The sequence below is a fragment of the Delphinus delphis genome, chromosome 16 (genome assembly GCF_949987515.2).
Source record: "Delphinus delphis chromosome 16, mDelDel1.2, whole genome shotgun sequence".
Taxonomy (NCBI): domain Eukaryota; kingdom Metazoa; phylum Chordata; class Mammalia; order Artiodactyla; family Delphinidae; genus Delphinus; species Delphinus delphis.
The window spans coordinates 61287985-61430882 of record NC_082698.1 but is presented as its reverse complement, the minus strand read 5'-3'; positions in this window follow the sequence as shown (position 1 = coordinate 61430882).

The following is a 142898-nucleotide window of genomic DNA, read 5'->3' as shown; positions in this document are numbered from 1 at the left end:
AAATTCCCATAATCCCTGTGGCTTGGTTCTTGGATTGTTTGTTCTGTTCCTTTGATCCATCACTCCACCCTGGTTTTTTTTTTGTTGTTTTTTTTTTGCCGTACGCGGGCCTCTCACCGTTGTGGCCTCTCCCGTTGCGGAGCACAGGCTCCGGACGCGCAGGCCCAGCGGCCATGGCTCACGGGCCCAGCCACTCCGCGGCATGTGGGATCTTCCCGGACCGGGGCACGAACCCGTGTCCCCTGCATCGGCAGGCGGACTCTCAACCACTGCACCACCAGGGAAGCCCTCCACCCTGTTTTAATTACTCTAGCTTTATAGCATGTTTTGATATCTCGTAGGTCAAGTCTCATCTCATTTTTCTTCTTTTTCAAAATGTTCTTGGCTATTCTTGCATGTTTACTCTTTCAGATGAGCTTTAAAATCAGCTGGTCAGGTTCTATAAAAATCCCTTTAGGATTCTGATTGGGAATGCACTGAACTTATAGATTTAATTTGGGAAGAATTGACATCTTTGTATTACTGAGTCTTCCCATCCTGGAGCATGATATATCACTCCATTTATTCAGGTCTTCTTTATGTCCTTCAGTAAAGTTTTATTGTGTTTCTCATATAGGACCTAGACATTTCTCATTAAGTTTATTCTTAGGAATTTTATAGTCTGGGTTAGCCATTGTGCACGGGATAGTTTTCCCATTACATTTCTTCTTCTTCTTTTTTTTTTAATAGATCTTTATTGGAGTATACTTGCTTCACAATACTGTTAGTTTCTGTTGTACAAGGTGAATCAGCCATATGCATACATATATCCCCATATCCCCTTCCTCTTGAGCTTCCCTCCCAACCTCCCTATCCCACCGCTCTAGGTCATTGCAAAGCACCGAGCCGATCTCCCTGTGCTATGTTGCTGATTCCCACTGGCTAACTATTTACATTCGGTAGTGTATATATGTCGATGCTACTCTCACTTCGCCCCAGCTTCCCCCTCCCACCCCAAGTCCTCAAGTCCACTCTCTACGTCTACCTCTATTCCTGCCTGGCCACTAGGTTCATCAGTACCATTAAAAAAATTTTTTTTTTAGATTCCATGTATATGTGTTAGCATATGGCATTTGTTTTTCTCTTTCTGATTTACTTCACTCTGTATGACAGACTCTAGGTCCATCCACCTCACTACAAATAACTCAATTTCGTTTCTTTTGATGGCTGAGTAATATTCCATTGTGTATATGTGCCACATCTTCTTTATCCATTCATCTGTCAATGGACACTTAGGGTGCTTCCATGTCCTGGCTATTGTAAACAGAGCTGCAATGAACATTGTGGTAAATGTCTCTTTTTGAATTATGGTTTTCTCAGGGTATATGTCCAGTAGTGGTATTGCTGGGTCATATGGTAGTTCTATTTTTGGGTTTTTAAGGAACCTTCATACTGTTCTCCATAGTGGCTGAACCAATCTACATTCCTACCAACAGCACAGGAGGATTCCTTTTTTTCACCACACCCTTTCCAGCATTTATTGTTTCTTGATTTTTTGATAATGGCCATTCTGACTAGTGTGAGGTGATACCTCATTGTAGTTTTGATTTGCTTTTCTCTAATAATTAATGATGTTGAGCATCTTTTCATGTGCCTCTTGGCCATCTGTATGTCTTCTTTGGTGAAATGTCTATTTAGGTCTTCCGCCCATTTTTTAATTCAATTGTTTGTTGTTTTGATAGTGAGCTCCATGAGCTGTTTGTATATTTTGGAGATTAATCCTTTGCCCGTTGTTTCATTTGCAAATATTATCTCCTATTCTGAGGGTTGTCTTTTCATCTTGTTTATGGTTTCCTTTGCTGTGCAAAAGCTTTTAAGTTTCATTAGGTCCCATTTGTTTATTTTTGTTTTTAGTTCCATTACTCTAGGAGGTGGGTCAAAAAAGATCTTGCTGTGGTTTATGTCAAAGGGTGTTTTTCCTATGTTTTCCTCTAAAAGCTTTATAGTGTCTGGTCTTCCATTTAGGTCTTTAATCCATTTGGAGTTTATTTTTGTGTACAGTGTTAGGTAGTGTTCTAATTTCATTCTTTTACATGTAGCTGTCCAGTTTTCCCAGCACCACTTATTGAAGAGGCTGTCTATTCTCCATTGTATGTTCTTGCTTCCTTTGTTGTAAATTAGGTGACCATATGTGTGTGGGTTTGCCTCTGGGCTTTCTATACTGTACCATTGCTCTATATTTCTGTTTTTGTGCCAGTATCATACTGTCTTGATTACCGTAGCTTTCTAGTATAGTTCTAAGTCAGGGAGCCTGATTCCTCTAGCTCCGTTTTTCTTTCTCAAGATTGCTTTGACTATTCAGGGTCTTTTGTGTTTCCATATGAATTGTAAAAATTTTTGTTCTAATTCTGTGAAGAATGCCATTGGTAGTTTGATAGGGATTGAATTGAATCTGTAGATAGCTTTGGGTAGTATAGTCATTTTCACAATGTTGATTCTTCCAATCCAAGAACATGGTATATTACTCCATCTGTTTATGTCATCTTTGATTTCTTTCATCAGTGTTTTATAGTTTTCTGAGTACAAGTCTTTCGCCTCCTTAAGTAGGTTTATTCCTAGGTATTTTATTCTTTTTATTGCAATGGTAAGTGGGATTGTTTCCTTAATTTCTCTTTCTGATTTTTTGCTGTTAGTGTATAGGAATGTCAGAGACTTCTGTGTATTACTTTTGTATCCGACAATGTTACCAAATTCACTGATTTGTTCTAGTAGTTTTCTGATGGCATCTTTAGGATTTTCTATGTATAGTATCATGTCAGCTGCAAACAGTGATAGTTTTACTTCTCTTTTCCTATTTGTATTCCTTTTATTTCTTTTTCTTCTCTGATTGCTGTGGCTAGGACTTCCAAAACTATGTTGAATAAGAATGGCAAGAGTGGAAATCCTTGTCTTGTTCCTGATCTTAGTGGAAATGCTTTCAGTTTTTCACCATTGAGTATGATGTTTGCTGTGGGTTTGTCATATATGGCCTTTATTATGTTGAGGTAGGTTCCCTCTTTGCCAATTTTCTGGGGAGTTTGTATCATAAATGGGTGTTGAATTTTGTCAAAAGCTTTTCCTGCATCTATTGAGATGATCATATGATTTTTATTCCTTAATTTGTTAATATGGTGTATCACATTGATTGGAGTATATTGAAGAATCCTTGCATCTCTGGGATAAATCCCACTTGAGCATGGTGTATGATCCTTTTAATATGTTGTTGGATTCTGTTTGCTAGTATTTTGTTCTGGATTTTTGCATCTATGTTCATCAGTGATACTGGTCTATAATTTTCTTTTTTGTAATATCTTTTTCTGCTTTTGGTATCAGGTTGATGGTTGCTTCGTAGCATGAATTTGGGAGTGTTCCTCTCTCTGAGATTTTTTGGAAGTTTGAGAAGGATCGGTGTTAGCTCTTCTCTAAATGTTTGATAGAATTCACCTGTGAAGCCATCTGGTCCTGGACTTTTGTTTGTTGGAAGATTTTTAATTGCAGTTTCAATTTCATTAGTTGTGATAGGTCTGTTTATATTTTCTAATCCTTCCTGGTTCAGTCTTGGAAAATTGTACCTTTCCAAGAATTTGTCCATTTCTTCGTGGTTGTCCATTTTATTGGCATATAGTTGTTTTGTAGTAGTGTCTTAAAATCCTTTGTATTTCTGTGGTGTCAGTTGTGATTTCTCCTTTTTCATTTCTAATTTTATTGGTTTGTGTCCTCTCCCATTTTTTCCTGATGAGTCTGGCCAAGGGTTTATCAATTTTGTTTATCTTCTCAAAGAACCAGCTTTTAGTTTTATTGATCTTTGCTATTGTTTCCTTTGTTTCTATCTCATTTATTTCTGCTCTGACCTTTATGATTTCTTTCCTTCTACTGACTTCGGGTTTTCTTTGTTCTTCTTTCTCTAGTTGCTTTAAGTGTAGGGTTAGATTGTTTATTTGAGATTTTTCTTGTTTTTTGAGGTGAGATTGAAATGCTATAAACTTCCCTCTTGGAACTGTTTTTGCTGTGTCCTATAGATTTTGGGTCATTGTGTTTTCATTGTCATTTGTTTCTATGTATTTTTAAAATTTGTTCTTTGATTTCTTCAGTGATCTCTTGGTTATTTAGTAGCGCACTGTTTAGCCTCCATGTATTTGTGGTTTTTACAATTTTTTTCCTGTAATTGATTTCCAATCTCATAGCATTGTGGACAGAAAAGATGTTTGATATGACTTCAATTTTCTTAAATTTTCTGAGGCTTGATTTGTGACCCAAGATGTGGTCTATCCTGGAGAATGTTCTGTGTGCTTTTGAGAAGAAAGTGCATTCTGCCACTTTTGGGTGGAATGTTCTATAAATAATTAAATCTATCTGGTCTATTGTGTCATTTAAAGCTTGTGTTTCCTTATTTATTTTCTGTTTGGATGATCTGTCCATTGGTGTAAGTGGGGTGTCAAAGTCCCCTACTATTATTGCATTACTGTCAATTTCCCCTTTCATGGTTATTAGCATTTGCCTTATGTATTGAGGTGCTCCTATGTCAGGTGCATAAACATTTATAATTGTTATATCATCTTCTTGGATTGATCCCTTGATCATTATGTAGTGTCCTTCCTTATCTCTTGCAACAGTCTTTATTTTAAAGTCTATTTTATCTGATACGAGTATTGCTACTCCAGCTTTCTTTTGATTTCCATTTGCATGGAATATCTTTTTCCATCCCCTCACTTTCAGTCTGTATGTGTCCCTAGGTCTGAAGTGGGTCTCTTGTAGACAGCATATATTTGGGTCTTGTTTTTGTATCCAGCCAGTCTGTGTCTTTTGGTTGGGACATTTAATCCGTTTACATTCAAGGTTATTATCAATATGTATATTCCTATTTCCATTTTCTTAAGTGTTTTGAGTTTGTTTTTGTGGGTCTTTTTCTTCTCTTGTGTTTCCCACCTAGAGAAGTTTCTTTAGCATTTGTTGTAAAGCTGGTTTGGTGGTGCTGAATACTCTTAGCTTTTGCTTGTCTGAAAATGTTTTGATTTCTCTGTGGAATCTGAATGAGATCCTTGCTGGGTAATCTTGGTTGTAGGTTTTTCTCTTTCATCACTTTAAGTATATCTTGTCACTCCCTTCTGGCCTGCAGAGTTTCTATTGAAAAATCAGCTGATAACCTTATGGGGATTCCTTTGTATGTTATTTTTTGTTCTTCCCTTGCTGCTTTTAATATTTTTTCTTTGAATTTAATTTTTGTTAGTCTGATTAATATGTGTCTTGGTGGGTTTCTCCTAGGGTTTATCCTGTATGGGACTCTCTGTGTTTTTTGGACTTGGGTGACTTGGGAAGTTTTCCACTATAATCTCTTCAAATATTTTCTCGGACCCTTTCTTTTTCTCTTCTTCCTCTGGAACCCCTGTAATTCGAATGTTGGTGCCTTTAGTGTTGTCCCAGAGGTCTCTGAGATTGCCTTCAATTCCTTTCACTCTTTTGATCTTTATTTTCCTCCTTGGCAGTTATTTCCATCATTCTGTCTTCCAGCTCACTTATTCGTTCTTCTGCCTCAGTTATTCTGTTATTGATTCCTTCTAGAGTATTTTTCATTTCAGTTATTGTGTTGTTCATCTGTTTCTTTGGTCTTTAGTTCTTCTAGATCTTTGTTAAACATTTCTTGTATTTTCTCAATCTGTGCCTCCATTCTATTTCTGAGATTCTGGATCATCTTTACTATCATTACTCTGAAATCTTTTTCAGGTAGACTGCCTATTTCCTCTTCATTTATTTGGTCTTGTAGGTTTTTACATTTCTCTTTCATCTGTGATGTATTTTTTTGCCGTCTCTTTTTTTTTCCTTTTTTTTATGAGTGGGATTTTGTTCCTGTCTTGCTGGTTGTTTGGCCTGAGGCCTCCAACACTGGAGTTTGTAGGCTGTTGCATAGAGCTAGGTCTTGGTGCTGAGATGAGGACCTCTGGGAGACCTCACTCTAATGAATATTCTCTGGGGTCTGAGGTTCTCTGTTAGTGCAGTGGTTTGGACTTGGAGGTCCCACCAAAGGAACTTCGGCTGGACCCCCAGCTTGTGAACCACGATGCCGCAAGCCGTGTGGGGTGGCAAAAAATAAAAAAGGAGAACAATAACAAAGTAAAAAATAAAAATAGACTAGGAAACTAACAAATATGTTAGAAAAAACATAAAAATAAAAATATAGATGAAATAACAACTGGAAGGTAAAACAGAACCACAATAGTAAAAAAGAGGAGGAGAAAAAAAAAGGTGGAAAAGGCCTTGGCTGTGGAGGGCGGGACCTAAGCAGGGACAAAGTTTGGGTGGTGGGCGGGGCCTATGCTGAGGACCCACAGGGCTGGAAAAGGCCCTGGGGGGTGGAGGGAGTGGGGCTTAGGCTCAACAGAACAGAAGGGGCCCAGGTGTGCCTCCCACCTCTGGTCTCAGAGGGTGGAGGACCCCACCTGGGAGCCCAGCAGGCTTCCTGAGTTCGAGTGGGCGGGGCAAAGCCCTCTGCTCCTCCCTGGCTCCTCCGGTTCCGGAGAGCCCCTCCCACCTGCCTCTCTGTTTTCTCCTGGCCTCCCTCCTACATCCCCAGGACCAACCCGGCCCAGAGGGGACCTCTGAGGGCTAGGACCAGGCCGACTTCCCCTGCCGACTGGGCAGGGGAAACGCTGGGCCTGCTCCCCCTTGATCCGAGCCCCTGAGGGTCCCTCCAGGCATGGGAACACTTCCCCCATCTCAGCCACCCCTCAGCGGCGCAGGTCCTCTCTGGCCTCCACTTCTCCTCCCCCCCTCAGTCCCTCCACGTCCTACCGGTTCGCTTGGGGGTTCTTTCCATTTCCTTGGACGTCGGAGTCCCCCATCTGCGTCCCCAGGCGCCCTAGTTGCGGGGAGACACGAACTCTGCGTCTTCCCACACCGCTGTCTTGACTCCTCCCACCCCCATTACATTTCTAATTGGCTATTGCTGGGTGTATAGGAGAGGTGTGAATTTCGATGCTATCTTGCCTCCAGCCATGCTAGTGAACTCTCTATTTAGTTCTAATATTTTTCTGTGGCTTAGAAGAACTTTGAAGCAGTCACGCCTGTCCCATATGGGACAGGATGGGCCTTCCTTAAGAGCCGAAGGCTCTGTGTACCTGGATGGCAGTAGTTGAATGCACTGACCCTGTAGGGCTGCTGTGGGGACTGCTGCGAGAACAGAGCTTTTGAGCAGATGGCCCTTAGATCCCTTCCAAATCTAAGCTTTTACGAATCCATAATTCTGGTCCCTGTGTCTGTTTTCATGCACTGTCTCTCCAGTTGCATGCTAATTGAGGGCAAATTCCCCTCCCTCCCTCCCTCCTTTCCTTCCTCCCTGTATTTGTTTGATTTCCACATACCAAGCACTGTGCCAAGTGCCAGGAAGGCAGGGAAGGAGATGTTGAGGGGATGGTTGCAGGTATCAAATGCTTCACATCCTTGGGAAGCAAGCAGTGTCACTTAAAATATTCTCAAATGAATTTAGAATGTGGTAGAGGCTCTTCACGCCCAAATGACTGGAAGGGCAGTATATACACTGGGAGCTCCTCCCCCAGTCTGTCCCCTTAGGGGTTCTCAGTTGGGATGGTGGTGACAACAGCAGTTTTGTCCCCCAGGGGATAGTTGGTCTTTTGCCATCACATCCCAGGCTCAGCTGAGCACCTGGCTCAGACGGGCACTTAGTAAATGTTATCAAATAAAATGAGGCATGAAAGACAGGTTAGGAGCAACCCAGGGGTCCTGGGCACTCTCGGAAGTGGCCGCTGGTTTTCAGGATGAGGTGTCCCCCAGGGTGTGCTGGCCAGTGAGCCACAGGGCGCTCACTCCCTTAAGTCCACTCCATTCTGGGATGGCTCCAGCCATCTGAGAAGTTCTCAATGATGGGCAAGGGCTTAGACACGTTCAATTGTCTAAGGGCCACTTGTGACCAATGGCTACCATATTGGATAGCACAGGTTTAGACATTAGATATAGAAAGTCCTAGTTTCTTCTTTATGGGGACAAAACCTGTTATCTAGATAGGATGAGTCCTTCCCAAGGACAGAAGGGAGTTTTTGGCTACAGCAGTAGAAACCAAACAGTTCAGTTCTTAACGAGTCTCTGCCATACTGAGACCCAGTGTCTTCTTTCAAAGACCCCTTGGTCTAGAGAAGGATATGGTCACACCACCAATGCAGGTGACAAGTGCTACCTTAGAGGGATGTGGCCAGGCTGCAATAGAGTGACTCAGAGTAACTCCACATGTGGGTGATGGTGAAGTGGATGCCTTGAAGATTCATTAGGAATTGGCCAGGCAGAGACAGGGTGTGTGTGTGTGTGTGTGTGGGTGGGTGGCGGGGGTTGGGGGGTATGGGCCCTTCAGGCAGAGAAGGCAGCCTGAGCAAAGGTCAGGTGGCCTGAGTCCAGGTGTGGCCTGTTCCTAAGAGTCCTCAAAGAGGCTGCCATGGGAGCCCTGTAAGAGCTGGGCTTGGAGGGGTTGGGAGAGGCTGATGGCGACAGGCTCTGCATGTTTCTGTGGTGGGCTTCCCTCTTACAGCCTAGTTCAGAGCTCTGCTCAATAATGCGGGGGAGGGCAAGTGGGATGCTGAACTTGGACTGGGGTGGTGGGGAGGGGATCAGTTTTGCTTCCAGCCATCCCTGCAATGTTTCTTTCTAACAACAGGGGGCAGGACGACCTCAGGAAACGATACCCATTCTTGGGGTTTTAGGCATCCAGGTGAAGTCCTATATTAGGTGAGACCTTTCAAATGTCAGTGGACATTTACTGAGCCTCAGGCTTCGTGCTGGGCTCTGAGGGCACTAAGACAAACCCCACCCGTTGCAGTGTCCCAGGCCACATGGACTGTGGGGACTGCAAGACAGCCGTGGTCAGTTCCGCCAGGGGGGAGGCCGGAGAAGTAGCCCAGCTTCCTGAAGGAGGCGTCTCTTGAGCTGAACCAAGATGAGAAGTTGCCCTCTTGGCTGCCAGGGTTGGGAGACATGCCATCCCAAGGGGACAGAGCACGACACATGAGGTGTGGCAGAGATGGCAGTGTCTGGTTGCTGACGGCAGTCCCAGGTCCTGGAGCGTCCGGTACAAGGGGCAGGGGTGCTGGGACCAGCAAGGCATGGTGCAGCTGTGGGAAGCACTCTTGCAGGGCCCTGGAGCTGTACTAAGAAGCTCCATCCTGGTGCAACAGGGAGGATGAGACAGAATTTTCTTAAAAAAAAAAAAGTTTTCATTATGAAAATTTTCAAATATATACCAAAGTAACGTCATATAATGAACCCCCATGTGCCTTCCAACAATGATCACATTCTTCCATTTTTTCATCTTTTCTCCCTCCAGATTAAATAAAAACCTTTTTATGAGAGAAAATTTCAAACACACACAAAAGCAGGGAGCTAGCATAATGACCCTCACAGACTCACCACCCAGCTCAACAGTGAACAATTTGCCGAGCTCATGTCCGCTCTGGCCCGACCCCCCCCCCCCCCACTCAGATTACTTTGAAGCAAATCACATATCATTTCATATATAACTATTTTGGGATACATGTCTAAAAGTTAGGGACGCTTTAAGAATATGTAATTGCACTACCACGTTCACATCTGAACAAAGTTAATAGTCATTCTTTGATTTCATCCCATACCCAGGTCACTGATGCTGCCACAGTCACTTCTGGTTGACCTTGTAACACATCCTTAGGTAAAGGTCACTCTTCCCCCATACTTCCCTCCCCACCCGCCACCCCACAGAGCCCCTGTCTGTTATCAGGGTGGGTGACAGAGGGCACTGGGGCGTCCGTGGAGCATCCCTCTTTCTGGGCGGCAGCCATCAGGAGGGCTTGCCGTTGGGAGCAACGGGCACACAGAGCTCTTGCCTACCTCAGATTGCAGATCGGAAAGCCAGGTGTGTGGGGAGCCTCCGGGGCTGGAGGTTAGTGAGCCCATGGTCAGGCCCACTCTGGCTGACACGGTGTGAGTCTCGGGCCCTTTCTGGGCCCCGGTTTCTCCAGCTATGAAATGAGGCGTGGTGCCTGCCTCATGGAGTGGCTGTGAGGCTCCAGGGAGGTCACCTCTGGAAACTCACAGGCAAACTCTGAAGTAATCTGCCTGGTGATGAAGAGGGCGTGGCTAGCTTTATTCCTCCGTTGCCTCTGGATTCTGGGGCCGAGATCTGCTGTTCCTTCCCACCCCGAGGTCAGGTGGGTAGAGGGGGCTGGGTGCGTCCACCCAGAGACCCTGCACGGCCGCCCTCTGGGGCTGCAGCCCCACCTACTCCATGGACAGGTTTCTCAGGGGGAGGCCTGAGGATCGTCTGCCCCACGTTAGTTCCCTTTCCTCATGATAATCACCCTTCCGTGCAGCTCCTGCCCATTTAACAGTTCCACTAGTCCCAGCCCTCCTACCTCCTACCTGCCCTGCATCCCAGGGAAGCCCACCTGTCTTCATTAACCAGAGATTTTGGCTGCCAGTGTGGTCCAGAGCTGGGGCCTGCGAGGAGCGAGCCCTCCTGACCTATAAGCCGCCCAAGGCCCGTGCACCCTGGGCTGGAGCTCTGGGGCCAGTGGCTTGAAGGAAGATGAACACAGCCTAACTGGTGTCTCTCTGTAGCCCGGTGGCCCAGGGAGACCAGGCAATCCATGTTTATCGATGTCCGAATCAGACTCCTGTACACCCAAACCAGCCTGAATCGTCAGGGCTGCTCCCCCAGAAGCCTCAGTCATGGCTGCCCCAGGGCCACAGGGACATTAGGGTGCTGCCTTATTTGTTCAGTAGATGAAGAGATAGATGACATAGATGACCACAGGTGAGGGACTTGCCCAAGGTCACTGCCTGCTGGTGGTACAGTGGGCCAGGGCCCAGGTCTTCTGCTTTACTGCTTGGGTTCTTCCCTTTACAGTGGGCCACCCAGACATGGGAGGAGCTGGGCAGGCTTGCCCCCCACCCAAAGATCCTGGTGGGGCTCTGCGGGGCTGGACCCTGCTGGCAGACCTGGGGCTCTTAGAAGCCCCTGCAACTTCAGAACCTGGGGATCCTTAGGGCTCACCTAGCCCAGCCCCATCCTCATATAGCAATTGTGGAATAGGGCACAGAGAGGGGAGCCATCTGCCTGGTCACCAGGCCACTGAGGATCTCCCCCTCTCTGTCCTCCTTCAGAAGCACCTGTAGGTCGAGGGAGGGAGACGGCCGCCCCCGCTGCCTCTGGCTCAGCCCCCTCCCCCTCCTCCTGCAGGAAGGACTAACAGGATAGCATCTTTCTCCCCCTCTAGGTATCGGACCCACTTCAGTGCTCCCCCTGGACCCTCCCAGCTCAGCTTTGGGGTGGATGTGGGCAGCTGCTGCCCTGGTTAGAGCACTGGATGGGGAGTCCAGAGACCTGGATTCAAGTTCTCTCTCTGCCCATTGCTGTGTGATCCTGAGTAAGTCACTTCACTTCTCTAAGCCTTCGTGTTTTCACCTGAACGATGGTAATAATTCTACCAGCCCTGCCTTGATCAAGGGGGTCAAATCTGAAAGAAAACACTAGACAAATGTAAGGGGTGGGCCTGTTCTGAGCTGGCCAGAGAGAGGCTGAGAGTATCAGTGAGTGTCCAGAACATGGTTCCTTCCTGGGCCTCTGAAGACTGTGAATACTGACTCCAGCTCTGTTGCTGATTTGCTGTGTGGCCCTGGGAAAGGGGCCTAACCTCTCTGTGCCTCATAAAAACATGGAGATCAATGTTTCTCCATGCTGTGGTATTGACTTCCTGGCAGCAAGGGGAAGCTAAATACAGAAGAGCTTTAAGATCCTTGGAAGAAAGGCCATCTATAAACGTAAGAGATTATTAACAGCATCCAATAATCACGCTGTCTGCTAACAAAAGTAATGCCGCCCTAAAGTCAGGCAGGGAAACCAGCCCAGTCAGCATGGAGGCAGCTCCTAGCTGGTCTTCCTCTCGGGCTCTGAGGGCTAATAACCCTCTGTGTTTATGTGGTGCTTTGCCTCCTCAAACCAACGACTAATTAGTCCCTCCATGGGCGTGCCCAGGAGGCAGGCAGGAGGGGCATGGGGTGATGAGAGCTGAAGCTCTGGGAAGGGGGGTATAGCCTGGCCACCCAGCTGGTTAGGGAAGGGCTGGGTTGGGAACAGAAGGATCTTCCGGTTCTCAGCACCTACTTCTGCCGCTGGTGAAGTGAGCAGCTGGGCAGAGAGCTTGCCCTCTCTGGGCCTCAGTTTCCTCACCAGAGCTGCCAGGGCAGGAAGGGGTGAGGTATCATGGGGTACGTGGCCAGATCGCCTGCTGGCTTGCCCACCGCCCTTTCCTCTCTGCCCACCTTGATGCCAGGTGCCAGCACCGGGAGGGCACCCAGGGCCCCTGCAGCTGTAATTCTGAACCCGGGGTCCCACCGAACATCCTCTCTATGGCCAAGTTCTCTTGGTGGAGCCCAGGAGCCAGTAGGCCTGCCGGGAGACTCTCTGAGCCTCAGTTGCCTCATCTGCCACGTGGGGTTGTAATTCCCATCCTGCCAGCTGTGGATGTCCAGACCCTGGGCTCAGTGAGCAGGGCGGGCATTATGACCGGGCAGCCCTCCCGCAGGGCTCAGCCCCTCCAACCTGGACCGAATGTGTGAACGTGAGGCTCGGGTCTCTGCCTGTGGGGAGATGTAGCCGCCTCCGTCTTCCCTGCCGCTGTCTTCCTCTCATCCTCGCTGAGGCCTGCGGGGACTTTCCTGGGGTCCCCAGCTCCTTTACCTCCTCTCTCTTTAGACGACTGCTCTCATTCTGTCTGCCTTTCACCACACAGCCTATTTTTAACTTTCAGCATTGTGGGAGGGGAGGAAGGGCGCAGGCAGGGTGTTTTTTTCCTCTCCTTTTTCTTTGTCTCATTTCTTCTCCGGCCCTCCTCCCGGGGTCCCCGCCTGTTCTGCCCTCCCCGCAGCCCTCCTGTCCTATCCTCTCGGCCTCTGACTCCCAGCGCTCTGTCCTTCTCCCCCCAAGCAACTGCTCCCCCCTCCTAGGGCCCCCCTCCCCCCAAGGCTTCTCCTGGGTGGGAGCAGTTCTCGGGTAGTGCCCCGTCTTGTCACCGTCACACTTGACTGCTGGTGGCTAATCTAGAGGCCCCTTTGTGGCAGCAGCTGACACAGTGATCGCTCCCTCCTTCTGGAAACCTGGTCTTTTCTTGGTGTTTAAGACTTTGAATGCTTCTAGGTCTCCTCCCCCTCTTCTAGACAAGCTTTGTGGGTGCCACTCCATCCCTGCCGTTAGCTGCTGGTGGTGGCGGTGAAGCAGGCAGCTGTGGAGGTCTCTGCCCAGTGCCCACCCACCTTCTTTGGCCACCAACACGCGGATTTTCCTTGGACCCCTCCCACCCCTTACCTCGTCTCAGTCCCTGTCGTTTGAGTAGGTCTGATCCAGCTCTGGGCTTCAGAGACACATGTGTGACCAGGCCTGGCCAGTGGGAGCCCATCCTGGGTTTTACCTGGACCGGGAAGGAGGGTCTTTCCTCGTGGCAGGAATGTGGGATGTCGAGTGGGAGCTGCCAGGGTGCCTTGGCCGCCACAGGAAGAGGCTGCCTGAGGAAGACGTCAAGGGGGAGGAAGACATCAAGGGGGAGGAAAACAGAAGCACATGATGGAAGGAGAAGAGAGTCCCAAGCCCTCAACTGAGCACCTGGACCCAACCGTTTCTGATGTTTCCATCACATGAGCCAATGTATATTTTTTTCCTAAAGCCATTCGGAGTTTTGTTTTTTTGTTTTTTTGTTTTTTTTGAGGTACGCGGGCCTCTCACCACCATGGCCTCTCCTGTGCGGAGCACAGGCTCTGGACGCGCAGGCTCAGCGGCCATGGCTCACGGGCCCAGCCGCTCCGTGTCATGTGGGATCCTCCCGGACCGGGGCACGAACCCGCGTCCCCTGCGTCGGCAGGCGGACTCTCAACCACTGCGCCACCAGGGAAGCCCCGGAGTTTGTTTTTTGGCACTTGTAACTGCAAGGGTCCTGACTGGCCCGCTACCCTGGCTTCTTGTCCCAGTTCACCCCGTCCCACTCCCTGACCCTTTCCTAGGCTCCCTCCCGCCCTATGGCTGAGAATCCCCACACCCTCGGCCCACACCACACTGCTGGGCTTCAGCATGTATCTTCAGCTGCCCTGACGCTTTGGATGCGAAGCCTTGCAGAGGCACTTGAAATGCAGCCTGTCCCAAACTGGACTCATGCTCTGTCCATCTTCTAGGACTTTCTGACTTGGGGATTCATGCTGCCTTCATTCCATCCATCCACCCATCCATCCTTCCTTCCTTCTTCCCTCTCTCCCTCCCTTCATTCTTTCATCCATCCATCCATCCATCCACCTCCTCCTCATAGCTACAACAATGATGATGACAACAGCCCATGTTTAGGGAGGGCTTACTTGGTGCCAGGTACTGTTCTCATCAAGGTACAGGTACTCATTTAATCCTTAAAACAAGCTTATGACACGTTAGTATTCTTATCACCGTCTAGAGATGAGGAAACTGAGGCAGAGGGGTTAAGTGATTGACAGTGAGGAAGTGGAGAGCCAGGTTTCCCTGTTGCTCAGGACCGTCCTGGGAGCTGTCTTGCATGTCCTGGGCACTCTGGGAGTGGCCGCTGGTTTTCAGGATGGGGTGTCCCCGGGGGTGCTGAATGCCTCTGCCCACAAGGCGCTCACTCCCTTAAGTCCACTCCATTCTGGGACGGCTCCTGCCATTCTGGATGATGGGTGGGGGGCGTGTCACACACATTCGGCCGCGTGAGAGCCTTTGTTTAGCTCAACACCTCTGCCCACTTACCCTCGACAGTCTGAAGGCCCCCACACTGCTCCCTCCCCGACGATTCAGGGCAAAGACCCTGGCTCTGGGGGAGCTGGGGGGCTCCCGGTGCCTGCTGCCACCCCTCACGCCAGGTGGTTGCCCCCACGTAGAGACCCATCTGCGCATGCACCACGGGAAACCATGGCTGGGGATAACTTGAGGGGGACCAGGGACCCGGAGCCCACCTTGTGGTCCACAGTGATGAGTCTCTGGGCATCTGGTGACTCCGGGCTCCTGTGGGACCTGGGCGAGCACGGGCCTGAGGCACAGGGCAGGCCTGGGAGCCGGGGTCCTGCTCTGAGTCAGGCCATCCCGCCCCGGCCGGCAACACTGCCTTTGGGCCAACACCACTGTCCCATTTTGGGGAGGAGATAAGGATGCTGAGTACGTACTGGGGCTGCCCAGGAGGGGCTGAGGCAGAGGAGGAGACCCCTTCCTCTGTGTGTGGGGGATCTGCCAACACCCGGAAGGGCTCTGCCCCAAGAGGCCAGCGTAGTGGCCACAGAGGTGCACCGGTCACATGTCCCTGTGAGGGACACGGTTGGCGCACCACTCCCGGCACTGCATCTTCAGGACCTGCTGCGGCATCTCACCCAGCCTTCCTCTCCCAGGCTGCCTACCTGGCTAATGGCTGAGCACGTCGAGGGTACTAGACCTGGACCTCGTTTTCCCAGTGCAGGACCCCTCCATTGGGTGGTCTTTGCTTGGAGATCCCCTCATCCCGGCCAAGATGGTCCCTGGGCTATGCTGAGTCTGGGGCTCAGTTTCCTTGTACATAAAATGAGAAAATTAAAACCCACCTTGGATATTTGAGGATTACCCAGGAAGACATATGGAAAGTGCCTGGGACAGCGTCCGGCTCAGCGTGGCTTTCCCCGGCCATCTGAGCTGCCTCTCCCCTCCCCTCCCCGACTGAGGGTCTGGCTCAGGGCTGAGCACCCAGGAGATGTTTAAAATCCAGGTGTTGAAATGTGGGGAAGTAGCAGGAGGGGGCTGCCCAGGTGGGCTCTGCCTCGGAGCCAGTGATAGTTATGTCAGCTCTCAACGGCACTCAGCACACACTTCTGAGTGCAAAGCTCTGCGGGGCTGGGCGGCTGGGGTGCAGCCAGGGAGAGGGGAGCAGGGAGGCGGTGGGGGAAAGAGGGAAAGAAGACACACAGACGCAGAGGGATAGAGGATGAGAGAGAGAGGAGATGAGAGATACAGAAAGAGACCCGGAGGGAGAGACTGGCAGAGAATGAAACAAAGACAGAGCGATGGAGAGAAATTCAGAGTTTAGAGAAGCAGAGAGCCAGGAGAGAGGGCTGCACGCTCAGGAAATGGAGAGAGAGAGAGAGACAGAGACAGAGACAGAGAGAGAGAGAGGGAAAGAGAGAAAGAGAGAGAGAGAGACAGAGACAGAGAGAGACAGAGACAGAGAGAGACAGAGACAGAGAGAGACAGAGAGAGACACAGAGAGAGAGAGACAGAGAGAGAGAGAGACAGAGAGAGAGAGAGAGAGGTGCCGGCCCGGTCCCCTGTCCCCTGACAGAGCAAACCTCCAGAGGGCCAGTGGGAGACTTCCTTTTGAGTGAAGGCCTTTTGAGGCTGTCGTTTTCCCGGTCAAAGGCCATACCCATTCATGATCCTAACAAGGGCTGGCGAGGGAGCCTGCAACCCAGGGCTAGCAGCCGAGCAGTGGGCTGTGATCTGATGGATGGGGGCTCTGTGGGCCCTGGAGCTTCGTGGCAAGCGGGGCTACCAGCCCCTGAGAGGGGCCACCCCTGCCACATCCCGTGTCCTCTGGCCATTCAGAGAGCACCGCTGAGTGCTGGAGCCCTGGTGGGAGGGCTGAGGTGGCGCACAGAAGGGACATTTGTGAACGTACACAGCCAGCCAGCCCCGCGGTGAAGGGAGAAGGAGGGGGTGAGTGACCAAATATCTGAGTCTCTCTGGGATGGGAAAGTCCCCTCTCATCATTCTACCGCCTCGGCTTGGGTGCCTCCAGGGTCAGGCAGCCCCCCCCCCACCCCCAAACAAGAAAGCCTGCTCTGATGCTGAGAAGGGCTTTGCTAGGCTGACGCTTTCCCTCTGGTCTTGGCCGTGGTGTGTGTGTGTGTGTGTGTGCACACGTGTGCTGGGGTAAGCTGTAAGCTAGCACATGAGGTCACAGGGTTGCCTGTGGGGAGAGAATTCTAGGAACTTTTCTCCACGCCCCAAAGGGAAGCAGGAGTGTGTCTCTTTGGATCCCTTATTTGATCTCAGCCCTCTATCGCCCCAGAGAGACTTCTGACAGATTTGTTTATACTGAGATGCTAGGAAATTACGTTGTAACTTCCTCTAAAGAGGGCAGTTTTTAACCCAAAGGGACACTTCACTTATGGTGGAATGACAGGCAGTGGGAAGCTGGTGGGGAGAGATTTAGATGGGAGGTGCTCTCTCTGGCTCCCATTTCCCACTGGAATCTCTTCCCCTTTATCTTAACTGGAGGTTCTTGGCAGGTGGGGGCCATTTCTTCTGTTTCTTCGTTGTCCCCCATCAGGGTCAGTGAGCCCCTCCGCCCTCACCCAGGGGCCTCCCTGTGAGGGGCAGCGATGGAACAGTAAGCACAGCCTTTGTACCCATGAACCACATCACCAAGCAAGACCCCAACCAAGGTATGAGTCCTGGCTGTGGGTGGCTTGCTGTGTGATCTTGGGCAAGTCATTGCCCTCTCTGGGCCTCTACTGCCCACCTGGGTAAGGCAGTGTTTGGACCAACGGTCTTTGAAAGCCCCTCCAGCTGTGGTGATCAAAGGTTCTGGGTCTTTGACCCTCCTTGGGTTGCCAGTCAGCACCTGGGCTAGGCTCTGAGTGCGGCAGGACAAGGTGGATGGACTCCAGATGACCCAGTGGCCCTAGGCCAGCCAGGCAACCAGACTCCTCCATTCAGAAATAATGGGCCAGATCTTAGAGCTGGAGGCCTATAGATTCTCTTGTCTGCCTCCCTTGGTGACAGACAGAGAAACCGAGGCCTGGGTACAGGGGTGGCTTGCCCAAGTCCCTCCCCATATTAGCCTTGGGTAGGAACTAAAAATAGGCCTCCTGCAGCTCTGTGCAGTCGGTTGGGTCTTAGGGGTAAATCCTAGTGGGCTCCCTGATAGAGGTGAAAGCTAAGGTAGGCTCCAAAGGAAAGTGTGAGTGGAGAGTTATCTTCTAGGGAGAGGCTCCAGGGAAGGGAAAGGGGTTGGATTGTTTACCTGTCCTTGGCCTGTGCGCCTCCTGCATCCTGGGGTTCTAGAAGCCCGGGAAATGGCTGGTGTCTGAGTTGGCCATTCTGCACCTGGTCCCTGGTGTGCAGTGACGGAAGACACCTCTCCCTGTGCTGTGGGCTGCCCCTGGGCCCGCGGCTGGACTGGGCTGGACGCGGCTGTAAATCACCCATGGAGCCGGGCTGGTGGAGATGGTTTATGCATCTCAGGCATCTACCCTGCAACTCAGAACGGGCAGTAACACGTCATTTTAACGAGGTTGCAAATTTCCTTGTCACCCGCGAGGTTGACAGACGTGGCCATCACCACCTGGCTTATCCCAGGCCCCTCCAGGGAGTGGGTGCAAAAGGCAACGGGGCCACGGGCCCAACTAACCAGACCTGGGAGAGAGGTGGAACTGGCTTGACTTTGGGCACGCCACCCACTTCCCACTGTGCCTCACTCTGCTCTCCAGGCAGCTCTCCCCTTTGGCAGCTGACCTCACTGTCCTTGAATATGCTGTGTGGATTTTCCTCTCCAGATCTCCACTCACACTGCTCCTGCCACCCGGAGCACCTCTCCTTTCCTTTCAACTATCCAGATTCCTCTTTCAAGGCCTAGGTGAAGACCTCTGCCTTCAGGAAACCTCCTGTGGCCAGCCAAGCCATAAGCCTTAGACCTCTGGGGAGGTGATCCCCATTTGCTCGCTAACGCCAGTGGCCAGGCTGGGGGCCGTCTGGAGCATGAGGACACAAGGACTGGGGAGGCTACATCCAGGCGCAGCTGGAAAGAGGTGTGTGATTGATTAGTGATGTCTGCCAGGGTCAGGGAATAGAAGACTAGTCCCTCACATTTGCTTCCCTGCAGATGCACCTGGGCCATGTGGCCATTTATCTTAACAATTGCGCACGTGTTGACGCTGAACTTCTCTCATTTCTTTACCCTCTGTCTACCCAGGGGAGACACGAGTTCTTGACGGCAGGCACCCTGCCCACGCTTTCTCTGTGTCCCTCATAGTGCTAGGCACACGTGAAGACTCAACAAACCCTAGACAGATGGAGGGGCAGTGAGTAAAATGCTGTCACTTTCCCTAGAGCTGGGAAATAAGTCATAGGGCATCAGAGCCATTTACAGAGGAGAGACCTGGGGGGCCCAAAGTGGGAAAGCATTTTCTCAAGATCCCAGAGGGAGTGAGTTCTGGAAAGGTCTTTGCTGGGCTCTAGAGGTTGCTGTATTGCTGAGGGGTGTTTCTTAGACCGGTGGGGCAGGGCCCAGCATCCAGCCAGGCTTCGGGACCCCTAGGCTGCCTCCCTGGCCCCTGTAGATGCTCCTCTTTTTCTCATCTGAGACTCTGAGAACATTCATTAGTGCAACATCCTCCCACATGTGGGAGCCACACCTGTCATTATCACCATTTTACTGATGGGAAAATGGAAGGAGCGTGGGGTTCATGGCTGGACCCCAGGGCCCAGCCCACCCGGCAGGTTGGTGGTGGCTGGAGTGGCTCTGGTTCCAAACATAGGTGGTCTCAGCTCAGGCCTGTCCCCAGGCTGGTCAAAGAGGCAGGTCTCCTCTTATGGACGCTGATGCAGAGGGTGAGTTAGAAAGCCACTTACAGGCCATTAGTTCTGAGCCCCTTGTGATCCAGATGGAGAAAATGAGGCCCAGAGAAGGTCAGGGGTTGACCCCAGGCCACACAGCCTGTCCATTCCTGACAACCAGGTCTCACAAGGAATGCAGAATAGAGGGTGAGCCGAGCTGTGTGTCTGGGCCCTTGCTGGGGTCTCACTCTGCCCAGACCCTAAGACACTGAAGAGAGGGACCCGCAGAACTCCTGCTCTGGCAGCCTGCCCTGGCCTGCTTGGCACTAGTACACGCCTTGCTTTTCTAGCAAGTCAGATACTTTGACATCCTTCCCATCCTGTGAGGGTAAGGAGAGCAAGCCCTAGGCCTGGGGAGGCCAAGCAGCACGCAGACCAGGCTACAGGCCTGGGGCTCAGAAGGGATGCCTGGGGCACCCGGCCTCTGAGCCTTGCTACCTCATCCCCAAAATGAAGCGGGATCAGGGCACCTCCGCAGGCTAGTCCAGCTTCAAGTTCTCACTATGGTACAAATGACTGAGAGTAAAGCCTTTCCTGAAGCCATGCTGGCAGGAAGGGGGAGGGAAAGGCTGAAGGCGGGAACAGGGTGCTGGGGTTCTGAGATATGGGTCATGATGTGGTCCAGAGAACAGGTCTGGGGGCCAGACACTTCCCTGCTTCTGAGCTTCCCAGGCTGGCCTTCCTCTTCTCCCTCCTCTCCCTCCGTCTCTCCTCGCCTCCTCTGTTCTCCTGCCGCAGCTGTTAATTCAGTCCTCCCCTCAGCGTGGAGCACCATGAAGAGCTGGCCTTCAGCCAGATTTGCATTGGTAGTTTATTGATTTAATTAAACAGGGGCTGTAAGCAGCGCCCCCCTCCGTGGTGTGAGCCGGGCAGGGGCTGGGCCGGGCACCTGCGGGGCGGCTGACGGGCACTGGAGACCCAGGGAGGCTGCTGATATGAGGGCAGCCTGATTCAGGGACCTGTGCTTCTTGTGACCTTTGTCCCTTTTGGACTCTATCAGAAGTGACAACGCAAGTGGCAGTGACAGCTTAATCAAGCCCAGAGCCTCTGCCAGAGAGACGGGGCCTCACTGGACAGCGGGCAGAGTGAGCCCCGGCCCCAGCTCAGCAGCACCTCCTCCTGCAGATGCCCCGCCCAGCGCCCCGGGAAGGCTGTTCTTTTGTCCTCTAAATGGAGCCGTGGTTCCGGAGGCCTGTGGCGTGCTCCCCGTGCCCAGTCTTGCCTGGCGTCTCCAGATGCCATCGTGGAGCAGGCATTTGCTGTGTCTGCAGAAGAGGCAGGAGTGACTTTAAATGACCTCCACGCTCCCCACTCCTCCCTGACTAGGGAGCTCTGGCCAGGGGGACCGTGTGGCCTTCCTCCCAGCTGCCTTCTCCTGGTCTCCATCTTTCGGGATGTAAGTACAGTTTGGAGTCAGCATTATCTGAGGTCACTTCTAACTCCTTGGTCGTCCTTCCTCTTGTGCCCAGGGAGCTGTTCTTATGCCACGAGTGCTAGGCACTGGGCTGGGGGATTCTCACACTTCCAGGGTCAGCCAGTCCTCATTCCAGCTTTGGAAAGTGGGCAGCCTCATCCCTACCTGAGAGATGAGCAACTCAGGAAAGGTTGAGTTACTGCCTCAGGCCACACAGCTCCTAAGCGGCAGACCTTCTTGGTTTGAGCCCAGCCAGTTTTAGGAGGGGTGACAATGATGTTGATGATGAACAACAATGATGTTGTTCCCGTGGCATCCTCCCCCCCCCCATTGCCACATCAGCCCCTCCAGTCAGTCACAAGACACCTCCCTCCTCCCCACAGCTGGAAGAAAAGGTCTGCGTCAGGGCAACAGGAGGGACCCTGGGGGACAGAGATGCTGCAGGCAGGCAGCCTTTGGTCCTGTCCTTTGGAGAGGAAGATGGAGACCCTTGTGGCCCAAGTTGGCCACATTTCCCACAGGGAGCCAGGAGGCTGGGCAAGGGGTGGGGCTCTGCAGAGTGGCATCTTTGCAGGAGTGGGACTGTGTGCAGGGGACAAGCCTTGGTAGCTCAGAGCCTGATGGACCTGGCAGGGTCCTTGAGGCCCATTGCCCAGATAAGAACACTGAGGCCCGAGGTCACACAGTCTGGGTGGCAGGCTCCCAGGAAGAGTCCAGCCTGGACTCTGCTGACCCTCCCCCCATGTATAGCCCTAGCCACCAAGAACAAGGTGGGCACCGAGCGGGTGCAGGAGGGCAGGCGGGCACAGGCACCTGCCCCACAAGCCTGTGTCAGCAGCGTCTGTCTCATGAGTTCACAGCCGCTGGCGAACATCTGTTCCGTCTCCCACCCTGACACCTTCTGCCGCCCCACCTGCTCTGCCTCTCTCTATAGCTTTCTCAGTTTCTCTGATTCTTTCTCTCTCCTCCCTTGCTCATTCTCTGAGTCCCTCAGAATTGGTCATCTCTGCCCCATCCACTGGGCAATGCCAAACTCTCCAGTGCCCAGGACCCCGGGGGAGGTGTAGAGTCGAGTGTGACAGGCCAGGCTTGGGGACTGCAGGGCTGGCGGCTTTGCCATTCCCTGGCTGACCACCCTGAGCTTCCATCTCCTCATCTGTAAAATGGGAATAATAGTTCTTACCTCAGAGGGCCATTGTGGGGCTGAGGACAGTGCCCGGCACCTTCCAAGGCTCCCTCTTCTTCCCAGCTGGGTTCAGGGTTACTGCCACAGTCATCCAACCTGCCCATTCCCCAACTTGGACGTGCCCAGGACTCCTGGGCAGCCCTGAGAAGGTACAAATTCCCAAGCCCCATTCTCCCAGCTCACTTGTGCCCAATTGGTTCCACCATGCTGTAACCCTGCCAAGTTGTCCCTGAAAAGCTGTCATCTACCTCTGGTGTGTCATGATGGTTAACGGGGTTAGGCTAACAGACTGGGGCCCTGGGGCCACCACTCAATTCTCCCAGCCTCCGTGCACGTCTGTAAAATAGGAAGAACAAAGCACCCTTCACAGGCTTGATGAGAGAGCTCCTGTAAAGTCCTCGGCATAGGGCCTTCTGCGGACATCAGAAGGCTCAACAAATGGGGCTGCTTATTCTTGCTGAACTCGGCCAGGGGCAGGGAGTTCAAATCACCCCACCCCGCCCGAGACTGCTCAGAGAGCTGGGATGGGATAGGAGGGGGTGCCCATTCTAGATGACGCCTTGGCGTGTTGAAATGCTTCAGGGCCCCAAGGAATCCTTGCCTCTGCCTACTTGTCCTTTTTCTCCTTCCAGAAGCCTCCCCCACCTGCCCACGCCGCTGACTTCTTCCTCTGGCCTCTTGCAGCGTGACTGCCTAAGCCCACACCTGGCATCTGTTTCCTGCTGGTTTGCTCATATGCTCTCTCACCTGGGATGTCGCAAAAGCCTCCCAAGTGGCTGTCCTGGCTCTCCCCTGCCCTCTCCACTCCATTCTCCATCTTCATCTGGAAAGATTAAAAAAGAGCATTTTATTGGAGCATTTATTTTTTATTTTTTTTATTCATTTATTTATGGCTGTGTTGGGTCTTACGTTTCTGTGTGAGGGCTTTCCCTAGTTGTGGCAAGCGGGGGCCACTCTTCATCGCGGTGCACGGGCCTCTCACTATAGCTGCCTCTCTTGTTCTCTGCGGAGCACAGGCTCCAGATGCGCAGGCTCAGCAACTGTGGCTCATGGGCCCAGTTGCTCCGCGGCATGTGGGATCTTCCCAGACCAGGGCTCGAACCCGTGTGCCCTGCATTAGCAGGCAGATTCTCAACCACTGCGCCACCAGGGAAGCCCTGGAGCGTTTCTTAGTATAAATTGCTCAAATCTTATATGTGTAGTTCGGTGGCTTTCTGCATGTGTATACACCATGTAAATGTCCCATCGACTGACATACAGAACAATTCCAACAGCCCAGCAGGTTCCCTGTGTCCCTTTTCCAGTCAATAATCTCCCTGGAGGTAACCAGTATTCAGACTTTAATTCCCAAAGTTAATTTCATCTATCCTCGAGCTTCGTTTAAATGGGAGCACATAGCATACAGTCCTTCTGTCTGCCTTTCATTCAGCGTCATCCGTGAGGTCCAGGCACACAGTTGCCCGTATCAGGAATTAGTTCTTTGTCATTGCTGTGTAGTATTTCACTGAATGGGCATGTCATCAATTATTTCTCCGCTCTCCAGTAGATGGACATTAGAGTTGTTTTCAGTTTTGGGCTGTGATGTCCATTTTTGTACACATCCATGGCGGTCATTGGCTTTCATTTCTCTTGGGTAAATAAATACCTGTGAGTGGAAGTTAGATCATCACACAGGCATGTGTTTAGTTTCAGTAAATACTGCCAAACAGTTTCCCAAGGGGTTGAACCAATTAACACTCCCACCAGCAATGTATAAGCCTTCTGGTAGTTCCACGTTCTTGTCAACCCTGGGAGTTATCATTCCTTTTTCATTTTAGCCATTTTGGTGGGAGAATGATGGCATCTAAATGCAGCTTTAATTTGCATTTCTCTAATGATTGATGAGGTTGAAAACTTTTCACATGCTTATTGGGTAGCCAGAGATTGTCTTTTGTACACTGAGTCTTTTGCCAGTGTTTTTTTTAATCGGGCTGTCTGTGTTTTTCTTGATGTGGAGATTTTTTTCTTTCTTCCTTTTAAAATTCTGGATTTGATTAATCTATTGGTTATATGCACAGGAAATGTGCTTTTCTATCTTCATCACCCACTTCCCGTCCTCTCAGAACCCCTCGCCTTGCCACCACTGAGCCTTTGAATGTGGGGTACCCTCTGACAGGTGGAATCTCCCCCTCTTCTCCGCCTCACTGGGGCTTGCTTTTCAAGACCTAAGTCAAACTCCACCTCCTCTAGGACGTTGGCCCTTCTTGCTCCCTGCTCCATAGTTAATATCCCCTGTGTTTTGTATACATCAGAGCCCGTAGCCCATTGGAGGCAATAAATGTATGCTGAGGGGCACCTGGCTTCTGTGTGCATCTCTGGGGAAGGATGGTGTCTTCTTTGTCACAGCTGCCCTATACCTCACACGATGCTGGTTCTCAATCAACTCTTGTAGTAGGTTTTCAAAGGTAGGATGGAGGCATAGCCCAGTTTGCCTGCAACGGTCCAGTTTATACCTATTGACACAGCATGGTTATGATAGCCCCTCCTGGAAGCCCTGAGGGGAGGGGAACAGGAGGGGGTGCCAAGGGAATGATGGGGAAGAGAACATTTGTTTCAGGGACAGACCTAGGTCTAGTGCTGACCTGCTGCCACTATGTTATGTGCTCTCAGGTAAATCTCTTAACCTCTATGCCTCAGCTTCCTCTTCTGTGAAATGGGGAGAATGAGTCTTTCATCCCCTGTGTCTCACCGGGTGGTTATAAGGATAGATGAGATGCCAGATCAGCGTGTGACAGGGGCACAATGCAGATGCGCCGAGAAGCCACTCCTGCCCTCGGGGAGCCTCTACCTGGGAGGGGAGATGTCAGGCACCCCAGCCCCGCTGCAGTCATGTGAGAAGGGAGGGGCCCTGGGAGAGGGGCACTGAGCACGCTCAGAGGCAGCAGAGGCATGTCGCAGTGGGGGCAACCTGGCGGGATATTAACATCAGTTAGATCCAGGTGGTGGCTAAATGTCCTTTTTTGATTGTTCAAAACATTTCATAATCATAAAACATTTTAATTAAAATATAAAGGCATAGGTCGGGCCCCTCCAGTCCTGCGGGTGCTTGTGAGGAGCCCCCTTCTGTCGCTCCTTGGAGCAACGCCTATCGATGGGGCCGCGCACTGTGAGGGGCTGCCACCTGCACCACGTGTAGGACTCGGCTCTGACAAAGGAGGACTTGCGCCCCGTGGGATTAGTCCGCACGCTCCCTCTGATGCCGCCTGGCTGACGACAGGTGTGCTTGGGGTTGAGGGACAGCGACTCAATGCCCGGGCGCTGCTGCCAAGGCCTGGGGAGGGGGCGGAGGTGGGAAGTGGCAGAGGCAAGCTCGGCTGACTTCCAGGGTCAGAGTCAGGGTGGGGTCCCTTAGAGGTCCCAGCCTCATTGCACAGATGGGGAGACCGAGACCCAGAGGGCAGACAGGACTTGATCCACGTCACATGTGTCTCTGGGCTAACCCTGGCTAGTGTGTGTGCTCTGGGTTAATAGGTGAGCCTGGGCTAAGCTGTGAGCGAGCTCCAGGCTAGCCTGGGCTGACACATGTACTCTGGCATAACCTGTGGGTTCTGGGCTACCCCGGGGACTTGTTCCAGACTCACCTGCAGGGCCTGAAGGGGTCCTCATTCCTCTCCTGGAGACCAGCACAAGGATAAGAGCTCTGGTCCCAGTTTTCAGTGGTGGGAAAGAGGCCCTCAGTTTTCCTTCTGATAAATGAGAACAACCAGAGGTCAACAATGAACTTAGAGCTCGGTGGGGAGCAGTCACCTCAAAGGGCCTCAGGAGGACAAGAGCCAGCCTCCTCCTGGGCTCGTGGGTGAGGGGGAGGCCCGGCCACCTCCTGTGGGGGGCAGGCAGGACTGGGCTGGGCGGCTGAGGGACAGCGGGGCCATGGTGGGCTCTGCGGAGGAGGACAGGCAAGAGGAGGGCTCCCTGCCCTTCCCGACTCTTCCTGCAGAAGGAAGGCGGGGACCTCATTTAAGACTTGACTCCATCCCCAGCCTCACCAGGAACCATACCCTCAAGGAGGCCTGGCATTCATGCACAGCTCTGTGCCAGCCAACAGCACCCCGGGCCACCCATGGTTTTGGGGCATGGAGGATCATCTCTCCAGTTGACAGATGAGGCAACTGAGGCTCTGAGAGGAGAAGAGTCAGGACAGAGTCCCAGGTGCCCCTAGCTTTGATGCCAGTTCTTCCTAGACTCTGTGGCACCTCTCAGAATGCCTGTCCACGTGACCTCCCTCTGCCCTTGGTCCAACTTCCTCTGCCTCCCCCGGGGCACCAAGGCCAGAGCTACTGTGTCCCCTCTCTTGGTAACTTCCCTTCTGCCCCAGACTGAGGGCCTGCTTTCTTGGGGCTCTGCTGGGCCTGCTGGGAGAGAATTCCCTCCAGCAGGTGTGCCCTGTGGGTGCCGCCACATCGTGCTGGCCAGATACAGTGACAGCAGCATCATTGCCCCCGATACCACTGAGAAGGCCAGTGCTGACCTCAAAGTGCTACACATACCTTGAGTTAGGGACACCCCTCAGCCATCTTCCCCATTGGGCACATCTGTCCTTCCCACCTTCCTCCAATCTAATCCACTCATTCCATCCGTCCTTTAGTGCCTAGTTCCTGAGCCCCTCCTGAGGGTGGGGGCTGTGTACGCCAGGCAGATGCCGCCCCTGCCCACCTGCAACTTGCAATTCCTGGACCCACTCCAGCCTTGCTTCTGCCACTCCCTCTACATGCAAGACTCTCTCCTCATCCCCTCTTCCAGGAAGCCTTGCCTCACATGGCCCCCTTGAAAACAGCTCCCTCACTCACTGGGTGCCCTCCTGGCAACCCCAGATCACTTCCTAGGATGGATGGGTCTGGAAACACTCTGGTCCATGTGAGAGTTGGGTCCACTCCAGGCTGAGATCCTTCAATCCATCCCCTGCCTCTGGGAAGGCCAGCACTGCTATCGAGGCCACAACAAAGGCCCTTCTCCCATGTTGTCTGGGCCGGCCAGGGCTGGCACAGGGGTCTCTACACCCACCAGTTGTGCAGGACAGAGCAGCACCTGGGGACCGTGGAGAGACAGGCCATCTGAGCCTTGTCTTTATGGGTGGGACTTTTTGCACCCAAATCACCAGCCTGACCTAGTGTTTCTGTTTCTGGTGTCTCATTCACCCCTCATTCCCCCTATTTGGCCAGAGTTAGGGATGGGTGGGCAATCCTCTATGGAGGAGTCCAGGGTCCTGGAGGGTGGGCCTGCCCACCCTCACCCCCAGCTCCCACAGAAGAGGGGCTCCTGGTAGCCCTCAGGATAAAATCCTGACCGCCTCCAGAGGCCTGTGAGGTCAACAGGGTCTTACCCCTGCCTGACCCTTCAGTCTCGGCTCATAGCACGCACCCCACCTCTGGGCCCGCTCCCCCGTCCTCAGGCTGCCTCCCCAAGCTCCCCCCACCAAGTCTTTCCCTTCACCTCTCCCTATCTTCTCTTCCTCCAGAAAACACAGCCTCAGCGTTGAAGGGGAGGCGGCACAATGACTTCTGAGCTCGAGGTCGTAGGCCCCCCGGGGGGAAGGAGGGAGAGGAGGGCTGCGGGGAGGCAGAGCAGGGGAGGGTTTGGAAAGGCAGAGAGAAGGTCCGGGAAATGAAGTTTGGGCTGTGTGGTAGAGGGCTCTGGATGTCAGCACGGACAGGGGTTGCTTCATTCCACTGGGAGCCATTTAAGGTTGATGAGCAGGAGACGGACATGACAGGGCAGGCCTTGGGGGTCACTTAGTGGCTACGAGTAGGAGAGGGGCGGACCCGGAGGTGCAGACTAGGTTATGTCCACGCTGGGGTCTGAACATGGATTTGGGTTTGGGGGTGACCTTGGGCTTCAGTTTCCTTTTCTGTCAGGTGAGTAATCATCCTAACCTTGTGGAAAGAGACCGTTTTATGTGGGCCTTGACCGGCCTTATCTTCTCTGGACACCATGGCCTGCAATTCTGACACTGGCCGCTAGGTGGCAGCCAGCTTCCAGGAGCCCCACCTGCAGCCCCAAGCCTGGGCTGGGGGGCTTTCCCCCTGAGGGGACTGGGCTCAGAGCTGCCTCATCCCAGCCCACTGTTTTTTGGTGGAATCGTCTCTCCTTACCCACCCACCATCTCCAGTCCAGACGGAGGCCTCGGGGGCCTTGGGGCCCAGAGGGGAGGCCATGAATGAGAAACTTGCTGTCCACACTGCCCATGTGGGAGCCTCTCTCTGGGACGGCTCTGTGCCAGGCACAGAGAGCAGGGGACAACTTGTGTAGGGTTGCCAGATGTAGCAAATAAATACACTATTTGGGACATAATTATGCTAAAAAATATTCATCATTAATCTGAAATTCAAATTTGTCTGGCAACCCTGGCCCTGTGGCACCGGCCATCCTGGGGGACAAGCCCAGTCATTTCACACATCCGCACTGAGCACAGGGCTGAGGGCTGTCAGAGAGGGAGCTGACACAAGGTGGGCCAAACCCAGCTTAGGTCACAGTCACCTTCCCCCGGATGCTTCTCCATCTATCTGTCCACCCATCCATCCACCCATCCATCTATCCGCCCACATCTCTGAGTCACTCCTTGAGGACTGGCTAGGCTCTGAGGACATAGAGGCTACCAGCCACCGTCCTCACATTCTCATGGGCTCTAATTCCGTCTTTCTAGTTCCAGCCCACCTAGCTTCTTTCTGGAGCCTTTGCAGAGCCTGGTGGTGGAGCCAGATGGCATCCACCATTCCTGCCTGCGCTGAGGGCTGTGCCCACCATTCTGGCTGGACACATACACTCCACTTGCCCCCTCACTGGACTGGGGTGTTCAGAGGGCTGGGGTGGCTCGGAGTGTTGGCAACTGCACCTTTACCGGGTAGTCGTGCGCACGAGTGGCGCCAGAACGATCAGGGAAGGGGAGGGGGAAACAAGGGCTGAGGGAGGCCTGTTCTGTGGGCAGGTCCAGGGGAGGGGCCGTCCATGTAGAGACACCATCTGTCTCTCCTCACCTCCCTGGGGAACAGGGGGCTCAGGACTCAGAAGGCCAGCTCAGGGATGCCTCCTGGAGACCAGCCTCATCTCCTGCTCCCACGATGGAAGACGTGGAAACTGAGTCCCAGAGAGGGGCAGTGAGTGACCCAAGGCCACACAGTGTCCTGCTCCCGACTGAGCGTGTCCTCCAGTCTCTGATCTGCTCTAGCTCTCGGGCCCCATGAGGCACCTTGTGTCCCCAGGAGTCCCCAGCAGGCCCTAGACTAGGCCATCTGCAGTGATGCAGCCTGGTGCCTGAAGAGCTGTCCTCATCAGCCCTCCTCACCGGGAAGAGGATTCATGAGGCAGGTGAGTTGGTTTAAAGGAACCTGCAGTCTTTTTATCACCTTGATGGCTACAATGGATTTTGTTGCAGGGAGTATCTGTAAGACTTTAATTAAATCAGGAACTCAGGCCCCGCCAGCTTCCTTGCTGCTTATCAGCTTCTTAAGGCCGTGATTCATTACCCAGGATTATTTTTTTTCATCCCTGAAATAATCTTTAAAGGCCTTCTATCAGGGAGATTAAAGCCCTAAGTCATACACGCACACGTGGATGCTTTCTTTTCGTCGGCACACGGTGGCGTAGAGCCCCCCAGAGGACTGGGCCACGTGCTGCCCTGGCTTCCTCGGTGCCTGGGGACCCTCTGCTGCCCAGGCCAGGGAGAGGAGCAAGTGGGTGTGGCCCCCTGGCTGGGTGGAGTTTGGGCTGGGGGTGTGAGTGCTGGGGTAGCCTGGGTGGGTGGGAAGTAGGAGAGAAAGGAACTCAGCATCGGGCTTCCCCTTTCACCAGGGACGCCTGACGTCCTGGGTTAGAAAGGCCAGGCCTGTCACACATCACCCGCTACCCTCACCAACAAAATACAAAGGAAAGCAAGGGACAGAGAGACTGATTGAGCTGCTCTCTCGACCTGTGGCTTACCTTTTCCTCTTACTCTTCATCCTTTGCTTGGTGATTTTCTCCTTCCTTCATTTAACAAACATTCACTGGCCCTGCAGTGGGTCGCTGTTTCTTCTGGGTGCCGTGCAGGGCAAGATGGATGAGAGACCTTTTAGGGATACAGACAAGTAGTGAGTGATGACACTACATTTATTTCTCTCTTCGTCTCTTTGCCTCCAGGTCCCCCCTTCCCTGTCTTTCTCTGTCTCTGTCTCTCAAGCCAGAGAAGCAAGGCTTTCTTTTCTAGTGAGAGGCAGGATTGTTACCGGAGGTAGTGGCCCTGGACTCATCTCGAATTGCTCACCGTGACTCTCCCTGGGCCAGCTTCCCTGGGGCAGAGTGGTCTAAGCCCAGGTTCCCAGGCCCTTGAGGATGAATGAGGTCCTTGGTTCAGCCTCTAATGGGGATAAGGGCAACCAGGGGCATGGAGAGAAGAGGGCGGCCTGCCTGGAGGATGGGGCGATGGGGCCTCGGGTCAGGCTGCAAAGGGCTTGGGCCTGGAGCATAACCTGCCTTGCCCTGGCCCCCAGGCTCTAACTCCTAGGCCTCAAGTGCCTGTCTCATCTCTTTTGGGGGTGAACTATGAGGTGCTGAGACTCAGCTCTCGACAGACTCTTCCCATCATAGCCCTTGTCCACTGCCAAGTTCAGTGAGTTGCTGGTCACACCACAAGTGTCATGGCTTTGGAGATGCCACAGTTTGTGCAAAGTTGCTTGGAGTCACAGGTGCTGGCACGGATGGCAGGCTTCCTTGGCCTGTGGCTTTTGTGTGCGTGGGGGCAGGTGGAAGCCCAGGAAGTCTCACGTGGAGCTTCCGGGTAGGTCTAAACCGGGACTCGAAATCACACCACACCTGCTGCATGCTGGCCTGGGAGCAGCCCCAGGCACCGGTGGCAGGAGTTGATCTGCAAGGGGGTGCACGTGTGAAGAAGAAATTCCATGTGTGGATGTGGTGGACAGGGATATGGGGTGAGGGGACCCGGGGAGCTGGGAACCTGGGGTGGGTTGCCGCCCCTGCCCCTAGCACATGACTTTCCTTCCGTACTCTTCCACCTCCAGGCCTTGGCACAGGCTGTTTCTGCACATCTCCACACCCATGTCTACTGGGGTCATCCACCCACCTCATGCCACAGATCACCCAGATGAGGCCGCGTTTACCCCCCCGTGCACTGTGCGCACCCCCAGAGGCCTGAGCGGCACTGGACTTGATTTAGGCAGGGACCTGGTGGGGCTGTTGGCCTCACAGGGCAGGACCGAAGCGATCGGTTCGCTCCTGGGCCCCTCTGCCTGGCACAGCGCAGACCCGTGATGAAAGTTTGCCAAAGGAGAAGACGCGTCGAGGGAAGGGCGCGGGCTCCCTGAAGGGATCTGGAGACACAGAGTTCCCAAGAGGGGCTGCTTTGGGTCCCTGGTGATGCAGCATGGCCCAGACCTGGGGCCAGAAGCACCCCTAGTCCACGTCTGCCCAGAACACAGAGGTCTCTGTGATGCTGAGAACCAGCCAGGCTGGCCCCAAGAAGGGATCAGATCTGACACCCCAGCTCCTGTCTCGTGGGGCCACAGGTGTGGCTGGGGCATGAGCACACGGGAGAGCCCCCTTCCCTCCCCAGCCTCCCCAGCTCTTCCTGGGGTGGGGTGGGGCTGCAGCTGGCACGCTCCGGGGGCTGCCTCCACTGTGACCTGCTTCACGGTGCGCTGCCGGGCTGGTGGACATTTATACTTATGTTGATTAGTGTCCCACATGAGGCCTTCATTGTGTGTGTGTGTGTGTGTGTGTGTGTGTGTGTGTGTGTGTGTGTGTGTGTGTGTGTGTTGTGTATGTGCACAGAGCCCCTGGATTTTATTAGACAGTGATTGAGTTTCAGGGGCTCTGGGCTGACCTGTGGTTCATTCAGAAGTTGGGGGTGAAGGCTGACCATGGAGAGGCAATTAGCTCGTAACCTCTGGGAGGGCAAAGGTCTCTCCTTGTAACGATAGCTTCTGCTTATCGGGCACTCAGAGAGCCCTCTGTGGGGAGTGCTATATGTGTATCGTTTCTGGACTGTATAACAACCTTGTGGCATAGGTGTTGCTGCCCCATTTTATACATGAAGGAACAGAGAGGCCAGGGTGCTTCATTCGCTCATTCACCCATTCATGCACGCATGCATTCATCAGAATCCTTATGGCAGGCGCACTGTGTGCTGGGTCCTTGCCGGGAAGTGAGGGAACTGGCCTGGAACCCAGCCCAGCTGGGACTAGACCTGGTCGTTTGCTCTATTGCAGGCCTTTCCCTGCGTCACTCCTGCTCAGAAGGAGGTGCTGCAAAGGTGCTTGATAGAAGCCTGAGGATTGGCTGGGTTCACAAACCAAGGAGATGACAGTGCAGGGAGATGGGGTCCTGAGGGTGCTGGTCTGGTCACAGCTCAGAGACAGGGCCACTTGGGACTGCCCGGAGATGCTTGGAATCCAGCCCTGGTCTGGTCCCAGCCCCAAGCCACCCTCGCATGCTTCACTCCCACAAAATCCTGCCTAAAAATGGAAAAACTCAACAGTCCTTTATCTTTCTGCCTCTCCTGAGCCCTGATTCTCCCTAGTCCTCTCGGTAGCAGCCCAGCCCCCTTGGTTCCTGCCTTGGATACAGCACGGTTGAGGTTCTCAAGACCTTTTTGTCGTCTTGTGTTATATCAACACAGCAGAAGCAGCGGCAGCAAGGCCGATACAATAACAAAGCTGCTTATTTGTGTCAGGTTCGGTTTCATATCCCTGATCCCATTTTGTTCAATGACCCAAGGAGGGAGGTCCTTTTATCATCACGCCCATTGTCAGCTGAGGAAACTGAGCAAGGACTTTCTTTTCCCCGTGGGTGTTTCTGTGCCAAAATTTGGCCAGAATTCACTTGATACGGGGTGGAGGGCAGGAAAGCTGAAGGCGGCAGAGGCTTGTAGCTGGAAGAGCAAACTTTTGCAGTCACAGTCTTGGCATTGAAGCCTCAAGTGCTCTGGGGCTAATGAGAGCGTACCCCCCCCCCCCCGCCACGTGGCTCTTGGGGGATGAAGTGAGCTGCGGTGTGTGTAACGCCGCCGCTGGTACAGTGCCCGCACAGAGTAGGTCAGGATAAAAGAGGATGAGGAGAGAGGAAAGGGGGCGAGACAGTGACTCCCTTGCTGCAGAAGCTAAGCTAAGAAGCGTGGGAAAATGTCCCCGGAAATTCCTGGTCCCAGCTTTCCCAGCCAGAGGGAGGAGGCCAATGGCACCATGTGCTAGGCCTGGAGCTAGGGATGTGGGGTCAGATTCCCTCCCTGAGGTGCCTTTCTGCCTTTATGAAATGGGACAGGCTGAGCCACCATCGTCCGCCTTTCCAGGGCCTGCCAGCAGCTTGAACTATGTCACAGATGTGAAAGCTCTCAGAAAAGTTCCCAGCATTGCTCAAATCAGAGGACGATTGGTGTTTCCAGTACTACCAATAATTTACTCTGTTTCACCTCTCAAATGATAGAGACTCCTGCCAGAGGAAGCTTCCACCCCGAGATGATTCATCCCCACACTGTGAGCTCCCGCAGCCTGCTGCGGCACCATTCCACCTGCACCCCGCACCTCCAGCCCTCTCTGCTCCGAGGATCCGATCCTGGTTGTATCTTTGGAACCCTGGGATCTGGTACGATGGCTCCTGGAAGCCATGACACCACCAGCTTGCTGGGCGACTGCTGTAACCTCAGGGCTTTTGTCAAACGGCTGGGATTGCTGGGAGGGTCCAGTGTGGTGGTGTATGGACATAGAGGCTGGCATGTAGCACACAGCAGGTGCTTAAAAAATAGTATGCCCCCCTTTCTCAACTCCCCAGTCCTAAGTCTTCCCCTTCTGGAATATCAGCTTCTTCATCTACAGGATAAGGTGGCTGGAACTTGAAAGGATGGCAAGGCATGAGGCCATTCTCGGGGCTACCCCACACTCTCCAAGGGGCAAGGCAGACATCACGAATCAACTGGAAGAGCCACAGAAGCCTTCTTAACCTAGGATCCAGGAAACCTCAACCAATCAGTTCATGCAGGGTTTGAACTTCTGAGGGCTAGAACAGTCTTGATACGGGAAGGCTCAACGATTCTACAGGGGAGAGGACCTAGAGCTTGCAGTGTGACAAGAGGAGAAAGAAGAGGTGGAGGGGAAGCGGGGGAGGAAGATGATAATCCCTCTGTAAGCATAAGACCTGTTGCTTCCAGAGGGTGCCCTGAGATATAAGAGGGCCTGCCTGGCGGGCAGGTACAGGTTGGGGGCAGGGAACCCCAGGCCTTGGGCTCTGCACCCATTGCCCTTGCCCAACCCTGGGCTCCAAACAGGCTCCAATGCAGGTCATCACCACCATTCTTTACTGAGGGCTTACTCTTGCCACGCCTTGAGCTGGGCATGTGGGTCGTGATCTCACTAATCCTCACAGCCCTCTGCATCCCCATTTTACAGAGAGGCAGAGGCTAAAACACGGTGACTCGGTCGCCAAGAGTTGCACAGCCAGACAGGAGCAGTACTGGGAGGGCCCCCGTCTGCTCCTGCTGGCTTTGCTCAGGCCATTAGCCAGGTCCCTGACATCAAATGAATTCTATAATTTGTAAATGCAGCTGAGTGGCTTTTACAGACGAATGTCGGGAAGTGATAAAAAAAATATCTTCGATAGATTTACGGAGCCGCTGAGTGCCAGCATCTTGCCCCCTCCCGCTTTCTCCAGGACCCACATGTGACCGGAGAGGAGGCCCAAGAAGTCTTTTGTGGCCGGGCCTTCCATCGATTTCTACAAGACAGGTTTACGGCAGCCTGGAGACCAGGAATGCAATGCAGGAGGGAGAGGGCTGTCTCGGTCTAGGGCTCAGGCAGGAGTGTGACAGGCTGGCAGGTGAAGTCTGGTGGGGTGCTAGAAAGTTCTCTGGATAGGAGGCCAACAGGTGCCTTTCTGTGGCTGTTTCTCCCCCTCCCCTTCCCCTGCCTCAACCCCATCCCCAAAGCACTGAGCTTGCCTTTGCACAGGCTGCCCCTGTGCCTGCCCCTGCAGTGCCTGCCCCTTTTGCCTAGGTCACCACCCTTCAGACCCTTGAGGCTGAGCTCACCCCCACCCCGGGGGGCATCTGGGTCATGTTTTCTCCAGCCAATGCCTTCTAGGCCCCTCTGTTTTATCCAGCACATCAGGGGTGCTCCATAACAAACAAGCTGCCTGATGTGGTGAGCTCCCCAGAGCTGGGGGCATTCAAGCAGAGGCTGCAAGAATGAGCTGAGGGGCAAGGCGATTAAGCTGGATGGCCTCTAAGACTCTTCCTCATCCTCTTTGGTTCCAGCCTGGTGCCGGCATACACGGAAGCCACTGAAAGAGTCTGCCAGGAAGCTAGATGGGGGGTTATCAACTTAGTTTGCCCAAGACTAAGGGATTTCCAAGGATGTGGGACTCTCAGGGCTAAAATCAGGAAAGACTCTCTCTGTTCCTCTTTCTCCGGCAGGTGGGCAGAGAGACAAGGGACCTGCCCTCCACCAGTTTCCTGAGTGTTGTCTGCCCCAGCTGTCTGTCAGGCTGTCCCCAGCCAGGCCCCTGGCCGCTGTCTGTCACCCTGCCGGCTTCCTCCTGCCCCGGCTTGCCTGCTCCCTGCAAGGCGGAGGTGGAGAGGGTGCAGACTGGGGTGGGCTGAGGTGGGAGACTCCCCCTGTTCAAGTCTGCTCTTTACAGCTGGAGGGCAGACCTAGAGTGTGGAGGCCCCCAGGCCCCTTTGGAGAAACGGAGCTGCCATTCAGGTGTCAGTCCTCAGTGGGGCTGGGCTGGGGCCCCGAAGCCCACCATAGCTGGGCTTCAGCCCTCCGTGTGGCCTGGCGCTCAGCAGAGGCGGGGTGGCAGCAGATGGCCCCGGGAAGGAGCCAGGAAGCTCAGACCCTGTGGACCTCACCACTGAACTTGCATAAACCACTGCCTCTCCCTGAGCCTTGGTGTCCTCATGGGGGTGGGAGCAAGTCCTCCCTTCCTGCCATTTGCTGTGTGGCCCGGCTGGCAGGATCTGTAGCTCTGACACCTCAGGGGATGCAGGGGCTGATTCTTAACACGAACACCCTATCACAGGCCTGGTTCTTGCGCAGCTTAGCGGGGGGTGGACCCACAGTCTTGTTCATCACACACACACTGAGCGATATGCAAATTCCCTCATGGCTTCCACATCCGGCTCTGCACCCACCCACACCCACCTCCAGGCGCCCACAACCCCTTCAGCCACACATCCACCCCTTCAGACACTCCCGTGCACCTTTATAGCCCTCCATGCCTTCACACCCTCATGCACACACACATCCACCCCACCCCCGTCCCCAGAGCTACCTTCCCAGGGAAGGTGGGGAAGCAACAGAGAGAGATGACAGGTCAGGACGAAGAACTGCTGGAGACGCTTTGCTCGGCAGCACGGGTGGGACTCAGAGATTTTGGGGAGCAGCAGGGTGGGGAGGTGGGTCAGCAGGGCACCCACGCCCTGTCCCCTCCGACCGAGCCCTGCAGTGGTGCCAGGGGGCCCTGCTCGCCACCTCACAGCCTGGTTCCCGGCAGCGGCTGGGCGCTCTCAGCTCCACATCCCTGTCCCCAAACTTTAAGCCTCTTTAAAATGCAGGAGGAAACAAGGTGGGAGAGTGGAGGTGACTGGTCCAAGGTTGCGCAGAAACCAGGAAGGAAACCAGATCTCCCCTCAGAGGCTACGAGATGCACTAGAAATGTGACACGCAAAGGTTGTGTAGGAGCCTGCAGGAGGGCGGGCTTTCACCTGCTGGGGGCACCAGAACATTTTACTCACAAAGGCCAGAGGCTCCTCCAAGGGGCCATAGATCCAGGGGCCCACTGGGAGGAAGGTCAGGCAGAGCTGGGGGCCCGCAGCTCCGGCTGCTTCTCCCTCGGTGGTCTCTCCATCTTCCTCCCCTCTCCCATCTCCCGGTCCCGCTTACCTGTTCATCTGTCTTGCTCTAGACTCTTGCTCTAGCTCTGGCCACAGCCTCAATCCAAATCCCAAAGAGCCTTGTCTGGGGCTACCGCCCCACTGGGCCGCCCTTGATGATAGACCACGTGATCTGCCCCAGGCTGCCACGTGTTCACTCCCCGTCCAATCAGTGCCATCTGGTGGGTGTGGGCAGGACCATTACAGCTTGACGGGGACATTGGGTAAGGCTTCCTGGAACAGGGAGTCAGGGCCCTATCTCAAAGGAGAAGCAGGATTTCAGAGAGTGGTGGAAGTTCTGTTCGTAGTTCAGGGGATGCTAGAAATGTCGGCTGGGGAATGGCCCGCCTAGAGGGCCTCCGCAGCCATGGAATGAGTCAGAGCGAGTGCAGGGTGAGAAAGGCGGGTTGAGGGTGCAGATCATGGAGGATCTGCACTGAAGGAGGGGAGAGGGAGCCAGAGTGGCTGACAGGGACAAGGGTTGCTTGGGAGGTGGTGGAGGATTAGAAGAGGGCTGTGCCTCCCCAAAGCAATGAGGAGGGGTAGCAACGGCAGTTGCTGTAAAGGGACCCAGGGTGACAATTGGGAAGCTGCTGGTGACCCTGGTCAGAGCAGCTCCGTGTGTGTGTGGGCACGGCCTGACTGCAGGGGTGAGGAGTGAGGGGAAGGTGAGGGGTGGAGACAGCAGGCATAGATGCCTTTGGAGGTTCATGGGTGAGAGAGGGCCCTGAGTCCTGCCTGCTATGCACCCCTGAGATGAACAGTGGGCTTGCTGCTCAGTGCCTGGCTCTTCTGGGGGAGGAAGGGGGGGCACAGGAGACAACAGTGCCAACAGCAGCCGCCAAAGCTCTAGGGCTCATGCTGCATTAACAGGTGACATCTGTCCGCTCTGCTCAGACCACGGCCCGGGGCCTTCTTCCTTGGACGGGCATGAACAAACTGCTATATGTCCCCTGGAGGGCAGTGGTGGTGCCCGGGCCACAAACACCGAGCTGGGGGCAGGATGACTGAAGGAATTCTGGAGTTGGAGGGGAACATGATGATTGCTCTCAAATGTCTGAAAGTCTGTCCCTTCAAGCAAGAGGAATTCTACCTGCCCAGGGCAACTCCTGAAGGCAGAGCTAGCTCCAGAGCTGGGGAGAGTCGAGAGGTAATTTTCAGCTCAAATGTGGAAGTCTCTAGGTCAGCAGTGTCCCCCATTGGCTGCTGGGGGCACAGGGACAGCTGTGAGAGTCCTGTCACTGGCAGTAATGCAAGCAAAGGATGCTGCTTTGTCATACTTCTTGCACATCCGAGGTACCCAAAGAATATGTGGTCCAAGGGACACCCAAGAAATTCATGACATGATCTCTGCTCTTGGAGGCTGATGGTATCATCTGGGAAACTTGACTGGGACAAAACACCCGAAAGGAATTAGGGGAACGTCAAGGAGTGTCAGGTCCATTCCATGTTTCAGGAAGAACTTGGGCCCAGTTAGAGCTGTCCTGCACTGGCACAGGCTGTCTCGTAGACAGTAAGCAGCCTGTCCCTGGAGGAATGCAACTGGGATGGGGTAACCTTGGGCAGGAGGTGCAGGAAAGGGATTCCAGTTTGGGGCATGAGGAGGGAGTTGGATGACCTCTGTGGCTCCTTGAGTCCAGAGCTCCTTGGCAGAAAAAAACACCCACAGAACTCTGAGAGGCGCGCAAGGTTACCGAGGACAGAGCAGAGATCCCAATATAGCTGGCGGGAGGAAGGCGGCGGCGGGCGAGGGGAAAGTAGGTCCCCTGAACAAATGAGGTGGGGCATGAAATTAACGAGGCTGGAAAGGGCTGAGCTCAGGGACTCATTTTTAAAAACTGCCTTTTAGCAAGAAAAATGAGGGAGAGAAATTTGGGCAATGGAGATGTAATGGAGGTTGTGAATGCATCTATCGGCTGCCAGCCAATTGGCCAGAGAGAGGGTTCTCCTGGAGAGCAAGGAAGAGGTGCAGACCAGTGGGTCTGGGGTGACTCCTACATGCCATGCAGGGCAGAGAGGAGCTGGTGATGGAATGCGGGTGACAGCAACGTGGGCGACCACCTCCTACCCGCACTTGCAAGGCTCTATAGCCGGGCCATTGTGTCCCCTGCCTGCCCTCAGGCACCATGCACTGACATACTTCTCCTATCCCCGACCTCCGCTCTAGCTATCTCTTCACTTGGCCGCTTTCCTTCTGTCCAGTGGGGGGGCTTGTCCTGAATGACCTCCAAGGATCCTTCTGCTTGGCCTCCTGAATGGTGGGTAGAGGGGCTGCCCGAGTCACTCCCTGGGTGACTAAGTTGTCTTCACCCTTGTCTCTTTGGGAAGAGTAGATGCTGGTGCTTTGGGGCCTTGCCTACCCTGCTCTGTCCCAGGGCAGTTGGCCTGTGGCTCCCTGGAGACAGAGGCTCTGTTGGATTCTTTCTGGTATGCCTGGACCCTGGTCTGGCCCCAAGGGCAGAGGGTGTGCTGAATGGATAGATGGATGGATGGGTGTGGAGGATTGGGGGGAGGGTGGCTGGCTGGCTGGATAGATGGATGGAGCAATTCAATCGGACCACCTGTATGCCATCTGGCAGAGGGCACAGTTAGCTGTGTTAGAAGGATTCTATCCTTCACTGGGTGGGGCGCGTGGAGGGAGAGGAGGAGGGGGAAGCAGGGAGGAGGTAAGGAAGGAGGAATTGGATAATCGAGCTCAAATCTGAACTACGGGCCCCGAAGAAGAGGAAGGCTCCCTTCCTGTCTCTCCCCAGGTCAAGGCGCCACGGCTGCTGCCACTGGCCTCTGCCAGAAGGGGGCTAAACTCTAGGAGCAGGGGCCAGGAGGGGAAACTAATTAAGAATTGGCAGGCTGGGAGGCCCAGGGAGGGGAGGAGAATCACACAGCACAGGAGAGGGGCAGAGGGGAAACAAAGCCCCCATTGTCCTGAGCTTTCTTAAGGCACTGCCATGGCTCTCCTGGGACAGCGCCACTTCTCTGAAATCCCATACCTTCTTCTTTTAGGCAATTCCCATGAACCACTCTCTTCTCCAGGTGTGGGAGGGCTGGAGCGGAGGTTGGTTAGGGGTATGCTGAGCTAAATCACCCCGACTGCCAGAGTCCCTCAGGCTTGGTCAGCAGAGCGGGCGGAGTATGTAGGACAGCTCTCTGTTCCCACTGTACTGGCCCTCAGGAAATTCAGGGTCCCTGGACGCCCCTGCTACATCCTCCTCCCTACCTAGATGTGGAGATAGAGGTGGTGGGGTTGGAAAGGGCCCCTAGAGGCTGCCCTTTATCTGGCCAGGGTGATGCCCAGGAGCCCAGGCTGCCCCCACGCTGTGCTGTGGGCCTGGGGAGGGTCCTTCTGCTCCCTGGCCCAGCCCTGCTGGCCGGGCTCCCTCCTGTGGCCCTGCAGAGGTGACAAGGCCCTGAAAGAGGTACAGCCAGCTGGACCCCTCAGAAGCTGTCGCCAGGACCCCACGAGGCAGGGGGCGGAGGTAGCACAGAGGCAGCAGAGGCCCTCCTCCAGGAAAGGAGACGATCCTGGGAGGTATGGGGGAGCCTGGAATCCAGCAGCCACTTCACACCTTGCCTGTTAACTGCCAGATTGATTTCAGATCCCAGTCTCCAGGAGGACCCCCAAATCCATCCCTCCACTCCTCCCTTCTCTGGGCTCAGGAGTTATCCTTAAAACCACAGCTGTCCCAGCTGCTTTGGTTAAGCCCCCTGTTGAAGAGCAGGCTTCGGGTTCCAAAGCAGGTCCAGGGTTCTGTGTAGGAAAAGTTTTACCCTGAAGGGAAGCATGGTAGCCCATAGGGTGTGATTGGAAGGGCGTTAAGAAGGCCCTTTTGAAAGAAACTGGGTCATTTGTTGAGACGTGGATGGACCTAGAGACTGTCATACAGAGTGAAGTAAGTCAGAAAGAGGAAAACAAATATCGTATATTAACACATATGTGTGGAATCTAGAAAAATGGTACAGATGAACTGGTCTTCAGGGAAGAAATAGAGACACAGATGTAGAGAACAAAAGTATGGACACCAAGGGGGGAAAGTGGGGGTGGTGGTGGTATGAATTGGGAGATTGGGATTGACATGTATACACTAATATGTATAAAATAGATAACTAATAAGAACATGCTGTATTAAAAAAAAAAAAGAGAGAAGTCCCTTTTACCCAAATCCCCATCTTACAGAGATGCCCTGATGTCCATAATTCCACCATTAGGAAGTCATTCCTTTGGATGAATTAGGCCAACAGTCCAGGAGTCCAAAATGTGAGGCACAGGAGAAGGAACAGAGAAGGCTGAACTCAGGCCCAGACCCTGGTGATGGTTGCAGGCGAAGGGGCCACCAGGAGCCGGGTAGGGTCAGTCTATGCAGGGCATGTTATTGTTCCCCAAGGAGGTACATACCAACTTAGTAGGTACATCGAATGGCTGGGCAGCCACTGTGTCCCAGTCCTGAGCCAAGCACAGTGACATTCTCTAATGTCAGCACAGCCTTGTGAGAGGGCACCATTAGCCCCATCTCCTAGTTTGGGACACTGTCATGCCCAAGGTCAGGTGACTCATCCAAGGTCACGTGGCTCTCACACACAACTGGGACTCAAGCTTGGGTCTGCTGCATTCCAGGAACTACTTCAAGTCTGAGGAGGCTTCTAGGAAGTCAGGAGAGCTGGACTGAGGTGAACGTGCTGAAAGGCGGACCTGAGCTCAAGCACTCCGTAATGCCAAGAAGCCAAGGCAGTGAGGTTCTTCAATCGGTTGATGTTACAAGCCAGGCACACCCAGCCTTGGGCTTCTGGCCTCAGCCTCTGTGACATCCTGCGGGGCCTCAGAGCCCCACGGGTGGGAGGGGCTGGAGGCAGTTCTGCAGCCTCAGCCCAGCTTTGGCTCACAGCTATTCTTTCATGGCCTTAGAGATGCGGGCTCTGGGCAGGGCCACTCTAGGTCAGCTCTCGTACTTGGGGAAATGACATCATTGCTCATCCCCTCTTTGCGTGGACCTGATTCCTAATACAGCACGCTGTGTTCCCACAGCCATCAACAAGGGCCTCTTCCTGGTAGCATCACAGATGGACAGAGACATCCTCCCCCAGCCCCTGTGCCCAGTAAGTCGCTGGAGGAGCTCCCTGAGGTCAGCATGTTCCTTTCAAGGTGTGTCCTTACTTTGCCAGCCTGCTGTGTGTGTGTGTGTGTACGTGTGTGTACGTGTAAGTGAAGCAGCAACTGTGAAAAGTTTGGTGCAGTTCCCAAAGGTCTTTGCTCAGCCTGTTAGCCTCATGAGAGCAGGGCCATGTCTGTTTGGACCCCTCTCTCCCACAGTGTGCCTGACATGTGGTAGGTACTCAGTAAATATTTGCTGAGTGAATAAAGGGCTGAGTGAATGAATTAGAACTCTGATCCCCCAGCTCAGGAAGGCGAGGACAGAGAACTCTTCCTCCCTCTCAGAGGGAAATCTCTGGGTGACGACCTCAGTGCTTGCTCGGTCACGGCTGTGCTGTATGGCCCTAGGTGAACAGCTTGATATCTCTGTGCTCAGATCCCTGGGAATGGTGCTCACTGGGGAGAATGGCTAATGACATACAAGTGTTGGGGGGATAGAGTGGACAAGAGGGTGCTGCCTTTTGTAGAAGGTGCCTGCAGTGGGAACCACAGGGGAATTGGGGGCCTCTCCCCCTCCCCCAGGGCAAGGCTGACACAGGTTAGAACATAGCAAGATCCTGAGGGGTTGGGGAGGAGGAAATCCTGGGCCTGGCACAGTGCCAGCACATGGGCAGGCACTGGGACTAGGGGGTCCAGAGCAGGCTGGATTGGGGGCTTGGCCAGGGCTTGGAGTCAGGCGCTGGCTCTAGCAATGGCTGGGGGCTCACACTGGATCCTCAGTGAAGAACTTGGTCAGGGCCTGGGCAGAGCTGGGCTGAGTTCTCAGACAGAGTCAGAGTAGAGGTCGGGCCTGGGGCTGATTTTAGGACTTCAGCCCAAGGCTGGATCAGAGGCTTCCTCAAGTAGGGACAGGGTCAGCCTGGGGCCACAGCATATTTTCTCTTTGATGGGAGTTGCTAGGAGCAGCTCTGCTGCCCTGGCCTCATTTGCTCTAAGCAGCAGTCAGCTGAGTGGGTGGGTACAGGAGGTTTTCTGAGGGCATTGGCCTTTGAGGTGTCTTCCCTGTCCCAAAGGTGTTCTCAGGGAACCTCAAGGCTGCCCAGGGACCCAGGACCATTTCTTCCTGTGTATGCATTGTGACGGGAAGTGCAGGAGAACTGCCCCGCTAGCACTGACTCTCCAGCAGCTGAAGGGGATGGCATCATGATTTCCACATGTGCACAGCACCTTACAGTTTATAAAACTCCTTCCTTTCCAGCACCCTTTAATCATCTTCACAGAGACGTGAAGAAACAGGCATGCCAAGAGATGATGCTCATTTTACAGATAAGGAAAATAGAGGCCCAGAGAAGCTAAGAAGCTTGCTCAAGGCCACTCAGGAGGTAGAGGCAAAGAGGCAAAACAGCAAAAGTCTCTGACTTCCCATCTGGCGCGCTACCGCACGATTGCCTGACTGCTGCCTGGTCCTGCGTTCCCTGCACAGGATACCATCCCCAGGCACTCACATCCATGGCCCTGCTGCTCACTGATGCCCTGCAGAGTTTAACAAGGCGTGCCTGCCCTGCAGCCCTTGCCACGTCTGTCCAAGTTGCCTCAGTCATCAGCAAGTCATATCGCTGACATCATGACCGCATAAAATTAATTTATTTAGTTAAGGAAGGTGTTAATTAAGAGTTCTCCTTTATTGTGTCTTTGCAGACAGCTCTCGGGGGCTTCTGAGTTGTCAGTGCTGGTGACAGCAAAAGCTAATGGTATCACAAGTTATTAATAGAACAGTTAAAGAGGGGGAGGGGGCAGGAGCTGGGGCGGTGGAGGATGGGAGGGAGGGAGAAGGTTGGGGGAGGGGAGAGCATGGTCCCCTACTTCCTTCTCCATAAGTGGGCTTCCCTCTGCAAGTCCATCCCATTGCAGACATTCCCTGGAAGATCTGGGGTTCCCTGCTGGGCCCTGTGGTGTTCAGATGTGTTGGTGGAGATAAGACTATTCTGGGATGGTAAGTGGACTGCGGTCCTAAAGGGAGGCACGCCTGCAAGAGCTCAGCCCCGGCCCATTGCTGCCCACGCTACCTCATTCCTGGTGTTTGCCTTGAGGAGTGTTTGCTCTCACACAAAGAGGTCTTTCTTTGCTTGCTTGCCCCCCTTATCCCGTCCCTAAGCATCTTGGGGTGCAGATAGTGACTGGGTTGGCTCTGGATCCCCAAAGCTTAGCACTGAGCTCAGGGCATCATGGGAGGTCGGCAGACGTTTACTTCTTGCTGAGAGACCCTGAGGTCTGGGGAGGGAACTGTGGCAGAGAGACTCCCCCAGCCCTCCATCCCCTCTCAGAGCCCTCAGCCTTGCAGCCCCGGAGTTCAACATCTGGGGAGTGGACAGATCTTTGCTGATGAAGGTGGGATGCATTGCAGATGTGGGCAGCCAGGTGTGGGGAAGGCTTGCCAGGGTTAGGGTAGTTAGGTGGTTGGGGAAACGTCAGTAAACTCTGTGCAAGGACCTCCTTCCCCACCCATGGGAACAGGTGGGAAAAGAAGAGATTTTTAATTTTTAAAATTGTTTTTAATTGTTTGGCCATGCCGTGCAGCATGTGTGATCTCAGTTCCCTGACCAGGGAGCGAACCCATGCCCCCTGCAGTGGAAGCGTGGAGTTTTAACCACTGGACTGCCAGGGAAGTCCCAAAAAGAGGTTTAAAAAAATTTTTTTTTGGCCACGCCATGCAGTTTGTGGGATCTTAGTTCCCTGATCAGGGATCGAACCTGGGCCCTCGGCCATGAAAGCACTGAGTTCTAACCACTGGACCACCAGGGAATTCCCGATTTTAAACTATTTTAGGTAAACAGCGATGGCTGTAAGGAAGCCATTTGGTGCAATGGGAAGAACACAGCCCAGGAGCTCAGACCCCCAGGTCTGTCCCTGACAGGCTCTGTGACCGCTCTCTGGGCCTGAGTTTGCTTGTCTGTGAAACAGAGTGACTGGGCTAAAATTGGCAGAAGTCCCTTCTGATGCCCGATGCATCCCACAGCTCCCGTATCCCACACAGTCACTTCTGGAGGGCACCAGCCGCCTTCTAAGAGGTGTGCCAGGCCCTTCTGTGGTTATCATCTCGAATGCTTACAGCGCCCTGGGAGGGAGCTACTTGTATTGTCCCCCATCACAGTTGGGAAAATTGAGTTTAAGATGAGAAAACAGAGGCTAAGTGACTTGCTCAAGCTCCCAAGTGGTCTTCAGTTTAGGTCAGTGCTCTTTCCAGAATATCAGACCATCTCCATTGATCACCTGGGGTGGGATGGGTACAGAGGAGACCACAGTTTAGATGTTGGCTGACTGGCCAGGGCAGGTAGGGTTGAGGGAAAGGAAGACAGAGCACTCTATGTGACTCACTAGGCCCAGTTGTCAGGCTACTGGAGCCTGGCAGAGACAGGTCTGAGACCATTGTGGAACCAGACACAGCCTGCACTGTAAGGTCCAGCAGCCAACCACCTGAGCTGCCTTCTCTCTGTCCTTCCTCCTCTCATCTCACAGACAGACTGTCATTCATTCAATATACATTTATTTGGGGGCTGGCCTGACAACTAAAGATGAGTTCGGACTGGTTGCTGCCCTCAAGGAGCTCAACACTTAGTGGGGAGAAGGCCCCATAGACAGATAATTCCACGATGGATCACGGGGGTTGGGATAGAGGCAGGCTCAGGTCTGTTGGAGGCTCCCTGACAGGATGGGTCACTTTCCTGAGGGAGGTGGTCAGGGATGACTTCCTTAGAGGAAGTTACCCTTGAGTGAAGTCTTGAAAAATGAATTGATGTTCACCAGGTAGAGGGGTAGGACTGTGAGATGGGCCAGACATGTGGAGGGAGCTGTGTGGGTAGAATTCTGCAAGTGTGAAACTACGAGGCTGAAGCCTAGTAGGAAGAAGGGGGCCCAACAGTTAGGTGACTGGGCTCAGAGCACACAGGGCATCGTGTGCCAGCTTATGGACTCTGGACCTCATCTGGAGGGCACTGGGGAGCCACTGGGGGATTTGAGTAGGAAAATGGCATCTGCACCCTGATCAGATCACCCTGCCACTTTCCTGTTCTGGGTACCAAGGACGCTGCTGAGAGTGGGGATGAGGGGGGTTAGTTTGGGTTCCTCCAGAAGCCGAGCCTGAAGCAAGTATTTAAATGCAGGAACGCTAGTAGGAAAAGAAAGGCAGTGAGACCACTTTTGAGCCAGTTACCATGTAGGTGAGTGGAGCTGGGGAGCTCTGAGAGCTGGAACAGATCACGCTCCAGTGTTGGACCACCCAAGGAAGGAGGGAGCTGGGGTGTTTATCCACCAGCTCCCATCAGTCATTGGCTGAGGGCTGCTCCCAGGAGACATCAATTCCCTGGCATATCTGGTCTTCCCTACACAGTCAACAAAGAGGACCCCAGCTGTGAGAGAAATCCTCAGGCAAAGAAATGAAGATGCTGGCAGTTGGCAGTTGGGCCCATGTGCTCTGAAATGGTTAGGATGACAGCATATGGATGGGGCACCAACAGCATCTGCTGCCGGGGCTGAGCAGGAAGAACTTCCTAGAAAGGAGGGCAGAGGTTAGTTTCCACTAAACCTCAGTCATCAACTGCCTGGTTGAACAGATCCCAGGGTCAGCCGCTGATGGAAGAACTGCCTCCATGTTCACCTTCACCAAGACATCAGCCTGGGGGCTTGCTCTCAGGACAGGAGGGAGGGGAAAATTTGGTCCTAAGCTCCAGCTTTGGAGAAATTGATCTGAGTTCAAGAGCTGATTGCCATTTATAAGTTGTGTCCTTGGGCAAATTACTTAACCCCCTTGAACTTCAGTCTTCTCTGAAAAAGGGGAGATAATAGTACCTATACATGGGATTGTTGTTATCAGTAAACAATGAATGGGATATATTTAGCCCAGTGCCTTGAGTACATTACGTGCCAGATAAATGTTTATTATCATTATTATATTATTATTATTCCAGTGATACATAAATAAGGGAGGGACAAGATAAAGCCTTGCAGAAAACACTGCCATCTTACCAGGCCAGAGCAAGTTTTAGTGGCCCATGTTCTTCTTGGGAGTGAAAGAGCAGATTCCCATAGCACTTCTGGACTCTGTGAGCTCAAATTGAGCCATTGGCAAGTGACCTTATATATCTGTTAATGTGGATACTGGCTGTGACAATCACTTCTTTGTCCATGACACCTGTTGTCTCCTCAAAAACTCAAAGATCAGCTTCAGATATTATCTTGTCATCATTTTATTATCTTTAGACTGTCCCTGAAGCTGACTTGGAAGATGTGGAGCAGAGGAAGGAACACTGGGCAAGGAGCCTGGATTCTAATACAGGCTCCAGAATGAATGTCAGATTCCTCACCTGGAATGCGGGACTAAAACCAAATTGTCTCTGTCTCCAACTAGGGTTTTTTAAGAATTAAATAAGATTATGAGGGGAAAAAAGGTCATGAATTTGGAACTGCTTTGAAAACTACAAATCACCATCCAAAGTCTTTACCAGTGGCAGAGAACTGGGACTACAGCCAGGTGACTTGACTCCTGACCCTAGGCTTTTTCTAAGGGTCTTAGTAATCACAGCCACTGGAGAAGCCACAGATGTCGTCAATGCCACACCGAGGAGGGTTCAGCCGGACCTCTGGGGCAGGCAGCTAGGGAAGAAGAAGGGTACCTAGGAAACCCTGGGCCTTGGAAGAGAGGCTTGAATTTCTTGCTCAGGGACATCAGTGGGGGATCCTCTCAGCTGGCTCTCAGAGGATGGGAAGGAGGAAGATGGGATTGGCAGTTATTAAACCAAGAGGTGGTGTGGTTATCTGGGAAGAGTTATAGCCAACCGGGGGTAAGTTTCCTCATTTCCCTATGGATGCAGGGACCTCTCAGGATGTGGCTAAAGGGCCTTCTGTCCACACCCCGTCAGTGAGGCCCAGGGAAGCTGGCTCTGGCCAGGTAGGCAACACTAGTGGTCTGCTGGAAGCCATGTGGCTCCCCCATCTCCCTGACCATAGATTGACCCACCCTGGGATTGGCTGGGATCTAGCCTTTGATCCCAGCCAGAGTGAACCCAGTTCTAGCCCCAGGTCAGTCTTGGTGTTCTGCAATGGGAGATCACAGTGGGCTGGAGAGGATATAGGGCTGGGGATGGCGGCCTAGAAAGAGGGTTCTCTGCTTACACAAGTAGCTCCAGACCCATTTCCAGAGAACCATTCAGGGAACCATTTTCACTTTTGCTCAGAGAAGGAAGGTTACAGCCCTAGTGGGGGCAGAGACAGGAAAGAGCTCATGCCCCAGCTTGGGATGTCTGGGTGGGACGTATTCTCTAGAAGAGGCCAACAGTTTTCCACAATGCCAGGGGGTGGAGAATACCAGGCTGATGCATCATCACTCTCTCTGAGCTCCCTTGGTCCCATAAAAAGTACCAAAGTGGACAAATTTGCCATCCTTCCTGGACCCCACTTAGAATACCATAGCCCTTGCAGGGCTGGTTTGCACCCTGGGGGTATTTCTCTGTGACTTCTTAATTGAAGAGATCCAAGATATACAAGGAGGATTCTTAGTGCTATTTAGAGCCCCTCAGCCTCCTGAGAAAGTGCTGTATCATGGAATCCCAGGTCTCAGACATGACTGGTTCAGGGCCAGGGAATACAGTATTGAGAAGATTTTGCTTAGGTGTGGGTGCTAGTTTTCAGTTTTAATCTGTATTCAGGGACTCAGTCAAACTGATTCCCTGATATTTTATTTTATTATTTTTCAATGCATAAACCTCTATAAGGTTGGCTCACTTTGTAGTTTAGGTAAAAACCTTCAGATCTGTGGCTTTTCCCCTTTTTCTCCTATGGCTTACATCCACTTAACACTCTGAATCCAGAATATGCTTTGTGAACTGAGATTACGAAGGAGGCCAGTTTGGAAGGACGAAGGCCGTAGCAGCCAGAGGCTCAGGGGAGGGGGACCTGGGAGAGGAGATTCAGGAATGTAGTGGAGGAGGCAAAGAGAAGGTATCGGTAAGCAAAAGAGTAACAGTGAAAGGTGAATCATCCAGTGGGCTGGGAGAGGGAGGGGTGAGAATTGAGAGGAGAAGGGAAAAAGAGAGAGGAGAGAAGAAAAGAGGAAAAGGGAGAAAAAAGGTGCAGTAAAATGTGGGGAAAAAACATGGGGGAAAGAGAGAGGCAGAAGAGAGGGGGATGAAGAAGGTGAGGCAGGGGAGGGGAGGTGGAAGGGAAGTGAAAGCAGGGTAGGGGCAGGGACATGGAGGCCCCAGATCTGGAGTCCTTTTCTCTACCAAGCATCTGCACAGCAGATAAATACCATACAGCTGGGCTTTTTTCTCTTCTTAATTGACTTATTTGAATCTGTCCTCACTTGACAAATCAGGCCATTTATTATTAGCGATGACAGGGATAAATATCACAGGCATTCACTTTACATCTGGGCCCCCTGATAATAGAAGTCAACACAACAGCCTCTCTCCCCGCTGCTTCCTCACCTCTTCTCTAGGGCTTCTTGGCAGGGAAACGGAATGGCCAGGAGCTGTCTGAAGCTGAAAGCACCTACAAACAACCTGGTGGGAAGCTCGCGGGTGGGAACTGTCCACGATCAGAGTGGTGCTGAAAGCCCACTGCACCCTGTGGCTCCAGGGGGAGGCTGGGTGGCTGGGAGCTGTACCTGACCTGTATACTGCTGAAAGCATCCACTAGTGCCAGAGGGGTCAGAGATCTCAGGGCTGGAGTGGCAGGAGTGCTCCTTCTTGGCATAGAACACAATTACTTCCAGCACAGAGTGAACAGTGGCTTAAATTTACCATGCCTGGCCCTGGTTCTAAACACCTTGGATGATTTGAAGCACGTCCTTCCCTTCTCTGGGTCTCAGGCTTCCCAACTGTAACATGAAGAGCTGGATTAAGTGTCCCCTTAGGGCCCTCCAAGCTCTAGCCCTTTCTGCTACTAAAAGCCTTTAACAGATTCCCTCTGCTTATAGGATCAAGTTGTAAATTCCTTGACCAGGCCCTGAAGGCCCTCTCTGATCCCTTTCTACTTCCTCACACTATCCTCATTCCAGCCAGAAGAGGCTTCTTTCTATGCCCAGACACAAGCTTCTTTTTCTCCCCTGAGACTTGGCCACCTCCACAGCTCGACCCTCTCCTCTGGCTCTCTCCTTTCTTAATCTCTGAAAGAGCTGACTCTCTGGGCCCCTCATTAAGCAACCATAGCCTTACACTTAGTGTGATTCCAGCTTTTTGTGTCAGAGACTTGAGAGCGGGCCTATGTCTCATATGGCTCTACAGGGCCATATGCTGACTCAGACTTACGCTCTGAGTCAGCGATCAGCGGCTCACTGGAGTTTCTCATGACTGTGTGAATGGGTCATGGGTGACTACTTGTGGTACTTTGACCCACCAAGCACTTTTAATAAAACCACTATTGGTCTTTCAAGATCATCAATGAAGGAAGAATTAGCTGAGGCTTGTGTCCCCTTCTCTGAGAGAGAATCCTTCTGGGGCTCTCACTCCATGTCGGCCTCAGTGGGCAAGGTTGCGTTCATGTAGACACAGGACCCTGCCTCCTTTCCCCCTGAGGTGGCGGAGACATGCCAGATCATGTACACAAGTCTTCATCTCCCTGTTTGCTCAGAGCCTTTGGGAGTTGACCCAACATCCTCACAGTTATCATGGCTGCATCAGTTTTAATCTTAGGAACCTTTCAGGGAGCTTCCTATTCACCCACCCCACTGGGACAGCCCAGACTGTTCCATGGAGAGAGGCTCTTTCTTTGGAACTCAACCTTGGAGGGTCCACCGTGATTTTGTTTGTGGAGATAGGAATGTGCTTGTACACTGTTGCAATACAGATGAGTTGCCTCTCCCCCTGCCCTCTGAAAACCAAAGGGCTTCCATCTGTTGAGGTGAACAAGCAGGTGGAAAGGTGGGAAGAAAAGAGAGGTGACTCTCTTTGCTCCATGAAACCCATGAGGAACTCAAGATGGCCCAAAAGTGGGCATTTTGCATCCCTTCTCCATTTCAGTAGGGAAGGCAGAATCATTTCCCGTGGGTCTAGGAGACCCTTTGGAAGAAATCACTCTCCTTCCTGCATCTATTATCAGCCCAGACACCAAGGCACTGGTGTGTGACACTCTGCCCACTGCTTGGTAGAGTCCCTGAGGCCATGATTGGTAACTGGAAGTGCTATTTGGGGACCACCTGGCAAGAAGTGGCTTAGAGGGGAGAGCCATGCTCGTTAACTGATATGATTTTGTCTCACTGACCTGAGCCATATGTTTTGTGGCCTCAGTTCCTACAGAGGGAGTGGGCTAGAGCACTGCCTTTCCCCCAGAAATACTGGCATCTTTTCAGGACCCCAGGGTTCCCCCATGTCACCTCATAATATCGGATGTGAAGAGGCTTGGAGATGATCTAGATTCTAGATCAACTCCTTCACTTAAAGATGGGAAAACTGATGCCCAGGAGATGGAAACCAGTTGCCCAGGCCACCTAGCAGAGAAAGGAGCCCCTTCAATGCTTGGCTCCGGTCCTGCACTCTTCCTCCTCGTGCGGGAGGTGTTTGCATCGTAATAGACTTGTGGAGGCGGAAGTGCCTCTGTGACCCCTCTAAATGGTGGGGCTCCAGGCATGGTGACCGGTGGTGAGACAGCTGCTGGGGATACATCCTGAGGGGCTGGTGCCTCCTGCCTTGTGGAAAATGCCCATGACCTCAGGCAGGAGAACTATACAGGGAGCAGGGACAGCAGGATGGCCCTTTAGAAACTGCTCTTAGGGCTCCGAGCCCTCCCAGCCTGATGTGGGTGGGAGGGCTTCACTGTCTCTGCACCAGGGGATGGGCGGCTCTGGAGAAGCTAATGAAGCTGTCTTCCCACCGACGCGCAGAGACAGCGACGGATGGCTCATGGGGAGAAGGCAGGTGTTGGCACATGGCCCATTGGGCAGGGTAGAGAGCAGCATGTCCCTCAGTGTCATTGTGGGTCACAGTGACTGCTGGGTCCCCAGGGAGGAGATGTGTGGGCTCTGGGGTGCAGTGACAGGGATCCCCGGGAGAGCCAGTGCCTCCCATAGCCCCCTTTGTGTGACAGGTAGATGAATGTCAAAGTTAGAAGGGACAGAGCAACAATATAGTCCAGACTGCTTATTGTCTAAGTGGAGATGTACAGACCCAGGGAAGAGTAGTGAATTGACCAAATTCACACAGCAAGCCAGGTGTCCCAGGTGGTCCGGGAGAGGGAGAAGAGAAAAAGATGATTCTGTCCTCACCTGCTGAGGGTGGGTGGGAGGGTATGGTCCCAACTTCTTGCCCAGAACTGGAGGCCCTGATGATCTGTCTGCCCCTTCTCTTCCTCCTCACGCTGCAGCCCCAGCCATCGGCCTACACCCCACGAGGGCAGGTTGTCTTCCAAGCCCGCTCCTGTCTGTCTAATAACCTATGGGAAGCATTAGCCCAAATGCCTTTTATAGTAGCGCTTTCTACTTGGCATGTGGAACGAAACCCTGCACAAGCCCCCACTGGAACGGCATCACCCCCTCCATTATTATTCAGGGAGAACCTCCTCAGAGAACTGTCTCTTCCATGGCAGCCATTCCTGAAATTATTGGAAGCGTGACTACTCGAGATGCCAGAGGCCCGCTTTCCTGATGTGTGGGGGACAAGACAGGCCCAAGAAGGAGAGAGAGATTGAAGGAGAAAAGGGCAAGTGAGTCCTTGGCCTCTCTGAGCTCAGAGCAGTTTTACCACAGTCTTAGTCACTGGGAACTTCACTTTCCACTGGTCCAGGTGGTCAGTCTGGCCTGAGATGGGCCTGTGGGATTTGGCTGAAGAGACGGGAGAGAGAGCAGTCCCCAGCTGTGGTGGCTTCCTTCACCTCTGTTAGGGGCTCCCTCTCATTCAAAGTGCTCTGGTGGTCATTAGCTCACCTGGCCGGTGCCACTGGAGCCCCAGGAGGTGATCTGGGAATCATTAGCTCTATTTCCTTGATGAGGACACTGGGGTCCAGCCAGGGAAATGACTAGCCCAAGGAGACAAGTGGGTGAGTGGCATTCGTTCACTTATTCATGATGACATATATTTCTTAAGCACTTACTATGGCCAGGCCCTGTGCTAGGTGCTGGGAATATGAAGGTGATCAAAGCAGACATGGTCCCTGCTTTCAAGGACCTTTCAGAGACCCCAGGTTCCTGCCTCGCTGGGTCTCTGGCCTCTGGAAGGACACACATTGACAGGAGCTCTGTCCTGAGAGTGTGCCCTTGAAGCTCAGGGTCCAGATTTGTATTTTAGAGCTTGTCTTCCTGCCCCTGGGGCTTTCTTTCAAACTCATCTACAGCATCCTTGAGGGTACCACTTCCACTCTCTCTGAAGCGTCCATTGACCCCCTGCCAGTACTCTGTCTTCAGCTCTCCTCCTGCCAGTGACCCTTACAGCTCTTGAATGTGAAGGATAGGAAGTAAAGACGCCTCCCATCCCCCCAAATTCCTGCTGCCTCAGGCAGATGAATGGAGACATCCAGCCAATCTAGGGTCAACATTTCCTAGGGTTTGGGGAATGAAGGGGCCCTCGTTTCGATGTCACTGCAGCCTCTTCCCTCCCACCCTCACCCCGTCCTCCTCATCTTCAGCCCGCTAAGACCAGATTTGTCTTGCAAAGTGGCATCATTATAAACACATCAGCCTCCTCTGGATGTCTGCACCCGTTCCTGCCAGCCCATCCAGGCTCGATTACTTCTGAGGCTGTCTGGGGTAATTAAGTGACATTAGGACTCATCCCCCGCTGTAATGCAGTGCTCAAAGCCCTGGGCTCCTGTGACCTGGGAGTCACAACTGCACCAAGGCCTTGTCTGCCTAATGCACTGCGCTGTGATTGTGGCTAATTACTCCAAAGACAGGCCTCATTAGTGGCGGGTTTGTGCTGGAAGGTGGGGAGCAGGCTGCCACTCTCACCTCCCGCAGCCCACCAGGTCACAGCCTGGTCTCCCCTCTTCCCCTGCAGGTCCGGCTTGCTTTGCTCTGCTGTTGGGTGAGATTAGAATAAGGCAAGGGCATTCCCAAAACAGGGTGTACAAGGTCATAGACTGAGCTCCAGGGCCTTCAAGAACTTTCTGACTGCCTTATTCAGCTGCGGCCCAGAGGGGGTTACTGACTTACCCAAGGTCACACAACACAAGTGAAATGTGCCACCTTTCTTAACCTGCCTGGCTTAGAGGTGAGGATGGACTAAATGAAAGTGTGCATAGCCAGGACCTATCTGGATCCATAGTAGTGGGAAGAAGGGCTCAAGAATGCCCAGGAGAAGGGCTTCCCTGGTGGCGCAGTGGTTAAGAATCTGCCTGCCAATGCAGGAGACATGGGTTTGAGCCCTGGTAAGGGAAGATCCCACATGCCACAGAGCAACTAAGCCTGTGCACCACAACTACTGAGCCAGTGTGCCACAACTACTGAAGCCTGCGTGCCTAGAGCCCATGCTCCACAACAAGGGAAGCCACCACAATGAGAAGCCCATGCACCGCAACGAAGAGTAGCCCTTGCTCGCTGCAACTAGAGAAAGTCTAAGTGCAGCAACAAAGACCCAACACAGTCAAAATAAATAAATAAATAAATATTTAAAAATCTACAAACAATAAATGCTGGAGAGGGTGTGGAGAAAAGGGAGCCCTTTTGTACTGTTGGTGGGAATGTAAATTGATACAGCCACTATGGAGAACAGTGTGGAGGTTCCTTAAAAAACAAAAAGTAGAACTACCATATGACCCAGCACTCCCACTATTGCACATATACCCTGAGAAAACCATAATTCAAAAGGACACATGTATCCCAATGTTCATTGCAGCATTATTTCCAATAGTCAGTATGTGGAAACACCCTAAATATCCAATGATAGATGAAAGGATAAAGAAGATGTGGTACATACATACAATGGAGTATTACTCAGTCATAAAAAGGAACAAACAAAATTGGGTCATTTGTAGAGATGTGGATGGAGCTAGAGTCTGTCATACAGAGTGAAGTAAGCCAGAAAGAGAAAAACAAATATCGTATATTAACACATATGTGTGGAATCTAGAAAAATGGTACAGATGAACCTATTTGCAGGGCAGGAATAAAGACGTAGATGTACAGAACAGACATGTGGACACAGCGGGGGAAGAGGAGGGTGGGACAAATTGGGAGATTAGGTTTGACATAAATACACTACCACGTGTAAAATAGATAGCTAGTGGGAACCTGCTGTATAGCACAGCTTGGTGCTCTGTGACGACCTATATGGGCAGGAGCAGGGGGAGGGAGGGAGGTCCCTGAGGGAGGGGATATAGGTATATATATAGCTGATTCACTTCATTGTACAGCAGAAACTGACACAACACTGTAAAGCAATTTTACTCCAACTAAAAAAAAAAAGCATGGACAGCTCCTACCTTGATTTCTTGGAGCCATGAGCTGCCATGTAAGAAATGTGAGTATGCCGAGACTGCCATGTCGTGAGGAAGCCCAAGCTAACCATGTGGAGAGGCCACATTGTACATAGAGGTAAATGGGTTCTAGAGATAACCCTTCCCTGAGGTAACTTCTCATAACCATGGCATGATGTTGGGGGCACATCCCCAAACTTGAGGCTGGCTTTGACTTAGAGGGCGTGAGCAGTTCCCTTCACTTTGTGACTTGATGGGGACTAAAAGTCCTTGAGTTTTCAAAATGTCTCACCCCTTCCTAGACTACCAAGGAGACAGAGACCCCCAAAGAGCTCATATCTTGGCATTAGAGCATCACATCCAGAAGGCTCCTCTGGAAAGGCAACATCGTCATGAGGGGGACTACATGTAGCAGGAACTAAGGATTGGATTAGATAGACTTCCCCAAGTTTCTAAATACTGGGCCCCCAGGACAGGTATGTGTTGAAACGTGCAGAAGAGAGAATACCCCAGCCCACAGTGGTCTTCACTTATCTATCTTACCGTTGTTCTGACCTGGCCCCAAAGTCCTGCCACTAGTCCCCGTGATACCTAGTACCCTCCATCCTTGGCAAACCGTTTCCCATCGGTCCCTCGCTGCCAGGTGTGATCGTTTAAGGGGGACCCTCAGGAAGCAGAGGGGACATGACTGGATAGACAGAGGAGCCAAGCCCTGTGCAGTTTGAGGGGGCTTCACGGGGAGGATTACCAAGAGGTTTCCCAAGGCAGTTGAAGCAACACACATTTAATCACGTCTTACTTTCCCTGGGGTTGAGCCTAGTTCTGTTGTAATAGGCACTGAGTAAGGAACAGGGAACCAGACACATGAGGTCCCCAGGGCTGCTATGGCTCCATAAACATAAATTGAGCTCCCAAGACTTCTCACTCAGGGGCAACTCTCCTGTCCAATTCAGTCCAAACTCAACCCAACTCAACAAGCTCACCACCCTCCATTGGCATTCATTGTAGCTTAAATCCATCTTTTACGCTCAAACCCACCCAGCTCTACCTGAACCAACCCAACACCAAACCTGAGGGGCTTAACTCACTTTCCTGATGAAGGGATAGGGGCTCACTTGCCCAAAGTTCCACAGTGGGCAGAGCTGGGGCTAGGGCACAGCCCTGCTGGCTTCAAAGCCTAAGCAGACTGCCTCGTCCCCTCCCCCTGCCCTGGGCATGGAGAGCTGCTGTGAGTGTCTATCGATGTTGTGGATTATAATTATTATTTGCCTTGGGTGACAGTGGCTGTGGGCAGTCAGCGTCACCAGGGAAACCAAGCTGAACATTCTCTTTCTTCTCCCCATCCCTTTTCATACCTGCTCTGCAGCTCCCTGGCTTCCAGGCACCCTGGGCCCTGTGCCAGGCTTGCTGACTCTGAGGAGTCCTTTCCCTCTCTGGGCCTCAGTTTCCTCACCTGTTAATGGGGTGGTGCTGAAGCCTAAGAGGAATGACAGGTGGGAGATGGCTGGCACACAGTAGGTGCTCAATAAATGTTGGTTTGTTAAAAGAGCACAAGGCTCCTTTCCTGCCAGCAGGGGCGTGGCCAGGATGGGGGAAGTAGCTCCTCCACCATGCAGCTCTTTTCACTGCTTCTCCCGAGGACCACAAATCATCTGGAAAACCATCTTCAACTCTGCTATTTCCTAGCCAGTTCACTTGCTGCTTCCACTTCTGACTCGTAGCATCCTCTGACTTTACAGCACCTGAGAGTCATCCTGTCCAGCCTCCAGATTCTAGTGAGACCCACTCCTGATTTAGCAAGGTGCCATCCTGGTACTTCCCTGGTGGCGCAGTGGTTAAGAATCTGCCTACCAATGCAGGGGACACGGGCTCGAGCCCTGGTCCAGGAAGATCCCATATTCCATGGAGCAACTAAGCCCGTGCGCCACAACTACTGAGCCTGCACTCTAGAGCCCATGAGTCACAACTACTGAAGCCCGCATGCCTAGAGCCCGTGCTCCGCAACAAGAGAAGCCACTGCAATGAGAAGCCCGTGCACCACAACAAAGAGTAGACCCCTCTCGCCACAACTAGAGAAAGCCCGCATGTAGCAACGAAGACCCAACGCAGCCAAAAATAAATAAATTAATTAATTAAAAGAAAATTCCTGGTGGCACTGTGCCACCAGAAAGGTTAGGGACGTGCCATCCTCGGGGGTATGGAATCCCTAGGGAATCCCCGTCTTCCTTTGCTGGGCAGTCTTGGTCAATTCTCTCTCTCTCTGGGACTCAGTTTCCCCCTCTGTAAAGTGATGGGGAAACCCCAAGGGTTTCAAACTGTGCTCTGCAGAGCTTGGGAACTATAACCAGGGAGAGTCGGGGGCAGAGCCAAGGGGCTCTGGGCCCCAGCCTATGTGTCGCGGATGCTGGATTCTGCTTACTGTTATATTGAAGAAACTCTGCAGTTACGAGAGGTTTGAGAAATACCGCTCAAGTCCAAACCTCCTGGTGTGCAGACAGGAGACTTGAGACTCCGAGGACTTGCCCAGAGCCACCCCAGTCCTGGTCAAGTGCTCTTTCCACACCATACCCAGGCCCTCCTTTCAGGCCTGTGACCTCCAACCCCAGCCTGTGAGTCTAGCCCCAGGTCAGCCTGAGCATCCCAGACCGTAATGGACACCTCTCCCAGGCAGTCCCACACTGTCAACTGATTAATAACGACATATTTGAGATGGTAGTACAAATTAATTTTTGAATCACGCCATTAGTGTGTAATTAATTTCTTTGCCCTGGGAAATGAAGATATCCCTGACGAGCATGTTATCTCAATCTATAAAAGGGGAGAAACGCTGAACAGGCAACTCCATTAATGCAAACATTGATTTTTTCCCCCTACTTCTCCCTCTCTTGTGTGAGGACTCTTCCTCCTTTATCATCCCGCCCACTTTTTGGGGGGCAGCATCCATTTTCCCAAGGAGGGGTGGGGCCCCTTGGAAAGGGCTGCCTCTTGATACCTTCAGCGGTAATCAAAAGATCATGTGTGCTCACTGCAGCCAAATAATGTCCTTATTGGATGCTGTTAAGGATACGGTTGCTGTGGAAACACAAGATCTCGACCCTCCAGGTTTGGATGCCAAACCTGGAACATGCATTTTTCTGCAAGCTGCTGGGGGCCTGGGAGTACTGCGAGGAGAGAGGCAGCTGAGCTTGGAGGTTGTGCTGTGGTCTTCCACACCGGCTCCTCCTTTAGAAGGTGGCTGCCTCTTTTAGGAAGTCCTCCAAGATTAACACTTTTCCTTGTGTCACCCACTCTTCCCCTACCTCCACCACACCTCACAGTGGCATGTTTCCCAGGTGGCCTGGCTCTGGGTCTCCCACATCAGCCTCCTTCATGCACTTCCTGGACTGTCTTGGTTTGTCCTCCCTGCTCTAACCTTCTGAGCTGTGTGACTGTAGGCAAATTACTTAGCCCTCCTGTGCCCCATTTCCTCATCTTTAAAGGGGGTGCTAGTTGTCCCATTTCTTAAGCTGATTATGAGAATTTAATGAGTTAATGACTGTAAAGTGCTCACACAGTGTCTGGCCTGGGGTGAGTGGTGATCAATGAGAGATATTACTATGCAAGCGAGGGCTGAGGGTCTACCAGGGGCAGGAACAAAACTGGAGTCGGATCTGACTTGGGTCTGTGTCCCGCCTCTGGCCCCCTCGGCCTCTGGGCAAGTTGCAATCTCTCTGACCCTTGGTTTGTCTTTTAAATGGGGACAAAGCCGATTGTACAGGCGGGTGACTGTGCCTCTTGTTTCGTTGGAACAGTCCTGGTTTGCACCTGTCACCCTGGCATACTATTAACAGTGGACTGGCCTGGCCCAGAAGTTGCCTCATTAGCTCAGATTCCAGGCCCCCAGGGGCAACCTCATGCAAGTCTCTGCTCTGAGGTCAGAGACAACAGGCCTAAAGGCGAGACAAAGGCTGCTCACCCCATGCCTGGCTCCACACATCAGCTCTGGTGGGGCCCCGTGGCCCCTCTGACCCAGCTCAGCTCCAATTAGTGTGCTGGGAGAGAGGCCTGGCGGTGGCCTCCCGGCCGCAGCTTCCTGGGGTTCCCTGCACACCTCAGCTCATTCACATCCTGGCGTCAGCCCTGACCCAGAGAACTTGGCCGTGCCCAAGTGCCTGCCCTGCCCCCCAGCTCATTAGTGCCTTTTGGACCAAGGGCATTCAGATGCACGTGGCCCTGTGACAGTTGTCATCAGGCTGCCTGCAAACACACCTCTTCTTAGGGCTGCATATGGGATATTTGTTGTTCAGAGGACCACATACCACCATTCAGAGCCTCAGGCTCCTTATCTGTAAAATGGGTAAAAAAATCCCTGCCTGGCTTGGATCAAACTTTACAACGCATGAGCAAGGGCTCTGTGCTTGACATCCCCATGTCCCTGAGAGAGGTGGTTGTGCTGAGTGACCCCCAAAGCACTTGTCTGTGAAGCCAGCACAATGCTGGTTCCCTTTGAAACCGTTGGCTTCTGTAATGAAGGTCCAGCCTCTCCAGGAACAACAAAACCCCATCCACTCCTACGTGTGGGCAGAGAGGTCACTCTCGGGGGCCAGGAAGCCGAGGTAGCCGTTTTGGCTCTGCTCCTGACCTGCCAGGAGAGCTGGGGCCGGTGCCTCAGTCTCCCCGATGCCAGCTCTGCCCCTCTCATGGTTCTTGTGAGTAGCTAGACAAAGGCCGAGGTTGCCTGAGGGCACAGCGGAGACCAGAAAGGAACAGAGGCGGTGCACTTTCCCCGAGGCTGGGGACCTCACCCTCTTTGCCTCAGGCTCCTCTTTGGCCAAATGGCACTGAATACCCATCCTGTAGTCTGTGAGGATTAGCAGGGATGATTAGAAGGGTGTGAAGGGCCTGGCTCGCAGCAGGACTTGGAAAGTGTGACTACTGCACTGTTACTGGTTTTCACACTGGCAAGGTTAGCTACCCAAATGAGGGACATCACTTTTATTTTACAGTCAGCTGTGTGCCTCCAGGCTGATTGTTTGGTGCCCTGGATTGGAAGCACAGAACTCCTGGTCCTAAACCTGGCTTTGGCCCTTAAGTACCCTCATCACATCCTGCGTCCCTGGCCCTGGCTGAGGGGGAAGGGGCTGGGGTTCAAGGGGATGAGGCCATGGAGACAGGGTGGGAGGGGGAGCTCGTGGTCAGCCCTTGGCTACATGTTTCCTTCCCCAACCCAAGAATAGTTTTCTCAAGTGAGAGAGTGGCATGGACATATATACACCACCAAATGTAAAACAGCGAGCGGGAAGCAGCCGCATAGCACAGGGAGATCAGCTCAGTGCTTTGTGACCACCTAGAGGGGTGGGATAGGGAGGGTGGGAGGGAGACGCAAGAGGGAGGACATTTGGGGATATATGTATATGTATAGCTGATTCACTTTGTTATAAAGCAGAAACTAACACACCATTGTAAAGCAATTATACTCCAATAAAGATGTTAAAAAAAATGCTAAAAAAAAAAGAATAGTTTTCTCAGGCGACTGGCCCCAGATCCAGGAGTAGGCAGGTAGACTGAGTGAGTTCACTACCCCGGTGAGTGATTATTTTCTTTGTCACTTGCAGCTGGAACCAGGTTTCAGTTTCTGGGGGCAGTGGCTCTCTAGGGATTCTTGAGAGCCTGGGAACTTCCCCAGGGGACGCGTTCAGCTCTCAGCTGTGAGCCCTGATAGTTCTCAGGCTCTTACAAGTCCCCTCCCTGGGGGTCTAGGGTGAGAGGGGAAGGGGGCAGAAAAGGCCTGTGACCTGTGGTCCACCCGAGGTGTGAGTGCAGGGGAATTAACCAGGTTGGTCACAAGGGGATTATGGAAGGGCACGGGCTCCTCAGGGGCACTGGCGCTAGAGGCTAGGCTGCTGGGGGCAGGGCTGGTTCAGAGGGGTCCCAGTCAGAGAATCTCACTGATGGTTCCTCCTTCTCCCCAAGCCCACCTTCTGGGAGAGCAAAGTCCTAGAACTGGGAGGCTGAGAGTGAGCTGTGGGGAGAACGGCCCTAGAGGAACCAGGCCCCTGGACCCCTGGCAGAGCAGCCTTGGCAAGGAGGCAACTTGGTGAGCCAGTCTGGTGGTGGGGGAGAGCCTAGGCTCTGGGGGTCAGAATCCCTGTGCTTAGAAAGTACAGCTGCACTTCTTAGCTGTGGACCTCGGGCAAGTACTCAACCTCTCTGCACCGCAGTTTCTGCACCTGTAATGTGGGGCTAGTGGTAACTATGTCATAGGACTGTGGCGAGTATTAGATGGAATCACACATATACGATGTCTCACATGGTGCCCAGCACAGAACCAACTGTGCCTATGTCTTCCTCACACCTGTTCTGTGATGTTATGTTGGCAGCTTGAAATCAGCCATGGTGGGAGTATTTACACCAGGGAAGCTGGCAGACGCTACAAATCAGGGCATTTCCATCCCCTCCCTTCGACTGCAGGTTGTGAAACATCAGTGTTCCTCTGAACCAGAGAGCGGAGGCAGCTGTGAAGTATCTCTGCCACCAGGTCATTTGCCAGCAAACATCTGCCCGTCTGAGGCCAGATGGAGCTGCACCAGCTGCCTGCCCAGAACAAACAATATCAAGGTCGACTGGTTTGTGTTGGGAGCCCTCTGAGGATCTCAGGTCCAGAGAAAGGTGGAGGTTTCCCGGGACCCTTCTCAGGTTTTGGGGCACCCCCCAGAGCATTCTCATACAGCCTTGGGATAGCTGGAGGGAGCTGGGGTGGGCATCATGTCCCTTTAACATTTGGAAAAACAAAAGTCTCAGAGGTCAGGTAATTTGCTTGACATCATTCAATTCAATTTTTAAAAACCAGCACCCAGTTGAAGAAAGTGTATGGTTCCACCACCCCCAAATTTCCCCTTCTGCTTCCTCCCTGACATTTCCTTCCCCACAAAGTGTGCCACTATTCCGGCTTCTGTCATCTTAGTTTAGGCTGATTTAGGACTTTATAGAACTGGAATCATATAATGTGTTCTCATCTATGTCTTGCCTCTTTCCCAGCATTCTGACACTCACGTGAGCCTGCTGTGTATGGCAGTATTTCATTCATTTTTCCTGCTGTATACTATTTCCCAGGGTATCTACTCTTCATTCATGGACATGTGACTTGTTTCCAGTTTTAAGCTACTGCATACTGTTGCTTGGAATATACAAGAACAGAGATTTTGGAGACCATATGCACACATTTCTGCTGGGTGTGTGCCTGAGAGCAACATTGCTGGGTGTGGGGATTGTTGAACGCAGTTTTGATGCAACAGATAGTTGTTGAGTCCCTTTGGTGTATGAGTTCCTGAATGAGACTCCCTGGACTGGATAAAACTCCTCTCTCAAAAAGCTCCCAGCCTGGAAGAGGCGGGTGGTGTGTAAGGAGGGTGGAGTGGGGACTAGACACATTCAGCAAAAACCAGATCTGAAATGGAGGTGCCAGCAGAGAAGAAAGAACAAGAGCCCTGGGGGTTCACAGTGCAGGGGCCACCTGTCTATGTGGGGATCTGTGTGGGGAAATGGGCAAGTCTGGAGGAAGGGGCATTGGGAGGACTTGGGAAAGATTTCAGACCACAGAGATGAGGGGCTGGCTTCCAGGCAGGGGACTGCAAGGGAAAGGTGTGGAGGCAGGTAAACCGAGCGAACTTGGAGAAAAGTGAGTGTCGCCTTCTGGCTGGAGAACTGGGTCTGGGTGGGGCAGAGCGTGCTAGTTAGGGTCTGACCGCTGATCACGAAGGCCTAGGAGTTTGGGATCTGGGAGACCACTGCGAGCCTCTGACAGGGGAGTCTACTGGGGAAGACTGTCGGGGGGGGGTTATGTCTGTGGGGGGATGCTGGATGCAGGGAGGGGTACTAACAAAGTCTGAACCCGGGAATGGACAGAGTGGGGAGGATGGGGGGAGAAACAAGAGTGATCGGAGCGAGGCCTGCAGAGCTGGACAGCACGGCCTCTGTCTCCACCAGAGCCCAGGCTGAAGGTACCGATTCTTCTGGATGAACGGGGGTGGGGCGGGGTGGGAGTGGGGATGGGCAGCTTGCATTCAGAATCAGGAAGCTGGGCCCCAGTCCCAGCTCCTCCTCCCCCTTTCTGGGTGATCCTGGGTGAGTCCCTCCCTCCCTGGCCTCAGCTTTGCATCTATTACAGGGGGTGGCACTGACTGATCCCTGAGGCCTGGCCTCCTGCAGCCCCTACCCCGGGCCTCCCTCAGAGGGTGGAAGGCGGGCTGTGGGATAATTAAAAGGATGATGGATGGGAGAAGCCTGGAGGAGCCCAGAGCGCCAGACAAGTGTAAGGGGAAATTAGTAGTCACCCTTTTACTTAGCACGTGATCTGGCAGCCTCACGATCTATTACAGGCATTATTATTAATGACATTAATAATGACGATGACAACACCATCCACTGCTTGTACCAGGTTTTTGTTTTCATTCGAAACATACTCCCTCCATGATCCTCACCCCTCCTTGTGGGTGCAAGGTTTTACAGCCTAATGTACCAATGAGTAAACTGAGGCAGAGAGCTGCTGTGTGACTGATTAGACAAGGTCAGTGAGTAAGTCAGGGAGGGAGCCCAGCTCTATCCATTCCCAGCCCAGGGTTTTCACCCCCAAACCAGCTGTCAGCTCTCACCCTCTCTCGTTTGATTCGAGTCCTGTAGTCCTTTCCTGTGTGTCCCCATCAGCAGCTGGGCTTAATCTGATGAGCCCTGGACTGGGTGGCTGACAGGCCTGGGTTGAAGCAACCTTCTCTACTTGCTGGCTGTGTGGCCTTGAGCAAGTTGTGTCCCCGCCACCCCAGGCCTCAGTTTCCCCATCTGGGGCACCTAATCCTGCTGGTGTCGTGGTGAGGGTTAAGGACGTTGTTGGAAGTTCAAGCTCGGGAACTGGATGCTGTCCAGGCCCCTGAGCTGCACCCATGTGTCTCTCCCTCAGGTCAGAACTCAGCACATAGGGGTGGAGGACTGTTTCTTCACTTGAGCTGGGCTGAAAAGTCACCCATGGCCTTCAGTGACAATTTTGCAAAAGCTCCCTTTGCATGTGCAAGCAAGGGAAGCAAGCAAGCGTGTGTGTGTGTGTGTGTGTGTGTGTGTGTGTGTGTGTGTGTGTGTGTGTGTGTGTGTACTGTCTGGCCAAGGCCAATGGTAGTCTTATCCTACATGAAAGGTCCCCAGGTGACAGCAGTATGACAGCTGGTCCATGTTGGGACCCTGGTCTGTCCCCGACTCCCTGCCACAAGCTGAGTGATGAGTAAAGCGAAGGCTGACCCTTTTCCCTTCAGACCCCTGGTCCCCAGCCCACGTGGTGAAGCAGCTGCTTCCAGCTCCTTGGGGCTCCAGGAAGGAGGAGGAGCTGTGCCCCTATAGTGTCACCTGCGCAGACTCAACCCCCTGGCTGCACACCCGAGCAAGTGAGAATCACGGAATATGTTCCCAGCTTCTACTCCCCTGGTCTCCCCTCCTCCTGTTCTTTCTCCACCGTGAGCTTGGCTGGCTAGGGTACCTGTCCCTGCTCACGGCCCTTCCGTGGCTATCTGCCTGTATGCCCCTGGCAGCCTCTCCACAAACCGGTTCCTCTCTCCCTTTGTGCTCTGTGTGCCAGCCACTGGCTTGGGAAGACCTCAATGGTTCCACGCTCCCTCCTGCCACAGGGCCTTTTACATGCTGTTCCCTCTGCCTGGAATGCCTTTCCCTTCTCCCCAGATTTCATCCACTCACCCCTTATTCTTTATATCTCATCATATATGTCACTTCTTCTGGAAAACTTTTTCCAATTCCCTCCAGAGGCTGAATCATTTCATACTCCCCATTTCATATTCTTATAGCTCTTGTACTTCTTTAGAATCCCTGTCCGAATTTGTACGTATCTGTTTATTCATTTAGTGATCATTTCTCTAGTCCCTGTCTCCCGCTAGAGTGTCCACTCACTGTTGAATGCCTGGCATCTAGCGCAGTGCCCAGCACCAAGCAGGGACTCATCTGGCCAGCTGGTGAATGCTTCAGTGAATGAATGTGGTGTGTGTTACTCCAGCTCTTCAGCTTGGAAATTGGGGCATAATGAGGTGATATCGGTTGGCCAAAGTCTCACTTATTAGAGCCAGAAAGTTGCAGTGCTTGGTGCCACCTGGTTCCACCCCCTCCCTGAGGGCAGGATCCCTGCTCACAGGTACTAATCTCTGCTTACCTGCTTCCAAAGACAGGAGTTTTACTCCCTTGAAGGGCAACAGAGGAAGCTGGTGGAGGTCCTGTGTTATTCATGCATCAGTCCGTGAGGTCCGGATGTCCCTAAAATCTCTCCTGTCCTTTGTGCTGGATAACTGGGACCTGCTGTCCAGGAAGACTGTGCAGCAGACGTTCTGGCTGGCCCCTGAGATGGACACAAGATTCCACGAGTCCATCTCCAAGCTCAGCAGAGCAGAGGATTCCGGGACCCCACCTGGATTCACTCTTCCTTCCATGCCCTCTTCCTAATATCTATGCATCTCTCAGGGCTGGTTCAGGCCCTGCCTCCTCTAGGAAGCCCTCAGGGCCTGCTCTCTCCTGTGAGCTGAGCAGTCTGGGGCTCTCCCTGTGTCCTATGTGAAGGAGGGAATCAGAAGGAAATGTAGGGACCAGCTTATCTAACCCCTCATTTCATACATGGATTTGCAGAGGACCAGGGAGGGGAGGTGACCTGCCAAAGTCATACAACGGATTACCTGCTGACTTGGGTCAACGATGCAAATTTTGTGGTTTTTAAAATTTCATTTTGTTAGTTTCTTTTTTTTAAAAAACCATCTTTGAGGATGAGGGAAAATGAACAACCTCAGGAAATGTGGTAATAGACATCAAAACCTTTTTTAAAAGAATGTATCCTTTCTGGCCTAAGGATGCAATTTGAAATGGGTGCAAAGATTTATGTACAAGGATGCTCATCACAGCCTTGTTTATGATGGCAAAAAACTAGAAATAGCTTAAAGGTCCAACAGAGAGATTGGTTAAATAAATTATGGCGCATTCATGTGATGGAATACCATACAGCCATTAAAAATGATGGCCCAGTAAAAGAATATTTAACGACATGGGGAAATGTTCACAAGATACTGTTAAGGAATAAAAAAAGCAAGTTGCAAAACAGCATGCTCCATATGCCTCTGACTTTCCTAAAACCATTATTAAAAAAGAAAGCTTAGGGCCCCTGAGGTTATTTATGATACTGTTTCACTGCCTCCAAGACACCAGCCTCATTAATTCCTATTTCAGTGTGGCTCAGCGGAAAGCATGAGCATTTAATGTCTGGAGGTCTGATTCTGAGTCTAGTCTGTGCTACTTATTCACTGGGTGACCTTGAAGCTACGGGCCTCAGTTTTCCTCATCTATAAAATGGGGATAAGAGTCCTCCATTTGAATGTTGTGGAAAGGATTTCAAAGATAGTGTGTGTATGTGTGAAGGGCCTTGGTAAACCATATGGAGCTGTATAGATATTGAGAATAATGGGTATATTATTCCCTAATTAAACTGAGGACTCCATGAAGGCCGCACGAGGTACCATTCCTCCCTGCAGCCAGCACAGTGCCTTACACACTGATGTGCACAGAAATGTGGGTGGACCCACCTACTGAAACCCCAGGCTCGCCCCTCCACACCTTCTGCACATCTCTGTATGCCCTGGGGCTGGGCTCAGCATCACCCACGGGGAGTGAGGTTGCAGCTGTGGGTGCGTTGAGTGCTGGGGGTATCTGGGGGTGTTCCCAGCACCCCCATTCCCCAGCCCTTGCAGGACCAGGGAGTGGTCACTGTCTGGTACAGAGGGTGTATCAGGAGTGGCTTGGAGGCTAGGGCCCAGCCAGGAGACCATGGTCCTCAGCACCCCCGAGTGCTTCAGCCCCCTTCTCCGACTCCTTGGGCTGTGAGCAGTGTGGGTGTTGCTGGGCTACAGGGGTACCTGCCTGCCACCTCTGGGGGCCTTGGGCCAGACCCAGTCTGGGCCTGCCTCGTCCTGCCTCCTACAGTGCAGGACGGGTCAGCCACACCTCCCCTCTGAGTTTTGTGAGCCCCAGATACAGGATGTAACCTGCCCTGAATCATGCAGTTGCTGACTGAACACCAGACCCCAGGCCTAGCTCTTCCCACTGGCACTCCCTCCCAGACCCTCAGCAGAGGAGGGACTTTCAGGCAACTCAGCCAGAAACCAGGGGTTCCTTGTGGGCGCTCAGAGGGCACAGCTGGTGCATTCACATTTTCTTTTTGCATTCGTTCTCTTTCTACACAGAGTTTACATGTTTCCACTCTGTGCTGGCTCCAGACTAGAGGCTGAAATTGTTTTGTTTTTGTTGTTTTTTTGTAGAGGGATGGACAGTTAAAATCTTTCAGGCACATGGGAAGAAAATGATTAAAGGGGCCCGGTGTGGTGACAAGACGCTATAGAAAGTGCTGTTGGGCCCACCCAGGGCCCCTTTGTCCAAAGGCCCACCTCTTTCCCAGCTGCTGTTCGGTGACCAGCGCCTACAACTCCAGAGACTTCCGAGGGCCAGCCAGGGCTGCTGATGACAGAGCTGGGAAGGCAACAGCCCCTCCTCCTTCCAGTGCCTCTTTCCAGTGCCTTCCCACGGGAGGACAGGAGCCTGGCCTCTGCCTCAGGCAGGATAACTTCACTGAGAGATGATTTACTCTCCAGAGCCTCCCAGTCAGGCCAGACCAGTCCTTCCCTGAGACCCTTCCCTCCCCCTCCTATCCTGCTCCAGCCCCTCACGCGGGTTTTCCTGAAGAAGCATCCCCTCTGTAATCTTGTGCTCCTGAATCCCTGCCTCAGGCTGTGCTTGGCGGGAAGCTGACATGAGAAAGATGGGGACAGAGACATGCTGTATCTAAATATATCTAAATATAACCGCGTAAACACTACCCATGGAGGCTCTGCACTTCAATAGAACAATATCAAGGCATGTTGTTTTTGGAAACAGAAAATAACTCAAATGTACCAGAAAGCCTAGTAAAGACTGGATTGGAAGCAGAGCCTAGAAAGTCACTGGTTGAACACACCTGGTGGGAGCTAACACATTTACGGCAGGTGCCCACACGAGGAGGACCAGGTCTGACGGTGTGTGTGCTGCACGCGCAGGGAACACCAACTGAACTCTGGCATGGCAGGTCCACGTGGCCCTTACTGGACTCTAGCCCGTGGAACAGGAAGAGCTAGGCTAGACTGCATCCAGCCTCTGGTGGTCACTCGCCCAGCCAGCACCCCAGGGGCTCCTTCCAGATTGTACTCATAGAACCCACAGGGAATCCCCCTGGTGGATCAGGGAGTGCCAAATGGAATCCTTTTGGCCTGGTCACTACCCATTACCTTTCAAATCTCAGCATCCTCCGGGAAGTCCACAGGGAATGCTCCATTCTTTAAGCATGTCCAGCCCCAACTCTCAGCAGCCTTCAGCTGGCTCAGTTATGAGCAGCTGGCAACAGGAGTGCCTGGAGGACAGGACACTATTTGAACTCATCTGTGTGTACAGGATGGGCACACAGTAGGAAGTAGTTACTGGAGAAATATATACCTTTCAGGGTGGGCAGACTTGGATGGTTCCCCAAACTCCTATTCACCCTCCAGGTCACAGTGTAGATGTTACCACATATCAGTCACCATCCTGTGACCACCACACGTGTAGCATCTGTTGCTTTGAGGGCTGGAACTCTGTCGGTCTTGTTCTCTGCTCTATCTGAGTACCCGGTACACAGCCTGGCACATAGAGGTTGCTCAGTAAATGCCTGTGGAAAGAAAGAGTCTCTGGAGAAGTGGCCACACTGAGTTCAAGGATAGACGCTCCATGCAGGCAGGTCCCGTATCTTCCTTGCACATGCGCAGGGCTAACAGCATGTAGTGAGAAGAGCCCTGCAAAGTGAGCCTGCCCCTAGCAGAGCCAGGATCCCAGGGAAAACGGACAGAGGCTCACTTGGGCTGCCCCAAGGAATGAGGTCTGCATGAGGATATCTGTGGCCATGACAGAGGCCAGGATTCCACTTGAATAGGCCCAATAACACTAGCTATTGCTTATCGTGCACCAGGAACTGGGCCGAGCGTTTTATACGCGCTATTTTACATTTGCAGAGAATAAGAGGAAGCATGGTTAGTGCTCACATCCAACCCCCTTCCCAGTAGCCCCTTTTGTGTCAAGTCTTGGAGGAAGGACAATTCCAGACACTCACTGTCAGACACTGGAGGGGGTAAATCTTTCCTTTTCCCACTCTAGGTAGGGACGGTCAGGAGGGGTGCCAAGATCCAAGCCACCAGGGAGACACTCTCTCCACTTCAGATCCTCAGTGGGTGAGGCTGGGCCGCAGGAGTGGGGAGGGATGATGTCCTCAGGGCAGTGGTGGGGAGCCCCCGTAAGTTGGGGTTCTTGCAGGAAACAGACGGCACATGCCTAGGGGTTATTTGAGGGGAGTTTAGTGGGAACAGTGTGGACTAAGGAAAGGCGACAAGGGTGATGTAATACCTGGCTATCCACAGTGGGAGTATTTCCATGGCGGCCTGAGGGGCAGAAGGAGGAGAGGTTATACACCTACAGAGAGAAGCTGTGGGCGCAGCAGGCCTGGGAGTTACCACATGGGTAGAGGGGCCACCTGGGGGCACCTGTTGCTAACTGGCTGTCCAATCCATTGTGGCCCGGTGGCTGGGGAGAGAGTTCTGCGGTACGAAAATATACCCCCCTGCTCCTGGGGCTGGGGTGGGGCAGGCGACTTGGGCAGTTCAGACTGAATGAACCGAGAGCTCAGAGTGGTGCTGAGTGGGACTAGCTGGAAATTATCTGTTAGGTGGAGGCAGAAGCATCCAGGAGTGGGGAGGAGGCTGTGGCTTGGCCCAAGCCAGTTATGCACATGGAAGGCCTGAGGCTCAGAGGGCAGGAACCGTCCTCGGAGACCTGCCTTTCTCACTCCCAGGCTCGGACAGGGCACCTAGGCCCACAGGCTGTGCCCTCCTCATGGTGGCATCCCCCTGCCTCCCATAGTCTCCCAGTTTCCCCATCTGGCTCTGACACCCCCATCCATCACTGGGTAAAAATCCCTGGCTTTCTTGCGTAACCAATAGGTGCTTTGTGGGAAATTACCTAAGTTATAATCCAATTACACAATAATTACATTGGGATGGCTCTGTAACTACAGCATTAATTAACTTTGATGGCTCCCATAAATTATGTGGGAGATTGATAGTGGGGAGAGGGTTGGCGCAGTCTAGTGGGTGGGAAGTGGGCTGGGAGTCCTGGAGGGGATTGGGGGTAACGAGGAGGGGGCAAGAGATACAGAGAGGCGGTAACTCAGACTGGGTGAGAGTTAAGGCAGACAGGGGACAGTTTTCTGAGAGCCGAACTGTGAGCTGGGCAGGAAGTTCTGGGCCCTTTGAGAGTGGTAGGGGGTCATGGAACCAGCTCCCTTCTGGACTGCAGAGGTCAGCTCCCTCTTCTGCCTCCACGAGAACACCCTCTGTCTTCCCTCGATGGCCCATTTAGGCTGAGCACGGCATCCCTTTGACTTTCCCCCCAAAAACCCCTTGTCCAAGTGTTGCACTAGTGAGCAACATGGACTTCCCTGGAGATGTTACAGAGGTGACAGAAGTCACTCCCTGGGACCTACCAGCATGACTCTAACCAAAGAGATAGGCAATAGCAGTGTGGGTTGGAATGTGGAGCAGCTGGCTCTCTCCCTCCCGGCTGGTGGGCTGTGAACTTGAACGGCTACATTAGGAAACTGTTCTGCAGTATCTACTGAAGCTCAACACGGGCACGCACGGGTCCAGCAATTCCACCCCTGGGTGTATACCCCACAGAAATGTGTACATGTGCTCAAACAAAGACTGTTCAGAGTAGCACTAAGCTGTCAAAAATGGAAACTACCCAAATGTCCTTCCATGTAGAATAGTTAAGTGAACTGTGGACTGTCCATCCCATGGAACACTCTACAGCAGGGGTCTCCAACCCCTGGGCCGGGGACCGCTACCAGTCCTGTTAGGAACCGGGCCATACAGCAGGAGGTGAGCGGCGGGAAAGCAAGCGAAGCTTCACCTGCAGCTCCGCGTCCCCCCCATCGCTCGCATTACCGCGAAAAACTGTCTTCCATGAAACCAGTTCCTGGCGCCAAAAAGGTTGGGGACCGATGCTCTATAGCAATGACGATGATAAAACTGCAGCTACGCGCAACAACAAGGCTGAATCTCTCAGACAGAATGTGGGGTGAAAGAAGCCAGAGATAAGAGCACATTGTATGTTCGCTTATGCAATGGTGAAAACAGGCAGAACCAATCTGGTGCTAGACACCAGGACAGTGGTGTCTCAGAGGGCAGGAGTTAATTGGGAGGGGCCGGAGGGCCTTCTGGGTGCTTGCCATGTTCTGTATCTTGATCTGGAATTAGCTCTACAGTGTCTTCACCATGTGAAGATCCATCGAGCTATAACCATGTGATTTGTGGGTTTTCTCTTCACGTGTTACATTTCAATAGAAATTTAAAAGAAAAGTCGCATTACCTAAGTCTTCTCTCCCCAAAGGCCCTCCTCTGTCTTGGCACTACTGGGTCCCACGGTTTGTCTTTATCTCCTCTTTTCCCCATGCAGGGTCAGCCCCTGAGCTTCCTCCCCAAAAGCCTGCCTCGCCCCCTGCATTTCCCCCAAGACCTGGCATTTCCACCCCTAATTATGGAGAGCTTTTAGCCTCACCCAAGCCCTGCCCCGCCCAATTCAGCTCCACCAACAGGCACAACACACCACAGCACGGGAGACTCACAGACGGGGGACTCACGGACAGGACCCAGGCTCCATGGGAAGGCAGTTCTGTGGCCACAGTTTGTACCATTAACCTGTTCCTCGGGGTCTCATTCCTCACCCCAAGGGGCAGACCAACATATTTTTTCCAGCTAAATACAGTGCTGTCTCCAAGAGGAACTGCCGAGAGAGTAAAAGTGTCTCCTCATTCCTCTTGTTTTACAGAAGGGCAGACACAGTCCCCAAGAAGGTGAGGCCTCGGCAGAGATGGGACCAGAACCAGGGTCTCCTCGCCTTCCGCCCAGTGCGCCTTCTCTCCAGGGCCGGGGCCATGCGTGGGGCGGCAGTGGGGTGTGGGCTGCAGCTGTGGCTGCCCAAGCTTTGCATACGGGGAGGAAATGCTCCAGCGCCCACACCCAGGCTCATTCGTTTGAGGGGTTGCATCTGCAGACACGCACTGCAAATCTTGGATAGTGCGGACACATGGGCAGGCAGGAGAGCTGAGGAAAGGTCAGCGAGCCAGACACGGGGCACTCCAGACGCCTGGCCCATTAATTCAGGACTCCGAGCCCTGGAAAGTTCCCAAACTGCAGGTAGGCATCATGTTTACATCAAACTGCAGTTTCCTTCCTCCTGACCCTACAGCAAAAGGGGATCTCCTGGGCCTCACTGGTCCAGGGCTGGAAAGAAATCAGGAGAGGAAATGAAATGAGGCAGCACACATGTTAGCCTTGGGATTAAAAGGGGACCTTCTTCTTAGCCTCTCCTCACTGATTGCTAAGTTTTGTAAGCCTTCAGCAGTGGTGTGCTGCTAAATATTTAGCAACTGTCTCTCTAGGAAAAAAATAAAAGAGAGAAAAGGAAAGAAAAAAGAAGAAAAAAAGCCCTGCTTTGCAGTATTTACTGATTTACATGGTGTAAATGTCTCACCATGGCCCATTTCCCGCTATCAGCCTAAGGTCAGTTGGCTCTCAAAATTTCTGAAAATTTAACAGTTGGGGGAGCTGGCTCCAGCAGGAAGCCCTGGTGAGGGGAACTGGGACTTTCACATGCCACATGCTAGTAGGTTTGGGAATTTGTCTGCAAGGCCATTGAAAAATATGCAGCTGTGGCTAGATGACAGCCTCTTAGGTCCTAGGGCACGTGGTGGACCCTTTGCTTCTAGGGCATTTTGTCTAGCTTTGCCTGAAGTATGAAGGAGTTGTCAGTAGGACTGAACACAGAGCACAGAATATTCTTGTGAAGGAAAATGTGCCAGCAGAATTAAAAAGCCAAAGGAAACTTAGTACTCATCCTATTAAAAGCACCCCTTTTCAAGGTATTAAAACAGTGATTTTTTAAAAATACTGATCTTTCATCCCTTACATGACAGAACGTATCACAGCTGACAAAGCACAAAGTACCCTCACATGAGTTATCTTGTTGGATCCCCAAGAAGCACTATAGCCTGACTAGTCCCGCTTCCCGGGTAGCACAGGAAGACCCTATACTTTATCATCCAAACCAGGAGAGTTCTGTAACAGGCAGGGGGTACTCGTCAAGCCAGGACAACAGGAGTAAAATGGGTCCTTCCCATACACCCTGCGGGTGAGGTTGGCTGACTTCCTCAAGGTCACACACAGCAAGCCGGATGGGTGCCACTCTGGGCTTCACAGAGGAGCAGCGACCTTGGGGTGATTAAGGGTGGCTTGTGTGTCTCCCCAGATCTAAAGACTCCTCAGCAGTCACTTACAAGGGGTGTGGGCACTCTGCTCTTTGGAGCCTTTCCTGAGAGCCAGTCCTGAAGGGTGGTGGCACGGAGTGCCTGTGGTGAGGCGGCAGCAACGGGGTGCGAGGACATAGGAAGGGGAAGGCAGACTCCACCAGCTCGTTGTCCTTTCTCTGCACTGAGTGGTTTCAAACGGGAGCCCTGACTTTGGAAAGCTTGCTGTGCAGGCAGAGGTTGGGGCGGGAGGGGGCAGGGAGAGGCTGCTTGTGCCTTTCCTGTCCTCTCTATCTGGCCACATAGACTCTCTGTCACTACACCAGCCTGCCGCCTGGTTTGCAGTGGGAGAAGCTGCCCCAGGGAGCAGCCTCTCCCAACATGTTTGCCTCCTGCTTTGTGCTGGGTGGGGAGGATGGGGCGTCCTCACAATGGCCAGGAATAAACAGTCTCTGTCAGGCCACTCTGCACATCCCAGTTTGGAACCCAGTCCTCGTCCTGCAGGGCCACATCAGCCAGGAGCCCCAGCACCTCCCCTAGGAAGTCTTCCCAGAATGCTTCCACTGGAGGAAGAATAAAGCCCCCTTCCCTGAGATCTCAAAGCCATGGTTATGCCTTGTTATTGGGCTGGAGTGTGTCCCTGTCTCTCTGTCCTTCTAGAGGGCAAACCCCTATGCAGGCAGTCCCTCTATCTCATTTAGTGCTCTCCCTTCCAAGAGCCCTTTGCAGAGGTGGCTCTCAGCAAATGTGCAGGAGTCAGACTGGTAGAGTGAGCCTAGGACTTGGTGTGACACAGACCTGTTATGTGCCACTTTTCATAACAGTTAATTTAGTCAACACTTGCTGTATGCCAGACACGGACTTCAGACACGCCATGTATTAACTCAATTAATCCTAGCTACCTAGGGCAGTAGGTTATTTTTTCCCCCATTTGTTAGATGGGGAAACTGTGGTTCAAACTTGGGGAAAGATCTAGTGTAAGGGTGTTGGATGCAGAGCCAGATGACTTGCATTTATGGTCTGGCTCTATTGTCATGGGCAATTAACCTCTCTGTGCCTCAGTTTCCCCATGAGTCAAATGGGACCACTAATAATTCCTTTCCCTGCCTCTCCCAGGGTTTCTGGGAGGATCAAAGGGGATAATGGATGTGGACGCTCTCTGTAAAGCCCAGAATGCTGTACAAATATCAGGCATTAATATGTGTTGACTCGAATGCCCTCTCTCACAGTCCCTCTGCACTTCAGAATCATGGTTCTTCCAAAAACCAATCCCTTGGGATCAGAACTGGCATTTCTTAATCCCCTGAAAGCATGGAGGCAATTTGATGTCCACAAAAGACTTCTTAGGAGAATTCGATGACCTGATTAAAAAGGAAGTTTTGGGGGCAGGTGTCTATCTCGTAAAAAACATTGCCAAGGCCCTGTCTTCAGTAAGGCTGTCCAAGAGGGGGTTGCTATTCCTTTTCGGGGGGTGGGGAAAGTATTTTTAAATTACTAAATAATGGAAAGATTAGGAAATGCAGATTAGCTGAAACATGAAAATTAAAATATCCTATAGTCCCACTACCCAGAGAGAATTATTCTGAGTTCCAAGTGAAGTTTCTGGTGTATTATGATACCAGATAGAGCCAGGCATGCAGAAATTCCCAGGTTGTGATCCCCTAACCCACGCTCCACGCAGAGTTCCTGACCAAGAAAGTCATGTCTGAGAAACAACAGCTGGATGGGACTCCAACTGCTACTCTACTCATAAATTTATTAATAGATCTGGGACTCTGATAAGGGTTGGGATGAAGAACCAGGCCTGGAAGACTTAGAGGGGCTTTCTGCTCCTTCCCTCTGAAATCTGAGATAGCTGTCTCTTCAGGGCAGGACCAGCCTATCTTCCGAAGCTGGGACAGGAATGGAGGAAGCAGAACAGTGGATTCACACACTAGCGCTTTTCAGTGCCATGAACTTGCCCTCTAGTGAGGGTGGCCCCTCAAATCCTGGGCTTGGACCATGCCTGGTAGAAACTCCTCTTCCATTATGGGATGTAACAGAGGAAAGGCAGTGGGAGGAAGGGCCAAAGCATGGGAAAGTGTGGGAGTTCCCTTCCCAGAAATTGCCATGGTTATTATTGTGGATAGCTGTCCAAAGTCTATTTTAATTATTTTCCTGACAAAAATATATTTATACATCATTTTGTCTTTTAAACCTTAATTGATTTTATTTTTAATGGTTAATATATGCACATAAATAATTCAAACAACACAAAAGAGGATTGAATGAAAAATAAATTTCCTTCCCATCCCTGTCCCTCCAGTCCTTATTCTCCTTCAAAGGGGCCCCCCATTGTTACCAATTTCTTGAGTCTTTTTAAAGATGGCCTAAAGATGTGAACATCTATACATCATTCCTCATGGGTCATCGTATTCCAGTGTAGGGAGGTCCCATGATTCATTTGACTAATCCTTCATTGTCGAAAAACCAGGCATTTATTAATAACTCTTCATCAGCATTTACATAAGCATCCTTAAGGCATTTCTTTGGATAAATACTTAGGAATAGGATCACTGGGTTAAAAAGTGTGCACATTTTAAAGATCTTCAGATCTGCCTGTTCAGTTACTCTCTGGAAGTATGTGCCGGTTTTCACTCATACCCACAATGTTCCATCACGATGATATTTTCCTGACATCCAGCCAACATTGGGTTTAGAGACTCTTTGCCAGTTTGCTAGGTGATAAATTGCATCTTATTATTTTTTGAATTTGTGTTTCTTGGATTATTAGTGGAGCTGATGATTTCTTTAAATTTCCTTCTAGTCTATTGGCCATCAGTCTTTGAATTCTTGGTTTTATTTTTTTTTTTGCGGTACGCGGGCCTCTCACTGTTGTGGCCTCTCCCGTTGCGGAGCACAGGCTCCGGACGCACAGCCTCAGCGGCCATGGCCCACGGGCCCAGCCGCTCCGCGGCATGTGGGATCCTCCCAGACCGGGGCACGAACCCGTGTCCCCTGCATCGGCAGGCGGACTCTCAACCACTGCGCCACCAGGGAAGCCCTGAATTCTTGTTTTTTTCCCAGTGATTTGAAGAGCTCTTTCTAGTAAGACTATTAACTCTTTGTTTCTCATATTTGTTGCAAATATTTTTCCCAGTTTGTCTTCTGCCTTATGACTTTGTTACAGTGTTCTTGGGAGAATATAATAGGATTTCTGGTTATATAATATCTGATATAAAGTGGAACTTTTTCCTTTCGCTGAGCATTAAACAAGAAAAATGAAATTGAAGGGAAACAAAGAAGATTTAATGCTGACTTAGGACGGACACTTCAGCTGCAGGACTCTCCAAACTCTAAAGGGAGTTACTGTGGGCCATTCACAGTCTCTGTCTGGGTTCATTAGGCTAGGGGTGGTGAGAAGCAGGAGGAAGTAAGGTCGAGGCTCCCAGCGGACCCCCCCCCCCAGTTCTCACCCCCTCCAATAGCCTGTCTTCAGATTGTACATGTAAGCATTTAGCCCAGCCTCTGGCTCGTAACATGCACTTAGTAAACAGTAGTCGTTTAGCTGTCCATTCACTGGACAAATATTTCTTAAGTGACAGTTATGTGCCAGGCATTGTTCTAGGCCCTTAGGACCCTGGAATGTCTTGTCCAAGACAGACACAGGTCCCTGTCCCCTGGTGGAGCTGACATTGTAGAGAAGGGAGAGAATTGTTCCTGCTGTTTGTTTTTGAGGGTTCCTGGGTGGGGACAGCTCAACTCTGGAAAGGAATTTAGAGGTTACTTAGTTCAATCTCATGGGCCAGATGGGGAAATTGAGGCCCAGTGACAAAGTGACTTGCCAAGGTCACAGAGCCAGTCAGTAGTACAGATAGAACTAGAGTTGAGGTCAATTTAGGCCAAGAGTAGCTCCCAGGCACCATTTTCCTACAGGAAGGTAAGTGCATTGTTATGAATTAAACCACCTGACACCCACTGACTGTGGCAGGGAGTGATGGATGGTCAGCTGGCAGTGGCTGGAGGTGAGGCAATGGCCCTGTTCTGGAGGGGCTATGAGGCAGGAACGGGAGGTAGGACAGAGACAGACCCTGGCTTCCATGAATTTGGAGAGATGCCCACCCACCATCCTACTTCTGGAGGCTGAGAGACAGAGAGAGAGAGAGAGGCAGGACTAAGCCGGGGGCTGAATTCACTGCCATGACCAGCTCCACCTAAGGTGCTTGAACCAGGGACCATGGAGATATGGGGACCCGCCCAGCTCAGCCACACCTCCCATCGCCAAGCTGGAAGTGGCTGCAGATCTGGCCCTTTACTGCCCGCATCATTCTTCTGTTGGGCCTCTGGCCTTTAGCACCAGAGGAAGCCACTCTGGTGGGGGTCCTTGGCCCGTCACTCTTTAAGGACACTCATGCACCCAGCCTGCCTGGCCTCTATCTGAGGGCACAGGGCTAGGTCCCCTCCCCAGGTAGACGGGGAGTTGGGAGATGCCTGGGCCAAGTTCCCTGACTATACATCCTCAGCGCACCAGATAAAGGGATGGTTCCTAGCAGGGGCTTGATGAATATACTGATTCATTAATAAATAAATGATGATAATGATGTTTGGTGAAGAGTCTCAGCTCATAAGGATAGGAACATGGAATGGTTTAATTTTTTCCCCAATAACTGTGCTCCGTTACACCCCAGCCCGGAGTAGCGAGCTCCATTAACCACATCCTTCTGACTTGATTGTTAAATAGCCTCACTCCTGCTGTTTGAAAGCCAGTTCTGTTCATTTAAAACCTGCAGCTCCCATTTAATTCAATATTAGTCTAGTCCTCTGCATTTTTGGTATCTGGGAGGGAAAACACCCCCTTTCTTTCTAGATCGCCATCTCCTCTGCCGTCGGTGGTGGTAGTGGTGGTGTGTCTGCTGCCCCGGCATGTCATGGAGGGCCCTTCGGGAGCTGGTTCCCCGCTGCAGTTTCTCTGGTGTCAGAATGTGGGCCCTTTCTGACCTCTCTTCTCAGCTGTGGGCCTTGGACATCGTTCTCTGGCCAGCAGGATAGCCCCGTCCTGCTATCTCCATCCGTTATCATAGTAATGACCATCATTCACTGAGTGCCTGGCACTGTTCATACCCGAGCTCTCCTTCTGGTGACAACCCTGTGAGACACCTGTGTTCATCCCCATCACAGCTGAGAAGATGGAAACTCAGGGGAGTGCAGCACTGGATCAGGGCCACTCAGAACCCAGATTTGTACACCAGTCTGTCGCCCCCAAGGCCCTTTGCTCCTAGAAGCCTGAATGGCTGAGCACGTGGCTGCTTCTGCACGTCTGAGAGGGCTGGATTTTATCGGGTCCTCCGGGAGCCATGATCTGCCCCCAATGCCCTCATTTCCCAGGAGGGTCAGGAGCGAAGGTTGTGGGCCTGAGACTCATTCTATCCTAAAAACAACAGAACAAAAATTGGACTCTCTGGGTTCTGTGCCAGAGATGCCATGGGCACATTTAGGCTAGAATGAAAAAGACTTTCCCATCCAGTGGTTTATCAGAGCTGACGCAGGGGTTGCTGGGGGCTTTCTGGGCCACGCCCAAGACGCCCTGGGGTCCTCACTGCTTCCCCTCCCCACCAGGAACTCCCAGTGTGGCCCAGGCCGGGGAGGGGCAATGAATCAGGGGATGCTGGTGTGGGGACAGCAGGGAGTAGCCCAGGCATCCTCCCTGGGCCCCAGCAGTCCCGAGAGCCTGCCTCACAGTGAGCCGTGGGCTCACTCCTTTAGTGCAGCTTAATTATGCCAGTAGGACAGGTCTGCTTCGGCAGACGGGAAAGCCTTTCTAAGGGTCTCCTGGCTTCATGGCTGATGTGTGCAGGCCTCACTAGAAGCTCCTGACCAGGCTCCATTCATTATGGCGAGACAGGTACAAGAAGACCATTTTCCAAGACAGACACAGGTCCCTCCCCATGGGCTTCACTATGGTCCCCCACCCCTACGCCAGGGTGAGCGCAGACCCTCCGGTCAGCCTCTGGCTATCCTCCCCCTACTCATGAGTAACTCCTGGAGCATCTTTGCACGGAGGTGTCATCGTCACAGGGGGTGGATAGCCCCAGGAGGGCCTGGGGTTGCAGGCTGAGGTCGACTGGCAGCTCCCCAGCCTTTGTTCGCACTGAAAATGTCTAGTTTGAGTTCTGCCTTCACACCTTGAAGCAGGCTCCTGTGTACACACCTTGATTCACTCAGCATACCTCTTGCTCCAGCCACTGCTGGGGTGACCTGTTCTGCACAAGTTTGGCCAGCTTCCCCCAGGTGCAACCTGCAATGACCCCCTTACTCCAGGTATGAGCAAGGCCACTCGCCATGCATGGGATACCCGCAAAAACCCATGTGGCACTCCTGCATATGCAACCGCGTGTGTGTGTGCGTGTGTGCATGTGTGTGTTTAAGGGGCAGTTAACACATGTAGGGCAACCTGTGACTGCTGGGAGTTGGGAGCTGATGGATAAATATTCCCTGCGTTTATTGCACTCTGAGACAGTTGTGAACCATCTCATAAGGCTTCTCAGATGGAGCCCCAATCATCTGTAGCAGTTGCCAATCTGATAACACAGCATTTATCATCTCCCTCCTTCCCTGGTTTGCTCATTCTGTTCCTTCCACCTGCTCCCTGGGACCACCTTCCCCCAAATCACCTCCAAGCAAGGCTTGCCCCAGGTTTTGTTTCCAGGAGAACCCAGACTAAGTGGCAGACTGGCCTTAGAAAGCCAGCCAAGCCCGAGGAAGGCACCTGGAACTGGGTCACTCGTCAGTCAGCCACAGGAGCTCATGGCTGCCAAGTGAGGTGGTGAATCCTCTGGCTTGCAGGAGCATCACACGTCCTAAGATGCCCAAGAAATTACATGACAAGGTGGCCCAAACTTCCATGGCACCAAAAATGCATTTCTCTCAACTCAGACTTACGTTTGCATATAGCAATCTCTAAGAGCAACTGATAGAGCTAGGAAAAACTCGGATCAGTGCAGTAAGTCAGTGCTAGCCCTGCACTACAGCCCCACTCAGCGGGCCTGAAGGACAGTGTTGAGGGCAAATTCTCCCATGGGCAGATCTGCATGCGATGCACGTGGCCATCCACTCTGTAGGAGGGAGACAGCCTGTCATACACATATACATGGACTCTTGGGCAGTGGCAAATAGCTTAGCTGGTTGATCAAGGTCACAGAAGGTGCAAGATTGCATGACTGGGTACCAGGAAGTCTGGGAAAAAGTTACGGATGGACCTATGGGATGAGCTGTGGCCCTGCCCTTCTTGACAGCCATGGCTCTTCTGGGCCACATCGTTGAGGAGTTGGTGACAGGCACGGCGAGGGGAGCTGATGTTCCTTCAGGAAACCCTCTTTTGTGCAAATGGGGAAACTGAGGCCCCGAGGGGGCAGGCAATGTGGCAGCAGTGCTCAGATGAGGAAAAATCACTGACCTAGGAGTCAGAAGACCCAGGTTTGTATCCCAGCCCCTTCACGTGCTGTCTGGGCCTAAACTTTCCCGGTCTCTGAAATGGAGATCGTTGTCTCTGATCTGCCTAACGTGAGCAGGGTCTGGGGCCTGATGTAGTTTTGTTTGCATGACCTTGGCAAGCTGTCAAATGCTGTGTTGGCTGAAGCCTGACAGAGGGCTGAAATCAAGAACTCTGGACGCTCAGCACAGTGTTCTTTCCTCTACCCTGGAGGCCTGGGCCCAGGAGATGAGGAACAGGGTGAGGAAGGAGGAGATAGGAGCTGATGGGAGATGAGCCCCGGGATGCTTGGCCTCCGTGGAAAGGGGCTTAGTTCCCCGGCCAGTTCCCCGAGCCACAGGGGCCTCAGGAAGTCGTCCCCCTAGCCCAGGGCAGAGACAGAGGCGGGGGAGGCTGGAGCCCCAGCCATGTGCCAGAGTGAGACTGATGCACAGGCCTGTCCTCAGCCCCCAGACTCCTGCTCACTAAGTAAACACCTGGCATCAGCTCATCACTCACCTCCTCTAATTAGCTCATCGCTCTCCCTGCTCTCCATCTGTCTTCACCTTGCTGCCATGGACTCTGGCGTGCAGTTATTTTTGTACTTCCCAGTAAGCACTACGGCTGGCTGGTCATTGGGGACCAGTGCAGCCTGGGCAGAGCTAGAGTTAGGGCTGGGGCTTGATCACCTCCGCCTGGAAGTCCCCGGCCTGCCTGCAGGCACTTCCGACCACTCCTCTGCCCCACCCTCCAGGGCAGGAACTCCTGCCCCACCCTTGGGAGCTGAAAGGCTGGGAGTGGGGGCATTGCAAAGCACAGTTCAATCTAGTTCAGGTAGTATTTATTAGGCACAGGCACTGCGCTAAGCACTGGGGATACCTCCAAAATACCCTTGGGGGAACGCCCCGTTTCCTGGAACACGGATGTTCAAGAGAAACTTAAGTTCATATGAGATGTGCTCCAGCATCCATGCAGGATGGGGCAGAGGGACTTCACCTAGTCTAGGGGCTCAGGAACTCTCCCAAGGACAGGCACATGGGCAGAGCGTACAAGGATGAGGGAACTCTATCAGACAAAGATTCCAGCTGGGGAGTCCTGAGACCTGAGTTTCAGGGCCCAGTAACCGTGGGTGAGCTACTTCTCCCCTCTGGTTTCACTCCTGTGACACTGAGAAGCATGAAATGGGCTTCTTCCAGACAGACAACAGCATCTCACCAGTGCTCAGGTGGGGTGGGCCTGCGAAGTTCACTTCGTCTTCACCCCATCTCACACGTGCAGAAACAGGAGGTCAGAGAGGCTCAGACTCATCCTGAGGCCGCACAGCTTGGGCAGCGCTAGAGCTAGGATGTGGCCATGCTCTTCCTGACTACAGAGTCCCTACTCTCTGTATCCCCTGCCCCGACTCTTCCAGCCTGACACCGGGCAGCAGGCCGTGTGAGCCGGAGAACAGTGGCCCCTCCGGTAGGAGACACTCAGCACCCCGCCTATTAAGGGGAGGGCCAGCCCTCTGCTCTCTCCTGGCCATTGTCCTCCAGAAAATTAAGTCATTCCACTGGGCCCTGTAAGCCTTTTTGGAGCTGGCTGTTCCCAAGATCTGAGCCAGACTGCAGCTGGAAGTCTGTTATTATTCATTGAATCTCTCCAGGGTGGCTGGGAACACGCCTTTTAATTGTCTCATCTCTGTCCATCCAAGAAAGAGACTAAGGGGCAAGAATAATCAGTATCTCATTATAGAGCAGAGCCTAGAAAAGGAAGCTCCTTAGCCAGGGCCCTCCACCCCATCAAAGAGGCGCCCTGGTCAGGAGAGGAGCAGGCTTATTTCTTCAACCCCTGCAATTCACATGCGAAACTCTTTCCACCAGCCTCAGTAGGGGGACTGCCCAAGGCATTTGGAGTCCAAATGGTCATGAGACAGGGATTGACATATTTGGGAATGGAGGCAGTGGTGGGGGGCACCAAAAGGGAGGTCAGAAGACACTGATATATGGGCCCCAAATCTTACTCTCTGTCTTTCACTGCCCCAGAGAGTATAGAGAACCTAGAACTAGAATTTAGAGATTATCTTGTCATCTATCTGTCCATTTATCCATCCACCCACCCATTCCGCATCCATCCATCTGTCTGTTCATCTATCCATCCATCCATCCATCCATCCATCCATCCATCCATCCATCCATCCACCCACCCACCCATCCATCCAACGGGCTAGAGAGACACTGGCATTTGTCAAGCATATCATACTTTGCAAAGCAACTTCCCTTCTCTCATCTCATTAGATCTATCTCCACAACTGTTTGGTCACATTTGACAAATGCAGAAACTGAGGCCCAGAGATGGGCAGGGGTTTGCTCAAGGGGAGACAGTACAGAGTAGTTTCCAGGATGGTGGCTCAGCCCGAAGTCTCCAGGCAGAGTCAGGTACAAAGACCTGAACCATGGGGCAGGTGGGGGCTGAAATCCAGTCCACGCTCTGCTCACCAAGCGGGAAGGAGCTGTGTCTGCTTGGAGGAAGGGGAGTCTTTTTCTTTGCACAACGGCACCATCATCTTGCCAAACTCAGACCTCAGCTGAGGAGCCTTTTCGAATTTTCATGAAGAAGTTGTGTGGGCTACTGGCAGCCCTGAGCTGACGGGTCCTTAGCTGGAGGGGAGGGAGCAGCAGACTGGCCCATGAGGCGGACCTTCCCTTCTACCAGAGCTCAGGAAGGGGCCGTGCCCCATGGTGCCATGGCTTAGCCCACTCAGAGAGGGAACAGTCTCTCCCTCCCTCTAAGCCAGCCACTAACCTCATGCTAAATGGCAGCTTCTAGCTGGCCATTCTTTGAGGTCACATGCTCTTTGGGGAGTGCCAGCTGTTTGGATTGCTCTGGTTGGTCATTTTTTTTTTTTTGGTGCTTGTGTTTTGATTCGGTTTTCGGTCAACTTTTTGGAAGTAAAATTTATAGACAATAAAACGCACCCACAATAAGGTAGAGTTCTGTGAGTTTTGACAAATGTGCACACTCACGTAACCACTACTACAGTCCAGATAGAGAATATTTCTATTACCCCAGAAAGTCCCCTTTGCTCTTTGCAGTCAGTCTCCCCACCCTAACCTGGCCCCAGAAAGCAAACTCTGATCTTCTTTCTGTCACTAGTGGCTAGACTTCCCTTTTCTAGGATTTCACGTCAATGACATCATGCAGCATGTACTCTTTTGTGCCTGGATTCTTTCACTTGGCATATTATCTCGGAGATCGATCAGTGTTGTTTCATGTATTGGTAGCTTTGTAGTATTCCAATGCATGGATATACTTCCATGTATTGATCCCTTTACCTATCAGTAGACATTTGGGTTGTTTTTAGGCTTTGGCCATTATAAGCAAAGCTATGTACAAGTCTTTGTGTAGACAAGTGTTTTTGTTTCTCTTGGCGAATGTTTAGGGTTGGAATTGCTGGGTCAAGGACAGTTATATGTTTGGACTTAGGAGAAATTGTCACACCTTTTGTGAAGTGGTTATACCATTTCACATTTTCACCAGCAATGTGTGAGTTCCAGGTGACCCACATCCTTGCCAACACAAAAGGTAGGGTTGGCTTTATGGGCTGTGCAAGTATATAGTTGATATCTCGTGGTTCTCGTTTAGGGGTCTATTTTGAGGACCCACCCTTTGTCTCACCCACCCCTCCCTCCTGACTGTGAGATCCTCTGGGACATAGACTGACACCCTAGTCTCACCTAAGACACCAGCAGGCAGCTGGGCCCAAAGCAGGATGCACACCATCCCTGCCCTGGCTGGTTCACAGGACAGTTTTGAGCTAAGGATTCAGCGAGCTGAATGGAGTACAATCACTCTGGGGACAGTGATGCCAGCACTAGCAGGAGCTCACGATGCACTAGTGCGTGTGAACACCTCACAGCCCTCCTCACTCCCACCCCACCCCCTTATCGTGTCCATTGTGCAAATGCAGAAACCAACCATGGCTCAGCCAGGCAGAGGGGCACCAGGTCTGTGTGCCCCCAAAGCCCGCACTCGTGGCTGTAACATGAACCACTGTGCCGCAGAGTCACCCGGGACCAGCCAGGGGGTTATCGCCGTCACGGTCAGCAGACAGACCGTTGCTGGCATGTGCACACACCCGTGTTCCTGCCACCCCTCCTGCCAGCTCATCCGGCAGCTCTGGTCCCTGGGGCTCGATGCCACGTCGTCTGTCGCTCCATTATCCTAAGCGGCCTCCCCGATCCCATTACTTCACTGCTGTTATTATTTATTCATCAACGGAGCCCTCAGCCTGCGGATGGGCACTTACCTTGATGTGCCTGACAGCGGGTCAGGAGCCCCACTAAGGGCGTATTAATCACCAGCAGCGCCGGCAGGGAGCCTGCTTCCCCGGAGACAGGAGATCATGTTGCAGACACAGAGGGGTCTGTCAGCACGTCCATTTTCCCATGGAGGAATCCACCGCCTGGCGTTTTGGAGCTGGATGAGCCCCAGAGAGCATCTGTGGAGGCAGGGAAACTGAGGCTCAGAGACAGGAGGGCATTCCCCAAGACCCTACGTCTCACTGAAATGCTAACTGCAACTCTCTCCATATACAAATGCACAGTTATTATAACTCCATTTACAGGTAAAGGGCTTTACAGTTTCAATCTATTCTCCTATTGGATGCTAATAATAATCCCTCGAGATCAATAAGGGCTTTTAATCAGATAGATAGATTGATAGATAGATAGAGATGATAGATGTAGAGATGACATAGATATAGAAACGGAAGCTCACAGAAATTAAGTGACCTGCTGAATGTCACTGAAAGCTAGGACTGAGACCCAGGTATCCAGGATCTGGCTTCAGCCAGGAAATGCAGGATGTGTACCTTGGTCCTTCTCTTTCCTTCTGATCCTCTGTGAACAAAAGAAGTCTTTGATTGTCTGGAATAGAATCCCCTCGGGAGCTGGGTCTTGCCTCACCCCGGGAGGCTACAAAGGGGTTTCTGCCCAGCCTTGCCCTGCCCACTGCTGGGCTCTTGGCCTGTCATCTCCAAGCTCTCGGGAGGAGGTGGCTCATGGGCCACTGGCTGGACACCTGCTGGACACACTGGTGTGGCTGGAATTGGAGATGACTCTGCCTTTCACCAGGAAGCAGATACAGACGGCATTCGGCACTAGAGACAGAGCTGCCTTGGGGCGTGCAGCATCCAGGAGCCATGCCAACATCAGCGAGCTCTGGGTCCCCTCAGACTTTCAAGGAAGTCTCCTCTGAGCCCCTGATCACAGGACTCTTGCCCCATCTGAGCCCCTCTATCCCTGACTGAGAGTCTGGTGAAGTGACAGATGGAGATCGCCTCATGGCAGCCCACGTCCCTGCTCTAAAGCATTCCATGGCTCCCCATTGCCCTCTGAAAAAGGGGTGGCAGGGTCCTGGTAGGTTGAGGCCAGCTTCTGTCACTCCCTCTCACATATAGTGAAGGAAATCTGGTATTGAGGAGCTCCTGAGCCTAGAACATTCTTTGAAGAGTCTTTTTTTTTAAATATGCATTTTGTGGGAGATGAAACTGAGGCTTAGAAAGGAAAGATAACTGACTTAAGGCCATGCTGCTAGGAAGTGTCTGATACAGGAATCACACTCATGCACTCGGGCCCAGACCCCAAGCTCTTTACCCAGCTGAAGGAAGATGTGTGGGAGAAAGGACAGCTACGTCCGGGGTGGCTCCTAGGGCAAAGCTAAGAGCACAGGATGGAAGTGACAAGGAGCTGATTTAGCTTAAGCTAAATAAGACCTCCCATACTGTCTGAGTGTCCAGGATAAAAAGGGCTGCTTGCCAGGGAGGTGAAAAGGAGCTCCCCATCACAGGAGGTATGCAAGTGGGTAATTGCCAGCCATCTGCCGAAGTGTCATGCAAAGCCTCTGCCCTAACATCAGTAGATGGCTTGTCCAAAGCCAGCCAGAGAGTTTATTGGGTGATATTCACTGGGAAGCAGTCCAGCTGACCAGTCTGGTTTCTAGAATCACCCCACCCACCACTGGGCCCAGAGTTCCCACCATCTGCTCGTTCATTTGTGCATTCCTTACTCAACAACCAGAACTCCCTTATCAGACCTGGAGGAGGAGATTGCTGTGGACACGGCTCCCCTCCCACTCCAGCCATTGGCATCCCTCCCTTCCCCCAAAGGCGGCCAGCACCACCCGCCAACTCGATGAATGCCAGCTGAGAAGATTCAACATGGGGCTGGGATGTGGGGGGCACAGCCCTGATGCAAGGAAGTTGCAGTCCAGCTGGGAAGGGGCGGGAAAGGGGAAATGACTGGGGAGTCCCTGGATACCAGTCGCCTTGCTTTAAAGCCAGCTCACCACCATGAGAAGAGTGCCAACAGTAGCAACCAGCACTCACTGTACCCCTCGGTGGCTCTGCAAGTCACCGCACAGCCACATTGCAACAACACAGGAAGTGGGGGGGGGGCTTTTATTAGTCCCATTTTACAGATGAGAAAACTGAGGCTGTCACTGGCCCAAATCAGTTCCTAAGGAGTGGAGCTAGGATCCATCAGCAGGCTGTTGGAGTGCAGAGCCTGAGCCCCTAGCCTAGCAGGCAGAGTGAGTATGGGGGCAGGCAGGAGATAAAACCAAGGTTGCAGGTGCCCAAGGAGGCCAAGTCTCCGTGAGGCCAGGGCTCAGGCTCTCCTAGAGGAAGGGGGCCTAAGCAGGACTTCCAGAACCTTCGGAGGCACAGTGCAGACCATGAAACCAGCACCCACTCTGGAGACAGCCAGACCAGCATTGTTCTTGCCCTTTACTTGCTGTGTGAGCTCAGTTGAATCACTTCACCTCTCTGGGCCTTAGGTTTGTCCTCAGAAAAACGGGGCCAATAATGCCCACCTCCTGGTTACTGTGAGGGCGAAATGAGACTAAATGACAGTTTCATGGCTCCAGGAGAGACAGGAAAGGTGTGCTCCCATTTCAGGCCATGGTCCCCACACAGGGGTTTTCGTCCTCTTTGTGCTCCCAGCTCCTACCGAGTTGAGGGCCTGGGCCCAGGCTGGGCTCAGTGGCTGTGCTTAGGGGACAGGGCAGGGAGCCGGTGGTGCATCTGGATGATTTTTCCTGCAGCAAGTTATTTTCTGCTGATCTAGGTCAGCCTAGCCAGGGGGCAGCATGAGCTGCCTTTCAGTCCAGCGGCAAAGAGCAGGTAGGCTGGCCCATCGTGGGACTGAGGTCCTGGCTTGAAACTGCATCCTGGCTCCTGGTTGCCCAGAGAGGGGAGGTCCAGCCGGGACCCTGAGATCATGGTCTCAAAGCTAAGGACAGAGCCTTTGGGGCTCCTGACTCCTGGTGGCCCCAATCCCTGGGCTCTGACCCAGGCTTGCTGTGTGGACTTGATGAGTCCCTTCTCCTCCCGGGGCCTTCAGCATCCGATTGCCATCATGGTGAAGGCTGAGGAAGGTGAGGGGTGATGGAGATGTGCAAAGGGTAGACCCCCAGGAACTCAGCCCAACCTGCACGCCCGCCCCCGGCAGCTGTGTGATATTGAGCAAGTCACTTAATCTCCCTGAGAATTAGTTCTACCCACAACATGGGGATAGGATCTGCTTTGTCTTCTTCTCTGAGCTATTGTGGGGCTCAAATAAAGGGAAAAGGTCAGCTTTACTTGGAGCTCCTCAGCTGGATCCAGGCCGGGAGACAGGGGTGAGCTGGATGGGGCTCCTGGTCTCATGGGGTTTGCTCTGGGTATGGATGGTGGAGCCACACTTTCAATGGGGGCTGTGGGGACCCGGGGGGGGATGTTGGTGGGGGAAGATTTATCTAAATGAGAGTATCAGGGAAAGCTTCCTGGAAGAGACATGAACAGGATGGTGGGCAAGGTCATGGTCAGGCATGTGCAGAGCTGGCAGGGAGGCAAATAGGAACAGCAGGATCCACAGAGTATCAGCACTGGGGCTACACAACTGTGACCCCCAAACCAGCAAGCAACCCAACAAAGCAACGCTGTCCCTACCCTCCTGGAGCCTGCATTGTGACAGGGGAGACAGACATGAATGAAATGCTCATCAAACATTGCAGTTTTATCTGAGGGGGCAGCGGGGAGTAACAATGATCTCTGAGAGTTTCCTACATGCCAGGCACTGTGCCAAGCACTCTGTACGTATTACCTTGTTTAGTCTTGACTATGGCAAACACTGTCGGTGTCTATGGAAGAGGAAACCGAAGACCAGAGAGGTGAAGTAATGTGCCTGAGGCAGCACAGCTGGCAGGCAGCAGAGCAGGATTGGAACCCAGGCCGTCTGACTCCAGAACCCCCACTTAATGTAATCACTAAGCTCTTCTGCCTCTCACGTGCTTAATATGGCTGATCTCTCCCTTGTGTTTCTGGTTTCCCCCTTCCCTCCCCCTCTTTGACCACCAGGATGATGCAACAGAACAAAGTCAATTCCTGAACGACTTGGGGCAGAAGCAGCACGTTACAGGTGTAGCTGGAGACCTTTGCTAGATGGCGCCCCACCTTCTCCCCAGACTCCAAGAGTCTCCACGCCTGGCAAGGAGGAGGGGAGGAGAGTGAAAGGGCAAGACAGGGATCGCTGGGTCCCCGAGGACAGGTCCTGCTGCTGCTTCCCTGCCTCTCCTACCCCCACTTCGTGTGAGAACTCCCAGGGCAGAGAGGATCTGTGCCTGCCCTTCCCCCTAGCCACCTGGTGGGACCCCCAAATTTCCCTCTGCCTGGCATCACATGGAGCAAAAGAAATGTCTGTGTGGAGTCTCCAGGGCAGCATGGGAAGTGGCAGGGGGCCTGGAAGGGCCGTGGGCTCAGGCTGTTGTGATGCAATGACCATGGTAGGGGTGGCGGAGGCTGAGATGGCACTGGAATGAGGATGTGAGAAGTGGACAGACGACAGTCCTTCCCTGACACTGAAGCACTGGGGGACCCACCCTCCATTCCCCCACACCCAGGCCCTCCCTGGATTGTGACAGAATGCCAGGGCAAGCAGAAGGACCCTGAACTGCCGCATATTACGTTTCAGATTCCTGGCAGAATGGGGGCTTAGAGCAGAAATTGGGCTTAGTTACAGAAAAACACAGTCACATTTTTGTGCCCCGATTTTACTGACTCAGAAGCACTGTGAAAGAGACATATGGGCCGCCATAAATTTGACCTCAATGGGGAAGTCAGGCAAGGCTTCCTGGAGGAAATGATTCTTGGGCTGAGTTCTGAAGGAAGAGTAGGAAAAAGGGGTGGAGAGAAGATCATTCCAGGCGGGGGGGAACAGCATGTGCAAAGGCCCTGTGGCAGGTGGGAGCTTGGTGGGAGGGAGGGAATAATGAGGTGCAAACTTCCTATTTATCCTACCACAAGCCAGGACTCAGCCAGTGCAGCTCCTTGCAGTTAATGTTGGGATCCAGGGAAGTGGGACTCTCAAAACCCTCCTGTCCATGGTCTTTCATGTACTCAGACTTTGTTTTTGCCAACTCTGGCACTCCTGACACCTGCACCAGACTCAGGACATAAAGCAGCAGGGGAGGAGTCCCAGGGGCATCCTTACTGTCCTGCTCAGGAAGCCGAGACCAGAGAAGGCAAGTCAGTTGCCAAAGGCAACCCAGCCCACCACCGCAGAATAACTCCTCTGCAGAGCTGAAGCTCTGGCCTAGAGGGACAAGCCTCCTGCAACCAGGGAAGAGGACAGGACCTGGCTGTTCCCCAGCCCTTTCCCAGGCCTGAGAAGCTTCTAGTGGTCAGAGTCAGGAGGATATGGTGGCAGTGACCCTGCAGAGATGTGGGCCAGCCAGAGTTCACAGCCACCCAGCTGTGCTGGTCACAGCCCCACAACCACACGATGACCACTTCAATAGTCAAGAGAGCTGAAAGGGAAGGGCAACCCAGCTGAGTCTGATGCTAGCTCCTCCAGCAGAACCCACGCCTGGCCCTGGACTCCATGGGTCCCAGCAGACTCTGGCCCTCTGGGGTTATGGAGGGCAGTGAAACGCTCAAGGTCAGCAGGAGGCTAGAAGCTCAGAAGCCCAGACCACCAGAATGGCTCCACCCATGTGAGAAGAGCCAGCCCTACCTCCTCCACCAGCGCCTCTGCCCTCCTGGGGCCCCGGGGAGCAGGTGGTCCGTCCCAGGGGAGAGGAGAGAGGGTGGGGACCCAAGCATCAGCCCCCTGGGCTTGCCAGCTAATTATGCATTAGGAGCTAATATTAATAAAGGCTCCAGGAAAGGGAAAAGATCTCATCACCAGATTATTGCACATGAGGGAAATATCAGGCCCCCAAACTGTCTCCATCCCTCGCCCTTCATCTCTAAGCAATCTGCTGCTTTTATTAACTGACTGGATTTTCCCAGGCTGAGGGTAGCGGGGGGGCAGGGGGAGGGTTGCAGGGGGAGGAGGTACAGGGAGAGGTAAAGCAGGGCAATTTGGAACAGACTTTGGGAAGATGGAAACGTACACAGGACAGATGCCTTCCACCACTGCTTCCTTGATGCCATCCACCGGCACAGCCCAAGAGCATCCCTGGGGATGGAGCCCACAGCTCTGCCCAGCCCCGGCTCCATCCTGCTGCCTCCGGAAATGGGCCCCCTCCATCCGCTCTTCCTCTCTCCCTCCTCCCTCCCCTCTCAGCGCCGCCCCCCCCCCCACTTCTTTCTCATCTCTTCCTCCTCCAAGAACCACAGTCTGAGTTTCCTTCCCACCTGGATCCCACCCCAGTGGCTCCAATTCCTTGAGTTACTTAAAGTGACGCTGAGGTTCAACTTCTAGGAATTTTTCCAAAAAATGAACCGAGTAAAAGCCATATTGGAAGAAATCTAAATCTCCATCAAGAGAGGCTTGTTTGCTAAATTACATTACAGCCATACACTGGAACGCTCTACGTGTAACAAATAAGGAATAATCTACAAGGTACATTGTTGAGAGAAAAAAAATCAAGGTGCAGAATGCATGCATAGCATGCTACCTTCTGTGTTCAAATACACACACGTCCCTATACATACATAGAATAGGACTTAATTCAGTTGAAGTTTGTTATGGAGACCATGTTTGGAGGAAATGCTTGATGTGGTATCTGTTACGTGGTAAATGCTCCATTCGTGTTTGCTGTTGCTGACACTGGACAACTGACTCCCAAGTTCCTTCCCATTCCGCCTTGATGCCTTTCTGGAAAGGGCATTTTCACGGACAACCCTTGAGAAGGTCGTGGGTTGTAAGTGAGCGGAGACCAGTAGAGGTTTCAGGGGGGCTGTAGGAGGGCGTAGGCTGGTAGAGCCCCTCAGGGCTCCGCTTGCAGCCCTGGATGGTGCCCAGTGGTCCCAGGGCCTCAGGAGGCAGACACGGGAACCAGCACAGGACCTGGTGCAGAGGAGGTGTTTGCAGCGAAAGGAGGGAATACTGTGCATGCTGCTTCTTACTAACTATTTTTACACCAATGCAAATGGAGGCTTGTCAGGCTGTGTGACTCATCTCAGACCCACCCTGAACCTGGTAGGGGCTGTGGGTTCTAGACTAAAGAGGCCTTCATCTGGCTCTGTCTCCTGGAGTCCTTGCTATATATATATATATAAATGAGCCAAAGATGACCTCCGTGGACTGGCCCCTAGGTTATTTATCTCTTCCCTGCAGGCCGAGACCTGCTAGCTCAAAAGAGTGCCAGTGCTCATCTCAAATTGCCACACATCCAGCAGTTTAAAAAGTAGCCCAGATGAGCAGATTTTTAACTATTTAGGCCCTGCCTAACTAGCTTTGACTACCCCACAGCGGCTGGCCACTGATAGAACAGAGTTCTCCGACCCAGAGAGTCCCCGTCTTGCTACAGAGTGACAGCACCCAGACACCAGAAGCCCTCCCTCCTGCCCCCCTTTCTCCCCAGGAGTTCCCTCGTCCTCTTCGCCTCTAGATGGCGGTCCCCTTGCCACAAACTTTGGACGGTCTCATGCTGTGAAGGGTTTCCCTTCTCTTGCAACCTCGTTCGAGTACCATTCAATAGAGCCTGTGTTACTGCTCTTCATGGTTATGCAGTTGTGAGGCTTAATTTTATGTGTCAACTTGACTGGGCTAAGAGACGTTCAGATAGCCAGTAAAACAGTGTTTCTGGGGCATCCTTGAGGGTATTTACAGAGGAGCTTAACATTTGAATCAGGAGACTGCGTAAAGAAGATCACCCTCACCAATGTGGGCAGACATCATCCTATCTTTTGAGGGCCCAAATAGAACAAAAGGTGGAGAAAGTGTGCATTTTGTCTCTTTCTTCTTGAGCTGGGACATCCATCTTTCCTGCCCTTGGACATCAGAGTTCCTGGCTCTCAGGCCTTCGGACTTTCACCAGCAGTCCCCCTTTGCAGGCCTCCGAGCTCTGACTGAATTGTGCCACCAACTCTCCTGGTTTTCTAATTTTCAGGCAGTAGATTGTAGGACTTCTCGGCCTCCATAACCACATGAGCCAATTCCTATAATAACTCTCTTTTTATATCTATATCTATATCCTACTGGTTCTGTTTCTCTGGAGAACCCCGACTAATACAGTCTTTTCCCCTTATCAGCCCCCAAGTCCCTCAAACTCCCATCAGCCCCTCTGCCTGAGGCCAGGCTGGAGCCAGGAAAATCCAGACACTCCTCCTCCATCGGCAGCTGCCTGGGCTGCCAAGACAGAGGAGAAGGGAAGAGAAGAGGCAGAGAGGGTAAATGACACATCCCAGATACCTGTCCTAAGGGAAGCATGGTGGCCCCAGTGTGGGAAGCAGCAGCTACTGAAGAGGCTCTGCTATTCTGCTCCCTGGGGAAGACAGAGCGGGGGGCAAAGAGAGGAGGAGAAGGCTGTGGGCACAGGGAGAGGATAAATCGCATGCCACGTGGCGCGGCCAAAAATTAAAAAAAATAAAAAAATTTAAAATAAAATGAAGGGCAAAAAAAAGAAAATATTGCAGGAGAATATGTGCAGAGTGATCTCACTGATATAAAGAACCAAAGCAGACAAATTAAACATGATGGTTCAGGTGAAACCACAAAGAAGGGCAGGAGCAGGCTGGAGACCTCTGGTGGGGGGAGGGGAGAGCAGTTGGGGAGGAGGATGTAGGGACCATGTAAGGCAGGGATTCTCATACATTGATGTGCACACGGGATCCCCCTGGAGTCTTGTTAACAAGAAGATACTCATTCAGAGGGTTTCTGGTGGGGGCTGAGGGGCTGCATTTCCTACAAGCCCCCAGGTGAGGCGGATGCTGCAGGGCCGGACCACACTTCAGGTAGTGAAGCCAAGCCTGGTAACCATGATGGTCTAGCCCAGGGTCACTCGACCCTGTCAAAACATCAGACTCCCTCAGGAGCTTCTCCAAAGCACTGATGTACGTTGGTGCAGCCATTATTGAGAACAGCATGGAGGTTTCTCAAAACACTAAAAATAGAGCTACCGTAGGGTTCAGCAATCCCACTTCTGTTTATATATCCAGAGGAAATAATATCAAGACCTCCAAGAGACACCTGCACTCCCATGTTCACTGCAGTATCAGCACAGCAATACTGTGAATATGGAAATATTCCATACGCAGTATGGAAATAACCAAAGTGTCTATTGACGGTAAATGCATAACGAAGATGTGATCTCTATCTGTATCTATATGGTGGAATATTACTCAGCCTTAAAAAGAAGAAAATCCTGCCATTTGAGACAACAGGGATGAACCTGAAGGACATTACACTAAGTAAAATAAACCAGACACAGAAAGACAAATAATGCACGATCTCATTTATATGTGGAATCTAAAAGGGTCCAACTCATAGAAACAGAAAGTGGTTTCTAGTTGGTGGTTTCCAGAGGCGCAGGGGCAGGGAGGGGGGAATGGGGAGATATTTATCAAAGGGTACAAAGTTCAGTCATGCAGGATGGATAAGTTCTGAAGATCTAACGTACTACATGGTGACTATAGTTAGTAATACTGTATTGTATACTTGAAATTTGCTTAGAGAGTGGATCTTAAGTGTTCTTTCCACACACACACAAATGGTAACTGTTAGGTGAGAGAGATGTTAATTGGATTGATTATGGCAATATTTCCCAATGTATATGAATCATCGTGTTGTACACCTTAAATATACACAATTCTTATTTGTCAATTATCTCAAAATAAAGCTGGGAAAAAAACAGTGATGCCAGGCCAGTTAACTGAGCATCTCTGGGGGTGCAGCTAAGGCATGGACATTTGTCAAAAGCTCCCCTGGTAGTTTTGTTGTGCAGCAGGTGGAGGGCCACTGTTCCAACCCTGGAGCTAAGGGGTGGCACACCGATGTTCATTTCATTTTCATTCTTTCGGTTTTTGTGTATGTTATCTGTATTCCTTTGTATGTATGAAGCATACAGAAAATAAAAAATAAAATTTAAAAAGAGTGTGAGGTGAAAAAGCTGAGCTGGGAGATAAGGGAGGAGAAAGGGCAAAGAACCCAAAAGGATTCCTAAAAATGCTCTCCCCCATCAACCATGAAGCCTGTCAGCCCACTGGGCCTGTCAGTCAGCACAGCAGGCTGTGGCCGTGTTGATGGTTAGCCAGCTGTCAGTTCCAGGGTCAGCCAAGCAGCAGCACAATTGTCAAGCAGTGCGTCAGTCCGTCAAGCTAGCAAGTCGGGCCGACTATTACTGAGTGGGCCGCCTGTCTGCTTTAAAGTCAGCCAGCAAATTGGGCTGTTAGTATGGTGGTCAGTCTGGCAATATTTTAGTCATTGCTGTCAGGCAGTCCATTAATTATGACTAGGTCAACCCTACCGTCAATCAGTGCGTCTGCTGCCTATTGCTGTGAGGGTTAGTGTGAAAGGCCCGCTGAGACGTGGAGTGGCCAGGCATCAGCATGTCGACTGGTAGTCAGTCAGGTAGCTGGTCAATCATAATGTCAATGAGTGAGAGTGTGAGTCAGTCATAGGACAGTCAGTGATAAGACGGTCAGACCGGCAATCAGTGTGTCAGATGGACATTCTCTGTCAGCCAGTTAGTTGGGGAGACAATGCTTAGTCGGGGAATCCCTGAGTCTGTCAGGCAGAATAGTCAGGTGGTGGGTTTGTTAGTGCAGAGCCAGTGAGATGGGCAGTTAGGCAGCCCGTGAGCCTGCCAGATGCTGTATCAGTCGGTGAGTCCACGAGACAGCCTTCCGTCAGTCAATCCATATGTGTGTCATCCATTCACTAGCAGCCAACCCTCGAGTCTGTCCGTCGGACGCTCACTCTGTCTGTCCGTCACTGCCTGTGTCAGTGGGTCAGTGGGCCGGGTGACTGTGGTCAGGCGGTCAGCCAGCCACGCCGCTGCGGGACAGCTGCACCTCTCCGCCCTGAGCCTGCTCCACTAAAGGCCACACAGGCTTGGGGAGAACGCCGAGGCTCTGCCCAAAGGTGACGTTCTGTTACTATTATTATCTGAGAAAACTCCCAAGGCTCCAGAAAGTGGAAAAGGCCGTCAGTTGACTGCTCTCCCCTTCCCTCTCCCCTCCTCTCTCTCCATTAATGAGGTTCCGGCCACAGAGAAGGGGCGCTTACCCAGAGGCCGGAATTGGAGGAGGGGGCAGGCGGTTGGTGAGGTGTTCCAGTCAGCCCTGGGCCTGCTGCTCAGGCATCCCTGCTTTGACTGCTGGATGGGGGGTGGGAGGTGTGAGAGGGGGTGTCCTGACCAGGAGCTCCTTCCCCTGGGGACTCCACATCCTCCCACCCAGACCCAGGAGTCAGCTGTCCCCTCTGGACAAGCGGGGGGGTGGGGGCAGGGGCAAGTAGCTACACTAGCCCTTAGGAAACACAGATTTCATGTCAGCTCATGCTCTTATCTGCTATGACCCAAAAAGAAAAGAAGAAATATCGTTGCTGAATCTATGTTTCACTTCCATGGAAGTTCCATTTACACTGTCTCAGGTAACCCCCACAACCATCCAGCACGGCAGCGTTATCCCTTTATAGATGCGGGCAAGAGGCTGGGAGAAATGAGCACTGACCTGAGGGCAGTTCTGACCAGGTGTGTCTGACTCCAGAGTCCACACTCTTCCCTTTGCCAGGCCGCCTCTCTGGGGCTGGCTGGGGTCTCTCTGCTCCAGGTTTCCCTCTCCCCTTTTTCCCATGGGGCTGGAGGGGAGATTTCTCTGTCTCTCGTGATTTTTTGCTACTAGAAAACAACTCTGCTCTGGATTGGTACTTGGGACCCGCTACGTTTGGGGCCAGAATGGGAGAGACTGTAGAGGCTGGATAGCAGCAGTCCTCAGCTGTGGGTCGGCAGTGCTTGGCCCACTCTTTTATATACTTCTAAATTTGTGGAGCTAGAAGGGAGCCTGGAGCTTGCCTGGGTTGCATCTAGTCTCACTGGAGGCAGGATCCTTCCTGCAGCCACGCAGTCAGCATCTGATCCGTGCTTACACATTCCCGGTGACTGGGAGCTCACTACCTAAGGAGGCTTTTCTATTGTGGGACAGCCTTGGTCCTTGGAAAGTCCCTCCATGTCTTAAGCCCAAACCTTTAGGTCTCAGTTCTTCATTCTGGTGCTGCCCAGACCAACCGTCATGCTTCTCAAGAGGGCTGGCCCTGCTACCCAGACTTGGAGAGAGACCACGGGATTCCCTCCTTGTTCAAGGCTTCAATTCTTTGCAAGGGAAAGGGGCAGAATGCTGGAAAACTGTGGAAAGTACAATGCTCTTGGGGCAGTGCAGCAGACTGATGGTGTCAGTGGCCTGAATTTGTCATGCCTTGCTGTAACTATGGCTTTAAGTAGCGCTCTCCAACAGTGACCTGCTCTGGCCAGTGGGGTAGTAACCAACTTGACACAAGCCGAGGCCAGTTAAAATGCTCATTCGGCCCTGCTTCTTCTCTTGGACTCCTGCCACCTCCATGAGAACAAACCCAGGCCAGCCAGCAAGACGGATACAAGAGACACACAGAGCAGAGCCCAGGTGTCTGGGCTGAGGCTGCCCTACAGCAGAAGCCCAAGTGGATCCTCACCACAGACTGAGCCCAGCCATGTTGGTCAAGCTTAGTTCAGATCAGCTAAACTCAGAGACTCAGGACACCTGGAGACTCATGAGAAATAAGTTCTTATTTTAAGCTACTAAATGTTGGGCTGGTTTGTTACATAGCAATAGCTAACTAAGAGAGTCAGCCAGCCAACACTGCTCAAGTTGCAATCCTGCCTCACCCACCCTTTCCTGGCAGCGTGTCCTCAAATAAAGTATATCACCTCTGTCAGTCTCAGTGTTCTCATCTGTTAAGTGGGCTACTAAGCCTGCTCTTCCTCCTTCAAAGGAGACAGCCAAAGAGATCAAAGATATGGAAGTGCATTGCTAACTATGAAGGGCACAGGGAAGGGACTTGGGCTCAGGTGGGCCCCAGGGGCTGGCCTGGATGGGCTGGTGTCCCTGCGGCTGCCTGTCAGAGCTCGGCGAAGCAGAGGGCACTGTGCTATATTAACCCAGCTCATCTCCCTGGTCAGAAGCAAGCCTGGCAGGCTGAGTGATGGGGCCACCTGGAGACTTATTTACAAACACAGCCCTTTCGCCTTCACTTCTTGGGTAAGCCCCGCTGGCGGCAAATAAATGAGAATCAATAGGCCAGTTATTAAACCGTAAATATCCCTCCCCTTGGGGTGTTGGGCCAAGAGCTCTGAGACTCTCAGCTGAAGGCAACAGGGCTGGGAGCCCCTTGCTCTGAGCCTTTCAGCTGAGACAGGGCCAAGTGCCCCTCGCATGGGGCCTGCCTCAGCCCCCAGCCCAGCCAGCCACTGCGAACAGATGAGAGGCTGCTGCTGGCACTGTGGGCAAGAAGGAGGCCTGACCTGTGCAAAGCCACCTTAAAGGACCCTCTACGCACCACACAACACCTATAGTTTAGAAGGGAGGAGGGCCATGTGAGCAAGGACCAAACCCCTCTCCTACCTACGCTGAGACTCAGAAAGGGACAGAGAAATCTTCCATCCCTGCACCTACACAGCCTGTGGATGGAGGGACAACTCAAACTCCCAAAGAGAGAGTGACTCATTCAGGGACACATGCCCAGAAAGTGACAGAATCCTGACTCAAAACCAGAGGCGAGGCCTCCGGCCTGTGCCTTTATCTAGGACAGGATGAATAGCTGTGTGGATTAAACTTGGTAGATGGTGACTTTGGGAAGGGCCTAGGTTATGAGGCAGCTAATGGGGTCCAGAGAGGTAGGAGTGGGTAACCCCAGCACTTTCTCAGAAGCCTGAGTGTACCCCATTTGATCATCTGTGCTGGAGGCCAAGTTACCCAGAAAGTGGCTCAGAGAAGTTGGGGGTAGATGAAGGGAAAGACAGTGTGAGAGGGAAGCAGGGGCTGGTGAACTGGAGAGTTTTGTAGTTCGGTGTAAGCGAGAAGAGGACACACACACACACACACACATACACACACACATGCGCGCACGGCACCTGGGGGGCACTGGGAGGCTTCCTGCAGTCCTTGACTGTGGGTATCAGGGAAGCTATATGCAGGAGGCTGCATTTGAGCTGGGCCACGGAGGATGAGTAGGCCTCATGCTCAGTTACACCCCTTCGTAAATGAGAAGGCAGTGAAGGGTGGTCCAGGAGGAAGGGCCAGAATGAACAAAGGCATCAGTGGTGGTAGTGATGATGACGGTGAGGATGGTGGCAGTGATGATGAAGATGATAACCATGACGGTGGTGATGGTGATGATGGTAGCTGGCACTTTAAAAAGACTTTCTGTGTGCCATGACCCACACTAGGCATTTTACATCCTCCATGTTATTAAATTTGCACAGCAACCCTACACTCTCTACACCCAAGTCCCTGGCTGCTCAGTGGTTCCAGTCCATTGCCTTGTATTCCATCTGCCTTGTATTCAGCGGTGTGTGCTTCTCCTGCTTCCTGAGGATGGTGGCTGGGTCTCCCTTGTGTGAGACAGAGGGGAAGAGCAGAGAGCGCCAGGAACACAAGCCCAGGAGCCAAACAGTGGAGCTCAAGCCTGGGGTCTGCTTCTCGCTAGTTGCCCAACCACGGGCAACCTCTCTGGTTTTGTTCTCTTGTTGGTGAAACAGAGGGGGTGGTTATAATAATAAAAGTACTTTCCTTTTAAGGATACTGAGAGGCCTCAATGAGATGATCCATGACAAGCCCTTAGAAGAGAGGCTGGCCCATAGCACGTGCTCAGGGTGAGCTGTTATTTTTATCTGCATCCTGCCCGTGACCTTGCTGCACATCTATGCTTGCCAAAGGTGGGTTGCACTGAATGGGAGTGGCCACTAGCATGCTTTTCCCGGCCCAGATCTGAACCTTCTTTCTGTTTGGAAGATTTCCCACTCCTGGTGGAAGGCAGAGCTTATCTGCTGTTATAGAAGGTGAAAATCCCAGCTTGTCACTTTCCCAGCCTCTCTTGCAGCTCAGGCACAGACCCATTAGCTGAGGTCTGCCAATGAGGTGGGCCACGATGCAATTAAGCAAGACTCTAGGAACACCATTCTGGTGTTAGGTGGGGCCGCAGGGCAGCTACGTGAGCGTCTGGGGTGGCTCAGGCAGTAGGCAGCAAGACACAGTCCTGTGGGCCTGGAAGCAGAGCACTGGGTGACCTCCTGTGCTCTGTGGCAGTGCCCTCCTCAAACTGGCTCGGTGGCATGGTGGTTCAGCCTACAGTCTGGCACTGTGTCTTCCAGCCCTTCCCAGAGATTCTGTGATGCCCAGTGTCCATTCAGTAGATCCCATCTCTGCTCAGTAGGTGTGTACTTCTTCTGCCTGAAGGTAGAACCCCGACCGTATAGAGAGGAGGGTGGAGTTTCTGTTGGACCTGCTACGCGGCTCAGACACAGGTGAGATCCCGGGCCAGGCCCGAGGTGCTAAGCTGCTGCGCAGGGAAGTGCAGCCAGGACTCACGTCACTGTGTGCAACATCCCAGGCCGCTGGCCTTTGCCTCCAGCACTGCTGGTGGAAGACTCCATGGAGGGTCGCTCCAGAGCACTGGCTACAGGCCCAAGGGAGTCAGGTGCAAGTCCCGCAGAGAGGGGGTAACTTATGATTAAAAATGTCCCATATACAGGGAGGAGGCTGTAGCTCATTCTCACCTGCAGACAGAAAGGCCTCAGGAAAAGTCAGCTGACCTGGAAATGGGATTCCCAGCCAAACTCCGAGCAGGGCCACGTCACCACACTATAGTGATTGGAACCTCTTGCATTTACACGAGCTCTGTATTCTCACCTCTTTATCTCATTTTTGCCCATCCTACAGAGGGAGAAACGGGGGCTCAGAGCTCACACTGGCTTTCCCAAAGTCCCCAAGCAATGAGTCGTAGAGAGTAGTCTCCAATGCAGGCGTTCTAATATCAAAGATGAAAGGGACCTTTGAGGAAACTGAGACCCAGGAGGGAGTGGTCGAGGGAATCCATCACGGGGAGGCAGATTTTGAACTTGCACTAAAAACAAATGAAAAAACAAAAAAAACACCCTTTCTTATGACCTTAGAATGAAATGCGCGCCATGGGACTAAATGAGCTCCCCGTTAGTGGAGGTGTGCAAGAAGAGGTAGGGACCACTAGGTGGGGATGTGCTGAGAAACAAGGATTCCCACACTGACAAGGGGGGCTGCCATCTCCTGGGGGCATGTGGTTCACTATAAATTGGGGTGGGGGCTCCTGAAAAGATGCTGGTTCTTTTGTGCTCTCCCTCTGCTTTGAGCCAGTTCAGCCCAAGAGGACTGAGACATGCACAGAGGTTGGCTCTGATGTCACAGGCCATGTGGGAGGTCTCGAGCTGCCTCCAAAGGCAGAGCAGAGACCCCAGAGTCATAAGAGGTCAGTCTCCCTACACACACACACTCACATGTACAGATGGAGAAACTGAGACCCCGAGAGGGGAAGTGAGGGACCCCAAGTTAGCCAGAAGTAGAGAAAGGGTGAGAACTGAAGCCTTCGGCATTTGGTCTAGAGTACAGCTTCTCAGAGTGGGGTCCCTGACCAGCAGCCTCAACATCCCCTGGAAACTTATTGAAAAGGCAAATTCTCAGGACCCACTGGCTCCGAAACTCTGGGGGAAGGCCATAGTCTGGGTTTCATCGAGGCTTGCAGGGGATTCTGATCCATGCTAAAAGCTTAAAATCACCGGCATAACTGCTTTCTGTTTTACAGCATTCACTGATTTGAGACCCATGAGTGGGACATCCTTCCTGTGATGTGCCTGGCCTTATCCCACTTTCTAAGCCATAAAAGGAAATGTGACTCTCCCTGGCTTATAGGCTACACACACTTTATCCACATGGGGTTAATGTCCCAAGCTCAGAGATGTGGAACAACCTGGCAAAGTCACACAGCAACGTGTTGGCTAACCTGGGATTAGAACTCACAGCTGCCCAATTTTCAGCCTGGGATGGAGTGGACCTCTTGGGCCTGATCCCTCCTGCCCCAACGCACATGACATCATATGGCCCTCACCCCACCTGCACAGAGGACCCTGGGCTTCAGCACTCCCTGGGCTGGGAGCAACAGGCTTTTCTCCAAGAGTCCTGGCTGCTCCGGGCAGTGCAGGCTGGCCTGCTTTATTTATTGCTGTCATTAATTAGTTTTGTTGGGGATGAAAGACAGGTCCCCGGAGAAGACCAGTGCATTAGAGCCCATTATTCCATCATTGCTCTGAACTCGTCGGCAAAAAGCTCAGCCCATCTCTGCTGTCAGCCCACTACAATTAATTAGCCCACAGCCCAAGTGGCGGTCTTCCTGCTCCCCCTAGGCAGGGAGGGCTCTGTTCTGGCATCTAGTATCCTCCAGGGCTTCTCTGCCCCAATTCGAATGGGGGGTGGGGGCTGGTGACAGCCCTGTGGGTGGGGGATGAGCTACTGCAGTTGCTGGGTGCCGGAGGGAGGTAGGGATTCCCTTACCCAGTGATTCTGTTATGAGTGCATTCCACGATGTGTCAGACACTGGCCTAAGTGCTTTAAACTCATAGTTAATTCTAACAAATGTCTTGTGAGGTATGCTTTAATTTGCCAGATGAAGAAACCGAGGCTCCGCTAAGAGGGAGAGACTTGCTTGAGGACCACAGCGCAAAACTGCAGAGCAGGATTTCAACCTGGGTCTGGCTCCTGAGCCCGGATTCGCCCTTTGCTCACTGGGGCTTCTTAGTGTGGCTCATGAAGCCAGGGGCCCAGCCCCTCCAGAGGGAAAGGAGGCTAAGGGCAGGGGAAGTGTGGAATGAAGCAGAGGATGGGCTATGTGGTATGCTTGCAAGGGCTTTCACTGGGCAGGGAATCAGAAGCGATGAGTCCACTTCTGACCTGAGTGACCTTGGGCAGGTTCTCAGCTTCCCCTTCAGTGCAAAGATTCGGTCCAATGACATGGGTTCTTCTCTAGAGAGGCAGTATAGCCTAGAAGTTCAGGCAAGGTGACCTTTGGGTGTTACTTATCTCTCTGAGCCTCAGTTTCCTCATCTGAAAAGTGGGGATAGCCTCCTGGGAGTGTTGTAAGGATTAAATGAGATAATACATGAAAGGGCTTAGCACAGCATCTGACGCATCACAAGGGCTTGATCGTTATTTACAAAGATGAGAATGATGATCTGAAAGGACTTAGTCTCAGGCCAACTTGTTAGTCTCAGGCCAACTTGCCTTGAGTCTTGATCAAGTTAAACCAGTAATTACAGAATCACTCTGTGCTGTGTACACATTGCGGTTTAATCACCTTATGATGAGAAGGCATGGGTAAGGCTCCGGAAGGTTAAGCCTCCTCCTGCTTGCTCAGGGCTTGAATGCTAGGCCTGGCTATGCCCCCATCTTACTGTGTAACCGTGAGCAAGCTGCCCAAGTTGCTTTCTCCCCTCAAGGCCTCGGTCCTCCCATCTGTAACATGGGCAGGGAGTCGGGTCAAGCAGGGCACTGGCCCTCGTCTTGTCCCCTCCACATTGGCAGGAGCTGCCTCTCCTGAAGGCCGTCTCTGGCCCTCAACATGGCTGACCCAGGCTTTGCCCAATGGTGGAGGCCAGGCTGCCTGCCTGAGGGTACCAAGAAGTTAATTAAACCCCCAAGAAGCCATTTGTTAAGAGGGGAGCGATGGTATATTCAATACCAGCCAAAGGGTGGTGCAAAGTAATGAGGCTTTCTTTAGCTGTGAATAATGTGTTCTCTCCTGTCGCAGCCCCTCTCCCCCCATCTCTGAAGGATCGTCCTAGGGAGGCTTATTGCTCATCTTAATAGCCTGGAAACTGAGGAGTCCAGTGGACTGGTCTCTCTCCAGGATTGTCACTTTCTACTTGGGCTTCTGTTTCTGTCCCACTCATGTTCCTCTAACTCTTTTCCAGGAGGGATCTGGGGCCAAGATGATCTCTGTCTCTCTGTCTCTCTCCCCACCTGCTCCGCACTTGTTCCTTCCCTCTCCCCCAGCCTCCGAGGAAAAGCTGAGGGCCACCATGTTGCACAACCCCACCGCACATACTGTATGTGGGAGTCACAGCCCTGCCATGTAGCACGTTCAGAAACAGTTTGGAAGAGGAAAGAAGAAGAGGAAGGGGAGGTGATGGCCTGGCTGCCCCTGAACCTCGAGGGAAGGTGACTGGCCAGGAGACAGGAGGCAGCTCGAGGTCAGCTTGGGCCAGTGTGCTCCAGCTGCTGCTAAACCCACCCGCTCCCCACATCCATGTGCCCGCCCTGCAGAGGGCAGCCTGCCGTACACTCTAAGACGGGTGTCTGTGGGAGGCGGCCCAGCCAGGCACCGAGGGTCTGGCTTTGGGGACCAGGGCTGGTGTGAATATGGCTGGCTCCCTCAACTACTCTGAGCTTTCTTTCTCCCCAACTTCTGTAAAAGATGGGGCTGGTTCTGGTCCTGCTCCCCTAATGGGCTCTGGGGACAAAGGAGATCTTAACAGGGTCCCTGGGGAAGGTGGAGCAGTACCCATCTCTGCGTCTTTGTCTTGTGCACCCTCACCCCCAGGGGCACCTCGTCTGGGCAGCTGTCCGGGATGGGTCCTCTCCTGGTCCTGTTGCTTATCCTGGACTGCCGTCTGCCTGTCAGTCTCTCTTTGGGCCCCCCCTCCCAGCTCATTACAAAATTCTGGCATTCACAGGCAGAGACGGCCACAGCTGAGAAGTGGGAGCCCTGGGGCCTCCCCCTCTCCAGGTGGGGCCTGGCTTTGTCCCCCTTTGTGCTGGTACAAAAGGAAGCCAGGCAGGGGAGGGAAGGGGTCTGGGGTCTAACAGGTGTCTGTCGCTGTCCTGGCAGCCAGCAAGGGGAGTGGTGGGAGGGGCTCGGGCAGCTGTCATTCACCAGCCAAGCTGGGGACAAGGCACCTTGATTAGGCCCCCAAGATAATCGTCGCACACCTGGGCTGGCACCCCAGGGCCCCCCCTTGCAGTCGCCCCTTTGTCTGTCTGGGGAGTCTCCCGCTTCAAAGCCCAGATTGCGGCTGATAGATTGGGCTGAAGCCAGGTGCTGAAACCCGAGAGCCTGGTAGAGGACAGCAGTGCAGAGGGGCTTTGGGGATGGGGGTTCCTAGAGCCAGGAGAAGGGGGGCAGCCTGGGTGATGGAAGGCCCAGGTCCCCTACTTCTCTGGGCCACATAGTGACCAGGTGCGCAGGAGCAGAGAGGACCAAGGTGGGGAGAACCACTAGGATGGGTGCATATGTGTGTGTGAGCGTGTGAGTTTGTGTGTGAGTTTGCGTGTGTGCGCACAGCTTATACATGGATATTCACACAGCCAGGGTGGGACGGGACAGGTGGCTGTTGGATGCCCCCTCACTCCTCCCCAGCAGTCACTACAGCCCTGGCGGGGTTGCCCATGCACAGTGTCTCTTCTGGAAGGAGCTCTTTGGTTGAGGAGCATGCTTGGCCCTTGAGGGGAGCAGGACAGATATTCGTGGAGCTGATCATCCTCAAGCAATGAGGGATGGGAACCAATGGATAGATACCTTGGCACCCTTACCCCTTGAGAAGGACAGCAGTTCTGAGGTGTGTGCTTCCCAGTCTTCCAGAAGAATCTGGGTGGAATCAGGCTCCCAGCACAAACCCATCATGAACACACACTTCATCCCCTTTCCTCCCTCCCTGCCTCACCCCTCGCTCCCTCACCAAGTCTCCTGGGATCACCTCCCAAATAAACCACTTGTGCCCAAATTCTTAACTCAGGGTTGCTTGCATGAGTACCAAAATGGCAACGAGGCATGTTAGGTCCTGGTGGTGTGCCCTGCATGGGTGAGGGGCCGCGTAGAGCCAAGAAACAAGCTGCACACTTTTCCTGAGCACAGAGGGGTCAGAGCCTACGCCAGGCTCCATCTCCCAGCGGTGGGTGGGGGGATGACAGCCTCGTTTCCTGGGCATGTACTCGGGGCCACATGGAGCCGTGCCTGCCTTGACCAGTGACTGGGCCTGCGGGTGGTGGGAACCCATGGTTGGGGGACTTGGTGTATATCTACATATTAGTGTAGACACCTGTGAATGGGGGTAGATGGGGGTGTGTCTGTATATTGTAAATGTGCGATGTTGCACATGACCCTGTACTCAGGCACGTGTGTGTGTGTACACATGCACACATGTGTCCATATACACTCAGAATCAAGGGGCTTCTGGCTTTGGGAGTCTTGGCAACTGGCCCCGCCCCACTGGCTACCCACAGACCCCAGTGGTGGCCAGCAGCAGGGTAGGGCATGACACCTCAAGGTGGAGACTGGACCAGCCTCCTGGGAGAACATGAATATGGGGTGTTGCAGAGTGCCCGTGTTGTCATGTGGCTCCCTACTCTGCCCTCAGTGCCGGCAGGCCAAGCCAGGGTATATTTATCATTGCGTTGACTGGGGACGGCGTCTCTCAAGCGCCCCAGCCCAGGAGCTGCAGAGCCAGGGTTGCCAGGAGAAGCACAATATCCATCTCTGTGGCTGCCTTTCACGCCCCCACCATCTACCCCTCGTCTGCACCACTCAGCCACAGCAGACACCCTGATTTCTCTCTAAAGATGAAACAATGACCTTGGCTGTGTGTCATGGCGGGGGTGGGGGAGGAGGACTTTCTACCCAAGTCAGGGGCTGACAAGTGGCCAGCTTTTTCCAGAGTAAGTGGTCATCTCCTAGTGCCAGCCTCAGGGGGGTCCCCAGCATCCCTGGGGTTGACTCCTTTATCCTGGGGAGCATCAGATTTAAAATACAAATTTCCACACTTTGTAAGGGCCTGCAGAGGTCAGCCAGGCCCAGCCCTCGTGTCTCATGTGAGGAAGGTGAGGCTCAGAGAGGGAAAGTCACTTCCCCAGGGTCACACAAAGAAGCAGCTGAGGGCAGGATTAGAACGAGGGCTCCTGGATGCTGTATTTGCCTCTCACCCCCCAGCTCTGCAGGCGGAATCTCACACTTTTCTGGCCCAGTTGGCCCATCGCTCAGTTTTTCCTACACTTACCGGAAGTTACACAGACAGGCAAACTACCTGCTAATAGTGGGCCCCAAAGGCCCAATAAAGCTCCAACCCACCATCCCAGCCATTCCTGCCAAGCCCTGCACTTTTCAAATAGGCTCAGGTCAGCTCCTGCCGGCCCTCCTGTACTGGTGTCTCCTCAAAATTCATGTACACCCGACACCTGGGAATGTGTCCATATTTGGAAACAGAGTGTTTGCAGATAAAATCCATTAAAATGAAGTTATCCTGGATTAGAGTGTGTCGTAATCCAATGACTGATGTCTTAAAGAAGAGGGAAATTTGGGTGAAGCATGGACGCACAGGGAGACATCATGTGACAGTGGAGGCAGAGATTGGAGTGATGCGGCTATAAGCCAAGGGATGCCAAGGGATGCAGCTGGAGGAAGCAAAGAAGGATCCTCCACAGAAGCCTTCAAAAGGAGCACTGCCCTGCTAACACCTGGATTTTGGACTTCTGACTTCTAGAACTGTGAGAGAGTACATTTCTGTTGTTCTAAACCACCAGTCTGCAGTAATTTGTTATGACCATCTCCTCTCTGCACAGCTCCACCCTCTTTCTACCCTGCACACCACGGTCATTCCCACCCTCCAACAAGATGAGTTTAAGCCACACTGGCCCTCACCCCAGACTTGATCTCAAGTCCCTTGTCTGCTATTCCCTTTGCCTTAAACACCACTTCTGACCCCTCCCAGACTCGCTGCTTGACCCTCTCACCTTGGGATCCAGAACTGCTAGAGGACCCCACCCTGACAGCTACCTGTATGTCCTGGCTGCCCCCTTCTTGTCTGGCTGAGTCACACCAAGGCTCCAAAATGCTGCATCTTCTCCAGCAGCTGCCCTGCTTCATTGGCCTTGCCTGGCCCTGCAGGCTGGGCTGGGAACCACTTGTCTGGACGACCCTGGGTCACACTTGTTCCCAGCTCGTCACATGCGGCATCGCAGCATAATCACAGTCAGTTCATTTGGGATCTCTGCTACCGGATGGAACTCCCTGTGGGCAGAGACCATGCTATGCTCTCCAGGAAGCTTGTCACATAAGAGAATGTGCTAATAATCCAGCCCAGCCCTTTTCTTTAGAGATGAGGAAACGGAGGCCCAGAGAGCAGAGGCAACTTGCCCAGAGTCACACAGCCACCCAGGACCAAGGCTAGGGTTCTTCTTGTTATTGAAACAGCATCCAGGAATAGTCCTTCTGGTCCCCCTGAGGGACGTGGGAGCCACTTCCTGGGTACCAGAGGACTTCCTGCACTTCAGGTCTTTGTTCCTGATGGAGATCCATGGTGTGCTGGTCAAACTGGGGGTGGGTACCATGCCCCAGGCAGGACCAGAGGCTCATGGGGAGAGGAGTCCTCTCTGGGACAGACAGACTCTGGGATGCTCCCTGAGGTCAGCCTGTATGGCTGCAGGGACTGCCTCTGCCACTGCCTCAGTTGCCCCAGGCTCACCCAGACCGGGAGCAGTTTAAGGACACACAAAAAAGAGCCAAACGGTCATAAGTTCGGATTTCAGCTTGGACACATCACAGTCTCTCTGAACTTAGTTTCCCCAGCTATCAATGATGGCGATTAAATGAGGCACCCAGAGAGCCAGAAACCTACAGGTTCATTCACATCCATTTTCTTCCCTTTCTTGTACAGCAGCCCCGCCCTGCCACATGCTCCTGGTGTGCCTTGGGTCCTCCCCTTCCCCTGGGGCAGAGGCGAGAGGCTGGAACTGAAGGTGGATTGGGCCCCTCCTGGGCCATGCACACATCAAGTGGAACCCTTTTCAATTTTTACAACAAATCTGAGGCAGAGACTATAACCCCCATTTTACAGAGAAGGAAACTGAGGCCCAGAGAAGCTCACTCACGTGGCTAATGAAGAGGAGCCGTGTGGCCAGGCAGGGTGGCCACGAGGCATCCACTCCCTGCCTTAGTTTATGTCTTCCCGCCACCTGCCAAGTTTCTCTTGGGCTCAGACTGACGTTGGTGACACCTGAGTCCTGAGATGATCTGTCTGAGAAGTGACTAACTGCCATGTGGTCTGGGACCCCAGTCTGTCACACAGCACTGTCAACCAGACCACACTCAATCTGGCATTTCAGAACAGTTGGAGACCCCAAGTCCCAGGCCCAGCGAATAATCACCAGCCTCTAGCCCTGCTAGACTCTGGACCAGGTGAAGAGTCACAGGGAGGAAGCCCCCCCAGGCCAGCACACAGGCGCTGGAGGAACGTGTCACCCTCCGCCACGTAGATGCCTCATCCAGGAGCCCATGCATTTCACCTGTTCCCTGTGTGGGAAGGTTGGGGTGTCCAGGAGATGAAGAGCCTATCCCACTGTCCACCTAGATGGCTCTGCCAGGCCAGGCAATTTTGCTGATGCCACCTCCCAAGAGATATTAAATATTGATGATGCAATAAATTTCCCTGCACCCGCTATGGCTCATGTCTTGGTGTGCCAAGCAGAAGACAGGGAGGCTGAGGTGCCTCCGTTTAGGCTGACGGGCATCCACTCTCCTGGCACTCTGGGAGTCATAGCCTTTTTGTGCTTAAAGGGGCTTACAGAGGTCGTCTGGTCCCTCCCCATGCTGTCAGGCTGTAGCCTGAGATGAGCGCTCTCTGAGGAAGGGAAAATCTTCTGGTTAGCATATTACTGCCTTTCTCTTAGGAAGTTCTTCTTTAAGTCTTACTGGGATTCACAGTGAGCAGGAGGCTGACAGGTAAGCCCCATATACCTTGACAACCAGGTAACTGCTCATTTCTAAGGAGCAGAACACTTGGAGGGGATCAGAGTTCTCACCCTGACCAATTTCTGACTGCTTACTTGCTGTGTAACCTTGGGCGATTACAATGTCTCTGAACCTCAATGTCCTCATCTGTAAAATGGGACCGCAATCTCTGCTCAGGTTGCTTCCCAGGACTGTGGGGAGCAGGGTTTCCATGGCCTGGATGCACACCTTGGTAAGTGGAGGGAGGACTCCTGGACCAGTTGCCCCCTGAAGTAAATAGCCTGATCAAAGAAGACAATAAATGTGGAAATGCTTTACAAATGGAAATTGCTTTGTAAATGCGAAGTGTTGTGTAAATGTTGGGGATAATTATATGCTTCAAAAATCAGGAGCAGCAAACATCCTTAGGAAGGAGAAGGCTCCTAAATTGTTCGTTTATCCCTAGTCCTGGAGGCTCTGCACAAGTTTGTTGGCATGGGTGGGGAGCCCCCCGGAGTAGAAATTGTGCTCCTCCTTTCCCAGCCCTTCTCTCCCCTAGGGCTTTAAGCCAGGCTCAGCTCCTGATTAAAAAGGCTGGGGAGTGAACAGCTTATCAGTTACACAGAATCGATAGGCGTTTTCTTTATATTTTTCAATTAAAAGAGCCGACAGAGAGAAGAGAAAAACTCAAGTGCCCCAGCTGTCAATAGCTATTGGGGCGAGGGAAAGTGCGGGTTGTGGGGAGGCTGGGCCATTTGTCAATGCCAAGTTCTGCCCGCCTGGCCTGCTCTCTGCATCACCTAGATGCACCCAGGAGAGGGTCCAGGAGGCACTGCATCTTCCCAAGGCGTCCTCAGACTTTTTGGCTGTGGGAACACTGTCTCCTGGGCCTTAATTTTTCAGGAAATAGCAGGATTGAACTGGTGCTGCAGTAAGAAACTACTGTAGTCGGTGATGGGTAGATGGGATGGCCATCCACTGCTATGACCAAACAGCTTCAGAGATCTACAGATGGGGCGGGGGACTTTGGGGGTTGTTTTGAGGAAAATGCCCACCCACCGTTCTCATAGCCAGTGACAAAACACAAAGAGAAAGTGGACTCAGGAGGCAGCAAGCAGGATGCAGGTCAGTTATAAGGAGGCGTCTGGAGACAGGAATGGGCCATCAGGAGCCTGACTCAGTACTCACGAGGGATTTCTGCTCCCTGAGATATCCTGGCTGAGTGCCTCCATTTAGGCCAATGGGCACCATTCTCCTGGCACTGTGGGACGCGTAGCATTCTTGTGTTAAAGGGGGCTTACAGAGGTCATCTGGTCCATCCCCTTGCTGTCAGACCCTAGCCTAAGAGGAGCGGCCCCTTCAGCCCTGGGGCCTGTGAGCGGCAGGAGGGCAGTCTGTTCCTGCCATGAATGTCTATCAATGGGGATGCAAGTCAATAATCAAATGTCCCAGGCTGCTGTCCTTTGGAGAAACTCTCCTGAAGGTAGGGCTGGCCACGGCGCTCCGCAGTGGCAGCAGCAGCAGGACACCCTGGATTGGCTTCTCCTCTTTCCTGCCTCATCTCCCACATGAATGACCTGCGTGCACCCAAATCCTTCTCTTGTGCTCTGCTCTTGAGGGAACCCCATAAGACAGGGGAGAGATGATGGTGGCTTGGAGTAAGTAGGTGATGGCAGAGGCAGCAGAGATCTGGAGATGGATCCAGGATGTATTCTGTAAGCTGGGTGACAGGACAAGCTGATGGGCTAGCTGTAGAGGGTGAAGGAAAGGGGGAATCAAGGATAGCTCTGAGGATTTCAGCCAGAGGGTTGACGGTGTACTGAAACGGAGAAGAATGAGAGGACAGGTGTGTGGCAGGGATCAAGGGTTGGCTTGGCCGAATTAAATTTGCAATGCCTGTGATGCCTCTAGGTGTAGATTCCCAGCAGACACTTGGAGATATGAATTTGGAGCTGGGGCAGAGGTTAGGGCTACAGACGTCAATTTGAGAGTGAGTCATCACCTTAGAAATGGTATTTTAAGCCATGGGCCTGAGTGAGATCACCTGAGGAAAGGGAGTAGCTGGAGAAGGAAAACAAGTTGAGCAGAAGAAAAGGAGCACCCTCGTCTGTCCTATTGAGCCCAGGCTCAGAATCCCATGGGATCCTCGGCACAGTCCTTAGACGCAGGACCCAGGAAGCCTGCCATGTAGAGTCGCACAGGTTTGGCACTGCACAGCTCCCAAGGGTGCCGCTTATATAAGCTGCAATGTGAAAGGCGCCCCCTAGAGTTGTTCAGGTTACAATCTTCCCAGCCATGAGTACCTCTTTGCAAGATCAAAGTATGGGCAGAGCCATATGTAAGCCCCACAGAGAAGAGCTTCTGAGAGCTCAGTGGAGGAAGAAATTATGGCAATTGGGATAATCAGAGAAGTCTCCCTGGAGGAAGTGGCGTTCGTCGTCAGGCTCAAAGAATGGAGAAAGTTTCCACCTTTTGAATTGCGAGGGAGGGAGATGCTCCGGCAGAGGCAATTGCAATGGGCACCATGCCAAGGAGATGCACAGTTACCTGACTCAGTCAGGGTGACACACTGAGGGAGACTCAGAGCCAGGACTCTGATCTGGGCCAGACCATGTGCCCCAGACTATGCCATCAGGACACAGTGGCCTCTTACCCCCCCAGTTCCCATCATCCCCTTTGGCAGCTTCACAGACCCAGGAAGGGGTGAGAGCTGTCTTCTCTAGCCTCCCTGTGCCCAGAGGCAAAGAGGCTAGCTCTGTCTTCCTTTCCCTGGACAGTGCTTAAAGAGGCTCCAACTGTCTCCACCAAGAGCCCAGGTTATCAAAGGAAGCAGATGCAGCACTGTCACTGGGTGGCAACGGCCTGGGAATCCGGGAATTAGCTGGAGCCAGCTCTCCCCAGGTCAGGGGTCTCCCAGGTGTGGGGTTGGTTTGTCCTCCTTACCTCCGGGCATAGCCTCTGGGTAATGTGGCCTACAGCACAGATGCCCAAGCTGGGGACACTCAGGCACCAGAGAAAGTGCTGGGGGCAGGGGATATCTGGTGAGGGAATGAAGGTTCCAAAGAAGGGATGAGACTCATAGGCCCAAGGTGGACCCTCACCCAGGAGGCGTTGCATTGTAGAAAGGGAAAACCAGGATTCCCTTCACCTTTACTGTCTGTAAGACCATGGAGGGGAAGACAAGCCAGTGGATATTTTGCTCCTCCCTCCCTTTCCACAGCATTTATTGAATGCCTGCTGTGTACTGAGTACATGCTGGGCCCTGGAGTTGTGACAGGGATGAGGACAGACAAAACATCTTTCTCTGTGGTGCACACAGGCTGAGACAACAGATGCAAAACAGGAAATTATACTAGAGCAGGACAGAGCCATGATGGGGGCTGGGGACCCCAGAGCAGGGCACCTAAATAGATTCTGGGGAGCAGAGAAGGCCTCCTGAAGAAAGTGACATTCAAAGAGATAGGAAGGAAGAAGTGGGTGGAGTCTCAAGCCCCGGGCAAGAGACTGTCCCATCTCTGAAAACTGCAACATCCGTGGGGACCTGGGCTTTAGCGAAGAGGGAGGACTGAGGCTGTGGCTGGCTCTCATCACTCTGGAGAGAAAGCCTTTTCCACTGAGAAAGCACAACTTGGAGCGCTCAACTCAAAACCTGATGGAAGCTGCTCTGTATAGGGCTCTGTGGACACCTAGTCCTGTCCTCGAGGTGCCGGGGGGTCCCGTGGGGAGACAGGCAGAGCAGACTGTCTCTGGGAGTCGACTGAGCAAAGCCCTCCCAGGGGAGATGGCACGTGGGCCAGATCTGCATAAATGTGCAGGGGGAGATGGGCGTGTATGGGAAGGGTGCGCTGGGAGGAGGGAATGGCAGGAGGAAGAGCTAGCTTTGGGAAATGCTTTGTCGCTGGAAGCACACTGGCCAACAGGACCCTGGGAGGTACGCCTTCATCTACTCTGCACAGGTAGAGTGCCCAGGCCCCTCCTAAGTGCTCGGGTACAGATGGTGTGACATCCTCCCTGCCCTCAAGGGGCTCTCTCCATCCAGTGGAACAGACCATGGGACCCACCATGGCAGGCACATAATAGGTGCTCAGGAAACACTGGTTGCCGGACAAGAACAGAGAAATATGCTGCTGTTAACTTTAGAGGAGCCCAGAGAGGAAGGAGAGGGCCCAGCAGGCTAGTGGGAAGGGGTGAAGTCAGGAGCCTTCCTGGGGAAGGCAAGGCTGCAGCTGGGCTTGGAAGGATTCAGGCAAATGATGAGATCTGGGGAGGGGAATGGGCAGTCGCTTCTGCTTGGACCTTCCCATGTTTGGGAGAACATCACTGATGTTGCAGAACTGGGAGTCCAAGAGCCGTCTGAAGTGTGAGAGTGTGGAAGTGTGTGATTTACGTTAATGTATGAGGATGTGCGCACAAGTGTGAAACTGTGAATGTGTGAACAAGAGCAAGTACAAGTGTGTGTGCAAGATGATGAGTGTGAATGCATGTGAGTGTGAGAAACTACAAGTGAATGTGAATGAATGAGATTATGTGGGTGAGTATGAGCTAGTGTGAGTATGCTTGTGCAGGCAAGACTGGGAGGGTGTGTGTGTGAATTCGTGTATGTATGTGAGTGTGCAAGGCTGTGAGTGTGTGACTGAGTGTGTGTTAGTGTGTGCCACACAGACAACAGAGCCATGGCTATGCTTGTTTCTCTAATTGCTACGATTTGTTGGATTTCAGCCAAGCAGTCAATCCTCCATGACATAAAGAAAATGAATTTCATGCCCTGGGGACACTCTGTCCAACCCAATGGACAAGCACACGGTGTGCTCAGTGGTTACAGAGCAGCAGACATGAGGCCTTTGCTCATGCAGAGGATGGCTCCTCTGGAAGGGCCCGCCTGGGCCCTAGGAGCCCACTGTGTCACCTTGGCCGGGTCCCCAGCTCTCTCTGGGCTTGGCCCTTGCCCACGTGAGAGAACGATGCAGAGAAACATGACTGGCAGGAGGACAGGACCGCAGCAGTAGGCTTCCCATCCTGCTCCTCTCCCAGCTTTCTGCTCTCTCCTGAAAGGTACACACACTCCCACAGGTTGCTCATCTCCCAAGGAAGCCTGGAAGCCCATTTTTAGGACCTGCTCTAGCTGTCTACTGGGGGCCAGGAGTGTGGGTAGAGGAAAGAGCCTGAGCTTCAGAGCCAGATGTTCCTGGTTCAGACCCCAGGGCAGCCACTGCAGTGACAGTAATTCAAGTCACTATTTAACGCAAGCTGCAACCGTGTTCATCTCCATTAACTAATGTATGTCTCGCAGCAGCCCAGTGAGGGAGGTATGATTAGTCCCATTTTACAGGTAAGGAAACTGAGGCTCGAGACGCCTCAATGACATGTTCTGAGCTGACAAGTGGCCCTGTCCACCCTGCTGAATCACCTTCCTGGGCTTCACATCTGTAGAATGAGCGGTGACGCCAGCTCTGTGGGCTTGTTTTGGGATGAAATGAGGCCCCATGGCTGGGAAGGGGCCGGCACTGTGCCCAGCTCGTGGTGGTGAACATGCCGTGAGTGAGCCTAGCTCCTCTATACAGGAGACAGGCACTGAAAGGGAGGAGGGAGGCCTGGGTCTCCAGGAGCCATTCTTCCCAGCCCCAAGCCACAGGGTTGGGGGGCAGGCTGGGGTCCCCACCTCATGCTCAGAGGACCAAGACACTGAGCCCTCTGATGGAGAAACATGCACCCGGGCCTCAGGAACAAAGCCCTGAGGTGCTGCCAGCCCACGGTGCTGGCCGGGGGCAGGAGGATGCAGCCCCGTGTCCACAGAACCTGCCTCCTCACCAAACTCTTGAGACCTGCACAGAGCAGAAATCCTCGCCTCCAACCTGCTGATGTGCTGGATGCCCCAAATTAAATCCAGGAGGGGAGGTGGCAATGGGAGAGTTTAATTGATTGGGCCTGGTGTGGTATGATAAGCAGCTATCCAGGTTCCTGGGAAGGTGAGCGTGTGCGAATGTCTGTGCGGGCCTGGTTGTGGAGTCGGCCAGCCCTGGGCTCTGCTCCTAATCTCCATGGAGGCCTGAGGCTGCCATCTCCCCTACCATGAGGCCCCCTTGGTCAGACCTCCTCCTTCCAACCTGGAGACTAGTCACCCCTCAGGAGCCCTGCACTGAGAACCACCTTCCCTCAAACCGGTCTCCTGGCCCAGCAGGTTGCCCCCGTCCCTGACCTTGAGCGGATGCCTGGTTGAAGGGTCCTCCCCAATCAGGGCTCTGGCGGTCAGGCCCAAGGTCTCTCTCCAAAGGGCCTCTCCCTACTGGAATAGTGCCGTGGATGAGGGGAGTGTTTGGGGGACGTGGGGGACTCCATGCAGGGGTGTCCTTTGAAAAACTCAAGGTAAAAATACATGTGAATGGAGCAAAGATAGGCTTTTCAACAAACGGAGCTGGAACAACAGGACATTCCCATGCAAAAAATGAGTCTAACCTTACACAGTTCACAAAAATTAACACAACATGGATCACAGACCTAAATGTAAAATGCAAAACTCTAAAACTCCTAAAAAATAACATAAAAACATTCAGAAAATCTGAATGACCTTAGGTATGGTGATGACTTTTTAGATACTACACTAAAGGCATAACCTATGAAAGAAATAATTGATAAGCTGGACTTCATTAAAATTAAAAACTTCAGCTCTATGAAAGACACTGTCAAGAGACTGAGAAGGAAAACCACAGACTGGGAGAAAATATTTGCAAAAGACATATCTGATTTTCCAAAATATACAAATAACTCTTACAACTCAACAATAAGAAAACAAACAACCTGATTTAAAAAGAGGGGAAAAGACCTGAAAAGACCTTCACCAAGAACATATACAGGGCTTCCCTGGCGGCACAGTGGTTAAGAATCCACGTGCTAATGCAGGGGACATGGGTTCGAGCCCTGGTCCGGGAAGATCCCACATGCCACGGAGCAACAAAAGCCTGTGTGCCACAACTACTGAGCCTGCTCTCTAGAGCCCGTGAGCCACAACTACTGAGCCCGCATGCCACAACTAATGAAGCCCACGTGCCTAGAGTCTGTGCTCCGCAACGAGAGAAGCCACCGCAATGAGAAGCCTGTGCACCGCAATGAAGAGTAACCCCCGCTTGCCGCAACTAGAGAAAGCCCGTGCACAGCAATGAAGACCCAACACAGTCAAAATTTAATTAATTAATTAAAAAAGAAAAAAGAAGATATACAGATGGCAAATAAACACATGAAAAGATTCTCCACATCATATGTCATCAGGGAATTGCAAAGCAGAACAACAGTAAGATATCAGTATACATCTATTACAATGACCAAAATCCAGAACATTGACAACACCAGATGCTGGTGAGGATGTAGAGCAACAGGAACTCTCATTCACTGCGGGTAGGATTGCAAAATGGTACAGCTATTTTGGAAGACTGTTTGGTAGTTTCTTACGAAACTGAATATACTCTTACCATATACCACCCAGCAACTGCACTCTTTGGTATTTACCCAAAGGGGTTGAAAACTAGGTCTGCACAAAAATTTGCACACAGATGTTTATAGCAGCCTTATTCATAATTACCAAAACTTGGAAGCAACCAAGATGTCTTCAGTAAGTATATGGATAAATAAACTGTGGTACATTCAGTTTGGAATGGAATATTATTCAGTGCTAAAAAGAAATCTACCAAGCCATAACAAGACATGGAGGAAACTTAAATGCATATTTCTAAGTGAAGGAAGCCAATCTGACAAGGCTACGGACTGTATGATTCCAACTACATGACATTCTAGAAAAAGCAAAACTATGGAGACAATGAAAGGATCAATGGTTGCCAGGGATTTGGGGGTGGGGAAGGAGAGATGAATAGGCAAAGCACAGAGGATTTTTAGGGCAGTGAAAATATTCTGTATGACACTATAATGGTGGATACATGTCATTATACATTTGTCAAAACTTGTAGAATGCACAACGCCAAGAGTGAGTCCTAATGTAAATTATGAACTTTCGGAGGTGATGTGTCAATGTAGGTTCATCAGTTCTAAAAGATGTGCCACTCTGGTGAGGGATTTTGATAGTGGGGGAGGCTGGGGAGTAGGCAGTGGGTACGTGGGAAGTCACTCTAACCTCTGCTCAATTTTGCTGTTAACTGAAAACTGCTCTAAAAGATAAAGTGCATTTAAAAAATATGAATGACAAATACTTAAATTTCATGCCTGTTTTGATCGTAAATTCATGCAACATGACCCGGGTCACATTCCCACTGACTGGTCACTGGGACTCTGTTCTTATTGTTAAGTGTGGCTGTTACTATTGTTACTAATGGTCATTGAGTATCGGTCAGGATCTGTGCTAATCACTTGACTGTGATGATCTCATTTGATCCCATGACAACCCCCTCAGGTAGGAACTGGTACCCCATTTTACAGACAAAATGACTGAGGCCCAGAGAAGTGAGCCCACTTGCCCATTATACAGGTGGTGGTGATGGAGCCAGGTTTTGAACCCAGGTCTGTCTGGATCCTGAGGCTGAGCTCTTCATGTCGTGCAAAGAGTACAGTAATGATTCAGAACGATTTCTATTACATTGTCTCATCACTCTCTCATTTGTTTTCATTGTTCCCGTTTGATGCGTGGGAAGCTAGCAACAGAGGTGAGGCACTTTGCCCGCCTTAGCTCCTTTGCAATCACACCGTTGTTTCTGGGGCTCTCTCCCCTGTCTCTGGAGTCTCAGAGGTTCCATAGGAATGAAGGAAAATGTCAAGAATATTAAATTTATAATTGAGTAAAACCTGAGAAGAATCATTAAATCGCAATTTAATATTTCCCAGATGGTTCATCGACATTTTGGGAGACGTGTCAAACTCTTTGTCTTGTACATCCTGACCATGTGGATGAAAAGTGAGTGTTTATAGAGAGGCTAGCTGGAGATCAGGCTATATACCATCAAAACAGTGGTATGGATTTGAACCCAGAGTAACATCCTTCACCCTCACAAGGACCTTTCAAGGTTATCCTACAGGTGAGACTCAAGGGAGACATGGCAGTCCAGGCACGTTACATAAGCATATACAACTGCAGTGTGTTAACGACCCCTGAGTTATGCAGGATGCCAATTCATTTCCAGATATCAAGTTCCGGATGCTTTATTCATGAAAAAGTTGACATCAAAAATGTGTGTTTCCTAGAACCCAACTCTTGTTTACTAATAACATTTTCCAGTAAAAGGGACTGGGATCCTTGAAGAAATGGCTGATTCTAGGGCTGGGCCAAGAAAAGTTAAAACGATCCTGGAGCATTTTGTGGTGCCAGAAAGTAAGATAGTGTTAAAAACAACAAACACCACCCCCCCAAAAAATCCAAAAAGTCACAACAGACTTATATCTTTAAAAAAATAAATAAATCTGCCAAAAAACGAAACACAAAAACCTGATAGGGCCATGTCAAGAGAAGAGAAGGGTCAAACTGCAAGAGCTTCCAACAGCCAAAGCTGGAACAATTTGAGCAACACGGTAAATAACAACAAAAATATTGAATTCCACCTATTAGAGTAGAAGGAGTGAGTAAAGCAGAAAATCACCATTAGGACATCAAGGTAGGAATTGCTGCAGGCTGGACCCAGCCATGGATGCTAACATTAGTTGGAAAAACTTTAAGGAGAAATAGGACATGTGCATAGCCTCAAAGTAGCTCCCCACCCCCCCCAAATTTATTAATTACTATGGTGGTTTTAACATATGTCCACAAATGCATTGATGTTCAGGGGGTGGATCTCAATTCCTCTCTTCTTGAGTGAGGGTTGCACTTAGAGACTTGCTTCTAAGGATAGAATATGGAGAGGGAAAAAATAACACAGCAGTGGAGAAACCTGGCAGACACCACCTGAACCTATGATCAAGGTTAACCTCACCAGTGAGAAGTCCTGTTGATGTCGTGTGTCATGTACCCTGATGTAATGTGATGAAACTCCAGCTTTTACCAATAGAAAAACTGGTGAAATTTGAAGTTAAGCAAGATGTTGACATTGTTAGCATAAGAGAGAGGTGGGTGAAGTGTCGTAGGAACTCTCTGTGCTACCAAAGTTATTTAAAAATTTTTTAAAAACCATATGCCTTGTTCCGGATTCAGGATCCCCCAGACATGGAATGTTAAAACATTGGCCTTAAGTTAGGCTATTCTGAAAGCAGCAAATTCAACCTCTTGTTCCCTCTGCAATATATAGATATATTGCATACATATGCACACATATAACTATATAGTTACTAAAAATAGTGCTGTATCCATTTTTTATAGCCTGCTTTATAGTAATCCATTGTGAGTGATCCAAAAGGCTTATCACAAATGTGTGCCAGGAACTACAGTTGAGAGGGGTCTCCCAGAACTTCTGGGCTCTTCCTTGTGCCCTGTGGAAGTTCTATGGTCTTCTCTCCATACCCCAGCATTGCTCCAGCCCCCCCGGATCTCAGCACCCCAGAACATAGGACAAAATCCAGGAGAAGCTGTCCTGAGGTCTTCCAGAAAGAACTCTGAACCAGAAGCCAGAGACCTGGGTTCCTGTCCTGGTGCTGGGGCTCTAGGCAAGTCACGTGCCCTCTCTGAGCCTGTTTGTTTATCTGTGCAATGTGGAGGAAATTCCTGGCTTTGCCTCTCTCCCAGGATCATAGGAGCATTCAAAGGAAGCCACCCATGGAAAGTGTGGGTGAGCACTGTACTAGCTCTGCATCTGGGCACCAGAGTTCAAATTCCTAGACTGCCCTTCCTGCCTGAACGACCTTGAGCAAGTGGTTTAACCTCCCTGGGCCTCAGTTTCCTCCCCTAAAAATAGGACTGTTGCTAGTACCAACCTCACAGCGCCTTTACTGTGAGGAGTGAAGGAGAGTGTTAGCATTAATGTGTGAAGGACACCGAGCACAGTGCCTGGTACAGAGTCGTAATCAGTGGCAGATGCAGTGATTGCTACCTGGGTGTTAACCAGACACATTCAGAGTGAGCCCGCGGGCTTCCCAGCACAACTGTGTGGTACCCCAGATGCCAGCAGTGGCATGCAGCCCTTCCTCTCCTCCTTGGAAGCAGCCCCAGTTGGCACAGCCTGCAATCTCCTAACTGATGACCAGCTCCCAGATGTCCAGGGTCTCCTAGCCCAGAACCAGCTCCTGCGGGTATTGCAAAGCTGCCTGCCTGGGGCAGAACCTTGGCCGGCCAGAGAACAGGCCTACGGGGGGGTGGGGGGGGCGGGGGGAGGAGGGGGAGCGACAGGCCATCCTCAAACGTCCTCCAACCTCCCTGGAGATGTCACAGGCTTAGCAGGGGCTGCTTGACACATGTCGGATAAAATAAGAAAAAATAAATAACAATGTTTATAAGAAGATTAGCGAGAAGGCGGCAAAATTTCTCTAGGGAGCCTCCTTGGCTACATCTCGGAGTGACAGCTCCCACTGCCTTATCAGAGACATAATGAGTTGCCAGGATTTGGGGTCATTAAAAATCCTCTCTGGCTGGGCCCCCTCCCTTGCCTGTCACCTTTGATGGTGGAGTCAGGGGGCCTGGTGGCAGCATGGGCCTCCTGACCCCCCCACGTTGTCTGCCCGTTACTGTCCCTGTTCGCCGGGGGATGGAGGTGAGATGGTGGGGCCCAACTTGGCGGAAGTAATGCAACATGACGGCCCAATTTGTGCCCGCTGCCCCTCGGGCAGAGGACCCATCTCCCTGGTGCGGATTAGGCTCCGTTTTATCTTGGCTGCCTTCAGAGACTAAAGAGGGGGCTCTGTGTAGATGCATGTACATCCACAGCTGCAGACTGCATTGTGAGGGAGGGAGCCCCACTGGCCATCTTATCCAATGCCTTGCTTTGCACGTGGGAAACTGAGGTCCCGGGAGGGGCAGAGTTCAGAGGTAGCAGTATATTGGTGGCAGAGAATGTTTTGAACCCAGTTTTCAGATTCCCAGTCCAGTGTTGGGCATGTTTAGTGGGTTACTGCATTTTTGTAGAGGAAGCAGAGTGGAGAAGTGATGATAGGAATATACAGACAATTCAATTCAGTGAGAACAAATGTATATTGATCTCCCACAGCATGTAAGTCACTGGGAGAGACACAGTGAGCTCAGAAACCAGGGAGGCACAAGGGAGGGATGGCTGCAGAAGCCAGTGTCCACAGGCCAGCATCTGTCACACCCACACCCATCCCAGACATCCTGACCCACTCTGCGAGGATCCATATCAGTGCCACGGAGAAAGCGCTCTTGCCTTTAATCACCTCTCTCTTTGTCAAGAAGCTTATCTCCAAGGAGCTCAAAGCACTTGTAGTGTATTGATTTTCTCAACCACTCACTGACCTCATTTCCCCTGAGAGATGGGGAGCTTGGAAGATGGAGGATTAGCCTTGTGTTTCAATTCAGGAAACTGAGGCTGGGAGCAGCCCACAGTGCAGTCCACTCATGGTGCCACTGGCCCATGTGGTCGCTTTGTGCTCTGGGCAGATACAGCCCCATGTTGGAGAGTGTGGCTTGGTGAGCAGAGTGAGGCTGGATTCCTGCCCCATTATCACCCCTTCAACTGGGCACTTTTGTGCAGTAAACAACCTGCCCAGCTGTATGTGGCAGCCCTGCTATCATATCTAACTGCCTAGGATGGTCCTGAGGTCTCTTTCAGCTAGACCTCTGGCAAAATGGTAAAGCCAGGAAGGTCCTCCCTATTCTGGGGAATGCACCTAACCTCTTCAAGCATCAGTTTTCTCACCTGTAAGCAAGGAGTGATAAGAGCCTGTGAAGAAGTTGGATTGATTTAATGAAATACTAGATGTTACTGTGTTTTGTAACTGTGTTTTAAGTGCTGCGTAAATCTTAATTTTGTTTTTTCGTAAGGTTGCTTTTTGGAGCCGGTAACCCACACTCTCCTTCTCAAGCCCGAACCTGCTGCATCCCAGGCTGTGTCTTCCAGGTTTCTCCCCAGAGAGAATCCCAGCCCAGCCGGGGTCTCACCTGTCAGCACCCCAGGGTCACCTAGTACATAGAAGCCAGGCCTGGCAGGGTTCCTGAAGTCCCCATGTCATCCCCTACCTTGGAGCACACCAGAGGAAGGAAGAGAACAGTTCCATTTCACAGGCAGGAAAGCCAGGGCCTGTCAGGCCAGCTGTCTCCACCTCAAATCTGCCGCCCCTCCTCTCTCAGCCTTTGCTGCTACGGCTTTTCGGTTGTTTCATCTGGACGGGATCTTAAATCACGGGGAACTCTAGTCCAGTTCTTCCTTCCAGGGTGGAGGTAACAATAAGCAGAGCAAGGAGGGAGAGTGCCAGTCCCGCCGCAGAGCCCCGACCCCGAGCACTGCTCTTTCTGCAGCTTCAGAAGCTCCTCATGGGCAGTGGCCTGGGAGATGCAACTTTCCTCAGCAGGAATCTGTCTGCTTGAACGTCTCCTGTTCTAAGTCCAGAGCCTCTGAGGTTCTCTGCTTACCTTAACTCAGCCCCGAGCCACTGGGGGCCCAGGCTGTTCCCTGAGACTCAAACTTAGGCAGTAAGTGGGGGGCAGAGGGGGTGCCTCAGCTCAGAACAGGGAGTGTGGCTGGTGGCCTCCCAGCTGGGGACTGGGGTCTTCCAGCACAGCTTGCTCTGTCACAGGCCCAGCTGGGATGGCCAATACCACACAGGCCCCTGGCGAGGGCACGGCTTTCACAAGACTGAATTCCAGGACTGACAGATGGAGTTTCCTCTCTGCAGCTCATGACCCCTGGGTGTCTGGTGGCCTGGGACAGCTGGTGGGTCCCTCAGCCCCGGTTCTGGACCCCACACCGGGTCTCCATCAGTCAGGGGGGTCTTAGTGCCACACTCACCAGCAATAACAGACTAGCAGTTTGTACATAATTTACTTTGAAAAATAAGTGAGTCAACTCAAGGCTCCCCTGTAATGCTGCTTCTCTCAATTGCTTGCATCCCAATACTGAAGGAGGAGATTCTGATAATAATGATAATAAATCATAGCTAATATTTTATTTACACGGTACTTACTGTGTGCCAGGCACTATGCTGAGTGCTGTATCTGCAGGACCTTTGCTATTTCTCTAACAACACTGAGAGACTGGGGCTACTGTTAACTCCATTCTTTAGATGGCAAAACTGAGGCTCAGAGACATTGCCCTGTCCTGTCCTGTGCAGCTGGTATGGGTTTGAACCCACGCCTGTCTGACCTCAAGCCCTGTCAGTTGCTGGATGGAGTCAAGCCCACCCTGGGAACCATGCCTGACCTGGTCCCCACGGGCAAGTGCTGTACTTGGAGGGGTCCAGTGGGTCTGGATAGAAGGGAGGGCGACAGCCGAAGGCTTAGCTCACCCCACAATTCTATGGGCAGCATCAGAAGGCCAGGAGCCCCTCCATGGCGGAGCCCCTCTCCTCCCTGCAGCCTCACCCACTGAGAACCCTCCAATACTGTCTCCTTCCTGTTTCTCCCCTCATGACATGACGAGTCATGTCCTGAACCATGGGGTTTCCATATCTGCTGTTCGTGAGAGGCCAGCTGACAAGTTCTGTCCTCCAGTTTGGGGATCCAAAGCTCATTAGCTTCATGAAACAGCACGGCCACGTCCTAGCTGCTGCAGTCTGGTGGGGCAGGGGTTTGCAGAAGGCCTGGCACTTACCACCTTTTCCTTCCCACCCCCACTAGGGCCTCCAAGCACTTTCTTCTTGCAGGGCGCACAGGAAACTGCTTGTTCTGATCTACATGGGGAAACTGAGGCTGCTCTCCCTGCAGGAGTGCTCCCTCCTCTTGGTCCCGGGGAGCCTCAGAAAAGCCCCTGGCCCCCATGCCTCTGCAGCCTGGGAAGCATTCGCCTCTCCTCAACAAAGCAACTCATTTCTTTAGGCAAATGAGCTGGAGAGGGAAGGACATGGCTGGAGACCAGCAGTGATTAATTAGAAAGGAAATGAGTGGTCTGCAGAGAGCACAGCGGGGCTGAGGGGCAAGGGGCCAGGCAGGCGGGAACGAGCAGGCGGAGGGTGGCCTCAGGGCGGGCTTGGCAGGACAAGGAGCCCAGCCCTGAGCAAGCACTGGCTGTGCCCGGCATGGTCCCTGGGGGGAGGAGGAGAGGGCAGGCTGCCTGCCCTCCTGGAGCTTACAGCTCAGCTGAGGAGGCAAGACCAAGCTAGGGGCACAGAGGAGGGAGGTTGAAAAGAGGAGGCAGAAGGCCACACAGGGAGCAAGCGTGTTTGGATGTCTGGCTCCCCCAAGGCACGAGTCAGTGCAGGAGTCCGCCTTCCAGGATGTCCCCTTGCTTCCCACCCAGGTGGGAAGCACTCAGGCTACCCACAGCTCCTCTGGGACTTTCCCTCCCCTTCACATCTAGCTTTGCCCCATTCAATGCCGTCAAACTAGTCTAACCTGTGTCCCAGTCCCTTGTGGCTAGATCTGCTGACAAATTACATTAAGAGAATAGTGTACATAGGGCACATCGGGATGAACTAAGAACCTGGGATAAATGTCCTGTTACAACCATAGGGTTCTAGTGGGCAAGAAAATGACTTGGCTGCCCTCAGGCCCTGTGAGAGGTTTGACCAGAGTCTTGGGTGATGTTCTCAGCTCTGACCCCACTTGGGTTCATGTCACAAAATGCCAGAGTATAGGGATCATCGAGTTGAACGCCTCAGATGTAGTCCAAGGGCCAGAGAAGGGCTACTTATCCTGAGCCACACATATTTGTGGTAGAGATGGGAATAGGTTTGGTCTCCTGATTCCTGCAGGGCTCTTCACATAATCTCCTAGACTGTCTGCTTCAGAAAACCGTAACAGCGGGTGGAATTCTCAGCCCCTCTCCGCTTAGGGCCACCTACCTCACCTGCAAGTTCTCCTTGGGGCCTTGGTTATTGCATCTGTCCAGTGAGTGTCCATCCAGGGTGCCCCTTATGGGATGCTCCTTTGACTCCAACTTAAATTTCCAACCTGCTCCCCTCCCCAGCTACAAGGGGTTTCTCCTCCAGTTCTTTTTTTTTTTTTTTTTTTTTTGTAGTACGCGGGCCTCTCACTGTTGTGGCCTCTCCCGTTGCGGAGCACAGGCTCCGGACATGCAGGCTCAGGGGCCATGGCTCACGGGCCCAGCCGCTCCGCGGCATGTGGGATCCTCCCAGACCGTGGCACGAACCCGTGTCCCCTGCATCGGCAGGCGGACTCTCAACCACTGCGCCACCAGGGAAGTCCTCTCCTCCAGTTCTTTGTGGCTCTCTGGCCCTTGCAGGGTTAAATCTGGCAGCTCCTCCCTCCCTCCCCACTAATGACACGCTTCTCTCCACATGATGGGTTGATGGCTAAGAATAGAGTTTGCCGCTCTTGGGCTCTGCTTGGAAAAGCTGCCATGACACGAGAGTTTTCTGCATCTGCTGGGCCACCGCACTCCAGGCCTGGGACCCTGGTGCCTCTTCCTGGGCTCCACTAGGCTGGGTGGCTGAGGGCCAGCACCCTGCTAGCCCCTCTCTGTGGCCCAGATGGGGTGCAAGAGGAGGAGCCAAGGGGAACTCACTTCCCCAGAAAATCCTGTGACTCAGACTCTACTTCACAGACACTGTTGAGGGGTCCCCCTCTGCATGTGCCAGGCCCGTCTGATACCTTGTGCATCAGATCTTCACCATTTCACAGCCAGACGACTAAGACAGACAGGGAAAGAGGCTTGCCTGAGGTCCCACGGCTGCTAAGTGCCAGGATTTGATCTCACAGCCTGTTCCTGTCCTGGACACAACATCCCCAGGATGACACAGGTCTCCTCTCCCCACTTCCCCTACCCAGTTGCTGTCTTCTTACTGCCTTTCTCATCCTAGCCCCAGCCTTTGCCTTCTACGATGAAGGATAGGTTTGACTGATGCCAAGAGCAGAGAAATATCGTGTGAGATGGTGATAATGACGATGGTGGTGGTGGTGTGTGTTAAAGGCAGTTAGGAGCACGGATTCTAGTGACAGGCCACCTGGGTTTGTATCCTGGCTCCACTACTTATAGCTGTGTGACCTTGGGCAAGTTATTTTAACCACTCAGTATACTCATCTGTAAAATGGGAGCATCATAGTTTACAAGGATTAAGATTGTTATCTTTAAAATGAGGGCCCCATAACTCTTTATTATTGCATGCCTGGTAGGATGAAAGCACTGGGTATAAGGTCCTTGTGTGGTTGTGATGTGCAGAGAGAGGGCCTTGGCATGAGCAAAATAAGCCTCCTTCCCTGGGCTTCCTGGATACCTGGGCAGTACTAGCCTGCAGTGCATGTATGTGTGCGTGTGCCTGTAAGCACGGTTGGACAGGTAGACTCCTAGAGTGAGAAGGGGCACACAACTCACATCCTATCAACTTCCTCCGCCACACCCAGTTCAGAAACCTCCTCCAGAACATCTCTCACCTGTGTTATCTTAGGCTTTGCCCGCCTGCTTCCCATGACAAGAAATGTGTTCCACCAAAGGCAGTCTGTCACCTTGTAAGAAGTTCTGGCTGTTAGAAGGAACTTCCCTATGCTTTCCCCTCCTCCCTTCACCTAGGAAGCCCCAAGTTAATACAGCTCTCTGGAAAGAATGGAGCGGGCTGGCCGCAGCCCCCCTCCCTCTCCAGGGAACCCGTCCTGGATCGCCCCGGCCCACTGAGCTGTCCCCTCCTCTGTCTGTCTCCTCCACTCACAACATTTCTGTATATCATCAGACCTCTCATCATACGGGTCCTGTCTCCCCAGCTAGACACGCCTTGGTTCTGAATGAGATGACAAAGAGAAAGTGCTTAGAACAGCGCCCAGCCCGTGATAAGTAAATGTCAGCCATCATAACAAGAAATGCTGTCATTCTTATTATTACCATTGTCATGCTCTCCCTCACCATCACCATCTACCATGATCTCAACTACGACATAAATGAGTCAACCACACAGGGACCTTACATCCTGTTCCCTCATCCTGCCAGCAGGCAGTAACAGAGCAAAGCGTTATGGGGCCCTCACCGTGTGCCAGGTACTTTCCTAAGCATTTTAAGTGTGATAACCCCATTAATCCTTGCAACCCATAATGCTTTCTTTTTGCAGATGAGTAAACTGAGGCACCACGCTGTAAAACAGTTTACCCAAGGTGGCACAGCTATAAGGAGCAGAGCTGGGATTTAAGCCTCAACAGGCTGTCACTAGAGTCAGCGCTCCTAACTGCCTGTGTCCCCACCACCTCAAGACTCAGTGAGAAAGGTTTGACCTTCGGGGGTCCACGTGTAAGCAAGACAGAGGTGCATCCTTGGGACCTGTTCTCTGATACTGAGCCTCTCAGGGCTGGATCAGGATGTCAGCTGCCATCGGCTCATCCCCCTGCCCCTAGCCCTGGTAGAAGTCCTTGAAATTGAAAGCGAGCTTCTTGAACAAGGTGATTTGTCGTGCATTCCCTGTCTTCCTGGGGCAGGATGGGAGGGAGGGGAGTGCCGATGACTGGGCACCTACGTAAGAGAGATGTAGACGTTCCAGGAAAGCAGAAGCAGCCCAGCTCTGGAAACCTGTCCTCCCATCATGAAGTGTCAGCACACAGAGCGCCCAAAGCCGTGGCTCTGTGGACCACCCATCCTCCCGGAATACACACACACGCACGCACGTGCACACGATATTAAAGTCATATTTTTGGTTGCTGGGAAGGCGTAGTTGCCACTTCCTCTGCCCTAGGCAACCCGCTGGCCCAGCTCCCCTTTTACTTCCCTGCCCCACCGTGAGCGCCATCCATTTGTATTTATATAGATAAAGGGGCCTGGCTAATTAAAGTTCTCTTGCTGGAGAGTGAGGGAATTAATAAAAGAACTTGGAAGGGAGCCAACCAAAAGCTGGGCGCTGTGAGCCAGAGCCAGAATCCGCAGCAGCAAAGGAGGACGGAGGGTCCAGCCAATCGCTCTGCCCGTCCAGCAGGCAGGGCCATGGGAGCCTAACCCCACCCTCCTCCAGGGGTTGCTCTGGGACCCCAGGAATGAGGGTGCTGGCAGAAGCTGCTTCACTGTATGTTTCATGCTATGATGCTACAAAGGTGGCTTCTCTTACCCTCAGGGTGTGTGGCTGCAGCACTGAGTCTTGAGGCAGTGGGGAAACAGGGGAGGGACTAGTGACTGGCTCTCTGGGCTCAAATCCTGGCTCTACCACTTACAGCTCTGCAACCTTGGACGAGTGATTTTACAGCTCTGTGCCTCAGTTTACTCATCTGTAAAACAGGAGCATCATAGGTTTTGTGAATTAACAGGGTTATCACCTGTAAATTGCTTAGAGTAGTACTTGGCACATGGTGCGGGCCCCATAACTCTTTGCTCTATTATTGCTTGCCTAGCAGAACGAGGGCACTGGATATATGGTCCCTGTCATTGTGGTGTGCAGAGAGGAGTGCTTGCCACGAGCAAAGAGGCCTCCTTCCCTAAGCTTCCCAGATACCTGGGCAGTACCAGCCTATAGGCGGCCCAGTTGGGCCTCCACCCCCAACACACTCCAGGCAGGAGATTCAGGAGCCACCTCGCCTAGGATTCCCCTAGCTGAGCCCCCAGGATGGGCTGTTTTCTCTTGCTAAGAGGCAGCTGCCCCAATCCCTGCCTGAGGTCTGAGGACTTGCCTGAGAGAGAAGTTCTGACTCAGCCCTGCAGCTGGGGCTTGGGGATGGCTGCGGCTCCGGCCTGGGGCTGTTGGACTATGCCCCACCCCCAATCTCCCAGCCTCTTTTCCACCACTCTGGCCTCAAAGACCTCTAATGTCCTCGTTGCCCTTGGGCCGAGCTGGGAGAATAGGCCACCAACTCCTCATGGAGGTGAAGGCAGCCTGGAATTGTATCCCTCACAACCCTTCCCTTTCCATGTTCCTAAGCCTATGTTCGCAGAAGGCAGGGAGCCTGTGGGGCTGGAGACCTGCATGGTCCCCGCTCTGTTACCAACAGGTTGTGTGACCTGGGCCATGTCCAGCCCTGTCCACACAGGCTGGACTTGTCTGCATGCAGCTTTCTAGCTCAGCCCTCCAGGATTCCAAACATGGTCCCCAAAGAGCAAAGAGGGAAGAGCCACCATCACAGGCTGGGATCTGACTGTCCAGGAGTCAGCTGGTTCTGGGAGGACTCGGCTGTGTGAGGTCTTGGACTTGAACTCAGATTCCTCCTAAGGCACCCAGGGCCTCCTCAGGCTCAGAGGGAAGACTGATGGAAGCCAAGTTCCTGATGGCCTGAGCTGGCAGCTGGCCCCTTCCACCAGAGCCCAGCCCCTGGGGGGCCCACTCCCGTTCTCCAGCAGTTAGCAGGGGCCCAATCTTCCTAAGGCACCCTCCTTCTGTCCAGCAGGCCTCAGCTCAAATGTCCGCATTCTCTGACCACACGGTTAGAAGCAGCCAACCCCTGCCCGTCTCTTATGCCATGCGTTTTTTTTGTTTTTTTGGTTTTTTTTTTGCGGTACACGGGCCTCTCACTGTTGTGGCCTCTCCTGTTGCGGAGCACAGGCTCCGGACGCGCAGGCCCAGTGGCCATGGCTCACGGGCCCAGCCACTCCGCGGCATGTGGGATCTTCCCGGACCGGGGCACGAACCCGTGTCCCTGCATCGGCAGGCGGACTCTCAACCACTGCGCCACCAGGGAAGCCCTGCCATTCGCTTTTTATTTTGTCTTCATGGCACTCAACTTTATCTACAGCTTCTCTATTTGGTTACAAGTTTGTGGTCTGCTTCTTCCAACTAGAAAGAAAGTTCCTCATCTTCTCAGGGCACATCTTTAGTGCCTGGCACCCACTGAACATTTTTTAGATAAGTAAGTGACTGAGTGAGTGGAGATCTGGATGAACCCCTGAGGATATGGTCACCGATGCAGCCGGCAGGGGAGGAGAAGGTCAGCCCAGCTGCGCTGTGGCGGGGGCACCTAGAGGAAACAGCTGAGCCTGTTGGAGCCAGAGGCCCTGCGACTGGAGCCTCCTGTTTGTCAGCCTGTGCAGGCAATGGTTTGGTCCCCTGAGCCCTAAACGAACACAGGAGCAGAGAGAGGGCAGCCCGAGGAGGAAGGATGAGCCAGATATAACTGAGGACAATGAGAAAGGAGGGCCACAGGAAGAAACAGAGAGGGAGAGGAAAACTCTGACAATACGCAGGACCATCACTCATTGGCAGGATAGCCCCCGTCCAGGTGTCTCTCTGGGGCTGGCTCATCCTTCCCGTTATCTCTCAGCACAGTGATGCCAGGAAAGCCCCTCCCGGCCAGCCTGAGGCCCTCCGCCCTGGAAACCTCAGGGCCGGTGGAGCTCACCATTGTGCTGGGCCGGAAGGTGAGGCCCAGAGAGGGCCAGGGACTTGCCCAGGGTTACAGAGCAGAAGTAGCCAGACCCAGGTCTCCTGGCTCTCTTCCCACACCCCAGCCTGTTGCAGGGGTGTGCACATCAACACCTCACACCACCCCCATCACCCCTGCTCACCAGCGGCCCCAGCAGAGCCCCGCTTGGGTCTCAGATACCTATTTCCAGGCAGCACTTGCTGTCCAGGGCCTGGTGTCTGAGCATGAAAGCCTAAAAATAAAAAGACAGATTGTCCACTTCGGCTGTAATTACCACCTAAAAAGACCCAGTGGGGGGAAAGAGAGAGAGAGGAGGAATAAAGGAAAAAAAAATCTCAGAGCTGAGCATCCATCACGGGCAGACAGGCAGGAGGAGGGAGGGTCTATGGGTACCTCAGTGGGCCTGTCAGGCCTCCTGTCCCCCAGCCCTTCCTCTCAGCTCACAGAGCCAGCCACCATCCCCAGTCCCTTCAGACAAGGTGGAGACAGGGCAGGCCCTGGGGATGGGTCCTGGATGGGTCAGCTGCCCCCAGCTCTGTAACCATCACCAAACAGCAGCCCTCGTTGGGGACTCAGTTTTCTCACAATGGTATCTTTCATTCACTTAACAAATACGGACTGAGTGCCTACTGTGTGCTGGAGATATAACTGGAAACAAGATGGGCAAACCCATCCTCATGAAATGTACATCTGTCACGTGGGGAGTAGAGTTATGTCCTTGGGGACGGGAAGCTCCTTTAGACTGGGGCCAGGACAGGCCTGAGCACCTGGGCAGAGCACTCCTGGCAGAGGAAAGCCCTGAACAGGAATGAACGGGACATGTTCAGGGGACACAAGAAGGCCTCTGTGTCTGGAGCCCATAAGCAAGGGGGCAAGGGGGCCAGTTAGCAGAGGCAGGCAGTGCCCAGATCCAGGAGAGCCTAACAGGTCCCTGAGAAGAGTTTGGATTTTGTTCTAGATGCAGTGAGAAGCTAGGGGAGGATGTTAAGGATGGGGTGACATACCCTGACTCAAGTTTTACAAAGATAATTCTGTCCACCGTCTGAATAGATAGAAGTGGAGACACCATGAGTAGGTTATTCCAACGGTCAAGAAGGGAGATGGCAATGGCCTGGCCTGGGATGAAGGCAGTGACAATGGAGGTAAGAGGATGGTTTGGGGATAAATTCAAGAGATGAGCCACAGATTGGATGCAGCGGGGAGGGAGAGGGGAGGAACTGCTGATAAGATTTTGGGTGGTTAGGGGTACAAAGAGAGTTCTGTTTCGAGCATGATGGACTGAGATGCCTGCGTGGTTATCTATCCACGTGAATACACTGGGCAGGCATTATGGAACAAGTGTGGAGCCAACTGGCATGGCTAGGCTGCAGGTAGAAATGTGGAAGCCATCAGCAAGTGGTTGGTCTTTAAAACCAACCTGGGTGAGGTGATCTAGGAAGAGAGTGTGGATAGTGAAGAGAAGAGGGCCTGCTGGGACCCTGGATCCTGAGGTCGCAGGGCTAGTGGTGCGCACAGGGCTGGTCCTCTGGGGATAGGGGCATGGGGGATGGTGGGGGCAATCAGGAAGGGCAGAGTCTAGGTGGGAGAGAGCAGGTAGTCCAGAGCCCCATGGGAGTGAGACCGGCCTGGAGCAGAGAGAGCCCCACTTCTTACCCTGCGACTGGTTGGAAGTGCACTGGCCTTATTCGTCCTGAGAACCGTCCCTCAGGCTTTGCTCTGTGTCTCAGGGGGACTGGCTCCTGCGGGCTGTGTCTCCCAGGCCCTGGCTCAGCGGCCTTCGGACCCGAGGGGCCAATGGGAGGCACTGGTGGAGGCTGAGGGCAGGAGGCAGGAAAGCCCAGGGTATTGCTCCCGCCCTCTCTGTGACTCCAGCTCCTGCAGGACATGCCTGTGAGCCCCCAGCCTCTCCCTGTGTCCCCGCAGCCTAGGATGGCAGCAGCCTCGTGCCACCTCTTATCCCTGCATTGCTGCACATCCTGTTTGGCCTCTCAGCTCCTGCATCACCTGTGAAACAGATTCCCTGCACTTAATCTGTTGTAAACACTTGAGGGCCCTTTTCTTTTCCTCGCTGGAGCCTGACTGCTACGGCAAGTGGCTTGGCTTCTCCAAGCTTGTTTCTTCACCTGTAAAGTGCAGAGCTACCATGAGGAATAAATGAGGTAACGACTACAAACATGCAGCACTGGGCCTGACATATGCAGAGCAGCGCAACTGAGAGCTGGAGGAAGCTCGATGTTCATTTATTCCATACTCACTTCTTCAGCTCCCGCTCTGGGCTATGCGGTGGGGACACTCCAAAACCCATGCCTTTCCCCTGGCTTACAGGCCTCAGCGCCTGGAGGAGCAGGCATATGCGGAACTACCTCAGTCTGCAGGCTGGGAAGGGTGGCTAAGGTGGGTGGAGGGGACTTTCCGGTGCCTTGGCCCAGCATGATAATGCTAATGACAAGGAACAACACACACGGCCACCCTTCCCCCAGAACTCCCCCTGGACCAGCACAGGTGAAGAGCTTTACGTGCACTCCTTCCAAATCTCACTGCAACTCTAGGATTAAGTGCTATTGCATCGCACCCTTCGTTAGAGGGGATGGGGGAATTAGGTGCTCAGGGATGGGAGACTGCCAGACCGTGGGACCAGGAGGCAGGTGAGAAATCTGAGGGTGGGTGGGCATGTTGCCTCAAGCACAGTAGACTCCTTTGCTCAAACGGCATCAAAGCAAGGTGGGGATCGTGGCCTGCAGGGTGCCAGGTGTGGCCTGCCCTGGACAACCACAGGGTGCTATTACAACCTGCCCAGAGGGAGGTGGGGAGGGGGCTGTGGGGGATGAGATGGGACCACCCCACAGCAGGCAAGATGAACCAGCTCCAGCAGGGGAAGGTGGCAGAGCCACACGGTGACTGGGGAGCTCCAGCACCTGCCCCTTGGTCTTAGGGGTCAGACAGCAGGAAGGCAGGTCGAGTCACAGGGGGCCAGCCCAGCAGGGTGCCCCAACCCCTCATCCCACTGCTGGCTCCTAAACAGGCCCACGCCAGAGCCACTGCAGAGGAGCCACCGAGGCCTGCCCAGGGCCTGACCCTGCGCTGACAAATTCTGGAAACTCCACAACCTTGGAAGGCAGTCAAATACCAATAAAAACAACAACTCCCTCTTTGAGCCCCAGGGCATTTGAGATATTATCTTTGTGGTTTTATATTCTTGATTTTCATTAAAAATAAAGTGTTCAATGAAAGCATTCAGTGCAGTGTGGCCTCTCTCTGGGCCTCAATTTCCTCATCTATAAAACGGGCCTATTAATTCTGTCCTGCCTTCTCCCTAGGGCTGCTAAAAGGGTCAGATGAGAAGAGATGCAGGAAGGTAGAGTGTGTGTGAAACTGTGGGGCACGGGTGCACTTGACTCTGTTCTCAAGGACATGCCTTATTCATCTATATGCTTTTCCCTCCTCAGCTCCACAGAACCACAGTCTATCAGGAGAATGCAAGTCACTCAGCTTTCCTCTGCCTTGGTTTCCCCTTCTGTGTACTGGAGAGAGTGCCTATCTCTATTTCCCCAGATGCAGGCAGCACTCAATGATGGGTGCAGAGGAAGAAGAGGAGATTAGTAAGGGGTTGGTGGGTCCCCTCTATGTTCAGAGCATGAGTTGTTCCTTCTGGAGTTGGGCAAGGCGGTGGGGCTGGGGGCTGGGCTCCCAGAGGGAGAGGTGCTCTTGCTGTAACCCCAACCCAACTGCGGCAAGATAGCACACCCTCCACACCCTCCCCACCTCCCTAGCCAGGCAGCCCCCTTCCAGTGGGTACAGCTGAGGACAAGGCAGGGCCCTCTCTCTGAACTGGTGCCCCTGTCCCCAAACCCCCACTGCTCTGCCTGGGGATGGATGGGCTGGGCACACGGTGTCAGCAGGGGATGTTCTTAGAACCACTGACATCTATCAGCCCAGGCTCAGGCCCACTCTTGTGCAGATATGCTCCTCTGGGCTGTCCCCTTCCTGGGCCTGCTCCCCAGCAGTGCCAGCCCTGCCTGTGCCACACAATAGTCCTTCCCTGGACAGCCATGAGGCTCTGAGAGGCCCAAGTGCCCTCAGAGGTTATTGAGCCCCACCCCCGGCATGTCTAGAGGAGAACCCCAGGCTCAGAAAGTTTGCTATAAGGCTGGTCTGGGTTTTCCATTGGGGTTTTCCCCTGCTCTTTTCCTGCGGCCTCTGCAAGTCCAGCCCTGGGTCACCTTCCGGCAACCACAGCTGCTGTTGTTTAGACCAGTATTCCTGACGTCACTCACCGAATAAATGGGTAATGATGAAAGCAAAGGGGACCACCACACCATTTCCAGCACACCTTTGAGCTAAGTACCCTCTACATTCTTTGCACAGGATGTCTCATTTATCCCTCATGATGCTCCATGAACAGGTCCTATTATTATCCCCGTTCTATAGATGCGGAAATCAAGGCTCTGGGAGGTTACATAACTTGGCAGACACCACACAGTTAGTGATGCAACCAGCATTCCAGCCCACGTCTGCTGGACTCCATGACCACCACCCCATGTGACCAAGGCACTGGGGAGCCTGGGCTGGGGGTCACAGCTGCCGCTGGGTCCTCATCTTCTTCCTCAATAACCACTTAAAAGCTCCTGCTCTGTGCCAGGCCTAACACCAAATCCTGGAGATACAATGATGAATAAAACCCAGTCCCAAGTCTCAAGGGGCATAAGAGTCCCAGGGGTGAGGCCAGAGAGGCAGGGTTTTGGATAAAGAACCATGTGGTTAACCATTAACACAACACTTTGTCTTTCCTTCCCCTCCCCCATCTGTGAAATGGGCCTCAGAGCCTTCAGCTAATGAGCTAATGGCTGGGACCACTCTGGGAAGCACCTTAAGTGCTCTATGTCTATGGCCCCATTAAAGCCATTATCTGCTGGCTGGGTGTCAATGACCTTAGACAGGCACCCCACCTCCAGAGGCTGTGTGGAAAGGGGCACTCCTCTTTTAAAGTGGCTCTCACCTAGGGGCACACCTCCCTGATGTGTCTCAGGTAAACCTCCCCCAGCCCCAGGCCCAGCCCCAGTGAGCCATCAAGGGAGCTACTGTGCGTCTCTGCTCAGGCCACCATCCTGGCGTTTCACTAATGCCCTCTAACGGGCCCATTTAGCAGCCCTGTCTGGCTGTCACCGCAGCAGTTAATTGCTACTCCTCCTCCAGCCCCACTCGGGCCTCTGCAATCAGCCAGCATTAACTACCACAGCGACTCTGCCATTCCACCCAGCCCAGCTCCCAGGCACTCAGCCAGTGACAAGCTTCTCCAAGCCCCCGGCTCCCACGTTCTGCCTATTATTTCCAGGGGCCCCTGAGGCGCCCTACAGGGAGCAAGCTCAAGGAGCAGGAAGGAAAGCAAAAGGGGGAACCGAGGCAATAGGCACAAGGCACCTGGGCAGGCAGGGGTGCGGGCAGGAGCCTCAGAGACCCTGCAGAGGCGCGAAGCTCAGGCTCTGTCCTACTGCAAGGTCTCCCCAGTGTGGACTCTGGGACAAAGATCTGAGTGCAAGTGGTTTGTTTAGGTTACAGCCCCAGGAAACACCATCTGAAAGGACAGAGGGGAGGCAAGAAGGGGTGGGAGAGCCCCGTGAAAGAGCGCGTGGAGAGGCAGGTCACTGCTCTCACAACTGCAGCCGCCTCGCAGGGTCCCTCTGAGAGATGGTGTGGAATGGACCTGGAATTTTCCCACAGGGGAGCGAGGGAGCCTGCATGTTTATCCCAGGGCCACCCTTGAGGTGTGGAGACTCCCGCACTCCTGGCTGCTCTGGGCACAGGGGAGGCAGAGCCCTGTCAACAGCATGTGTGGCCCTGAATGCCGGGGCCTCCAAGGAAGCCTGGTGGGCAGGCCTGGGCAGTTCTGCTACGGGCTCCCCAAGCAACTGTCCATAAGCTGACTCAGCACCACCTTCTGGGGTGGTCTCTGGGCTTGCAGAAAACAACAGTGAACTAAGGCCACTGGCCCTGCTCTCCAGCTGCAGCAAAAGAATCCTAGCTCCCAAATCCAGGGAGATGTTGGCACCGCCCAGCGCCAGGCTCCTCTTGTCCCTGTTCTTCCCTCAGGCTGACCCCTCTGCTGGACACGTCCTCCCCCTGCCTCTCCCCTGGGGAATTCATGGTGGCCCTGGGCTCAGTTGCACCCTGCGTCCTCATGGGGCCAGTGAGGAGAGTCAGTGGACCCTCTGGAGTCAGAGGGGCTGAGGTTCCATCTGGTGGGGGAGGCAGAGGCACATGAACTGCCTCCCACCCTGGTTAGGACAATCCCACCTGCATTAAGAACAACATCCCTGGGACTTCCTTCGTGGTCCAGTGGTTAAGACTCTGTGCTTCCACTGCAGGGTGCATGGGTTCCATCCCTGGTCGGGGAACTAAGGTCTCGCATGCCACGTGGCTTGGCCAAAAAAGGAAAAGAAAAGTCCTGGTCCTCACTCGAGCCCTGGCTGGGGGTTCAGCAGGGTTTTTGCCTGACTGCATGGATGCCCAAGATTTCTCAGCCTCCTTCTATCTGCTCACCCCAAGATTCTTCTCAAGATTCCAGGCCAAACTTTCTCCTCCTCTCTCTCTCGCTTGCCCTCCTCTTTGGCGAAGCCATCTACTAGCAGCTTCGCTATCCATCGTTAGGCTGATGCCTTCTGAGTCTCCATCTGCAGCTCCGGCCTCTCTCTCTTCAGCTTCAGACCCCATATACTGGGTGGCAGGCAGACATCTCTGTCTGGAGGTCCCTCAGGGACTGCAATGCCACCAGTCCCAAAGTGACCACAGCTTCTCCTTTTCTGAAGTCCACTAACTGCATGTACCACCAGTCTGGTACCCAAAGCAGAGTCCTAGGGGTCACCCATGACTTTCCCTCCTGCTCCCCAGCCAAACAAGCATGAAGTGCATATATCACTTACTAAATGTCTGTCCTCACTTGTCACCTCCACGACCACACCCCTAGTGCAGGTCCTTGTCATCTTCACTCAATGAATGCCATCCAGCTCCAGCTTTTCCGCTGTTCCCTCTCTCTTTCAACCCATGCAGCACATGAGAGCTAAAGAGATCTTTCCAAAACATCATCCCAGTTATGTCCCCTTCTTATTTAAAACCCTTCAATGACATCCTAACCACTGAAGATGAAGTTCAAGCTCTTTGCTATGGCCTATGAGTCACTGTAACTTCCTTCTCATCACCTCCTGCTTCTAATTCAAGGCTCCAACCATAGAGGGCACCTTTCTTTTCTCTGAAAGGGCTGTGCATCCTCTCACCTATGGACCTTTGCACATGCTGTTTCCTTTCCTTCGAATGCCTGGGCATCAGGGCTTCCTAACAACCCCAGATTCTAATCTATAGACTTGAGTACACAAATATATGTGGAACAGACATTGAGAAATGGTTATATAATGCATGATCGTATGTTGAATGAGAGTGTGAAAGAGGTAGCCTATCTAGTAGTTAAGAACACAAGCTCTAGAATCAGACAGACAGGGCTTCCCACCGGACAGATCCTGGCCTCTACCTTACCAACCTGGACAAGTTGGCCTCTCAGAGTCTCCATTGCATCACATAAGATGGGAAAGATAATGTTCACCTTTTGGGGTGCTTGTGATTAAACGAGGTGATCCATATCCTCTGGCATCCTGTCAGCACACAGTAGGGCCTAGTTAATGGCAGCCATGATGAGCATCACCTTCCTGGCCCAGGCCACCTGCCTGGCCAGCCAGGGAAACACTACTGCTGGCTGTTGGCCTCCCATCTCCTCTCAGCCTGGCAGACTCCTTCCATCCCCGCCGGGTGGATCTGACTGTCATATGGCCTAACCATGAGGATGGTAGAACTGTCCTGGGTGCCTCACACAGAGGGTCAGCAGGGGCCCTGGAGAGGGCAGGCGGAGCAAGGAGAGGCTCTGCTTGCCGCCACAGGCAGGTTGCACACATTCACAAGGGCAGGCGATGCAACGCAGGGAATGAATGCAGGGCCTCTTCCTGTGTTATGCTGATTTGTCTGATAGTGACAGCCTGGGGCTGGGTCCGATGCGTCCTGACAACACTTTCACTCCTGGGATCCTGGGAGCAAGGGTGTTGAGCATGTGAGAGCTCACCAGCTCCCAAAGGCTCCCCCAGCCCGCACCAAGGAGGAAGGTGGCTTGAGTGTTGGCTGAGAGGGGACCTTCTGGGATGGGCCAGGCTCTGCTGCTCCCCTGCACCCTCCACCTGCATTTACCTGGGATGGCTGCTGTGAACAAGCCTGAAGAACCTTGTGATCATCTGCTCCACCCCCCACAGGCTGCAGGCCCAGAGGGACAAGAGATTAGCCTCGGTCATCTGGCAAGGTCAAGGCTAGCCCAGGACTTCAGACACCCCAGGCCAGGGAGACAGGCAGCCATCCAGGGGCAGCCTGGGCACCCCAGGCCAGCCTTACCCCAAGGATCCCCTGAGCCCATCTGCTTTCCATTGCTCCATGTGCTGGTGACATCAGGCCAGGTTCACCCAACTCTAAGAATCCATGGGGCAGGACCAGGTTTCAACCAGCCCAGGTCCTAACAAAGCAGACACAGCTCCTAACACTTGCCTCCCGCCATCCACCGCCCCCCCCCCCCCCCCCCCCCCCCCCCGCCATCCCAAGTCAGACCTCCCTAACACCCTCTCCTCATTGACAGCCAAGGCGGGGCTCTGCCCCAGAGCCACATCTTCAGGTCTTACTGGATACAGCCTGACAAGGGCCCCAGGGAAGCCACCATCCAGGTGTCTGGTCTGTGTCATGTGGCCACAAGAGCCCACTCTGCTCCCAGCCCTGGCCTGAGCAGCAGTGGCCTCCTTCATGTGCCCTGGCCCCTCCTCTTGCTCTCCACCCCCACTTCCTTACATCCCTCTGAGGCAGATCTTGTCTCTTTATGCATCAATTATTAATTTGCTCCAGCTACATTAAGCCTGGGTCGGTCTGTTGGCTCCTTTGTCATTCTCCCTGGGGTGGAGGTAGGTTGGGGGAAGCAGCGGGTGGGGCTAGAGGAAGCTAGATTAGACAGTCCCAGAGGAGTCGGGACTCCTTCTGCCCTGCAGACATCTCAAGTGCACAAAGCCTGACTTAGAGGACCCTTCAAGATCATCAGATCTAACAGGAGGGGAAATTGAGGTCCAGGGAGGGGAATGTACTTGCCAAGGACACAGGGTGGTCTGTGCTCAGCTGATCCCAGGATACTTGATCATAAGTCTGCTATGTGGCTCTGACACTGTCTTCTCTGTTTGGTGTCCTCTGTTCTCTGCTCTATCTGACCCATATACACCCAGGGGATGCCCTACGAGTCACAAGAGGTCAAGTGGGGTTTCCAAAGTCATAAGCAAGTGATGCACAAAGCAGGGATTGCCCAAGAAACAGCTCATCCACCAGGCCAGTGTTTCCCAGTTCTGTTCCTGTTAATATAAACATGTTTTAGCAGCTCCTTCCCCCCAAACACCCCTGGTCAATAGGTTAGGAAACACTTCAAACCATATAACCCTTTTCACAGAGTCACACATGCCTCAGGGTCTATAAAGGCTGGAGCCTTCACAGAGAAGGTCTGCAGGGGAGAAACCTGTGCAGCTGTGACTGACCTAGGGTGCTCCAAGTTATTTGATGGCAGACTGGTCTAGACTCACTGTGTCCTGCAGACCCTAGGCCTCACTGGGTTTTGGGGAACCTGTGCAGGGGCAAGTTGAGATCCCCACCTCCCCCCATACACACACACACACACACACACACACACACACACACACACACACACACGTGCATCTGGTAAGAGGCAAGGTGAAAGGGATGCCTGGGTAATGACCCCAAGGGGAGAGAAGCTGGAAGCTTGGGGCTGGACTCCCTGGCGATACCTTCCCTGGCTTGAGTTAGTCACTCAGCTCAACAGGCAGGGTGATGGGGTGAAAGAATTCTGGGGTTTCTGGACCTCACAAACCTGGTTGCAAATCCATTTGCTTTACCAACTATAATAATCTCAAGAAATACAGGTTTCCCCCGCTATCAGAAAGTAGAGCGTTCCTATGAAAACTTTCATAAGGTGGACCAGCAAAAAGCAAAGAAGCAACTACCTTAGGACACCTCTTGCTAACAGATGCACAAAATAAATGAAGAGAAAGCACAGATGCTCACACTCACAGTTCAGAGCTCTGGGGCTTGATGCTGAGATGCTGAGTGTGGTCCCCAGGAAGGAGCCTGGCAGGGCCACTCTCTCTGCTCGGGGTGCACTGCCTCCATAACGGCATTGGCAAAAGCAAACACTATTTTCACTTTCCACCTTTTTCCCATAAAACAAAAATCCTCTTTGGACTTCTTTGGTTAACAAAAACAGGTATTAATGTAAGTCCTTTGTAAAAGCAAAGTGGTGTAAAGCAAACTTTTGAAAAGCAGGGGATACCTGCAGTTAGCATGCATTGAATCTTTCTAAATGTCCCTCCCACACATTGTCTTGCATTATCCTGTTTTTTGTTTTTTTTTCCCCCACTTGGAGAAAACTGAGACTCAGCAAGACCTAGTCACTTGCCCAATGTCACACACATTGTTGGAACCTCAGTGGCCTGGCTCCAAACTCCACGCTGTTAACCATTATGCTGTGCTGCCTCTAGAAACAAATAATACATCTCTCTGGGCCTCGACTTCCCCAGCTTTCAGTGGGGGAATACAGATGCTTCTTTCTTAGCCCTGTTAGGAAGAAAGTCCTCCCACACAGTGCCTGGTACATAGTAGGAGGCCAACAAATGGTAGATTTCTTTTATCCTTCTTTTGCATCTTGCCCTTAAAAATACGATGAAGTCTTTACCCCTGTCTTCTCCAACAAAATGGACTGAGCTTCTTAGGGCCACCGTCAGGGCCACTAGGGTGTGTGAAGGGAGAGGCCAGGGAGAGGGTGTCAATCTACTCCCAGGTCTGCAGGCCAACCTCCTGCTGCAGCCAAGGCCCAGCTCTAAAACACATTTATAATGTCCCTTCCTCCTCCCCATATACGAAACCAAATTTTGAAACGAGAGGGGTCAGATGGCATAAATATTGTTGAAATCCACAGCACAGAATGGTTTATAAATTGTGACTCATAATTCAACTGGTGCCTGGGTCGCCGGCTCTCTCCCTGCCACCAGCTCTCCAGCCCCGCAGCCTGCATGAGTCCCTGGTGAAGTAATAAACTGGGAATAAGAGACGCCGTGCTAACTAAATT